The sequence below is a fragment of the Leptodactylus fuscus genome, chromosome 2 (genome assembly GCF_031893055.1).
Source record: "Leptodactylus fuscus isolate aLepFus1 chromosome 2, aLepFus1.hap2, whole genome shotgun sequence".
NCBI lineage: Eukaryota > Metazoa > Chordata > Amphibia > Anura > Leptodactylidae > Leptodactylus > Leptodactylus fuscus.
The window spans coordinates 58,069,595-58,213,773 of record NC_134266.1 but is presented as its reverse complement, the minus strand read 5'-3'; the positions used below and the strand labels follow the sequence as shown (position 1 = coordinate 58,213,773).

Genomic DNA, 144,179 nt, shown 5'->3' with positions numbered 1-144,179 from the left:
CTCAGAAGCTTTACTGACATGAACCCATTTAACTGATTTTTTTAAGGGATTTTCCAGCTCCAAATGGAGATTCGATACTAATGACCTATTCACAAGATAGGTCAGTAGAATGTGATCTGTAGGAGTCTGACACCTAATCCTGTACAGATAAACTGATCCAGCCTCTGGATGCAGTGGATGGGGAATGCGTGCAGTCTGCTCCTATTTACAGTAAGGAACATTGCAATATGTCTTATGAAAGAAATATGTGTTCTCCACTTATCAGACTGAGTTCTGTTTATCTAGAAGTCTATGGAGAGGAAATGAAGAGATTGCTAGAAAAGAACAAAAATATTTGCAGCTCTTAAACTCTCCTACACTCATTTGACACAACGGTAATTTTCAAGATAAAACTTCATTCTGCACAGAAGGAGGCAAAAATCGAATAGTAACAATAACCGTCTCCTCCCCCTCCACTCTTCATAGACTTCTGTATATGAGGTGAGGATATAGATGATTCTATACATGTAAATACTCTTAATGAGGATACGGAGGTGGAAAGCATCTTAATGAGTGGAGAGGGAAACATATTTCTTTAATAAGGGACTTCAATAGGCTGAGCTGCTTTTCCAACTCCCTGCCTATATATATGGCATGGAGCCAACTACTTTCAGCTCCTCGTTGTTTGGCACACAGACTGGATGGATCTCCAAACAGCTAATCCAAGAGGGTGCTGGCTGTCGAACAATCTCCAATCACAATACAGATCATAAAACAAAAGTTACATGACAATCTTTTTAAACACAATGTGGCTGCTTCTATGCCTTATGATAATGCGGCAGGCAAAATCATCAACCTCAGCAATATCTACCACTGGTCAATGATAGATACAGGTAAGTTTTTTAAAACCTTAGTACTAGTTTGCTGCGGGTAAGAAAATGTTTACTTCCCGTGGATAGGATTCTATCTCTACGATAGTTTTTGTGAATTGGCTCCCTTTAAAGCTCCTGAGTCCCTGCAGGAATGAACTATAAGTAATATGGTTTAGTCATTGGGCTGCTAATATCTCAAAGAGTTCCCAATAACATCATTACTCATGTACATATGATGCTGAATCCAAGTTGCTTAAGACAAAACAAGGAACCACAATTGGTCTATAGAAATCTTGAGGTCATATTATTTTACACAACATAGTCATGACAATTACTGTTTCAGACTAACTCGTCCTGACACACACAACTTCAAGATGGATAAAGAAATACTATACTGTAAAGCCAAGACTATAGAACGGAGCGTTCCCCCATACCATCTAACTGCCAATTTATATGATGTATAATTCACGTACCCTCCCATTACAGGATTCCATATTTAGTAATATAGGATCAATTCTGCCACATACTATTGTATAATGTAAAGAAAATGAATGTTTTCTAGCTTAGAGCACAATATGTCCATAAAACAACCTTCCAGTTAAGTCATTTTTCATAATTCAATGTAATAATATAATGCCTTATTGCCCTGTTATTTTTGCGTTCCAATCCTCTGTTTCTGTGTTCACTTAATAAAAATGTCCGTTGGTTCATTTTCTGAGAGCCTTCCGATTATCTCCTGTTCACACAGCTGCAGGGTCTGTTACAAGAGAGGGATCTGATACACTTGTGTTATTAAAACTAGCCCTCATAGAGAGTCTATCAGGTCAATAGTGACGACCCTACCTGAGAAGGGTTAAGGTTTATATAGGGAGAAAAGCTGAGCTGATATATAGGTTTATATGATAGAGGGAGAGAAGTTGAGCTGATATATAGGTTTACATGATAGAGGAGAGAAGCTGAGCTCTGTTATATATAGGGTTATATGATAGAGGGAGAGAAGCTGAGCTCTGTGATATATAGGGTTATATGATAGAGGGAGAAAAGCTGAGCTCTGTGATATATAGGGTTATATGATAGAGGGAGAAAAGCTGAGCTGATATACAGGTTTATATGATAGAGGGAGAGAAGCTGAGCTCTGTGATATATAGGGTTATATGATAGAGGGAGAAAAGCTGAGCTCTGTGATATATAGGGTTATATGATAGAGGGAGAAAAGCTGAGCTGATATACAGGTTTATATGATAGAGGGAGAGAAGCTGCGCTCTGTGATATATAGATTTATACTGAAAGCAGGACTTTCTCTCTGTATTTTTCGGAACCCCATTTAGTCTATAGTCTATTTTTAAGCGGATTGGGTTTCCGTTTTTCAGGTCCCCAAGCAGCCTGAAGAATGGAAACCCAAGCTCAGATGTGAACCTAGAGTAAGAAGCAGAGTAATTCCTAGGAGGGCAGTGTGCATGTGGGTCCTAAAAAGCCATAGGGTTTTAATATCTTATTAGATTCTGTGTGTTTGTCTGTTTCTAATCCATATGAGCTGTAACATAAGAATGAAGAGGATGTCATGGTGCAGCCTTCTGGACTACAAGGTTTGAGAAGGACAAATGTGTATTTTCTCGCTAAACTTTTCTTCTCAGTACTGCTCCCAGGGTTCACAAAGGAAAAATCTCATCTGAAACATTTCATTTCATAATGAATGTGGACACCGATCTATTGGGAAGACAACAAACCGCACAAACATTTCAACACTCCATACACTACAATGTAGCGTAGTGTAATACCATTCATACCACCCCTCAGGCCTGTACTAGTAACACAGTAACAGTTTTGCTTGGATTTGTCCATTATGTTGCTTGACAATAAACTCGTATAGTCATACGGTGGCCCACCTAATACTGCCAATCATACAGCGTCCCCAAAACTGTGCTCCTATTAGTGTTATCCACACACTGTTACCCAATAGAGAAGTACACAATGCCCATAGCAGTGCCACTCCAAGAAGGCCCTACATAACAATGCCAATCTCTACAATAGTGCCAGCTACATAATAACCCCTAGAACAGTTAGTACTGCACCATAAAGATGTGATCACCGCGTCTTTCTGAAATATTGTAACACAAACAAGCTTGTGTGTTGGGATGGTCAGGGGCTAGAAAGGGGCTGCCCTGCTCGAAAGCATAAATAAAGGCCTTAAAACAACTTTTCCATGTTATTAGAGTTGAGTTCAACCTCAATAAAGATCGCTACCTCTGGATAAATACTGTATTGTTCCCAGATTAGTTAAACCTGTCAAATCTGAAACTGTATATGAATCTCTGGCACGTATTCTATTTGTAGTGATTTTTTTTCCCTTGGCCTTCATTAACCTTAACCTTCCTTATCCTTCCCCAGAACTGAGGGAATGCCTAGATTCAGTGACTTGGGTCCGTTTTCAATGCTTTTTTTTTCGTGAGGCCCAATAAAGCGGACTTTACAGGGACACACCCAGAGAATGTACGACAATGGTTCCAAAGATTTTACAACCTATTCACAGAAGAGATTGCTAAAGAGAATGATTTAGCTGAAGAAATAAAGTTTAGCCAATCCTCGTACTCGTATGTAGTAAGTTTCAACTGGCAAAGAAAAGTCTATTGTTTATTCAGCAATGAACAGAACATAACATTCACTTTTCATTTGGTAAGAACATCCCGTTTGCTTACTTTCCATGAAATAAATCAAGGGCAGTTAAGGGGATAGTATAAAGTGTAACCCAAGGCAACAATCAGCTGACGCTATCCAACATAGCGTAGATAGAAGGAATAGACCAGAAAGGAATCGCCAGAAAAAAATCCATATTACTGTGAGACATGCCAAAATTCAACTTTACTTAAAAAAAAATAATAAAAAAAATGGACTACTTCTTTCCATGTACCTAACTTTCTGGGCAAGTTTTCAAGATAAGCTGTCAAATCTCTGTACATGAAGATTAGCGCAAATTATAGCCATTCAAATTACTTATATTGCGGCTTTTTCACTATCTGTAATTCCCAGTTGTGTCAGTGTAAGCTAGATACTATGATGTCTCCCATAGATCGTACATGAACAGAAAATTCTGCCCTTGACCCTCTCTCATTCCGAAGCAGCAACATCATATAGGAGAAGAACTGAACAGTAACAGTAACTAGCTGCAGCAGCTGGATGACTCCTCCTCCTTCCTTTCTCCATAGACTTCTATAGAGAGCTGTGATTTGATTTAGTGAGCTGAAGTGTAACTAGGGAAACCAAGATGTATTTTGTAAATGAAGCATTTTATCTGTTTATTTTTATTTATTTTAATATTTAATCACAATGAGTTTCAACCTGATTTTGGTAGAAGATGTCTTCTCATCAATAAGCAGGGACATTCTTGTTCATATGCAGAGGCTGCAAACCTGGACATACCTAATACTGCTCACAGCTGAGAATATGCTACAACTATACATGGCCTCGGTAATTCTATTGGAGGTAAACGGACAGAACTCCAGGCTATTTACAATATTATAAATACATTGTATCGCATACACAGTTTGTCACATATTAATTTGGTCCCTCTAATAGGTGGAATCTACATGAAAGAATTGACTTGCTCCAGCTTTTAAAATCTGCACCATATGTCTGCTCCCAAAGCAAAATCTGAATTTGTACATGAATGTAAGAAAATCTCATTGAGCTATAATACCTATAATGCTACAGTATTACACTGCACATTTTACAAAGCCAAATCTGTGCATATTCTGCAACATGTATAAGTAGCCTGCAGGTAATGATCTATGCAAAATGGCATATCAAGAACTATATAGCTATATGTACACGAATTCATATATGCTGGCACTGCTGGCCAACAAAAAACATTATCCTTAAAGGGGTTGTCCAGGATAAAATGGAATTTCTGTAGTAATCTAAACTCTCTCCCTCTCCGCTTACTTTCTAAATTACAAACCTTAGCAAAAATGTATAATTACCCATATTCGTGAGGCGGTCATGTTGCCATCCAAGGCACATTTTCGGATTATTCGGTAACATTCCATTTTCCCTTTTCAGGAAATGGAACGACACCAATACTCCCCTTCTACCCCATCATACCCCCTACAGAAGGGAAGTCTGGACAGGAAGACAGGTATGATGGGGTGGAGGGCTGGGCTAAGTTAGTTATTTGGGAAGAGCTAGTAGTGGACAGGATAGCTGGGGAGACAGGGAGGGGGTGTGAGGGAGTGAGAGAGGAAGGAGGGAGGGAGAGGGAGCTAGTGCGAGTCAGTCTACAATTACCATGATGCAATGCATAAGCAAAGACATCAGGAAGCTACACCAATCATATGCAGAGAAACCCAGAAATCACTCAAAACACTGCTAAAGGTATTTGGGTGCTCTTAATAGCCCATTAATAGCACTAACAGACCTTTTTTTAAAAAGAGATTTTCTACTTGCCATCATTTGACCAAACACCAGACAAGGGAGATGATTAAAATCTGATCCTCAAATCTTATAGTATGGAAAGTCTATCCTGTGATGAACTGCTTTCAGAGAAGCATTCCAGCCTATTATTGCTTAAGTTCAACCTTTGCTTGCCATAAAGAATAGTTTGTGATGAAATGAAATATTTCAAATTAAACAAAATACCATAAAAACTAAATGTAATGTAATCCAAGTAGGCTTTCACAGCTCTGACACAAATAGTTGAATCAAAAGGTTTAACTCTAAACCAATAGAATAAAATGTAACTTTTATTAAACTTCATGATAAAAAAAAATGTCTCTGACAATCAGAACGTGTAATTGAACGCCTGCCTAGTGCTTGCAGATTGCACTATATCTGGAGAGGAGCTTCACAAGCCCTTGTCCTGTATATGTGACCCACAACAATCCCATTGGCCTACTCAGCATTAGATCCCCTGTCCAGGGGTGAACCTGCCCCTTTCGCCGCCCGAGGTGAATGACAGAAAGCAAAGGGGGCAGGGCTTAGCAGCGTTCGCAGGCAGTGAGCAGGCACGGAGAAGACCTGCTCTCTGCCTGAGCGTGAGGGGAGGCTGCTGGAGCAGCGCTGCTTCAGCGGCCTCCCCAATCCACCGCTCGGTGCTAAGCCAGTCCAGGACAGCTTGTCCTGGACTGGCTTAGGTAAGCAAAAATGCCACCCTCCCTGAGGTCCTGACATAGCGCCGCCTGAAGCGGTCGCTTCAGGTCGCCTCATGGGAGGTGCGGCGCTGCCCCTGTCTTTCGCAAACCTGGCTTGGTAAGGGTCAAGGATGACCAAAATGTCGCCAAATGCTTGTTGATATGGATTTACTTTCTACATGGTGCAAGGTGCTTTCTCTGCTACTGTTTAAATACTGCATAATACACATTTAGTGATTGAGATATATATATATATATATATATATATATATATATATATATATATTATCCTATTAATATTATAAAGGTGAAAGTTTGTGAGTTTGGATGTTTGTGGGTTTGAGTGTTTGGAGGTTTGTGAGTTTGGATGTTTGTTCCTTATGGATTTTGGAATAATTTCACACACACACATTGCCCAGGAAAAGGTAATAGGCTACTATAAATGTGGGTCACTCACCCCAAATCGCCACTGTGACCCTCCAAAGAACCCTCCGGCACGGCTGTAGCAGCTGGCATTTCGCCAGCGCTGGTCTGTGCATGCACCTCCTATTGGTGCATGGCAGGCTGTGGGCGGGCTCTGGAGCCAGGGCTGCGGCACCATAGGTTGGGGGCTGAAGGTGGGCGTGCCAATTCAGCAGGGACGCAGTGAGCAAGATGGCGGCAGCCCACATGGTCCCAGAGCCGCAGCTATCCCAGGCCCCCCTACATCGGCCCCAGTGTAGTTGGACTCACCTTGCCACACTCCCCCGCCGCTCTCTTCGCTCGCTCAGTGCACATAGGTGTCGGGCGGCTGGCTGCGTATGGCAGGTAGACTGCAATATAGGCGCCGGTATTCTGCAATGCACTGCAGAATACCGGCGCCTTTATTGCAGTCTACCTGCCTAGGCTGCAATAGCAGCGAAAGACTGACAGGCCAGGGAGGCAGCGCAAGGCTTCCGGCTGTAATAGCAACCTGACGCCGGCCCCCGCTCTGCCTCATATATGCCGCCCGCAGCCAGCTGCCTGACAACTATGTGCAGTGAGCAAGCGGAAACAGCGGCGGGCAAGGTGAGTCCAACTACACTGAGGCCGATGTGGAGGGGGGGGGGACATGAAGCTGGAAGCAGAGATGGGGGGGACAAGAAACTGGGGGCAGAGATGGGGGGACAAGAAACTGGGGCAGATGAAGGGGGGGCAAGAAACTGGGGGCAGAGATGGGGGGGACAAGAAACTGGGGCAGAGATGGGGGGACAAGAAACTGGGGGCAGATGAAGAGGGGGACAATAAACTGGGGGCAGAGATGGGGGGACAAGAAACTGGGGGCAGATGAAGGGGGGGACATGAAACTGGGGGCAGAGATGGGGGACAAGAAACTGGAGGCAGAGATAGGGGGGGACAAGAAACTGGGGGCAGAGATGGGAGGACAAGAAATATAAGCGGTTCAGTGCCACCGCCAACCCACAGACGAAGTCGCGGGTAACTGCTAGTAAATTATAAATATATATATATAACATAAGTTTGTTGGTTTCAATAACTTGGACTTTCAATTTGCATCTTCAATAAAGTCTGTGCTGTGGTTCCTCTTTACCTCTTTTTCTGAGTTATAGAAGTCAATGGAAGACAGTCAGGTAGTAATTATACACCAATTAGCCTGAATATTAAAACCTGCCAATTATTGTGCAGGTCTCCTTTAGGCCTGTAAGACATACTTGATCGATCAAGACATGGACGTCACAAGATGATGTACTGTGGTATCTCATGTGAACATATTAACTGTAGATCCCTGTAAGTTGTGATATGGATTCAATGGATTGGACTTGTTTCTCCACCATACCCCACAGATGCTCAATTAGATTGAGATCTTGGGAATTTGGAGGCCAAATGAAGACTTTGAACTCTTTGTCATGTTCCTCAAACCATTCCTGCTGAGTGAAGCCACTCCATTAGATAATACAGCTGCCATGAAGGGGGATGTACTTGGAAAATGTTTATGTAGGGGGTATGTGTCTAAGTAACATCCACACGCCAGCACTGAAGTTTTCCTAGCAAAATATTACCCAGAGATTCTCTGCTGACTTGTCTTCTTCCCTTAGTTTATCCTGGTGCCATTTCATCCCAATTAAGTGACGCATCGGGAAATCCACATGATGGAAAAGAAAACAGGATTCATCAGAACAGGCCACCTATCCCATTGCTTCATGGCCCAGTTCTGATGCTCATGATTTATTATTCTACAGATACCCTGACACAGTCATGTAGCCATCATAGTATGGTGCTTGCTTCTTTACTTTTGTCCATTTTTATATGTATCAGCTTCTAAAACCTGACTGCTCGCTTACTGCCTCATATTCCACTGCTATGACAGGTGCCATTGTTACAAGATAATCCACATTATTCACTTTACCTGTCAGTGGATCTAATGTTATGACAGGTCTTGCCCTGCTGGATTTCCTCCAAAAACTTTCTACAAACAGTATTGTGTATTGTAAATCACATGCTGGGAATATTTATATATATATTTATATATAGCTATAATTAAATCTATTGTTTTAATTCTGAGGAGGTTAATAAAGGTTGGCGGATAGGGCAGGACTGAAATTGATGGTGTGGGCTGATGTCTTCTTCCTAATGCTGTAGATTACATTATTGTTATTATGGTTTCGTGTGCGCCCAATTGTTTGTATAAAGGTCTCAGGAAAATGACAGAGCTATATGTGAAAGTTTATATGGTGACAAATGGGATTCTGTGTGACACTTTATGGTGCTCTGTATGGCACCATATGTCAGAGGTATTCCCCCACAAACTTAATGTAAAACTCAACGCCATAGAGCCCCTAAGAAGTCTGGGTATGCTGTCAATGCTTAGTACAACAGAGAGTTTGAGAACTTCACATGCAGCATATAGTTCAGCTTTTCCTAACAAACTGCATCTGCCTATGTGGCATTTCTTGTAGTTTTCTGGAAGTTTTCATGTGAACCTGTTAAGGCATTAAAAAGGTATTCCTATCTCAATATATACCTCAAATAGATAGTGGAGAAACAAGAACTCCTATGCATGGCCTCAAGAAAGGTGTGGGTCTCAGAGATGGGATTTATGGTATATTCCAAATGGGAAAACCAGTTTAGGCTACGGAAAAAAACACAAGAATCCTAGATAGGCTCCTATCCATTTCACTGCGACACTAAAACACTGCGTTTTTTTTCCACAGCATTTACACAATGGGAAAACCGCAGTGTCTACGCCATGTGAGGCCCCGACCTTGAACTAAGGCCCCACCTATTGGAAACGCGGATTTTTTTGTTGCAGATTTTGCTGTGTTTTTTTTTAGTCAAATTTAGAAGTGGTTTGAAAAGAAATGGTAAATATGAAGGAGGCTCTTAGACAGTTCCCTTCTGTTACATTCACTCTTGACTTTGGCTCAAAAAAAAACAAAAAGACTGGCTTTTCGCAATCTGGGGCCTTAGCCTCATTTTAACCATATTTTTGAGCTTTTTTTTTTTTTTTTTTTTTTTGAGCAAGTGCTAAAAGTGGATGTATTGGAAGGGAGAAGTATAAATCCTTTCTTTATATTTAAGATTCCTTTTAGAGCCACTTTTGGCTTTGGTTAAAAACACAAACAAACAAACAAAAAAACACAGCACAATTTGCACAGCTATTCTGCAATATGTGACCTCTGCCGTACTGAGCCAAAGCCAAGAATGGCTACAAAAGGAATGGGGAATATATAGAAAGCTCCTATACGTCTACCTTCTGCTCAATCCACTTCTGGCTTTGGCTCAAAAAAAAAAAAAAAACAGCAAAATCTGCAACAAAAAAAGCAGCGTTTCCGCAATGTGGGGCCTTAGCATTAAACATTTTTACCTAAAAATTTAAGGAAGAAATGCCTGTTACAGCCAAAGTCTTATCAGTATCCTACATACTCAACAGCTATGGTGCTGACACAGTCCCTATACTCATATATGACATATGTCATTACTTACAATACTTATGATATTGATATAAAGCCACTATTAAGGATGTTTATAACTTATTAACCATTACTACACAGAATTTCAAAGGAATAACCTATGAAGTGACATGTGCCTGGAGATGATGGACATTAGAGGTATTGGAAGTTGTACTGTATTCTACCCCACCTCTTGAAATATATACGTGTATACTTGTGTATACATGTGTATACTTGTGTATATGTGTGTATACTTGTGTATACTTGTATAAAATGTTAGAAAATATGCTAAAATGGTGAAAATAAATAATAAGTATAAGTAATAATAAAAATAATAAAGTGTTTGAATCTCGCCAGGAACAACATCTGCAAGGAGTTTGTAGGTTCTCCCCGTGTTTGCGTGGATTTCCTCCCATTCTACAAAAAAGATACTGATAGGAAAAAAAATGTACATTGTGATCCCTATATGGGGCTCACAATCTACATTAAGAGAGAAAATAATAATAATAATAATAATAATAATAATAATAATAATAATAAAAAAGTGTTCATTCAAATAATGTTATTTTATATTATTCTTAGTTTCAATATTCTAGTTAATATAAGTTATCCGCTAATCACATTATGGGAAAAACTGCTGATTCTTTGGTGCCCCACTGATCACAAGAACGGGAACTCATGTGTCCTGTATGAATGGAGTGCAGGTCACACATGAGCACTGCTACTCCACTCATCTCTATGGGACTGTGGAAGAGAAGTGTAGTACAGCTTCAGCTTACATATCCAATACTATAGATACTGCATGAAGAAATGTGTTACATAATACACAATATTTATCACAAATAGGTTAAACTTTTTAGAAACAAATATACTGTATATAAAATATATATATACACTGTGTATATATATATATATATATATATATATATATATATATATATATATATATTATTTACACACACATATATAATAATATAATGGTATGTCTCTATAATAAAAGTTACTCACCTTTGTACGGATAACAAGGGGTAGTGGTAGCAACAACAGGGGTGTTGCAACCAGAATAAAAAAACGCTTGCAGCTCAGAAGACGCTTCACACATGGTGCCATCATATGGAGAAGATATATGGATACAGTTTAGGGATCCAAGTTGTCTCTTGGAAAACCCAGAGGTGCAGTCCTTGAAGTGCTCTGCAGATGTGACTACCCTAGGATTCCTCACATTGATATAGTGCGGAGGTAGATGATGGGAGGTTATCAAGGTGTGTTTTGAAAGATCTTCTGTAAAGCTGCATTTCCAAGGCAAGGTCACAGTCCAATCTCACTATACAGAGTGATGGGTGGAGATTGTCCTCCTGTCACACAGCCTGTATCACAACTGCAAGAGATAAATGAAATGGTTAGGTTGCATGAGCTTCATTGGCTGGATACGAAACAATGTGGACGTGCGCCCTGTGCTTAGATCAGCACGCTGCCCAATGGCATAAGACAACTGTTGGGACATTCTCGCATGAGCACAGATATTTGCATAATGATGTGGCTTTAAAGCTTCACTCCTACTCTGAATGGAAGTTATTCTGGGAGCTCTCCAAGTACATCATTGCATCAATTCAGTACACATTTTGCAATTCTTGGTTCTGCTCTCTATCACCACCTGCTGGGCAATATTGGAATTGACCAAACACTAACAAACTTGAACCGAGCAAAAGGAGTAATCCAAAATTACAAAATGCTTTATTAGATAACAATATAAAAAAACAGGGGAGAAAGTAATAAAATAATGGCAGGAGAACATCTGTATATATTTGGGTAAATATATGAAAAAGTAAAAATATATCACAAATATCTACATGATACACACATGTCAATATGCATACATGAATAAATTGGTGTAGCATGCAGAAGAATATGTTTATCCTGACCTATGAGCATAAGTGCATGTGTAGACCTAAAGATAGTACATAACACAATAATGTGAATAGCAAATCATATCTAGATGACAATGTACAGTGTGATCAAAATCTGCAGTAAAACATAATCACAATAAGCGTAAATCCCGATCACAGCAAACACCCATACAATATGGGGTAATGACACTATGAGCATATGATATGCAGGAAAGTCAGATCAACATACCCATAATGAACAAGTGTCCGAGTTACCCCTGACAGAGACAGGTCTGCTAGGTCCCCTACGCGCATGTTGGCGCTAAGATGCCTTCTTCCAGGGGATCAATATTTTATATAATATTGAAATTGAACAAGAGTGATAACTCATTTCAGTGAACAAGTCTCTCAACTCTAAAATATTATAGTATAGCAGATACTTGTGAAATCCCGGAGAAAGATCACATTTATATGTTATCTATTGTAGATGTCTGTTTTCCACCTTTTACAAGTAGCAGATTTGAAAAAACTTCTGAGACTGAAATTGAATTCCATACAAGTGAATGGGGGTTGTTTCTGCAACATATACGTGGATTTGTGATAAGATCAGCTGCCTAACCGATGCTATATGTTGAAATCCAGTGTCAATATACCTTTACATTGTCACTGTAATACTGTAAGTATAATGTCCACAAGACATTGATCAGTTATTGTGCCATTTCTGATATTTTGGCCTTGTATAGGTCCACTTTATCCAGAACTAGTCGTCCTGGTGCAATGACAATATTAAATATAATATATGTAACAGTAAGGATTCTACTTTGGTATAGACCTCAATAGTTCTGCTGTGCAAAGTTTATTTGTGGTCAGGTCTCCCCTTTCTTTCACGACACCACATGTTTATAAAAATACCAGACAAGATTGCTTACATCAGGGGCAGGCAGAGTAAGATTTCATTAACTTTCGGCTGCCAACAAGTCAACAGCTGATGTCTATGGGGGCTGTCTGACTATTCCCGGGAAAACAGTATTCAAACAGATCTAATTCATCTTTCCATGTTGTCTCTCCTGAGATCAGTGTCACCAATATTGTCTTATCTCCATCCCATTATGTAATGCTTCGTCTCAAATGAAAAATAAAGAAATAAAGTACACTAAAATATAGCTTTTAATGATAATCCCTAAAAAATAGCAAGGAATTTGTTACAACAAATAGGAATAAAGATGTGTGTGTAGGCACCAATCACATATAATGTATAAAGTGCTCAAAAATAAGGGGGCAACACCTAGGCCTCCTATCTAAAGCAAAGTGATTTAGGCAATTGCGACATGGCACCTGAAAACTATTCCAGCAAAATCTGCCCTCCAAAAGCCAAATAGCTCCCTTTCCATTCTGAGGCCCGCCATTTACCCATACCGCAGTTTGCAACCACATATGGGGTATTGCCGTATTCAGGAGAAATTGTGTGATGAACTTTGGGAAGTTTTTTCTCCTTTATACTCTTGTGAAAATGATAAATATGACACTAAGTGGACGGTTTATTGGAAAAAGTAAATTTTCATTTTCATGTCCCAATGTTAAAAACATCTGTGAAACAGCTGTAGGGTCATAATGCTCACTATACCCCTTGATATGGTCTGTGAGGGGTGTAGTTTCCAAAATGGGGTCACTTTTTGTACTGGTACTTTAGCAGCTCTACAAATACAACATAGCACCTGAAAACTATTCCAGCAAAATCTGTCCTCCAAAAACCAAATAGCGCTCTTTCCATTCTGAGCCCCACCATGTACTCATACAACAGACTACGACCACATATGGGGTATTGCCATATTCAGGAGTAATTGTGTCACAAACTGTGGTGTGTTTTTTCTCCTTTAACCCCTAATGAAAACTTTTGGGAAAAAGTGATGTTTTAGTAATTTTCCATTTGCACATCCCACTGTTAATGAAATCTGTGAAACGGCTAAGGGGTTAGAATGCTTGCTATAACAAGTCATGAATTCTGTGAGGGTGTAGTTACCTGAAGAGGGTCACTTTTGGGAGTTTTCCATTGTATTGGTACTCTAGGGGCTCTGTAAATGAGACATGACACTTGAAAACTATTTTATTCCTAATATATAGGCCTTTATAATCCCCTTCAGAACTGAAGTAGTCCCTAAAAAATTAGTTTGGGATATTTTCTTGGAAATCTGGAAAATCGCTTTTATACTTGTAAGCCTTCTAACATCCAAAATAAATTAAAGGACGATTAAAATATGATGCCAATATATATCAGAGATATAGTAGATAATATTTGTTAATGTATTTAGGTGGTATGTTCAGTCTGAAAATCAGACTTTTTGAAAATTGCAATTTTCTTCAGACTTTCCATCAAATTTCCAATTTTTTTTGTAAGTATTTGTTAAAATGTTGATCAGTGTTTACTACTAACATGAAGTACAATGTGTCACTAGAAAACAATCTAAAAATCACGTCTTTAAGATAAAGTGTCTCAAAGTTATCTCCATATAAAATGACACATAATAGTTTTGAAAAAATGAGGCCCAGTCATTATTGCACTTTTAGACCCTGTACTTAAGGGGCTATGGACTCTAATTTCTCAGGAAATCAATTTTACACTATTGCAACATTCTAGTAAGACCCTTAATAGGCAACTACAACCAAGTCAACACAACCACCAGGTGCCACATATAGCACATCACTTTGTGATACCATATCACAAAATAATCATGTCTTGAAAACTGTGTCATCTCATAACACACAAATCTGCACATGTCCAGACAAAAGGAAATCTTGGACACATTTGTGGGACTATAAAACAGCAGGGACATTGTTACTTACACCTCAGATGGCAAAATCAGGGCATTTAAGTCTGGCCATTGGGATCATTCCTAATCCAGAGGAAAACTCCCATCCATTTACTGGAGTATGTCCAATTTGTTGGGAGTGTTTTTGAAATTTTGCAGTAGTTGCCAAGTTTGACATTAGGTTCAGGGATATTTCTCAGGGGAAGGATGGATTACCTGAAGAGATATTTTTAATCCTCATCAAGTACCCATCTCCTGATGAAGTCTCTGTACCATGTTACATGGTCATCTTTTTCATTGTTGTGAGCAGCACTGATCAAAATCTCTCAACCTACTTTGCTTCTTTATTTGCTCACTACATGGATTGTTCTCCTGTGGACATCAGAGATGCTGTGATAGTGGATTTGTGTACCATGTCACACAAGTCTTTCATCAGTGTTGTGTATGTTACACAACCACTTAAATTGAACAACACTGACATCTCTTTAATCTTCTGATCCCAAATGTACCTCACTATGGGCACTGCCACTGAATAGGTAACCAGTTGACTGCAATCTACTGACGACAGATCCTCAGTAAATCACTTTTACTCTGGTTCAACTTCAAGCTCCTGAGCCCCAGTGTCATGACTGTTTTTGTGGTTATCACTTATGGCCCATGTGTATAACTAGGCAGTCTTGTTAGATGTCACTTATGCCTCTCACCCCCCCTAAAACAGAAGCAAAATTGTATTACTGATTGTAATATTGTCAGTTGGACAATTATATTGTTGATCATATGACACACTGGAGGACTAGAAGAAAATAGCTAATGCAGAAATACAGCCAGCGCTCTCTTCTCGAACTTTTCTACGCTCTTTCTGCTTTCCTCCTAAATTACTTTTCTACTTTTCCCTTCTGCCCTCTCCCTCTTTGTCCCCCCCCCTCATACTCCGTTGTCAAATCTCTTCTCTTATGTTTCCCCTAGGTGTATTCCCCCCTCCCCTGTGTGTACCTGTTGTTTTTATGTTCCCTCCTTGTTGTCTGTCAGTTGGAGTCTGTTGGCTTTACATATACCAAAAAGTTTGTTTATTGATTTACTCGGAATGTGGTCTGTAACTTTTGGTACCAATCTCTGACAGGATACCGAGCTGTGTCTCCATCCTTCTTCCCTTGATCGCTCTGACTACATTGTTGGGCTGGTCCTAGTGTCAAGGCACCTTTACATTAAACATGGGACCACATTTTTACTCATTTCCTAAACAGCTGAGAGAACCTCACTGATCTCAAGTGTCAGCTTCAATAGATAAGTGGATGCTTAGCACATGCAGGGCCATCTTTAGACTGAAATTTGGGACCAAATATTGATTATGAGGGGATTTTCTCTGTATTGATGGTGATCACTGTCGCTATACACTCATAGTTCTCAAGAACAAGCCAGTTTCGGTTCCAACATTTTTAATGAACGGTTAATTGAGAGTGCACAATACATGGAAACAGTGCCCTAGTTTACTGACACCTGACAATTCTCAAAGCAGAAGCAGTCGCTGTTGTCAGACGTCAATTAGTCTAACATTTACAACATGTTTAATTGATATGTCATATAAATTAACTTTGGTAAAATCTGCTTTTTTATCTGCATTTTTCAGATTTCCAGTAAAGCTCAGTTAACTACACATTTGTTCAGCAGTCAGGGAAGTAACTAGTACATGTTACACCGGTATACAGGTATCTTGTTTAACTAGTATAAACAGATTCTAATAATGTCAGACAGAAGAATAGATAGATAACAGACTTTGGCCTCTCATCCGTATCTCTCCAGAACCTTTCATCATGGAAAGCTAAACAATAAGTATCTGACACAATGCTTCAAGAAGAACACCAGTATCTGCAAAATTGATATCAAACCCCCCAAAGTACACAGCGCCGCAGCAAATGGTCAGAGATGTGACACAGAGGAATGTGAAGAAGTGATATGAAGAAGTGAGGATGTCATAGTGTATGCCAATACTGAGGGCTAACCAACATAACAATATCAGCACATTAGTATTGGGTGAACCATGTGATGCCTGCTGATGTGTAGACATACCTGCTGATTATTTTATAAGAAGCTACATGAGATTTGCTGCCCTTGGAACACTATATTTATTGCAGCACTGTCTTTGGGGGAGATTTGCTGGTTTTGTACCAAACAACTGGCGTATATGTGGCACATTGCACCACATTTATTATTGTGTTTGTATTTATTGTGTGAAGACAATGCATTTTATAATATACTTTAAGAAAAGTGCATTTATTTGCCTTGGTACAATAGAACTCTATGAAGAGGAGAAGGGGACAAAAAGAGAGTTCTTCAAACAGAGAGACATCAGCAATATATTGAGATTTTTTTTTATTTTTTTTTTAGAACATAGATGGGTTGTCAGGAATTATTATTGTGCCTTCTCCTAGCAGGAATGACTTATTTAAATTCAGTATATTACCTCATATATCTTAATTCCTCTTCTCTTCCCCCCTCTATAGAGCCTTTTGTAAACTGAGACTGACTGTGTACAGAGTACAGACAGCATGAATCAGATAAGAGGCAGAGACAGGAGAAAACTTATAAAGACACTAGTTCCCTTCACCTGTATTTATGAAAAAATAAATATCAGTGTACTTATGCTTAGAGTTTTGTGCCTTGCTTAAAATAAGATAAAGGTGTTTAAAGACATCAAATTTATCATCCAACATTTGTGATTATGTGAAATGTGATATATCTTTAGCCTTCCTAGTCTAAGTTTACACTGTCAAGGTATTAGGCTACATGCACACAACTGTGTGCTCTGTACAGGTTCCTGAATAACATTTGTGTGCTGTCCGTGTCCTCCACAGGCCCATAGACTTAAATAAATAAGCCCAGCCCACATAGTGCTCAGGAATAGGGCCTGTCCTGAGATTTGTGCCTGGCCTCACGGAAAGAACCGCACCGTGAACGCACTGCGGTTCTTTCCGCAGCGCTTTCAACAGAAAGTTTGCGGAGTTTTCCTCCGCTGACTTTCTGTTACAATTATATCTATGGGAAAGCCACCAGCGTTTCTGTAGATATAATTGACATGCTGCAATTTGCAAAGCCGCAACGGCTTTGCAAATCGCAGCGTGTCCGTGCTATGATTTCTTCCACAAAGTGGGCATGGGATTTGCATGAATACCACCCCGTTTGCTTGCACTGTAAAACGCTGCAATTTTTCCCGCAGCGTCTCTGCTGCGGGCAAATCGTGGCATTTACATCCTGTGGGGCCCCGGCCTTACCAAGGCTCTTCTCCCAAGATTGCTTAGTTTGGCTGGATGACCAGGTCTACGAAGAGTTCTGGTTGTTCCAAACTTCTTCCATTTAAGTATTATGGAGGCCACTTAGGAATCTTGAGTGCTACAGAAATTCTTTTGTAACCTTGACCAGATCTGTGCCTTGCCACAATTCTGCCTCTGAGCTCCTTTGGCAGTTCCTTTGCCCTCAAGATTCTCATTTGCTCTGACATGCACTGTGAGCTGTGATGTCTCATATAGACAGGTGTGTGCCTTTCCTAATCAAGTCCAATCAGTTTAATTAAACACAGCTGAACTCCAATGAAGGAGTAGAACCATCTCAAGGAGGTTCAGAAGGAAATGGACAGCATGTGAATAAAATATGAGTGTCACAGCAAAAGGTCTGAATACTTATGACCATGTGAAATTTCAGTTATTCTTTTTTAATAAATTTCAAAAATATCTACATTTCTGTCAAGATGTGGTGCTGAGTGTATATTAATGAGAAATAAAATGAAGTTTTTTTGATTTTAGCAAATGGCTGCAATGAAACAAAGAGTGAAAAATTTAAAGGGGTCTGAATACTTTCCGTACTCACTGTATGGTATACCCTATTTAAATTCTGCTGGGGCAATCTTCACTCCAAACAGTGTGCAATGGTACTACAAAGTCTCTACAAGTTCCAACATTGCGGTGCAGATCAGCATGGTTGCCCTGTCTATCTATAGCTCTGAGGTCTAATGAAGCTAGCATGATGTGGGACTTGCCTAGCTAGACTTGTTCCAGGCTAGCCTGGCCTCTGGTTCAGTCTCTCCTTACAGTCCTCACTTCCTTTCACTTCAGAGGTCAGGGGAAGACTTTCCTCTTTCCAGAACTCTGTCTCGTACCATCTTTCAGTTCCCACCTGGCAGTGGTTTAGCCCATTAAAAGGATACTTATACATTACATACATCATACAGCGAAAACAGGCTACTTACGGCATGTATTAAAGAGAAATCCTTTTGTAGTGTTCCCAGTAGGACACAATATGTATACCATTATATGCCCCTAGTAAAGCCGAAAATTCGTACCAGTCATTAGTACAAATATTTTTCCAGTAGAATACTTATAGAAGCATGACATTTACTGAACTGGTGTGTCCTATTCATAACCTGCAAACAAAAACTCTTAAGATACATATATATATTGAGTTTTATACTACTTCCTCAAAGTAGTTTGTGCCGACAATGTACCCCAACCTCAAATGGGTCTAGAACCATTGAGGTCATAGATACATTGGAGCGATTATATAAGCTTGTAGTTACGTACCATGACAATCTCCTTACTCTGGGCAATCTGTGTTAATTCATGCATAAAAATACTATATAGAATTACATAAATTACATATTGCCTCACTAAGTGATGGAACTGATCTAATGGAGCAAACAAAAAGCTCCTGAGTATTGATGATAGAAAATATTTAGTCATAAGCAGGAAATTAAAGCAGAACTTGTTCTTCAGCTATAGTTGCCAGCTCTAAACACAAGCATCAACTAGTAATCTGGACACAATAGGAAAACTTGAAGGAGTGGTTGGTAAATCTCCTTTCTATCATAACATACAGTATCATAATGTTATTGCACAATACGCTGCCACTTCCTGTATCTCGTAGGGTGGCAAACCCTAAGACTTAAAGGGATCCTATCATTAAAACGACATTTTTTCTCGATAACACGTAGGAATACACTTAAGAAAGGCTATTGTTCCTACCTTCTTCTGTATGCAAATGAGTTCCCTCGCAGCACTGGGGGTGGTCCTCAGCGCTCAAACAGCACTGGGGGCTTTCCCAATGCTGTGAGAGAACTCTCCAGCGCCGCCTCCATCTTCTTCTGGAACGGCCTCTTCATGCGTCTTCTTCCGGCTCTGCCGTCAGGCCTTGGGCAGAGCAGGCTACGCATGCTCGACTGGTATAAGCGGCCATTTTCTTATGGCCGCTTACACAGTAAGCTGGGGTAAGCGGCCGCAGGAAAATGGCTGCGCGCAAGTGCAGTCAGCTCTACCCGAGGCCCTATGGCAGATCCGACTGCGCATGCATAGAAGTTTGACCCCAGCATCGGAAGAAAACGCGGGGAGAGGCCGTTCCAGAAGAAGATGGAGGAGTCACTGGAGAGTTCTCTTGCAGCATTGGGGACGCCCCCAGTGCTGTTTGAACACTGAGGACCGCCCCCACTGCTAATAGGATGCCTTTAAGGATATCTCAATAAAGTTACAGCCCTGATCCTAAAAGCTTTGCTTTCCAATATACTACAGAGCAGCATTCTGACAATGCTACAGCATAAACGACATATACAATTGGGCTCTCAATGCAGCAAAATTAACACCATCTGTGCCATGTGTTTCAGAGCATGCAAAATTAAACATAGACACCAAAAGACTCCAATAAAAAGTTACAACATTTATTAATGTTATTCATAGAATAAAACAACACACAGAGGAAGAAAGTAACCACATGAAAAAAAAAACATGGACCCACAGGGTAAGTATAATAGAATAAAGTCCAAGCACGACTAGCATGGCACAGGCAGTAAACTATGGTTGACATTGAATAAACACATAGAAATGATATAGTAGCCAGAATGTAGAATGCACAATATATCTAGATATATCTAGGTAACCGATAATAAATGAGAAGGGTCAAGGTCATAAGGTCATTCCAGGTCAATAATGGAATGATAGAAAAAAATACAACTAACCATTATAGGCTGAAAGAACAAAGCATTGCCTGTCTACAAATGTGTGTGTCAGGCCAAACTTCACCCAAAACCTCAGATAATATCTATAGGAGTAGTTATCATGAATAACATTTGTAAACAGACATTAAGCAATAACTTGCTTGTCCTAAGAAAATACCGATTTCATCAGTCACCTTCTTCCATCATACTGTAAACGTCATAAGAATAAGTGGCAGGTTACTTCTTAATCCAAATGGTTATTGTTTTGTGTCTCCAAAGAAAAGCAAGCATGGAGCTGAAGCATGCAAAGGTTAGCATTTCCTATATCACACAATCATTTGTTGTGTCTGTTGGTTCCAAGATATTATGGACACTATTGAAATATGACAGCTACAGGTCACATCCCCTTATTGTATGTCACAGGTTACATCCCCATATTGACAGCTATAGGTTACATTCCCACAGTGAGAGTTACAGGTTATATCGCCATACTGACAGTCATAGGTTATATTGCCATAGTCACAGAAGAAGGTTACATTACTACATTGGCAACTACAAATTACATCCCCATATTGAAAGTTACAGGTTATATCCCCATAGTGAGAGTTAAAGGTTATATGCCAATATTCAAAGCCATAGGTTATATTTTCATAGAGACAGCCACAGGTTACATTCTGATATTGATAAATACAGGTTACATTCCCAAAGTGAAAGTTACAGCGACAGGTTATATTCTCATACTGACAACTACAGGCTACTAGAGATGAGCGAACAGTGTTCTATCGAACACATGTTCGATCGGATATCAGGGTGTTCGCCATGTTCGAATCGAATCGAACACCACGTGGTAAAGTGCGCCAAAATTCGATTCCCCTCCCACCTTCCCTGGCGCCTTTTTTGCACCAATAACAGCGCAGGGGAGGTGGGACAGGAACTACGACACTGGGGCATTGAAAAAAATTGGAAAAAGTCATTGGCTGCTGAAATCAGGTGACCTCCATTTTAGACGAATAGTGGATTTCAAATCCGGGTCATATGAGAATGTGAACTTTGTGACTATGAGACAGGGATAGCTGTACAGGCAGGGATAGCTAGGGATAACCTTTATTTAGGGGGGAATGTTATTAAAAATAACTTTTTGGGGCTCTATCGGGTGTGTAATTGTGATTTTTGTGAGATAAACTTTTTCCCATAGGGATGCATTGGCCAGCGCTGATTGGCCGAATTCCGTACTCTGGCCAATCAGTGCTGGCCAATGCATTCTATTAGCTTGATGAAGCAGAGTGTGCACAAGGGTTCAAGCGCACCCTCGGCTCTGATGTAGCAGAGCCGAGGCTGCACAAGGGTTCAAGCGCACCCTCGGCTCTGATGTAGGAGAGCCGAGGGTGCACTTGAACCCTTGTGCACCCTCAGCTCTGCTACATCAGAGCCGAGGGTGCGCTTGAACCCTTGTGCACACTCTGCTTCATCAAGCTAATAGAATGCATTGGCCAGCGCTGATTGGCCAATGTATTCTATTAGCCTGATGAAGTAGAGCTGAATGTGTGTGCTAAGCACACACATTCAGCTCTACTTCATCGGGCTAATAGAATGCATTGGCCAGCGCTGATTGGCCAGAGTACGGAACTCGACCAATCAGCGCTGGCTCTGCTGGAGGAGGTGGAGTCTAAGATCGCTCCACACCAGTCTCCATTCAGGTCCGACCTTAGACTCCGCCTCCTCCGGCAGAGCCAGCGCTGATTGGCCGAAGGCTGGCCAATGCATTCCTATGCGAATGCAGAGACTTAGCAGTGCTGAGTCAGTTTTGCTCAACTACACATCTGATGCACACTCGGCACTGCTACATCAGATGTAGCAATCTGATGTAGCAGAGCCGAGGGTGCACTAGAACCCCTGTGCAAACTCAGTTCACGCTAATAGAATGCATTGGCCAGCGCTGATTGGCCAATGCATTCTATTAGCCCGATGAAGTAGAGCTGAATGTGTGTGCTAAGCACACACATTCAGCACTGCTTCATCACGCCAATACAATGCATTAGCCAGTGCTGATTGGCCAGAGTACGGAATTCGGCCAATCAGCGCTGGCTCTGCTGGAGGAGGCGGAGTCTAAGGTCGGACCTGAATGGAGACTGGTGTGGAGCGATCTTAGACTCCGCCTCCTCCAGCAGAGCCAGCGCTGATTGGTCGAGTTCCGTACTCTGGCCAATCAGCGCTGGCCAATGCATTCTATTAGCCCGATGAAGTAGAGCTGAATGTGTGTGCTTAGCACACACATTCAGCTCTACTTCATCAGGCTAATAGAATACATTGGCCAATCAGCGCTGGCCAATGCATTCTATTAGCTTGATGAAGCAGAGTGTGCACAAGGGTTCAAGCGCACCCTCGGCTCTGATGTAGCAGAGCCGAGGCTGCACAAGGGTTCAAGTGCACCCTCGGCTCTCCTACATCAGAGCCGAGGGTGCGCTTGAACCCTTGTGCAGCCTCGGCTCTGCTACATCAGAGCCGAGGGTGCGCTTGAACCCTTGTGCACACTCTGCTTCATCAAGCTAATAGAATGCATTGGCCAGCACTGATTGGCCAGAGTACGGAATTCGGCCAATCAGCGCTGGCCAATGCATTCTATTAGCCCGATGAAGTAGAGCTGAATGTGTGTGCTAAGCACACACATTCAGCACTGCTTCATCACGCCAATACAATGCATTAGCCAGTGCTGATTGGCCAGAGTACGGAATTCGGCCAATCAGCGCTGGCTCTGCTGGAGGAGGCGGAGTCTAAGATCGCTCCACACCAGTCTCCATTCAGGTCCGACCTTAGACTCCGCCTCCTCCAGCAGAGCCAGCGCTGATTGGCCGAATTCCGTACTCTGGCCAATCAGCACTGGCTAATGCATTGTATTGGCTTGATGAAGCAGTGCTGAATGTGTGTGCTTAGCACACACATTCAGCTCTACTTCATCGGGCTAATAGAATGCATTGGCCAGCGCTGATTGGCCGAATTCCGTACTCTGGCCAATCAGCACTGGCTAATGCATTGTATTGGCTTGATGAAGCAGTGCTGAATGTGTGTGCTTAGCACACACATTCAGCTCTACTTCATCGGGCTAATAGAATGCATTGGCCAATCAGCGCTGGCCAATGCATTCTATTAGCGTGAACTGAGTTTGCACAGGGGTTCTAGTGCACCCTCGGCTCTACTACATCAGATTGCTACATCTGATGTAGCAGTGCCGAGTGTGCATCAGATGTGTAGTTGAGCAAAACTGACTCAGCACTGCTAAGTCTGCATTCGCATAGGAATGCATTGGCCAGCCTTCGGCCAATCAGCGCTGGCTCTGCCGGAGGAGGCGGAGTCTAAGGTCGGACCTGAATGGAGACTGGTGTGGAGCGACCTTAGACTCCGCCTCCTCCAGCAGAGCCAGCGCTGATTGGCCGAATTCCGTACTCTGGCCAATCAGCACTGGCTAATGCATTGTATTGGCTTGATGAAGCAGTGCTGAATGTGTGTGCTTAGCACACACATTCAGCTCTACTTCATCGGGCTAATAGAATGCATTGGCCAATCAGCGCTGGCCAATGCATTCTATTAGCGTGAACTGAGTTTGCACAGGGGTTCTAGTGCACCCTCGGCTCTGCTACATCAGATTGCTACATCTGATGTAGCAGTGCCGAGTGTGCATCAGATGTGTAGTTGAGCAAAACTGACTCAGCACTGCTAAGTCTGCATTCGCATAGGAATGTATTGGCCAGCCTTCGGCCAATCAGCGCTGGCTCTGCCGGAGGAGGCGGAGTCTAAGGTCGGACCTGAATGGAGACTGGTGTGGAGCGACCTTAGACTCCGCCTCCTCCAGCAGAGCCAGCGCTGATTGGCCGAATTCCGTACTCTGGCCAATCAGCACTGGCTAATGCATTGTATTGGCGTGATGAAGCAGTGCTGAATGTGTGTGCTTAGCACACACATTCAGCTCTACTTCATCGGGCTAATAGAATGCATTGGCCAGCGCTGATTGGCCGAATTCCGTACTCTGGCCAATCAGCACTGGCTAATGCATTGTATTGGCTTGATGAAGCAGTGCTGAATGTGTGTGCTTAGCACACACATTCAGCTCTACTTCATCGGGCTAATAGAATGCATTGGCCAATCAGCGCTGGCCAATGCATTCTATTAGCGTGAACTGAGTTTGCACAGGGGTTCTAGTGCACCCTCGGCTCTGCTACATCAGATTGCTACATCTGATGTAGCAGTGCCGAGTGTGCATCAGATGTGTAGTTGAGCAAAACTGACTCAGCACTGCTAAGTCTGCATTCGCATAGGAATGCATTGGCCAGCCTTCGGCCAATCAGCGCTGGCTCTGCCGGAGGAGGCGGAGTCTAAGGTCGGACCTGAATGGAGACTGGTGTGGAGCTATCTTAGACTCCGCCTCCTCCAGCAGAGCCAGCGCTGATTGGTCGAGTTCCGTACTCTGGCCAATCAGCACTGGCCAATGCATTTCTATGGGGAAAAGTTAGCTTGCGAAAATCGCAAACTGACAGGGATTTCCATGAAATAAAGTGACTTTTATGCCCCCAGACATGCTTCCCCTGCTGTCCCAGTGTCATTCCAGGGTGTTGGTATCATTTCCTGGGGTGTCATAGTGGACTTGGTGACCCTCCAGACACGAATTTGGGTTTCCCCCTTAACGAGTTTATGTTCCCCATAGACTATAATGGGGTTCGAAACCCATTCGAACACTCGAACAGTGAGCGGCTGTTCGAATCGAATTTCGAACCTCGAACATTTTAGTGTTCGCTCATCTCTACAGGCTACATTTCCATATCGACAATTCCATGTTAACTTCCTGTATTGAAAGCTAAGGTTTACATTCCCATAGTTAGAGGTTACGTTCCCATATTGACAGCTACAGGTTACATTTCTATATCAGCAGTCACAGGTTATATTTCTGCATTTACAGCCACAGGATACATTTCTGTATTGACATCTACAGGTTCCATTCCAATAGTGAGGTACAGGTTATATTACTATATGCAGGTTATATTACTATATTGACAGCTATAGATTACATTCCCATATTTACAGCTATAGGTAACATTCCCGTATTTACAGTTACAGGTGACTTTCCTGTAATAATTTTTTCAGGATTTCTCCTAATCTGGATATAAAAACTATTTGTATTATGAAAATACATCATGTTTTATTGAATGAAGAGCTGCTTAAGAATTCTATAAAATGATCCAGCAAAATGTAACTTTCCTCTACATGTATTTCATGGTTTTAATGTTGTTTTGCCCTAGTATGTATAATGGACACTTCATTTATAACAAATTCATGATATTCAGGTTATGTAGCAGATTTATGGCTGACTATGATTTTGCAATGCACTGTTCCAATTGACAAACTCCATCCTGAAACAATGAATATATGAACTGTTCTATGCCTGTACATTGTGTAAACAAGGAGTAGTAACATCACAAACTTTCAGCAGTAAGATATGGTTTTTAAACCATGTCTAGCATGTCTCCTGCTATTCTTTATATATGCACAGAAATTCCATCATTCACTAAGATATGACCTTGTGTTACCTGTTGTTTCCATAGCACAGCAGGCGAGCATGTACATAACTCACCTTTATGAAATATAGCATACAGATCTCAGAGGTGCCTCCGATGGTTGGAGTAGGTGCCTTTTGCTTATACTGCCATTTGTCCTAGTTGTGTACTTGGACAGATTCTTAATGCCTTCCCCCTGACACATTTCCGAGAAAGGCCCCAGACGTTTGGTTGCTTTGTTGAGTTCCTCTTCATTGCCTTGGACATGAAAGCTCTTATTATGAACTGATTTCAATGGTGTCAAGGAAATCTAACAGGGTGGAATGTGATTCACAATATCTGTACTTGTTGTAAACTAGCACAAACCTCACATGGAGTTAAGTAGTGTGAGTACAGCAATGCTGTGAAGAGCAGTACATCTCTACGTGCCTTGGCACTCAAGTGAGGGAAAGAACACCCTGTGGAGAGCTGGACTGTCCTCATTCCACAACGTGCTCTACTTTCCTAAATGGATAATTGGTCAGAAATGTTTCATAATGTTATGTAAGTGTTACATGATGTAAAAATCTGGGCCAGTAGTTATTATACTGCAATATCCTGAATATAGGCAACGTTTTAAGAAAAAGTAGTGATACAGTGGTTGAATGCCGTATTGAGGGTCAGCTTGTTTGCTGATGTTTGTGTCTCTGCCAATAGTTTAAGTGTGATGGTGGAAGATACATTTGGCAGATTGGACGGTAACAAACCTGTTGCTGAGGCAACTGTACAATGTCTGACGTCTTTACTGTTGTGCATCTTTGCAGAACATCTTTTAGGCTTTGTAGTACTGGCTCGGCAACAGTACCACCAGTCTGACGACTATACCTCCCACCATCAGATTTATAAGTTATCGGTAGATGTGAATGCCAGCTGTACTGGAGATAACGTTTAACCCCTTCCTGACATCCGCTGTACTAGTACGGCAGACGACGGGTGTTTAACTATGGCGGCCGCTTGGGAGTTCGCAGGTGTCGGCTGTTTTATACCTGGTGGGGGGAGGGTGTTGTTCATCTTTTGATCATTCGCCTCAGACAGTGGTGGTGGTGGTGGGGGGGGGTTTGGGGATGCTAGCGGTAACATTACAATAAATACAATGCAGCAATATTTTGTGCAGTAATACTCACAGGAGACGTCTTCCTACATTTCCCTTCTCTTCCAGCTGTGACTTGACTCTGTAAACTTTGCAACACAGATATCTTTGACTCCTCACTTTTCCACACACCCAACCCATATATATATATATATATATATATACATATATATATATAAATATATATATGTATATATATATATATATATATATATATATATCCCATAGCGGCCCCTGCAGCGTATATTATGTCCCACAGTGGCACAATAGACTGTGGGGTATAATAGAGGTTGCAAGGGGGCCACTGTGGGCCTATATGGTAATATCCCAGACCACGTGACGTTTGTGACATTACCATATAGGCCCGAAGCCTGCTAGGATTAACATTGGATCCCGCTAAGGTGAGTAACACTTTTTATTATGTTCCCTCACCTCCCCTGGGGCTCCGATTATTATACTCGGGGGTCTGAAAAGACCCCTGAGTATAATAATAGCAGTAGTGGGATCGCGGCCTGGGCCTGCACACTACCACCCTCTGTGGCTTTTAGTACAAGGGGAAGCGGAGGCAGCAGTGAGCAGGCCCATGGAGGTTGGTTAAACAAAAAAAGTTATTTTACTTACCGATCTCGCTGCTGCTCCTGCTGCCACCTCCTCTTCACCGGGCAGTAAGACGTCTGCGTCTCAGCATAGGCGGCGTGATGAAGCCACCTGCGCTGAGATGCAGAGATCTAAACCAACGCAGGAGAGGGGCCGCTTTCCTGCGTTAGTTTAGGGGAAGTTTTTTTTTTTTTAAATCACCGCGGCTGCCACCCCCTCCGGAGCACTGCCTGAGGCTGTCGCCTCACCTCGCCTCATTAGAGGTGTGGCGCTGCTCCTGAACCTTATTGTACTCTTTAACACAATTAAAGGATTTGTTGTGTCCCTCTTTCATTTCTTTTCTCTAGGTTATATAGATAAGTTCTTTAAGCCTATCCTGTTATGTTTTACGCTTCAGGCCCTGTACCATTTTTGCAGCCCACCTTTGAATACATTCAATTTATCTATGTCTTTTTGTATGTTAAGAACTGAACACGGTATTCCAGATGTGATCTCACTTTGCTTTATACATCTTTTCCTATTATGCTAGATTCACACCTGTGTTTGGGTTTCTGTTCTTTGGGTCCACTTGGGGACTGAAACCCAGTCCACATAAAAAGCAGTTAGCCGAGAAAAACTTCATAGACTATAATGGGGTCCGCCGGATTTCTGCCCGAGAAAAAATGCAGAGAGAAAAGTCCTTCTAGCTGAACGGTGAACAGAATCCCTGAATGCAAACCAAATGCAGGTGTGAACCTAGCCTTATTTATAACTCTTCTTGTTTTCCCAGCTACCCAGCCAGACTGTGGATAATCTGTTTACAAGCATACTGTAGTGTCTTATTGCTGTCAATAAAAGAAACAAAATCTTGTGGTTTCTCTGCTCCCATCCCCTCTGCTAAAATGCATTTCACTCTGAAAATCAGTGATATCAGTGAAGAGGGAAGGAGTGAGAAGTGAATAGAAAATGAACCCAGGCTTAGGCTGATGTTGAAGAGCAGAATGGAAGTCTTTGTATCGCATGCATAGTACTTTATTCACATCAGTACCGGTCAGTACTTCTCTACATATGTCCTGCATGGTTTGCCTCTACTCACAGTATGCAGTGTATGGCAGCTAGTTTCCACCCACCAGTTCAAAGATGGATATATAGATATAATATGCAGAGAGAACTCACCGGAAACAACAGTGATTATTCAAAGCAATGAACTGCCTATGTAATGCAGTATAAGTCAGGTTTGTCAGGTCAGCCAAGAAATCCTGAAGGATGCTGAACAGAGGATTCATTGATGATCTTCCTTATTCAACTAACTCCTTACTCATAATGGGATACATGACAATGGGTGTGCTAGGCTTTGATAAACATCAGATCACCTGTAAAAAAAAAAAAATCTAAGCCCTTTCACAGCTATGCAAATTAAAAATAAAAGAGTTATGGCTTTTGACATACTGTAATGTTATACAATATGGAGCAAAACAAGTCCTCAAAGGGATAATTCCATATCATCCAAACATGGGTCAGATAGGAATATCCCTGTAATTTTTTTTAGCTAAGCACATACTTGCATAGCCTTTAGAAAGGCTATTCCACACGTACCTTTTGTATATAAATTGCATCAGTAGTTTTTGAATGAGCCCGTTTTTTATTTATATGCTAATTAGCCTTCTCTGTGCACTCCTCCGGAAGTATCCCCAGGCTCCAGAGTCTCCCTGTGTGGTCCGGTCCTGCAGATCCATTGTTGTCTTCTGGCAAAAGTACCCACCACATCGTGGCTAGCCGCGATGGGATGGCGATGCAGCATCAGTATTCCATCGCGGCATCCTGCTCCTGATTTGGCCCAGATCAATGGGCTTAAAGAGGAGCTTTTCTCAAGCCGCGGATGGCACAGCTAAATCAGTTGTGGAAGCCGCGGCAAGATAGGTCATGTCGCTTCATTTTTCCGCTACTAGCTGAAGTCAATGGGAGCCATTTTTGTAGGTGTATTTTGAGGTGGATTCCATGTCAATATCCGCCTGCAAAAAACTCAGTGTGAACATACCCTTAGGTCTATTTGTACTCTCGAAGCTACTACAAACTCTATAAAACGTTAATTATACTCAGAACCAATAATATGCAAATTATATAATCAGGACTTCAATACTAACCATGGTGTCCAGATTTCCCAAAATTACCTTGGCCTTCTGACATCACATGGAGATTATATTAAAATTAATAGGTTTAAAATCTTTCCTAAGAACAAGTGTAGTGAACAAGGGGGTGCACACTGGTGGTGGTAGTCAAGGGATGATGGGGGTAGTAGTCACGGTTATGTCACAGGCCTGAGTGGTATACAACCCTGTTTCCCCTGTCACATACATGTACCTTTTCTTTCACTTTAGCTGTTACTTTTCTACAGTGTACAGGCTGGAATGACTTCTGTGACAAAGAGTCCAGTAACAACGGTTTTGAAGAACTTTACTTGAAAAATCACTTGTGCATGCAATGTACAGATATCACAGTCTCTTTAGTAGCAAATAGCAGCATAGTTTTTACACTTATCACATGTAATTGCAGCACTTCAGTCACAGTCCCATATCCACTGCAATAGCAGATATACAGATTCGGGTTAGGAAATAGTTAATAGATATACAGTCCAGTGCAGTTTTAGCTCTACCTTGGGAGATGTGTCACAGCTTGGCTATACTGTGCAATGTGATGCAAGAGAGTACTTACAGAATAGGTGCTAGAGCAATGCCCTATAGCAGGGTGCTAAAGCCATGAATCAACGACGTGAAAGCCGCTTAGGTTAGATCCAGCTGGGGAACCCATGAGAAGCGTAGATCCAGGCAGAGGACTTCTTTATCCAACAGGTAACTCCTCTGACTTAGGCCAATAGAACAGGAATAGACTTTTTGATGATCTCCCAGGTGTGGACTGGCAGGAATTTAGTAGTTGGGATGGACTGGTAGCTGTATGTAGCCTATGTGAGGTTATGATCAGTCTGGAGCAATGCTGGCAGACATGTGGACTGGCTGGAACCCAGGTTTAGACCCTCTTCTCCAGTCCTCTCTCTGTGAACGCAGGGGCTGGACTAGGGACAAGTCTCACCTTGCCCTAGAAGCAGCTTGTGCTCCTATAGGCTGAGAGCAAAACATGTGACTGAAGTTGCAAGATGCTCAAACATGTGGGGTTTGCAAAACATGTGGGTTTGCAAAGATAAAACAAGGTGCAAAGCTAGTTAACCTCTACACTGCTGCAGACAATGCTAACTGTATGCTAAGTAATGCAATACAATACAATATACAGCACACAAATAGAATGGCTGGCATTAGAGTTTACCACCTGACATTCTAAGACAGGGGTAGGCAACCTTTTTTGTTTGGCGTGCCGATTTAAATAAAAAAATCAAAGATGAGGTCCTCGGAGTGCCGGGCAATAATTGTAAAGCCGACGACACCTACACTAAAGTCATATAGCACAGGGGTGCTGTCATACTGTGATCCAAGCCACATGCGCTTACCACTATTTGCCTGGGTACACATGTTCTTTTCCATTAGAAGCAATGTAAGTACATGCGTAACCCACAATTAGTGGTAATGTATGTGACTGGGAGCAGAGCGAGGTCATACCTGTAAAGAGCTGACACACAATGTACCTGTATGCTCCATCCAGTCCTCGGCTGTTAGTAACTTCAGTATTCTGTAAGGGAGCGTTCACACTACCGTCGGTGTCCGACAGCTAGTGTCCGCTGCTAATGTCCTCACAAGATTTTGAACAGACATTAGCAGCGGACACTAGCTGTTGGACACAGACGGTAGTGTGAACGCTCCCTAAGTGAAACGCAGATTAATTTCAGTCACTTTTAGTTCCTGGCGGTGCAGTAACAGCAAAACCCCAGCCAGAAATTAATCGGTGTCACACTTTCAACAAAGTGGCCGCACTGGTGCCCAGGAACTGGATTTGGCTATAATTGCATCTAGTTACAGTGTCACCACCCAATAGACTCACACTAAGGCTGAGGCCCCACATTACAAAAATGCAGCTTTTTTTATTGCAGATTTAGCTGCGTTTTTTTTTTCCATCAAAGCCAAGAATGGCTAGAAAAGGAACGGGAAATATATATGAAGCTTCTTATATGTCTCCCTCCTGCTCAATCTACTCCTGGCTTCGGCTAAAAAAACCCCAGCAAAATCTGCAACAAAAAAAAGCTGTTTCTGCAACATGGGGCTTTAGCCTAAGGCTGAGGCCCCCACGTTGTTGGAACACAGCTTTTATTGTTACATATTTTGCTGTGTTTTTCTGCAGGTTACAACTCAATGTGCCTCATATTAATAGCAGTTAACCCCATCACGTCCCTCACACTAACCCCCTGTGTGCTTTACATAAGGGACACTGATATGTGAGACATATGGAGGTAATAAGTGAATATCTTCATTACATAGGTCCTTTATTAGTCCCTCCATATGTCTCACACATCAGTAACCCTTATGTGACCAACACAGGGGTTAATGTGAGGGACATGATGGGGTTAACTGCTATTAATGTGAGGCACATGGAGTTACTAAAACTAAAGTAATAACCCCAAATGCCTGACATTAATGAGAATAGTTAGTAACACATATGTACCTGGTGTTTTTACTTTCACTTTGCTCCTCTCCTCCTCAGGGCTGCAGACGGCAGGAGCTCCTCCTCACATGTAGCAGCAGGTCCAGGGAGCCCTTATCCTGTGCAGTGAGAGGCTCACCTCTGATTGGTGGCAGGGAGAGAAGGGGGCGTGTCTTACACCGCAGCTCTAGCAGAGCACTGAAAGGACGCTCTCTCAATTTAGTGTATGAAAGTTGCAGGCTGCCTGCCGTGCCAGCAAAATATGCCTCGCGTGCCACTCTTGGCACGCGTGCCAGGGGTTGCCGACCCCTGTTCTAAGAGATAAAATGGTGACAAAATGACTTTTTAAACAGAACATTAACATCTTGTTCTGGGACACTGCACAAGGAATAGGTTAAAAAATTACACTCATCCACCTGACCTCAGTGGTTATATACCGTATATACCAGCATTACTGCTGGGGTCTGTGATGATCAGAGAAAAAGCAATGCAGAAATAATAGGCAATAAGGATGTAATAGACAAGTATTGTCTTCTTTCTTTTTCAAACCTATTTCCTGCCATTAGTAAAAAAAAAAATTATAAATTCCAAGAAACCCTTGTAAGATGGATTTATTATTTTTAGGTTACTTTATGACAGGAAGTTTCGCTGATGTTTTCTCAGTAGGTGGAACTAGAGGCAGGGTATTCCTGTATACAGAGACTATGTTGTGACAAGCGTGAGCATTCATTGAGCCTCTATAGAAAGGGCTGAACAGGTTATTGAACATATGTTAGTAATGATATGTTACTAAAGTAATTTTAGGGCAGTGCAATGATACCATAGTTGTCTTCTGAAGTGTCATTAAGATATTACTGGTTTACAACAAAAATATGTGTCATCTGCAGTGCATACAATAGGCTATACATGGAAAATTAGATTTTCCAGGAAAGGTACCGTTAAATTGGCCCAACACACTCGGAATCTATATTTATACAAAATAAGGCACAGAGCGAGCATTATTGCTGAAAAACTGTAGCTGAACAACAAATGCAAAGAAAATCTGGAGCGGAAACACATTGTTGCTTTATGAATCACAGCAGTGTAATGTATAGTTTGCGATATGGCTCTATTAGTAGTTTTATCGTTCTAACCAAGCTCGAGAACGCTGGGGTTTATCGCCCATAATACATTATTATACTCTGGGGTCTGAGGAGAAATTCAGGTATAATAAGTGGGAGCCCAAGAGAGGGAGTAGAGATAACAAACACATATATTCACCTTGTCTCACCTGACATTCTCTTCAGATCTGTTCTAGTCTCTGACTGACATCTCACAGCTGAGGCCTGTGGTTAGGCCTCAGTGGTCAGGTGGCGCTAACATTACTTCACTGCTCCCCACATGACCGCCGAGGCCTAATCATAGTCAGTCTGTTATCTTGATCAGTTGCCAATGGTTACGACCACAGAAACTTTCTATGGTCTGGGACTTGTCAGGAACCCAGCCATGATTTTCTTAATGTAGCTGGGTTATCACGCAGGGACACTACATGTATCAGAAGATTTCCCGGCCACAGCAAGGACATCATGGATGATTTTCTGACCTTAGAAAGTTCCTGCATTCATGGTCGTATCCACTGGCAACCGATCAAGACAACAGACTGTGACCACAAGATATTTAGAGAAAATCTTTAAAACTCTGCAAAATGTTTAATGACTTTTATTTGCAAAAATGTTTAACTTTTAATTATCTACAATTTAAGAAAAAAAAAACTTTGTACATGGGATTACCCCTTTAAGTGTTTGAGCGACATATTAAGCGCTATGGCCTCTACCCTGTTCGGATGACATCACATTCAACAGTCACGTGGTAAAGCAGCAACTCAGTCTTATTCAAGAGAATGTGAGGGGCCCCTAAAATGCATTCTATCAATGGGGCACATGGTGACAACTGATCCTAAAGGAAGAGTCAGACGGCGGCGAGGAGTGGCTAAGGAGATACCTCTCACAAACTGAAGATAGCGGAGCAGGAGGGATTCAGGTAGATAGTAGAGTGGATGCGCCATCTGGGAGTCTGCAAGTGGAGCAACCAGCACGTCAAGCTGAAGAGATGATTTTGCCGGTGAAGAGATGCAGGAGAAGTCGGTCTGCCTATACTCTGTTTCCTGACGTGCCCAGGAGGCAAAGCTTACCGGGAGTTGGCATGACAGTGCTGGAAGCTGTGATTGTATTTCTTAGGCAGCAGAGGTCTGGACATCAGGAGAAGAGAGCTGGAGCGGGGTGACAGCGCATTCAGCAAGTGAGCAATGGCGAGTCAGCATGGAGTGGCATCAGAAATGCAGGGTAATACAGGGTGAGTGGAGGCAGCGGGAGCAGCACCAGCAGCACATCTACTTTTGCTCTTCTAGGTATCTTTCTCAAGATGTTTATCATGAGCAGCATTGTTCTACTGACCTGCATCAGCTGCAAGTCTGCAGTGACCGTCCTTCTATAATACCCCTTTTGGCTGCACAGAAGGATGGATCTACAGTACAGGAGGAATGCAGCCGACTGCAGGGGATGTGCTGAACAGTACCAACATGCGAAGCAGTCCGCTTCCTCTGGGTAGGTCCAGGAGGTAGTATCAGCTGGTGAGAATATCTATTTTCATTCTGTCAATGAGAATTGTATCAAAAAAGGAACCAGGTGAGTTCAGGCTCATACACCATTTATCCCTATCCAAAGTATCATTCTCTTAATGATCAATTGGAGAGGTCTGAATGTACTTGATGTATCATTTGATAAAGCGATGTCTATAATAAGGCAGTTTGATCATCGGGAATATAATTCAATTGGTTTTCGGTCCAATTGCAAATTTTATTTTGATAAGTGTCTGCCTATGGGTTTTAGTAAGTTATGCCTTTATTTTGAAGCTTTTTCCATTTTTTTTTAGAATGGGTTATGGAATCATAAATAGAGTAAGGTAAAGTTTTATATTATCTTGACAATTTTTTATTTGTAGGATATCCAGATTTGGATATCTGCACATTCCTTTAGAATTGGGTTTAGGTGCAGACGAGTCAGAAGAAGATTGGCAGATGGTAATCTAGATCATTCAAGTTATACGTTAGGCCTGATTTATTGTCAATTTAGTTTGTATTCTGTTCTATTATAAGTGGTCAATTAGTGATTTGGATAATTGTCTATTCTTTCATATATTGGGCCCAGGAGAAAGCACAAAGATGGACACACATTTTTTCAGAAATAGTTCCCAGTCTTTCCTGGTCTGGAAGAGGAAACATTTTCATGAATAACATTAGAAAGCAGGTGAACAGAGCTATTGCAAAGTTTTTGTTGCCAAGGTGGTTTCAGTTATACAGTGGGGCAAAAAAGTATTTAGTCAGTCACCAATACTGCAAGTTCCACCACTTAAAAAGATGAGAGGCGTCTGTAATTTACATCATAGGTAGACCTCAACTATGAGAGACAAAATGAGAAAACAAATCCAGAAAATCACATTGTCTGATTTTGTAAGAATTTATTTGCAAATTATGGTGGAAAATAAGTATTTGGTCAGTAACAAAATTTCATCTCAATACTTTGTTATATATCCTTTGTTGGCAATGACAGAGGTCAAACGTTTTCTGTAAGGCTTCACAAGGTTGGCACACACTGTTGTTGGTATGTTGGCCCATTCCTCCATGCAGATCTCCTCTAGAGCAGTGATGTTTTGGGGCTGTCGCTTGGCAACACGGACTTTCAACTCCCTCCAAAGGTTTTCTATAGGGTTGAGATCTGGAGACTGGCTAGGCCACTCCAGGACCTTGAAATGCTTCTTACAAAGCCACTCCTTCGTTGCCCTGGCGATGTGCTTTGGATCATTGTCATGTTGAAAGACCCAGCCACGTTTCATCTTCAATGCCCTTGCTGATGGAAGGAGGTTTGCACTCAAAATCTCACGATACATGGCCCCATTCATTCTTTCATGTACTCGGATCAGTCGTCCTGGCCCCTTTGCAGAGAAACAGCCCCAAAGCATGATGTTTCCACCCCCATGCTTTACAGTAGGTATGGTGTTTGATGGATGCAACTCAGTATTCTTTTTCCTCCAAACACGAAAAGTTGTGTTTCTACCAAACAGTTCCAGTTTGGTTTCATCAGACCATAGGACATTCTCCCAATACTCTTCTGGATCATCCAAATGCTCTCTAGCAAACTTCAGACGGACATGTACTGGCTTAAGCAGTGGGACACGTCTGGCACTGCAGGATCTGAGTCCCTGGCGGCGTAGTGTGTTACTGATGGTAGGCTTTGTTACATTGGTCCCAGGTCTCTGCAGTTCATTCACTAGGTCCCTCCGCGTGGTTCTGGGATTTTTGCTCACGTTCTTGTGATCATTTTGACCCCACGGGGTGAGATTTTGCGCAGAGCCCCAGATCGAGGGAGATTATCAATGGTCTTGTATGTCTTCCATTTTCTAATGATTGCTCCCACAGTTGATCTCTTCAATCCAAGCTGGTTGCCAATTGCAGATTCAGTCTTCCCAGCCTGGTGCAGGGCTACAATTTTGTTTCTGGTGTCCTTTGACAGCTCTTTGGTCTTCACCATAGTGGAGTTTGGAGTCTGACTGTTTGAGGGTGTGCACAGGTGTCTTTTTATCCTGATAACAAGTTTAAACAGGTGCCATTACTACAGGTAATGAGTGGAGGAAAGAGGAGACTCTTAAAGAAGAAGTTACAGGTCTGTGAGAGCCAGAAATCTTGATTGTTTGTAGGTGACCAAATACTTATTTTATAAATTCTTACAAAATCAGACAATGTGATTTTCTGGATTTGTTTTCTCATTTTGTCTCTCATAGTTGAGGTCTACCTATGATGTAAATTACAGACGCCTCTCATCTTTTTAAGTGGTGGAACTTGCACTATTGGTGAATGACTAAATACTTTTTTGCCCCACTGTAGATATAGCGACTTAGAGGGTGTTCTTACAGGGATGTACAGATTAGATGAGGTTCATCTTTCAGATGTAGGTATTGATATTTTCAATCTAGGTCTTCAATCTAGTATTAAAACAGGTCTAGGATGTTGTGGGGGGCCTTGATTTTTATAGCCAAGGCCTACGGGTGTTAGCCACCCAGCAATTACTGGGAGGACTGGATTTTAAGAGTGTTATCTATGTATGATTATTTTAACAGTAGTGTTTTTAATTAATTTATCATTACTTATTAAATTTATTCATTCATAATTTTTTAAAATTTTTTGTAACCCTATAATAAAATAATGTGGCATATTATTTCCACTTAAAATAGTGTTGTTTTATTAATTTTATTTTATTATAGTTATATCAGACTAATATTTGGTAATCCATGCAGGTCATGTACCATCATGAAGCTGCAATCCTAGGCACAGGTCCTGTGAAATATACAATACTGTACTTTGTATTCAGTGAGGAGGAAGCAGCACTGACCTAAATGATGTAGTCTATTCAACCAGCTGACTGATAGGGGTCCAGGTGTTGGGTCTCACTGATCACGTATTGATAACTTTAGCATAGGTCATCAGTATATACGTTCTGTTAAACCCTTTAATAAGTACTGTCCTCTGCACTATTCCCGTCTATATTGTCTTCCTCTTCACTTCAGCTCTCAGTGATCACCACTGGGCGGTAGAACAACTCTCTGTTAGGTGCAATAGACAGAATGATCCACTTGTGATGAATAGCTGGATCCTAGGTGATTCTGGCTCTCCATCACAGCCTGTGCTAGTATTTACAACATGGTGCCACAGTGCCCAGCATAAGCAGCCATCTTCATCCACTTTCTTTACCCAGACAGTGTCTCTGTTGCTCACCCATCCATGCACCCACCACTCTGCTCACTTCCTCAAAAGTAACAACATAATGTTGGACCAATATTCAAACCCCAAACAACACATTTCAGACACGGGCAGACACAGGCACAAGTGTGAATGCCCCCTTAATGATTACAAAGGCTAACCAGTGGCAAGTTGCTTGGTGGTTACACAACAGTCTAAGGGCTCGTTCACATCTGCGTTCATGGGTCCTTATTGCAGGTTTCCGTTTCCTGCATAAAACAGATGCAGGAGACGGAAGCCTGCAGGAGACTTTCTCACCCATTCATTTGAATGGGTGAGAAAGCTGTCCGGCCGTGCGCGGCAGTGAGCGTTTTGCGCTCTCCGCCGCGAAACCGGGTTTTATAATCCGGACACAGAGTCGGACATGCACTACTCTGTGTCCGGATAAAAAAAATCCGGTTTCGCGGCGGAGAGCCTAAAACGCTCACCGCCGCGCACGGCCGGACCCGGTCTATGGTTTCCGTCTTCTGCCATGCAGAAGACGGAAACCATAGAACGGAGACCCCAGACGCAGGTGTGAACCCAGCGTCACAATGATGACACAGCTTACAGAACAAAACCATTGCACAGAATACAGTCTGTAAAACATGCAGTTCTTTGGACAGATTCTTGTAACTACTAAACCTGCTGCCTCATATACGACTAATATAACCACCAAACCTGCTTGAACAACACCTGTTTCAATTATTTGCTGTGTGTGCAAAATGGCTGTGCCGTTTCTGTGTGGGGCCAAGGGACATACCAATGTAGAGCTGTAGAGTCAGAGATGGAGCCATCAAAAAAGTTCTCAACTCTGACTCTGGCTTCAAGATAAAATGATCTCATAATAATAATAAACAATTATTGGCTTAATTTTTTCTTATATTTTACAATTAAGGCTAAGCGATTTATGAAGGATTTAGAGTTAGGTTGTGGAAAAATTGGGTTGTGTCGGAATTGGTGCTATGACCTTCTGAGACCACAAAATGTGCCAATAATTTTGGAAAAGGCTGACCACCTTATAGATTTACCATTACTGTGAATGTTACTTTAACTCAACTGGAAAATAAATCGACCGAAGCTTCAGTTTGAACACTTTTTGAACAGAAAAACCACACTTTCATCTCAATATGGACCAAACTATTTGGTAGTTCTACAGGTATAAATAATATAAAGTTGCAGAAATTGACAAGGATTGTAGTATTACTGAGGATGGTGCAAGGGAGTTTTCAGAATGAACCTTGTCATGATCCTATACAAAGTGGAGAAGGAAGACTAATATTACACTGCCCTCTAGTGTTCATGAAAGAAAATCCCTTTTACAGGTAATTTCTTATAGGAAACATCTCTGAACATCTAAGACTGTCAACTATTAATTTTGGTGACCCCCTCACCATTTGTTAAGCCGCAATCTGAATAAGTTCACTCTTCACTTAGTAAAAGAGACTTTGGTCAGAAAAAATAGGTTTTTCAATAATAATAATAAGTTGGGAGAATTGTTAAGCCTCTGTGCTGACTGTGCCTATGCTTGGTGTATATGCTGTATAAAGCCTCTAGCATATATGGCAATGCAGGGTTGGTTTTAGGGTAAGTTCACATGGCAGAAAAGGTTTCCTCTGTGTGACTTTTCCACGCGGCTAGCCGCAACGGGATGCCGATGAAGTGCACCGGCATCCCATCGCGGCATCCCGCTCCTGATTAGGCCCAAATGAACGGACCTAATCAGGAGTGAGTCTCAAGCCGCGGAATCCACGGGAAGATAGGTCATGCCGATTCTTTTAGCCGCTAGCTTTAAAAAAAAATCGCTAGTGGGAAAAAAAAGCGAGTGACTGCTATTGAAATGAAAAGGAGACGTTTTTGCAGGCGGTTGTCAAAATCCGCCTGCAAAAAACTCTGTGTGAACTTACCCTTAGACAAGATGTGGCACTGGGCAAAAGTAAAAGTGGGGCCCCAAATGTTAGAAATAGAAAGTGCCTCTATTGTGCTCAGGGATGACTGTATCTTCTCTGCTGCCTGAAGCCAACTATAGAATGGTGATTCCCCCACCTCAAAAAAAAGATACAAAACCCGGCTATCTTTGGATATGCAATGGGGACCCCCTAATTAGGACAGTATACAACCCCCATTTTTTTGGTCCACTACATGATACAGGACCCCCACATGGTATATGACCCTCTTTTACTTGTCCAGCACACGGTATATGATCCCCTTTTTTCTGCCAGGACAAAGGTCATTACTGGCTGACCAGAAAGCTTATGCAAGTGGAGTACATTTCAATAGGGGGTGCTGATGGGTGGGATTGCATCACCTGGCCATTCATCAGGATGAGAATAGCAGGGCTGTCGAGGATAAGATCTGGCTAAAAAAAAAGGCAGGGCTTATATTCTATTACTTACACTTTTGTACAGACTGTAGACACGGACGCTACTGAATTCCTTTCCTTTTAATAATGAGGAGTGTAGTACATCAGAAAATTGTAATATACCGTCCAACTGCTTCAAAATGAACCACTGCCATATAACAGCATTGCTATCTCGGAGGAAATGACTGTGACATTAGATACCAGTGTTGCTAATGTGATGTCATTGAATCTTTCTCAATGTCGCAATCCAGAGTCTGTTCCATTTGGTTGAACTTTGCTCTTGTGTTTGTCTGCTGGAAAGTTTCATAGTCCATGACATTCGGCTGAAGAATCATAGGAGCAGGTGCTAGCCTTCTGTCAGGGGATCAGAATGGATTTTATATCTAACCTCGGTGCTGGCGCATTCAGGTTCGTGTTTTATCGATCAATTGTAAAGTAAAATGTGTCTTCTGTCCGTTTTGTCTAGTGTCCAAAAAACCTTTATTGTCACGGACATAACTATTGGGGTGCCACAGAGGTAACCGTACCTGGGTCCAGGAGCCGTAAGGGGCATAAATTGTCCCTCTGCTCCTATATGAGAATACCAGTAATATAATTCATGCTTGGTAGTTAGCGGGCTCTTTACAGATTTAGCGCTGGGGCCTAGCAGTTTCAAGGTAGGTCTTTGCTTAGTTCTATATGCGATTTATGCCAATATTTTGTGGTCTTGATGGTTATACATGGTATTATAAGTGGTAAGTACACCGTATATTACTAGTAAGTTATTGATATACACCAGTTTGACTTATACGTTTCTACTATTTATTGTAGCGAGGAGAAAGATCACGCTGCGCTGGTGTTCTGCTATCTCAGTCTGGGGATTAGAAAACATATGTCACACTGAGCAAAGGTGGTGCTAATATAAGTCACCATGAAAACCGATACACAGACAATAGAAGACAGTGGTCATGTGTCTGATCGGTGGGGTTATAGGCCATATATTAGATCTAGGGTCTATGGGACAGCACTGCAGTACCTACACTCAGTACATTCTTGTGACATACATCTGCATGACATGACATGAACCTGTGGTTATGATACAGTATTTGCCTGTGTATTTCCTTTGAAAGCAGACCTATACATCTTATATAGGGTTTGCATACCTCCCAACCGTCCCGATTTCCGCGGGACAGTCCCGATTTGGGTGACATGTCCCGCGGTCCCGGTTGGAGGGAGGTATGTCCCGATTTCAACTCAGATCTGCGTCCAGAGGACGCAGATCTGAGTTGAACACACATGCGGCTGAAGGAAGGAGCTGACACAGGTCAGCTCCTCGCTTCGCCGCTGCCCGCCTCTCTCCCTGACACACGCGGCTGAAGCTGCTCGCATGCTTGCTTCGCCGCTGCGTCTCTCTCTCTCGCTGACACATGCGGCTGAAGCGAGGAGCTGACCTGTGTCAGCTCCTCGCTTCGCTGCTGCCGCCGGCTCCTGGCTTGTAGACGCGATGTACACGCCAGGAGCCGGCGGCAGCAGCGAAGCGAGGAGCTGACACAGGTCAGCTCCTCGCTTCAGCCGCATGTGTCAGCGAGAGAGAGAGACGCAGCGGCGAAGCGAGCACGCGAGCAGCTTCAGCCGCGTGTGTCAGGGAGAGAGGCGGGCAGCGGCGAAGCGAGGAGCTGACCTGTGTCAGCTCCTTCCTTCAGCCGCATGTGTCAGCGAGAGAGGCGGCGAGGGAGCGGAGGAGAAGGTAAGTTTAATGTGGAGGTGGAACGTGAATCTGGAGGCAGATGAAGGAGAGGACGGCATGACATTGGGGCAGAGATGGGGGGCATGAATCTGGGGGCAGAGATGGAGAGGACATGAATCTGAGGGCAGAGATGGGGGACATGAATCTGGGGGCAGAGATGGGGGACATGAATCTGGGGGAAGAGATGGAGAGGACATGAATTTGGGGGCAGAGATGTGGGACATGAATCTGGGGGCAGAGATGTGGGGACATGAATCTGGGGGCAGAGATGGAGAGGACATGAATCTGGGGGCAGAGATGGAGGGGACATGAATCTGGGGGCAGAGATGGAGGGACATGAATCTGGGGGCAGAGATGGAGGGGACATGAATCTGGGGGCAGAGATGGAGGGACAGGAATCTGGGGGCAGAGATGTGGGACATGAATCTGGGGGCAGAGATGTGGGGACATGAATCTGGGGGCAGAGATGGAGGGACAGGAATCTAGGGGCAGAGATGTGGGACATGAATCTGGGGGCAGAGATGTGGGGACATGAATCTGGGGGCAGAGATGTGGGGACATGAATCTGGGGGCAGAGATGGTGGACATGAATCTGGGGGCAGAGATGGAGGGACAGGAATCTGGGGGCAGAGATGTGGGACATGAATCTGGGGGCAGAGATGGGGGGGACATGAATCTGAGGGCATAGATGGGGGGACATGAATCTGGGGGCAGAGATGGGGGACATGAATCTGGGGGCAGAGATGGAGGGACAGGAATCTGGGGGCAGAGATGTGGGACATGAATCTGGGGGCAGAGATGGGGGGGACATGAATCTGAGGGCATAGATGGGGGGACATGAATCTGGGGGCAGAGATGGAAGAGGGACATGAAACTGGGGGCAGATGAAGGGTGTATATGAAACTGGGGGAGAGATAGAGGGGGGACATATAATTTACGGGTGACTGTAGGAGGATTATACTGTGTGCGGGCACATGAAAAATTAACGAGTGGGCGGAGTCAACACAAAAGTGGGTGGGGCTAAATTTGCCGCGGCGCGCGTAGCGCGCTGCACATTTTGTCCCTCTTTCGGTTCTTCAAAAGTTGGGAGGTATGGGTTTGTGAGTACTACTACATTCCATGATCATATTCATGCAACCCAATATTCTTATCTTTTACAGGGTATGTAGATTTTTGTACCCAATATATGGAACAAATTTCATCTGACATAGTAATTTTATAGGTCATATAATCAAATTACCTCTGAATTACTTTTCATTCAGATCATATAATAGTGTTGTACATTTCAATATTCAATAATGTGCTATATATGTGTTTTCTAGGTCTGTCTCATCGGTAGGCTCAGAAATAACTCGAAGAGTGAAAACCGTCTCTGCACCGCCACAGAGACCTTTTCGTGTTTGCAGCCATGACCGGTCCGTACGTAAAGGAGTTACTGCCGGCTCCCTCCGAGAACTCATAGCAAAGGTGAGTCCCCGAAGAACAAGGGACCTTTTTAGGATCTACATATGTTATTGCTCATGGTATTACACATGTTTATGAGGTGGTTTACCTATAATATCCCTGGTGGTGTACAGTGCACTAGATGATGAAGGTCATTAATATTCATTATTAGAGATGAGCGAACACTAAAATGTTCGAGGTTCGAAATTCAATTCGAACAGCCGCTCACTGTTCGAGTGTTCGAATGGGTTTCGAACCCCATTATAGTCTATGGGGAACATAAACTCGTTAAGGGGGAAACCCAAATTCGTGTCTGGAGGGTCACCAAGTCCACTATGACACCCCAGGAAATGATACCAACACCCTGGAATGACACTGGGACAGCAGGGGAAGCATGTCTGGGGGCATAAAAGTCACTTTATTTCATGGAAATCCCTGTCAGTTTGCGATTTTCGCAAGCTAACTTTTCCCCATAGAAATGCATTGGCCAGTGCTGATTGGCCAGAGTACGGAACTCGACCAATCAGCGCTGGCTCTGCTGGAGGAGGCGGAGTCTAAGATCGCTCCACACCAGTCTCCATTCAAGTCCGACCTTAGACTCCGCCTCCTCCGGCAGAGCCAGCGCTGATTGGCCGAAGGCTGGCCAATGCATTCCTATGCGAATGCAGAGACTTAGCAGTGCTGAGTCAGTTTTGCTCAACTACACATCTGATGCACACTCGGCACTGCTACATCAGATGTAGCAATCTGATGTAGCAGAGCCGAGGGTGCACTAGAACCCCTGTGCAAACTCAGTTCACGCTAATAGAATGCATTGGCCAGCGCTGATTGGCCAATGCATTCTATTAGCCCGATGAAGTAGAGCTGAATGTGTGTGCTAAGCACACACATTCAGCACTGCTTCATCACGCCAGTACAATGCATTAGCCAGTGCTGATTGGCCAGAGTACGGAATTCGGCCAATCAGCGCTGGCCAATGCATTCTATTAGCCCGATGAAGTAGAGCTGAATGTGTGTGCTAAGCACACACATTCAGCACTGCTTCATCACGCCAATACAATGCATTAGCCAGTGCTGATTGGCCAGAGTACGGAATTCGGCCAATCAGCGCTGGCTCTGCTGGAGGAGGCGGAGTCTAAGGTCGGACCTGAATGGAGACTGGTGTGGAGCGATCTTAGACTCCGCCTCCTCCAGCAGAGCCAGCGCTGATTGGCCGAATTCCGTACTCTGGCCAATCAGCGCTGGCCAATGCATTCTATTAGCCCGATGAAGTAGAGCTGAATGTGTGTGCTAAGCACACACATTCAGCACTGCTTCATCGGGCTAATAGAATGCATTGGCCAGCGCTGATTGGCCGAATTCCGTACTCTGGCCAATCAGCACTGGCCAATGCATTCTATTAGCCCGATGAAGTAGAGCTGAATGTGTGTGCTAAGCACACACATTCAGCACTGCTTCATCACGCCAATACAATGCATTAGCCAGTGCTGATTGGCCAGAGTACGGAATTCGGCCAATCAGCGCTGGCTCTGCTGGAGGAGGCGGAGTCTAAGATCGCTCCACACCAGTCTCCATTCAGGTCCGACCTTAGACTCCGCCTCCTCCGGCAGAGCCAGCGCTGATTGGCCGAAGGCTGGCCAATGCATTCCTATGCGAATGCAGAGACTTAGTAGTGCTGAGCCAGTTCTGCTCAACTACACATCTGATGCACACTCGGCACTGCTACATCAGATGTAGCAATCTGATGTAGCAGAGCCGAGGGTGCACTAGAACCCCTGTGCAAACTCAGTTCACGCTAATAGAATGCATTGGCCAGCGCTGATTGGCCAATGCATTCTATTAGCCCGATGAAGTAGAGCTGAATGTGTGTGCTAAGCACACTCATTCAGCACTGCTTCATCACGCCAATACAATGCATTAGCCAGTGCTGATTGGCCAGAGTACGGAATTCGGCCAATCAGCGCTGGCCAATGCATTCTATTAGCCCGATGAAGTAGAGCTGAATGTGTGTGCTAAGCACACTCATTCAGCACTGCTTCATCATGCCAATACAATGCATTAGCCAGTGCTGATTGGCCAGAGTACGGAATTCGGCCAATCAGCGCTGGCCAATGCATTCTATTGGCCCGATGAAGTAGAGCTGAATGTGTGTGCTAAGCACACACATTCAGCACTGCTTCATCACGCCAATACAATGCATTAGCCAGTGCTGATTGGCCAGAGTACGGAATTCAGCCAATCAGCGCTGGCTCTGCTGGAGGAGGCGGAGTCTAAGGTCGGACCTGAATGGAGACTGGTGTGGAGCGATCTTAGACTCCACCTCCTCCAGCAGAGCCAGCGCTGATTGGCCGAATTCCGTACTCTGGCCAATCAGCGCTGGCCAATGCATTCTATTAGCCCGATGAAGTAGAGCTGAATGTGTGTGCTAAGCACACACATTCAGCACTGCTTCATCACGCCAATACAATGCATTAGCCAGTGCTGATTGGCCAGAGTACGGAATTCGGCCAATCAGCGCTGGCCAATGCATTCTATTAGCCCGATGAAGTAGAGCTGAATGTGTGTGCTAAGCACACACTTTCAGCACTGCTTCATCACGCCAATACAATGCATTAGCCAGTGCTGATTGGCCAGAGTACGGAATTCGGCCAATCAGCGCTGGCTCTGCTGGAGGAGGCGGAGTCTAAGATCGCTCCACACCAGTCTCCATTCAGGTCCGACCTTAGACTCCGCCTCCTCCAGCAGAGCCAGCGCTGATTGGCCGAATTCCGTACTCTGGCCAATCAGCACTGGCTAATGCATTGTATTGGCGTGATGAAGCAGTGCTGAATGTGTGTGCTTAGCACACACATTCAGCTCTACTTCATCGGGCTAATAGAATGCATTGGCCAATCAGCGCTGGCCAATGCATTCTATTAGCGTGAACTGAGTTTGCACAGGGGTTCTAGTGCACCCTCGGCTCTGCTACATCAGATTGCTACATCTGATGTAGCAGTGCCGAGTGTGCATCAGATGTGTAGTTGAGCAAAACTGACTCAGCACTGCTAAGTCTCTGCATTCGCATAGGAATGCATTGGCCAGCCTTCGGCCAATCAGCGCTGGCTCTGCCGGAGGAGGCGGAGTCTAAGGTCGGACCTGAATGGAGACTGGTGTGGAGCGATCTTAGACTCCGCCTCCTCCAGCAGAGCCAGCGCTGATTGGTCGAGTTCCGTACTCTGGCCAATCAGCACTGGCTAATGCATTGTATTGGCGTGATGAAGCAGTGCTGAATGTGTGTGCTTAGCACACACATTCAGCTCTACTTCATCGGGCTAATAGAATGCATTGGCCAGCGCTGATTGGCCGAATTCCGTACTCTGGCCAATCAGCACTGGCTAATGCATTGTATTGGCGTGATGAAGCAGTGCTGAATGAGTGTGCTTAGCACACACATTCAGCTCTACTTCATCAGGCTAATAGAATACATTGGCCAATCAGCGCTGGCCAATGCATTCTATTAGCTTGATGAAGCAGAGTGTGCACAAGGGTTCAAGCGCACCCTCGGCTCTGATGTAGCAGAGCTGAGGGTGCACAAGGGTTCAAGTGCACCCTCGGCTCTCCTACATCAGAGCCGAGGGTGCGCTTGAACCCTTGTGCAGCCTCGGCTCTGCTACATCAGAGCCGAGGGTGCGCTTGAACCCTTGTGCACACTCTGCTTCATCAAGCTAATAGAATGCATTGGCCAGCGCTGATTGGCCAGAGTACGGAATTCGGCCAATCAGCGCTGGCCAATGCATCCCTATGGGAAAAAGTTTATCTCACAAAAATCACAATTACACACCCGATAGAGCCCCAAAAAGTTATTTTTAATAACATTCCCCCCTAAATAAAGGTTATCCCTAGCTATCCCTGCCTGTACAGCTATCCCTGTCTCTTAGTCACAAAGTTCACATTCTCATATGACCCGGATTTGAAATCCACTATTCGTCTAAAATGGAGGTCACCTGATTTCGGCAGCCAATGATTTTTTCCAATTTTTTTCAATGCCCCCGGTGTCGTAGTTCCTGTCCCACCTCCCCTGCGCTGTTATTGGTGCAAAAAAGGCGCCAGGGAAGGTGGGAGGGGAATCGAATTTTGGCGCACTTTACCACGCGGTGTTCGATTCGATTCGAACATGGCGAACACCCTGATATCCGATCGAACATGTGTTCGATAGAACACTGTTCGCTCATCTCTATTCATTATCATTTGGGGACTAGGTTGGCTATAGGTTACTGTTTGATATTATATAATATACATAAATTACTGTTTGAATTGACCCCCCCACCCTCATTTTCCCTTTTTTAAACCCACATAAGCTCATACACTGTACACAGTGAGTAGCAACATTTCTTACTGACAAATACTGCCAGAAAATCAAAAGTTGTTTGATAGTTTAGTTATGCTTTAAAGGGGCTCTATCATTGCGAAAACTATTTTTAACTAAACATATACTTGCATAGCCTTTAGAAAGACTATTCCACCCATACCTTTTGTATGTAAAGTCAGTCATTTATGAATGAGCCCGCTTTTATCCATATGCTAATGAGCCAGTAATGAGCACCGGAAGTCTCAGTGAGTACTGTCTGCTGTGTGTGTGAGAGCAGGGAAGGCTGCTGGTGCTAATGATGACTCATCAGCCTTTCCTGCTCTCACACACACAGCAGACAGTGCTCACTGAGACTTTCAGTGCTCGTTGCTGGCTCATTTAGCCCTGGCTAAAAGTGGAAAAAAACACTAATAGATAATTTTATAGTTGTATCAAATAATATCAATATATGTATAACCAAGTAAATAAGTGAGAACACATTTATTGTTCCTGGAATAAATGGAATAAATACATACAATAAACCTTACATCTGCATTTGCTTTAATGGCACATCACTGCAGGGCACTGCGGGGGACTTGTCACACGGAAAACATTGTCTAATCTACATGCAGGATGCTATAGAGCTGGCATAGCTGAGCAGATTGATATATAGTTTTACGGGAAACGATTCCGCATAACCTGTCATTTATCCATTGAAATCTCTCTCTTTCTATGTTGAGAAGCCCAAGAGGCGGTATATACAGAGATAGCTGTCAATCACTGATAGGCCCGCCTACTTGACTTCTCAATATTAGAAAGACAGAGCTTTCAATAGATAAATGACAGGTTATACTGAATCTTATAAACCTATACATTAATCTGCTCAGTATCTCCTGCTCTATAACATGCTGACTGCAACTTAAACTGAATTTTTATGTAACAGATTCCTTTAAAGCCACAACTAAGAGGGGAGCTTTCACTCAGAAAATATATAATAGATTCATTTACACTTCATCACTCCTGATTTTAGCTTAAAAACCTGAACAAATTCTAAGCTGTCCTAGGATAGGCAGGTCATTTGACTCTGTTTTATGAGGATATGTGTGATCTATATGGATCCTTGCAATGGGCACAATTTTAGTGTAAAAATGTTAACACAGAGAGTATTGATCCATAGACTGAATATGGATGCATAGAAGAGACATAGTGTTTTTCTGCTAAAATGGTAGCAGCGTCTTACAATGAAGCACAGAAAATAGCCAAGGCTTAGAAATTCCTTATATGCAGAGAATATTTCTCATATCGCATTACTTTCTGCTCTCGGCCAGGCCATGGATGCCCTCTTTCTAACAGGTATTGTGACATTAGTATTGGAGGAAGATGGGACATTACTGGATAGAGAAGAATTCTTTGACACCCTTGAAGATGGTTCGGTTATCATGGTACTGGAAAGAGGACAAAAATGGAATCCTAGAAAGGTAACTTTTTTTTTTTGTTTACAAATTTGCAATGAATTACAGTGTCATTATCATATAATTTAATATAAATTCATAGGTTGCTCTCTCCAACACGGTGGCTCGGTGGTTAGCACTGCCGCCTTGCAGCGCTGGAGTCCCTGTTTCGAATCCTACCAAGGGCAAAAAAAAACATCTGCAAGGGGTTTGTATGTTCTCCCCTTGTTCGCGTGGCTTTCCATCCCATACTCCAAAGACATACTGATAGGGTAAAAAAAATGTGGGGCTCATAATCTACATTAAAAAAAAAAAACAAAAAAAAAAACCCCAAACATTTGACTACTCGATCGAATATCGAATCCCATTACAGTCTATGGGAAAAAATGCTTGTTTCAGGAGAAACCACTATTCGACTAAAGGACGAGTAGCAGGAGCGAAGTGCAGTTGAGGAGGAGCACTGTGCAGTTAAAGCGCTCAGACCCCATAGACTATAATGGGGTCCGTGTGCTTGCAGCGCACTGCCCGCCCAAATGATTTGTGCAGGCAGTGCGCGGCAAGCACACGGACCCCATTATAGTCTATGGGGTTCGTGTGCTTTAACTGCACAGTGCTTGCAGTTGCGCTGATATTCCGTTCGGGGGTGTCCTCCTGCGGACTCCTTCTGGACGGGAGGCAAGCGCTAATGTGAACTTACTCGTCCTGCAGAACCAGCGTTGATTGGCCGAATGCTATACACAGCAGGCTCTTCTTTTCTAGTTGGGATAGCTGGCAGCTTGTGGTTATGCAGGAGCTGACTTTTTCTCATAGGAATGCATTGACCAGCGTTGATTGGCCGAATGCTATACAGTGTACAGCATTCGGCCAATCAACGCTGGTTCTGCCGGAGGCTCATCTGTGACGAGGCGGAGTCTAAGATTAGACCACAGCAGTATCCATTGTGGTTCGATCTTAGACTCCGCCTCGTCACAGACGAGCCTCCGGCAGAACCAGTGTTAATTTGCCGAATGCTATACACTGTATAGCATTCGGCCAATCAATGCTGGATCTGAATCGAATCTTTACTGCGAATAGGAGTAGTATTCGAACGAGTACGAGTATTTCGAATACCGTAGTATTCTATAGAATACTTACTCGATCGAATACTACTCGCTCATCTCTACTGAAGAACCCAAATAGATTCATTCTTTGATGATCACAAACAGGGCCATGTGGCAGAGATATATGTCACATGGCTGTCATTTTTTAACTAACGTTGCTGGACATGAAGCTTGTAGCACTTATTTATCTGTTAATTTATGTCGGATCTGCGTGGTTCAGATGTGAACTAAGCCTTATGGTTCAATTTACTGTTAGATGTAACTGACAATATTTTCTGTGTATAATTGTTACAATTATAAGATAGCTCTTAGGTGTGTTCACATGATATTGTAGAAGATGAAAATTACAACATGTATTTCAAGAAATGAGCATCTGATCTTTGCCACATTTTTTTTGGTGCCTTTCACTGTTTTTGGCACCCCAAAGTGACGTGGTCTTTTTCACATCCATGAACACCTTGTAAATGACCTAAGGTGTATGTATTTCAGTGTATAATACAAGTTATGCTGTATAGACATTCCCCTTATAGTTAATTCTCTTATACTTTGTCTTTCCTGCAGGGTGTATTGTCTTATTCCTTGCAACAAGAAAAACCAAAGAACAGTCGGGATATTGCACGAATCACATTTGATGTATACAAGCTAAACCCACGTGATCTATTTGGCAGTTTAAATATAAAGGCTACCTTTTATGGCTTGTACTCCATGAGCTGTGACTTCCAGTGCTTGGGACCAAAGAAGGTGCTTAGGTGAGTAATAAGAATGCATATAGAACAGCTACAAGACAATGATTGTTATTTTTAGAACTCTTAGGCCGTGTTGACAAAACTATGGCTTGCGTGCCACAGCGGTCACTCAGAGCTTTGTTGGCACGCGTGCCATCATCCCATCCAGACTCCCTGATGACTCCCTAATGGGAAATCCGATACTGGATTCCCCGTTAGTGAGAGAGCGCTTCTTTCAGCTACAAGCTGTCAGTGTAGGCAGCGGGACCTAGAGTGTGACCTCTGCCCCGACACAGGTGCAATGATTTAATTCATCTGCGTCTGCATTGATAGAAGAAGGAGGTCACATGGCTTCTTTTAGTGGGAGGTAAGGTAAGTAGCATATAATACTCTGTGGTGGCCACTATGGAGCATATAATACTGTAAAAAACAATGTATATTCAGCTCACCCCTTAATCATGAACACCTGATCCTGGGCCGCACGGATGTGGATGGACCTTGTTCCACTTGTAAAGCCAGCAAAAAGTAAAGAATATCCAGCGTCTCCAGAAGGTAAAAATTAACTTTTATTTCCGCATTAAAAAAATATAAGCATCACAGGTAAGTACACCCAGCGTACAGAGATTGTTTAAGCTACGCGTTTCAGAACCTTGCTGGTTCCTTCATCATGGCTTACTGCTAGCTTACACACAAGTTCCTTATAAAACAGTCAAAAATACAGACCCCTCCCCTAAAACATATATTAACTCTATATGGTAAGTATACCTTTAACCTGCATTATCATATATTAAACTTTTATTTTATAATCACTCGTCTCATTTTTAAGTACTCGTAACTCATCACACTTTTATAATTTCAATTCATTTATATATGCAAACATCTAGTATTAAATAAATCACTATGATCATATATTGTTTATCCTTTTAACTATTTACCTGATCTTGTAGCATAGACCATTCTATGTCCATATTCACATTGCCCTAGAATTGTCGGCCTGCTCCAGGCCACAGCATATTCACTCATTCTCCATTTTAGATTTAGATCATGTGTTTTCATTAACCACACCTACTATCACGTGATCAGAGGGACTCACACATCTCCAGGTCTTGTAACATAGACCATTCTATGTCCATATTCACATTACCCTAGAATTGTCGGCCTGCTCCAGGCCGCAGCATATTCACTCATTCTCCATTTTAGATTTAGATCATGTGTTTTCATTAACCACACCTACTATCACGTGATCAGAGGGACTCACACATCTCCAGGTCTTGTAGCATAGACCATTCTATGTCCATATTCACATTACCCTGGAATTGTCGGCCTGCTCCAGGCCGCAGCATATTCACTCATTCTCCATTTTAGATTTAGATCATACTATAATACTGTGTGGGGGCCCAAAGTGGAGCACATTGTGCAGTCTGGAAGCCACTGTGGAGCACTTTGTACCATGTGGGGGCCATTCACTATTTATATCACACAGAATCTGTTTTATAGTAGATGTGATATTAGTACAGGCTGTAATAACTTTGCACGGTCACTATAAAACAGATCCTGTGCAATATAAACAGTGAACATTAATTGTTCAAACATACCAAATGCTAACTTTTACCTTTCAATACAAAGTTGCTTTGTATCATTGAAAGCTTTGTAAAACCCCATTCGCATGACCACATTTTGCGGGTCAATAACTGTCCGCAATTGTAGATCCGCATAGTGTTAAGGTTAAATTGCTTTGTTGGCTAGTTTGTGATAAATTAGTGGGTTTTGGGTTGGGTTGCAGTTTGGCCACTCTGTTTCTAAAAGGTTCAGCGTCACTGCTTTATTTACTGGGTCTGATCATTAATGGAATTCACTGCAATGCTAATGCAATACTATTACAGGCTCCTGTATGGATAGACGCCCCTAAGATCTTGTTTTGGCGATCCACCCTAAAATGGGCAGGAAAATGGCACCTCAGTCATGTTTGACCAAGGCTTTAGGAGTACTTATGCTCAGTGATCATAATCGGTGCTGGCATTGCTGGTGGGTCTCTGCTGTATAATACATCTGCCATCATAGTACAGCAGATGTTGGGAAAGGTTAATAGGACATTTTCCATATAATAAAAGGAAAAAAATAATACAATGGTTATCCAAGACTTAGATATTGATGTATCACATTTAGGATAAGTCATCAATGTCACATTGATGGGAGCCCAATACCCATTGTCCCCACAATGTATAGTGTATCAGCACAGTGTATAGAATGAGAAGATCCCAGCTCCATACGAGGTGCAGATTTGGCAGGTAATTGGTGGATTTTCAGACCCCTATTGATCTGTTACTAATAACCTGTTCCAAGGTTAGGCCATGAAGTTTTAACTTTTAAGAATCTAGAAGCAGATTCATAAGGGAAGGAGGCTTATGTCTTCTTACCAGTTTTGATTTTGTATGAAATGATGCTTATTTGTTTGACTTCTGATATTTAATGTAATGTTTTCTCCAACAGGGAGCTTCTGCGATTTCTGTCGGCAGCTCTGAATGGTATTGGACGTGTGATGCTCACCGCCTCTGGTATGCTTAGACGGTTGTTAGAAGGTGGAGATCACTGGCAGAATCGCATCACTGAATATGAAGGCTGATATTATGTCCACACTATGACTTATTGTTGTCGGTATTCATTGGCTGTATTTGACCATGCGAGAAACCAATTCTAGATGTTCCCCCACAACATTGCTTCTTGGAGAGAATAGCTCCCTACACAGAGCAGCTGATTGGACATCTTAAATAGAGGCCCATACTGCCTCCGTGCCATGTGCACAAGGCCATAAAATACTTATCCTAATGATTATTGCTCATTCTTATGGACCTGTCTTTATGATATATGGATGAAATAATCCATTAGAGATGGAGAGAAAATAATTTTATTGGACTGCACTAAACTTCGTAAAACATATGTAATAATAAATTGTGTTATGTTTACATAGTTTGCTATTTAAAGGGATATTCTTATGTTAGTCATTTATTGCATATCCAGAGCATGTCTGAAACAAGCATGCTCATTTATTTCCATTCACCTCTATAGGATCCAAATACAGTGATATGACATCTCTGTAGGACACATTTACCTAAATCAATGGTTCACTGCAGGATACAGACAGGACCAAATTGTACATAGTGGGAATATGCATAATGCTAGTATTCCAAATGCACAAGTCTTATATAACGTGCCAGTCACTTGATAATGGATATAAGAGATGCCATAAATGTCTAAGATGATAATATCCCTCCAAATGTTCATTAAAAAGTGGTAATAGGATATGAAAACTATGTCTGCTTTCTCCCCAGAATAATACAACACTTGTCCATTAATGGTGCCAGGTATTGCAATTCAGCTCTATTGAAGTGAAAACAGCGCAATAATAGACACAACCCATGCACAGGTGTGGCGCCGTTTCTTGCAGAAAGCAGAAGTGTTTTCTTATCTTAGTGTAAGCCAGCAGAATAATGAATTTTACTTTAGATGTGAATGATAAACCTTGCATATGTGTAATTTTGTGGTTAAAATCTGACGTTTTCCATTAGGATGTCAGTAATGCTATGTTAAGGTTCTTTAATAAATTATTAAATCATGGATTAACTTGATGAATGTGCATTTGTATATTGTAATACAGACCTGACAGTTTTTGGGAGGGTGGTTGCTATCTTTTACAGGCAGAGATGTATCAAAACTGGTGGAATGAAAAAGTAGAGCAGTTGTCAATATTGCAACCAATCAGGTTTGTGTTTTCATTTTTCTAAGGTCATCTAAAAAAAGAGAGGAGATATACGATTAGTTGATATAAGCGATCACTCCACTTTACCTGTACATCAGTCTTCATAAATAACCCATATAGTTTGGAAATGGAGTCCAGACTACAGACGGTCGTAAAACAATATCTGCTGGTGAATCTGAAAATCACTGATCTATTCTTTAAAGCACTGAGAAAGACAAAGACATGCTTAACTATTTAATGACTAAACATTGTCTTTTCACAGTGTAAGGGGCAGGTCCTTAGTCCACAATAGGACTGAGCAATTAATCAAAAAATAACAAACTGAGCATCAATGTTGATGATTTTGTGCACATCAGTTATTTTGGTTCAGTTATTACAGTATTTGCAAGCTTTATATTCCTGGTTCCTTTGGACCGAAAATATCTGACACCACAGAATAATTAGGGGAGGCCCATAGGAGGTAAGCAAATAAATAAATAAAAAAGTTACTAACCTCCCCTGGGCTGCAGGAATGGCTTTCGTCCTCTTCCGGCCTCCTGAGTGACATCAAGGACCACTGAGGTTTAAGATTGGGCCACAGTAATCAGTTCGTGTTGTGACACAAAGACACAAGTGGCACGATGAGGACTGATCCATGTGACCCCTGAGGCTCAATCACAGGCCTAAGTGGTCCCTGATGTAATTGAAGAAGACCAGAGGTGGTGCCAGCTCCTCTTTCGGTTCAGACATGTCCAGTCTGAACAAAACCACAAGGTGAACCTCACAACATGAATCCGGATTGGTTCACCCAACATATGTGCAGCATCTCTGAGTGTTCCTGCTTTTAATTATTTGCCTCTTGTGACTCTGGGTTATGTTGGCATGTCCTAAGCTCTATGTCACTGTAGCTTATCCCATTGTTATTCCCTGCCATTCTCCCCTTGTGTTTCATACCTTGTCACAGCTCTGGCCTACTACAAGCCAGTGGACTGTGTCTGAGCTCTAAAGGTTGTCCAGGAGACAAGTCTTCTCAGTCTAGTTCTAGTCTAAGGTTGGTGTGCAATAGTAGCAGTTTTCAGAGGAGTCAGTGCAAGCCAGCACGGAGATCTGAGCTCCACACATTCCCTAGGTGGAAGAGACTGTCCTGAGCAAGGTAGTTCAGCTGTCAAGAGTTTGGACTTTGTGCCAGGAGGAGCAATAGAGTGCCATGACTGGAGTAGTTGGCCCAACACCTCATTCATGGTAACCTGATCCCTGTCCGGACTACTCACCACTATAGCCCCAGGGGAGGCAGATAAGGAGTAAGTGAGCATTCACACTACCGTCAGTGTCCGACAGGTAGCGTCCGCAGCTAGTGTCCGTTCAAAATCTTGCACAGACATTAGCGGACACTAGCTGTGTCCTTGAAATTTTTCATTCCTTTAAATGGAGATCGGGTGCGTTGTTTTGCACTCCATGCCCTTCCTTAGCTGTCCGTTCCTAAAGATGTCCAACTTTTCAAGCGAACAGAAAAACCCGACATGTAGGTTTTTTCTGTCCGCTTGAAAAGTTGGACATCTTCACAAACAGACACTTAAGGACAGGCACAGAGTGTAAAACAACGCACCCGATCTCCATTTAAATGAATGAAAAACGTCACGGACACAGCTAGTGTCCGCTGCTAATGTCCGTACAAGATTTTGAACAGACACTAGCAGCGGACAATGACTGTAGTGTGAATGCCCCCTTACAGTTGGAGTGGAGTTTATTCTTAGAGCCTTAAACATTCTTGGGTACCATCCTAAGACCAAGGCTGGTGAATTATACACTAAAGAACTACAACCCCCAATTGGAAGCTGCTTGTTTCAACTGCACTTCTGTTTTCCTGAGTCATTCCTACCTTACCAGCGCCGCACCTCCCATGAGGCGACCTGAAGCGACCGCTTCAGGCGGCGCTATTTCAGGGCCTCGGGAGGGCAGCATTTTTGCTGACCTAAGCCAGTCCAGGACAAGTTGTCCTGGACTGGCTTAGCGTCACCGTGTCTGCAGCCCGACACGGGAAGCAAGCGGTGTATTGGGGCGGCCCTGCTGGACGCAGCACTGCTCCAGCAGCCGCCCCTCACACTCAGGCAGAGAGCAGGTCCTCTCCCTGCCTGCTCTGTCTACGAACGCCGCTCGCACCGCCACGCCCCCTTTCCGCTCAACCCTGCCCCTTCCACTCGGCCCCACCCCTTTCTTGTGACCCGCCCCCCAGCTCCGCCCCTCCTCGGGGGGGGGGGCGGCTTTCTGACGCCGCTTCAGGTGGCAGAAAGCCCAGGTTCACCCCTGTACCTTACCATCAGGGCACTTGCTACTTTTTGCGTATTAGACGGTAATGAGCATCATGATCATAATGTTCTTCATATGTGGAGGTTGTCAGTAGCATAGCAGGGTAGCACCTAAGGATACCCAGGGGAATATATATCAATATCAATATATCAAGGGAAAAATTGAAAGTCAGTTTTGCTGGAGACTGTTCTGGAATAATTTGTGCCAAATTTATCAAATGTTCAATTTCTGAAATAAGAATTCCCCTCAGTTTTTACATAGTCATTATGTGGAATGTTGATGTTTTTCTTAGTATTTCTAGCTGTGGATTGCAGATCACAACCAGTGGTACACGATTGTTATTGGATTTTTCCCTCTATTGAGTATTATGGTGGTCATTCTGATTTCATTATAAATTAAAGTGGTGAGTGATCGATACACACTAGAGAATGTTCATACCTCTCTTCACTGACTTTAGGAGTCTGCAAAAAATTGAGTGGCGATAATGTGTGACAGTTATGTAGGTCCCAGTGTCAGACATGCTCGATAATGTAGTATTCGCCATTCTTTCTATACAGAGTCTCAGCAATGACAGGTAGAGCATTTGCACTAGATCCCTGGAGAACGGTAAGTAGTTTGTTTTAGAACATTTACACCTTTTTCTTCTCCAGACTATGGCTCCTTATATCGGACCATACCATAAATCTGCCAAGCTGGGCAGACCCCCTTGTCAACATCCACCATACTATTTACATCACAGCTATCCCAAAACTAATGTTTATGCTCAACTTTAGGTCAAAAGATTAGGTCCTTAAAGAGGACCTCTCACCACCTCCAACAAGTCCAGTGCTTTACACCAATTAATAGGTTCTTCTTGACTAATTCTGGCACAGTTGGAATCTCCACCATTCCTGAGCAATCAATGCTATTAGTTTTGGTGTCTCATATGCAGTGGCGTAACTAGGAATGGCAGGGCCCTGTGGCGAACTTTTGACATGGGCCCACCCCTTCCTGTCCGACACCGAAGACCTTGACCAACCTCCCCCCCCACACCGCATTCCTGCGCGCTCTATTATATCCCTCAGTGGCCCCTGAACACAATATTACACCCCATTGTGACCCCTGCACACAGTATTACACCCCATTGTGGCCCCTGCACATGGGATTATGCCCCATAATGAACACCCATGAACAATTATTATACTCTGGGGTATTTTCAGTTAACGAGATAAAAGAAAACCACTGAATTATGAACATTTATGCTTAATAGCTTAATATTGCTTTTATTAGAATATACATTTAAAGATATTTGTATAACTATTACAACCTCAATAAAACATCTAGTTTTATTGTTTTGCTTTTTTTCTCCTTTCTCCATATACACAAACAACTACTTGACAAATTAACCAAAGTCCAAGCCATCCATTACACAAATAATCTAAAGATAGTACAAAATATATATTGTGTGAAGGGCACATTCCACCTCAGACAGGACAGAATTGCCCCCCAAGAACAGCCTATACACTTTATGCCCAATGCACTGCAGAAATAGGGTGGAGATCATAACAAGGAGTGTCTGAAATATGCGATTTACAGGAAAAAGTAAAGTGTCTATATCATACAGTACTGGTTTAACTAATCATTGTAGTAGTATTATCATCATCATCATCACTTGAAATGCTACTCTTGACAAAGGTCTTGTAAATGATATTGTAATGCTGGCCAAACACATTAGACGATTGTTTGCTGAAGCCGCCGACTTTGAAAGGACTGGATGACCATATGCATGCCTTCCTCTCTTCAAACAATAGATGTTGGGGTGAGATAAGGATCGGGCACAAGGATTTCAATTGTCTGATCGTTTTGTTCTTAGGTGTGCCCAGCAGCCGCTTCCTCCATTTCTGAATTAAGTCCACATTTACTGCTTGGCCAAGTGTCCATGTGTATGGGAGGACCAGGAGAGGTAGCTGTTGCTTGTGTATGACTAGCATAGCACTGATGGAATTTACCAAAGATTTACCAATTTTTGTACAAGCCCAAATTGACACTGAAATAACACTTACTCTTGTTTACATCCCCGAAAATGTAAACAGTGAAATATTGTAGATCAATAGTCTTTGAAACAAAAGCGAATATATAAGATCATACGTGATAAACTGGGAAAATCCATGGCATGGACTTTTTGCATCTTGGAGGTTTCTGTGTGAAGATCTGTAATAAAGACAAAAATAAAACGTAAAAATATGGCAGCTTTCTAGTCCGTCCGTCCTTCTGTTCCTGTCTGCTGTTTTTGAATAAACTACATTTTCTTGATATGCAAATTCAGCTCACGGAGCACAGGGGCCGTTACACCTGTGCACAGAGCACTGCATAGTCACAGCCTGCATTCCGCCTCCTCGTCTCATGTACGCCCCCTTCTTTGAAAATGAATCCTCTTTGCTGCGCTTTCACAAAGAAGGGGGCGTACCTGAGACTAGGAGGGGGCAGAATGCAAGCCATGACAATGCAGTGCTTGGTGCACAGGGCCCTTGTGCTTCGTGAGCTGAATTTGCATATCAATAAAATTAATTTGATTTAAAAAACGGCGGATAGGAACAGAAGAAGGTAGGATTAAAAATAGCCTTTCTAAAGGCTATTCCAACTTGTGCTTATTGAAAAATACATAGCTCTAATGATAAGCTTTAAGCTGGTCATATACATTAGAATACACCTATGCTGTGCTGACATTAAAAGTGAATTAATTTTAATGAATATTAAAAGTTATATTTTAGGCACTTTTTGTGATCAGTTATTTTTATTTGTTGTGCCACTTTCCTTGCTGGAGGGTAATACATCTGCAGATGAAAAGAGGAAACTCTACATCCTACTGGGAGAAGAGGCCACTGTGGAGATCACTGCCCAATACATGTCCAGCTGTCACCAACTAAGAGGAAGATGAGACGTATGGACTATCAAACCCCCCACCCACAAGACCACTAAGCCCTCCCCATCACCCGTCTACCCCATACGCACCGATACCCACACACTCCAAACAAGAATGACGAGACTCTAAGGGCACTCAAACCCCCAACCCACAAATCCCATTGAGGTCTAGTGTGAAGTTTCCACAATTAGTGATGGTTTGGAGAGCCATGTCATCTGCTGGTGTATGTCCACTGTGTTTTATCAAGACCAAAGGCAGTGCAGCCGTCTACCAGGAAATTCTAGAGCACTTCATCATTCCCTCTGCCCACAAGCTTTTTGGAGATGGAATTTTCATTTTCCAACAGTCCTTGGCACTTGTCCACACTGCCAAAAGTACTAAGACCTGGTTTAATAACCACAGTATTCCTGTGCTTGATTGGCCAGCAAACTCACTTGACCTTAACCCCATAGAGAATCTAAGGGGTATTGTCAAGAGGAAGACTAGAGACCCCAGACCCAACAATGCAGATGAGCTGAAGGCTGCCATCATACAACCTGGGCTTCCATAACCCCTCTGCAGTGCCACAGGCTGATCCCTCCATGCCACATGGATGTCATCATTCATGCAAAAGGAGCCCCCACCAAGTATTGAGGGCATTTACTGGACAGACTTTTCATTTGGCGAACATTTGTGGGTTTGTTTGGTTTTTTTACAGTTGGTCTTATATAATATTCCAATTTTATGAGATAATGACTTTTGGGTTTTCCTTGGCTGTAAGCCATAACCAGCAACATTAACAGAAAGAAACACTTGGAAAGTTCACTCTGTTTGTAATGACTCCGTATAATATATAGATTTCATATTTTCAGTTTAATTACTTAAATTATGATTATTTGATTTATTGAGATGCAGTAGTATATGGCAGTCCACCACTGGATTAATGTAAGCAGTATGTTCATCCGGCTGAAAGCATTTCATTTAACATATTTGCATTAAGGTATACTTACTGTTGTGATCTAATCTTTCCAAGGATGAAGGTCCATTTTTGGGAAATTAGAGCAGTTAATGAAATCTTCTGGGAACTGATTGGACATAAAGACATTTGGAGGAACTTTTTTGATGTTGGTATTAGCGCATATGATATGAGACAGAGTCACCGACTCTATTGATGATCTCTGTGCTGGAGTGAACACCCAAGAATTTTCATAATAAAATCTAGAAAATCATAGAAAGATTGGTCATCTATATTGTATACAATGGACGAGATTTATCAATCCTTCTATGGCACTTTTCTGGGATAATATTTTGGTGTACATTTGCCACAAGACCCCTTCTTGCTCCCCGCATTGTGCTCAGCATATTGATTATAATTTATGACAGTTTCATAGCTTGAGTTATAATTGAAACCTACACAAGTTCCTATCTGGTGTATATTTCCATTGTGGTGCTGGGATGATTTATAAATCACTTGTCCCCGACTGGCAAAGGGAATTTTATATAGACTGGCGTATGAAATGCCAATCTTAAGAAATCTGACAAAGAATGTTTAAAACAATTCCAGATGTTTTGGCATTTTGATGGATATCTTGGCAAATTGTCATATATCTGGGGGGGGGGGGGGACCCACCAATCTCTCTACACCAGTTTCCTACAGAAAATGTAGGCCCCAAATCCTGTTGCAATCCTGGCTTTCCACATTACAGTGCTCTGTTAGTGACCAAAGGAAGACCATGTTTCTACCTCTAGACTAGTTTAGTCTAATACCAGTTTTATTTTTTTGGAGGGGGGGGGGGGTTAATCACAGATGCACACATTACTAGTTCCACTAATCAAATCAATGTATGGACACCATAACAATTGGTACATACCTATCTCCATCTCTAGCCCTACGAAACTGGTCTCCAATTAAACAAGATAACAACTTCCCAATTCTTCCATTAGGAACTAGGGGTTCAGAGATTCCTCCAACCCAAATGTCAATGTTTTCAGGAGTTCCATACAAATCCATGAGATTTTCAGCAAGCTGTCTATTATTTAGCACACTGGCCAATTCATCAACATCACGGGGTGCAGAAAGACCACAGAAACTTCTCCATGCATTATATCCTATGATTAAGAAAATGCCATGAATAGAATTATTCTCTAGAAAATGGCTTGGCCTTGGAGTTCAGCATCAAGATTTTAGGGAATTAAAAATTATGCCAGAAAAAAAAATCAAGCAAAAATTATACAAATACATATATTTTACTGATCTGATGCAAATTTAGCCAGTATATTTTAAATGTTGTTCACCTTAAGTTCTATTTAAAGACTTATTTCGAGACTATAATAGTTGCTTTGCTACTTTCTAAGAACAGTGCAGTACATTCTACAGTGGCTATACTTGGTATTGCAGCACAACATCATTCACCAATGAACATGACATCGCTGGCCCGAGGAGAGGAGAATGGAGTTTAATATCACAGTCCTGGAATACCCCTTTAAACATAGGACTTACCCCCAACCTTTCTTGGAACCTGTCAAAATTTGTTTACATGTATAGTACAGCTGAAATAGGTATATGTTCATCAAGCTCAACAAAAGAGAGAAGAGGATGTGACTGATGGAAAGGACGGATGCGGTAAATATTTTACACTTATTGGTTTAAAAAGACAAGAAACAATGTCACCTTAGGAGTCTTTTCTGGGCTTATCAACTGATGAATTATCCTTCAGATGACACGCCAATGGCCATTGATTGGCAGAGGTCTAACTATAGTGGTCACAGGGGGGTGTAACCACAATCTGGCTCGGAAGGGTACAGGACCTGTGGCCGGGTTTTCGGAACACCTGAAAGCCTGGTTCCCCAACTGCTAAACATATTGTTAATAGAAAAGGGTTTGGCATTCCAATAGATGCCAGTTCAGGCTTCTGACCTCCTACTGGAGCTCTTCCAGCCTGTGACTGAGGTCACGTGCCCATACATCACTGCTGGGGCCTATAGCTGGGCTTCAGCAGTCACTCGGGGCATGCCAGTTTGGTGACATCAGCACGCCGCAATCAGGGTGGACCCCAAAACCTCAGAGTATAATGGCACTGACGTGGAGAGCCAAACCACATGAATATTCCTCAAGTTTTGTGGTGTTCACTTGAAGTGGCTCTAGGGAGAACATTATACTGTGTGGGGGACACTGTGGAGCACATTATACTGGGGGGGGGGGGGTCACTGTAGAGTCATCAGTATCTCAATCCTGAAAAACTTGATTTAAACTATGAACTGGTCTCTTTGTATTTCTCTGTATTGCTCACTAATATAATATAACAGGTTATGATTTCAGATCCTACCTGGTAACCCATGGTCTCGACCTCTCTGTATGTTAAGAGATGCCAGATCACGACCAAGCCTATTAACCATTGGGAAAAGACGGTCCCTTAATTCTTCAACCATTATTTGGTTCTGAAGGTTTAGTTTGGCATTGTTAACCATCATACCTCTGAGTAGAGTATCGATTCCACCTTCGGAAGTAATACAAAGAAAGCAGGGTACTAAATAAATACTGATATGATAAATATATACATATATAGTACACTAGAACAGAATATATTAATATTAGTATTATAGTATGCAAAAAGATTGAAATCAGGTCAGGTTACCTTGTTTCACTATTCTCCATGGTGTAAAAAATTGCTCACTAAGTGTGACGACAGGCTGCGGACCATAGGGGGTGTAATCCTCCGCTAATCTGTATACGAATGGCTGTACCATTGTATGACCCATTCTATAGGCAATGGTAAAGACATTTGATACTCTTGGGTCCTCATCTTCATTGTAGGATTGATATGCAGGTAGAACATTTGACATCTCATCGCCCAAAAGCAGATGCACCCAATCTTTGTAGGCTATTTTCTGTCACCAAAGAAAACCATGCATTAGAAAAATGAAAGCTCTCAGGTAGCATATGTCTATATAATGGTAGGGTACTTAGATGATGATACCGTACCTGTATGATACCTCCTACTATCTTGCGGGTTTCTTGGTATAATGTCTCTCCTGACCAATGTGGGTTTAATTTATGCAGTTCTGTGGCAATGCGATTGTGCTCTCTTAGGAAGAGAGTATGGAATGAAGTCAGCATATTTTGTTCATTGGCACGACTGTCACCTGAAATAAAAAGTAAAGCCATTACAAAGATGGACCGAATTTCACCAGTCCCGATAATGAGGAATCCCTTTTCCAATCCACAACACATAGGGATCATACTTCAGGACATATTCCACTGCCCTCTGAGGACAAACCACCTGCCAGTAAAGAGACCAGACCGGCTCCCATTTATTTCAATGGGAGCCGTCTTTTTGGTCAGAATTTTGAGGCTGATGCAGCCTCAAAATCCTGACCAAAATACTCTGTCTGAACTTACCCTTAAACTTCAGAATTCCCTGCACGCAATGCTGCTGTGTGATGTATGGTGCATTTTGAATCCAGATGAGAGGGATTATTCCTTTTACGCCAATGCCTAAAACTCATACAGCAGACTGGATTATATATTCTATTCACACTTGTCACAAGTTTCCAAAACCAGGATTTGTGGCTCTCCACTGGAGATGAGCAAGTAAACTGATATGGACGGAGACTTTTCAAGCCCATTCAAATGAATGGGCTTGAAACATGCCGGCAGGTTTCAGTCTCTTGCCCCTGTTTTGTGCAGGAAACGGAAACCTGCAGAACGGAGTACGGGCGCAGATGTGAACAAGCCCTTACCTTGCCCATGTTAAAAATGCTATCGAAAAGTCAAAAATATATCTACAGCTGCCTAAGAAGTCAATGATTTTTTTTTAAGGTACAATTCGAATTTCCTCAAGCAAAACTTTCCATTAGCTTACCTGCCAGAAAGCAAGGTATTCCCATTGATGGGTTGGTGCTAGAACATTGGTCAGGTGCATTTCCTTGAAAAGACAGGAATGGAAGTCCATTGTCAGAGAAGTTCTGATTAATCGCTAAAAGACCCAGGTTGTTTGTATTATTGCGAAGCAGGTTGGCCAGATTGTTGTCACTACCATACACCTGGCTTCCATCTATGAATGAAGTCAGACCATTTAGCTGTTCACGCACAGGACTTGTCAGACTGCAGGCTGCGGCTGTGCGAATTAAAGGGATACATTGACTCCCATTAATATACCGAGGATCACCTGGTGGAATCTGGAAATATAAACATAAGAAAAAAAAGTGTACCAATTTAACATTTATGTGGTCACTACCTTTTCAAGCAATTTGTCTCACTTCCTGGAGCATGTGATTCTGGACCAAAATGTATTGAATTTTTTTTTTTTAATTAAAAAAAAACATGGCTGCCTTCTGCCTGAAAAAAACACGTGTAGCGTTCCTGCCATTAGGAGTTTTCCTAATTTACAGATCACTCCCTGTTAGGCAAGGGTCATCCATAGATTAGATTCACATTAGATAAGCAAGACAGCATTACAGTGAGCTGTGGTGGTGGTGTGGTGGTGTGTGTGTGTGGGGGAGCCTGCACACTGAGTTACGCTCCGCTCATTCTGAACGTAAAACTCGTTCAGAATGAGCGCATAAAAACCAGATCCCGTTGACTTGAATGGGTGCCAGCATACGCGCATATCACATTGAAAGCAATAGGGGGAAAAAAAGCCTCCCATTGATTTTAATGGGTAGCATGCATATGCCGGCACCCATTCAAGTCAATGGGATCTGGTTTTTACATGCTCATTCTGAACGAGTTTTACGTTCAGAATGAGCGGAGCGTAACTCAGTGTGCAGGCTCCCTTACTCTGTGCAAAGGACTTAAAATTCTGCGGATTTCACAGTTTACAGTTAAAGTTCCCTTTGTACTCTTATCTAGTTCCAGCTGCGAGATTACAGATGGGATATTACTCAGACGATAAGCAGCTTTCCTGACCGTGCTCCTAGATTGCTTGTTTGCCCCCCCCCCCCCCAGTTTATCCTATCAGTATGGCAGGACAGTATCAGTAATGGATAGGGAAGGGAGGGCATAACACACTTTGTTATACATGCTCCCCTCCTGAGAGAGAAATATGAAATTGTGCTGCAGCCATAAATGGGGATATTAGCATCATAAAAACAGAGCTATGAAAAGCTTATAAAGAAGAGACTGTCCAGCAATACCCAGCACATATTTCTCCTTTTAGGAAAACACATGTACCCTTTACATTTATCGATGTTTAAATTTTTCTCTTTTTTTATTTTTTTTATTTTAATAAACATTAAAAAAAATAAAAATGAATTGAAGAACTAAGGCCTCAAGCACACAACCATAAATAGGGGACTCAGTCAAGTGTATGGGGCATTTGTTGCATTCTATTATGCCTTCAATTTCATAATGAGTCATACTAAGGATTTTTCTGTATCTACAAATTCAATAGAACATCCTGCAATTTTCTTCTATCAGATATTACAGTACTTTCTGCAGCCATTTACCCCTAGAAACCTAAAAGCATTTCATTTTATATGGCAGTTCAGAGAGGCCGTGTGTCTCAGGCTGGCACTAGGGTGTTGTGAAGGCTCTGTTGAGTACTGGAGGCCAAGTCAAATGTGACATCCAAGATGTCTGCACTTCCTGTTTTCAAAAACAAGAACATAACAGATGCCAAATTATGAAATATGTATTATATTGTACTCTTACAATTTCCACAATGAAATGATCTTCTCATTGGGATGTGAATAAGTTAATAAATCTTACCATTATAGGGAAACAAGGGTAGATGTTAACACAGCTCTTAGTACAATCCTTATCCTGGAAAAACGATGAACTTGTTGGAGTGGGAACAGAGAAGTCAAGGTCATGATCCAACCACTGACTCCATTGCATGAACATAAGAGATCTATCATTGTCCAGCTTTAATGAGTCCGTGGATAGTTTAACAATAACATCTGATACCTCACGAGCCTGTTGCCAAAACAAAACAAAAGTTACAGAATTGTTACTGCAATAATGTTACACTGCTTATATAATACTATATGTCCACTGCAGCCTGCTGGAGACAGCCAAGCCATATTTAAAGGGATTACAGGCTACATGTTGCAGAAACAGGTTTTTTTGTCGCAGATTTTGTTGCAATTTTTTAAGCCAAAACCAGGAGTAGCTAAAGCAGAGGCAGAAGTGAGAAGAACTTCTTATATATTTCTCATTCCTTTTGTAGCCAAACCTGCACCACAAAATTATATATATATATATATATATATATATATATATATATATATATATATATATATATATACATATGCATGCGTGTTTCCGCAACATGGGGCCTTAGCCTTATTTAAGTTTAGAACATGCCACTTAGAATGGCATAAATTGATAAAAGTAGTAATACTGGTCTTACTCATCACCCCCCCCCCTCCCATTCCAATGCCTCTCAGGTCTCCTATTGGTCTCTGTATACTAGTTTCCACCACAGATATATGGCTGCTACAGTCAATGGGGCTGACATGTCACCCCTATAGCTAGTCATTGACTTCAGCACACATATTTCGGTTGGATCATCACTGCTGTAGGCTAAATACAGAGACCATTAAGAGACCCAGGAAGCATCATATTGGATTTAGTAAGGGGAGTATTATATCCTTTTATAATATACTATTATTCTAAGTGGTTCCAAAACTTTCTGTGACTGGATAGCCCATTTAAGCCCTCTTAAATGTTTTGGTGTTTAGCAAAGTTGTCCTTTGTAGATTAGGAAGTTATCCAGTTTTTCAATATACTTTTTTGTATTAATTCCTCAGTTTTCATATCTATGTTTGCTGCCACCCAATAGGGGAATTTATTTATCAAAGCCTGATTAAGACTGCCAAAGGTGTAACTTGAAGCGTCTTTGCCCTAATGCAAGATCTGTGATGGGGCCCTAATTTACCACGTGGTGTCTTCTATTATAGAAAGGCCTTTAGGTCCCCTCAGGTTCCAGGGCCCTATGGTGATTGCTACCTCTGTATCTCCTATAACTTTACCAATGGTGCCTGCTAGCTCTTATAGGTATGACCTCTGCATCCAAATTACCATGCTGGATAATAGAAGTAACTGGAAAAACCCCAATTCCATCTTTCCCTCACTGTAATCCCAAGTTATTTTTACCGAGGGTAGAGTAAACCCATTGATGGGGCGGCTCTGTGTCCATCCTCGTGGCAATGATATACCATCCTCATATTCTGGATTGAGAAGTCGTTTAAAACCAGTGTTTGATACTCCAAAAAAAGGTTTCTGTCTGTAAACAAATGTGTTAACATTTATTATATATTTCATAATCAGAAATTGTTGATTTGTGTAAATCGAGAAAAAAAAAAAAAAATTCAGGCTCTGTACCGATACATAATATTTCATAGGCTATATTTTAAAAGGGGCTGTCCAGGAATTGGAGCAAAATAAAATAAAATGCATTCTCAATGGCCCCTAAAATACCATTGAGCCTTGTGCTGCACTGCTGAAGTCCTGCGCTTCATGTGACCACTGAGGCCAATTAGTGACCTCAGCGGTAACGAGAGAGGCGACATCACTGGTGATCTCAGCAATCACTGGTAAGGAATCAATTACTTTCAGCTGTCACAGTGCAGAACTTCTGGAACAGCAGCACTGGCACAAGACTGGGTAGGTACGCCATTTTTATAATATTTTATACCTCTCGCCCCCCCCCCATTCATTCCTCAGATTACTCCAATTCCCAGAAAATCCCTTTAACATATAATTAAACTATATATATATATATATATATATATATATATATATATATATATATATTTTATCACGGTACATACACACATTTCTTCAATCTATTTTGTTCTCTATAACATTCTCTTCTCCTTATTTCACCAATTATTGTATTGTTTTAATGTGTTACATTTGAAGGGTAACTAGGTGTAGAACAGAGGACAAAAACCAGAAATATCTACATATTGTAGAATATTAAATACATATATTATTCAATTGATAATATGTTCACATTAGACTACTCATTCTTCTGTCTATTATATTACGAGGTTTCTTACCTATTATTACATTCTCCATTGATGGTGCGGTAAGGTGAAGGCACACACACTTTTGGCAGGAACTGATAGGCACATTCAGTCAGTTGAGAAATAATCTCATTTTGCTCCTCTGTCAGATATTCTACAAAGTAATATGCACATTAAGAGTTTGATAAATTTCTGTATTACTAGTGAATAAAGGATGCTGCACACTATACAATCATTCCCATCTACAGAAAGCACAATATAGAGCATGGGAGGAGGCATATACAGTACAGTATCAATATAAAGTTATAAAGGTTTGTATTACATCTGCAAGTCCTGTCCTGACTGCTGGTTGAATGACCCGAGCTAATAGCTGCACAGATCTATATGATGTTGCTAGTTTAGATCATTAGATAGGATTTGCCAGTCAGGCTGTGTTCACATGAGTTGGAGTCTCTTGTCAAAAATCACCATGCAAAAAAAAAAAAAAAAAAAAAAAAACCACACGCTTCAAGTCCATTTTTTCTGTCTGGCAATTTCAGTGTAAAAGAGCAGATACCCAACAGATCCCATTATAGTCAATGGTGGCTGCTGTGGACAGTTAGTTCACATGGCGGAAAATGAAGAAATTTCACTTCATTTTCCGGCGCCGGCTTTTTCACCTGGCTAACCGAGATGGGATGCCAATGCAAAGCTGCAGACCCCACGGGCAGAATCCACGGTAAGATCGAGCAGGACGCTTCTTCTCTCTCCATCCTACTGTGATCTCTACCTCCCATTCGGAAGAAAAAAAAAAAAAAAAAAAAGGGAGGCGGATTCGGGAGTGGAAGCCACCCCCAAATTCCTCTGTGTGAACGGACCCTTAAAGTCTGCTGTTTAAAGAGTTCATTGTTCTGGCCCACAACAAATCTGAAAATAGCGTTTGTTACAAGCAGCAGAAGGGCAATGAGCGAGATGCGAGTCACAGTACCTGAACCTAAAGAAATGGTCAAAGGAATACAAAGTAATTCATTTGTATACTTATATGTGTGAGTTACAAACACATACATTTTTGTATGTGGCAGAATCTGAAGTCCATAAAAGGTATCAATGCAAATCGTGTGAGGTGCCCTAGAGTACCCTGTGTATAGTTTCCAACCCGTGTGTCTGCTGACAGATTCCTCCTACAGTATTGGACGAGCATAACTCGGGGCTTGAGCCAAGCACATTACTGTTCACCCTGAGTACAGCACATTCATTGACACTAACACAGCACTAGCCCTGGAGCCAGGGGGGCTAGAGCCATGAGCTTCTCGTTTTAAAGCCATGAATCTTGGCTTTAAAATAATGTCTCTAGTAGAGATGAGCGAACAGTGAAATGTTCGAAGTTTGATATTCGATTTGAGTAGCCCCTCAAAACACGACTGTTCGAACGAATATCGAACCCCTTTATAGTCTATGGAAAAAAAAAAAAAAAAAAAAAAAAAAACCTCACAACTCATTTAGGGGGAAACCAATAGTCGACTCAGGAGAGTCACCAAGCCCACTATAACACCTCAGCAAATGACGACAACACCTCGGGAATGCAACTGGGACAGCAGGGGAAGTATGCCTGGGGGCATCGAACACGCCAAAGTCCCTGTATTACGCCACTAATAATGTGGGAGCTGACTTTTCACCATAGGAAAGCATTGGTCAGCGTTGATTGGCCGAATGCCGTACAGTGTACATCATTCGGCCAATCAACGCTGGTTCTGCCGGAGGAGACGGAGTCTAAGATCGGTCCACAGCAGTCTCCATTGTGGTCCGATCTCAGATGTAGCAGAGTTGACAGAGCTCTGCTAAATGTCAGATCTAGCAGCTAAAAATTCAGATACAAGAATTGGGTTTTCTGATCATGGAACTTTTCAAAAGGTAATAACTGAGCAAAAAGTTTTAGGCACCCACAAAATAAGAGATATCCATCACATGAGACAGTCCTGTTACAGCTATAAGTTTAATACCTGAGACATTTGGGGATCCTGGGTAGAGCATTTTCAGCTTCTCAGTAAGAAGCCAACGACTGACATCCAGGTAATCTGCTGACCGGACGACATTCCTAGATGCTCCTACAGCCTGCTTGAAGAATGTATTCCTATCTGAAAGGATTGCATTTTCCTTCTTCGAGTGCTCCTTTAAACTGAAGATACATTGAAATAATTTTATGTATAATTAATTCTAATAAAGACCATCTATTGCATTAATGAAGAGACTTGGGTCAGAAAAGGGGGTGGGGGGGTGGAAGGGACAAATGGATTTGGACTTTTATATTGGGGTCACCCCAAATACTTGTTTAGAAGACTGATCAACTTTAAATTCCCTGCACACATCTACCAGGCTCTCTTCTTGGGAAAGTGGAAAGGGTGGTGAAGAGAAAAAAAAAAAAAAAAATATTTGCAAAAATTTAGCACAAGAAACAACTTGCACATACACAAAAAAATGCAACTTCTCATGCCTTGTATGCCAGAAAATTGATATACAAGGCATGCATTTGTGAGTTCGTGTGGTATCATAACTAGCCACTTCTTAATGCGTATAGGTTTCCGTTTAGGGGGTCCCCAAGCGACCTCTCCAAACAGAATACCGAGGGCAGATGTGAACCAGGCCTGACACTATTATATATAGTTTATAGTTCACACAAGACCTATTATGGTACCTTCTCTGATGCATTTATGTGAACAGGTCTCCATCTGGAGAGGAGCCAATACTGGTGCTAAACACATGGGGGGGGGGGAAAGAAATATCAAAACCCCTATGCCAGAAAAGGTTCACATCGGCTAGCAATGATATAGCACCACATGAAGTTGATCTTTGACATTCTATAGATGTTTAGTTATATCATTTTCCCTACAGTAATCTTACTCTGTCCTATTCTTGATATCTGCAGAATCCACCAGCTTCTTGGCTTCTTGAACAGAGTTGTGAATAGTATCAGCATTCAGAATGGTTTCTCCATCTTAAAAAATAAAGACCAGTCAGATAATACAATACACGCTGACAAATCTATATCATTACATGGGAATTTATAAAGCCAGCTGCAACAGCTTTGCATTGTACAAAGTCACAGATTTTGGTACATGGTATATTTGCCCTAAAACCTTCAACATATGAGCCTCTTGCCAATATTCAAAAGTGACAAAAAGTAGGCAGAGTTATCAAGATAAGCCCAGGCTCTGACAGGGCAGCAAATTAGGACATATTTAGGGTGCATTCACACGGAGTAAAATGGAGTGTAATTTGGAGTTAATTTTTACACGTGTAAAAAATTTACACGCGTATTTTGGAGCGTTTTTTTTTTTTTTTTACACGTGGCGTTTCAGTAGCATTTACGGAGTGTTTTTTGGAGCGTTTACTGAAGCTGTTTTTTTACATGTGTAAATGCTCCAAAAAACGCTACTGAAACGTCACGTGTAAAAAACAAAAAAAAAAAACAAAAAAAAACACCACTCCAAAATACACGTGTAAATTTTTTACACGTGTAAAAATTACACTCCAAATTACACTTCATTTTACTCCGTGTGAATGCACCCTATAAAGCAAAGCGATAGATTTCAATATTTTGGCACAAAAAAAAGGCAATGACGTTGCAAATTTATTAAAAAAAAAAAATCACATAGTGAATGAATGACAAGAAACAGGTTTGGCTTCTTCTGTCTGAACAGCTGGAGCTTCTTATCTACTAATGTATACATTTCAGAGACTTGGTCTGTAGATGGTGACACTGTTCGTGCACTTGGATTTATTCTATATGGACAGAGTGGGCGAGATTTATCCGAACTGATGGAAAGTAAAAGGACATTGGGGTGGCGGGTGACCATTAGGGATTGCTGGACTCTCCATTGGCATAAATTGCACTAAATATATCAAATGTCACAACATTTCATAAATTTGGTGCAATTTTGGTACACTTTTCACTCCACCAACCCTACTAGAGCAACAAATTTTTGGACTTTCAGCAGTCACATTTCATAAGTTTGGCAGCTAGATAGGCTAACCATAGTTTCTTTCCCATCCACTTTTCAAACATGGCATAAAAGGTCAAAGTTACAAAATTGCTCAAGAAGACACAAACCCCTAAAGTTTAGGTAGAAGTCCGGAGCTTGATAAATCCCCTTCATATGTTTATTAGAATAATTTAGATATATAGGAAGCATAAAAAGGGCAACAAATACTTGATAGTGATAGTGTACAAAAAAGGGGTGTTTTTTTTAATTTTTACATTTTTTTTCAAAGATAGCAAGAGCAGATATTAATATTGCATTATATCATTTACCTTGATTGGATGTTGCAATTGTCAAGGTCAATGCACTTGCTATAAGAAACCCAGCAAAAACATGTATAGAATTCATTGTAAGAAACCTGAAAGAAAACAATATATGAAATCAGCTTCTCTAGGAGTCACACAGAATTATAGCCAGTATATTGTCACACTCAGGTCAATTCAACTGCACTCACTGAATTAAATAATATGCAGAAACAAACCCGTGCTAATAACTCCCTGTACTCCGGAAACAACAGAGAAAAACAATAGACAGGAGTGTGAACAGGACTATAGACAGTGTCCCCACCTCACTCAACTATTATACAATGGCCGTAAGTGGATAACCGCTATTTGGAATACATGAAGAGCGATACGGATAATGAGGCAGTGACCACATGGTAGTTATAGCAGTACTGGTTGGTTTGCAGGGATAACAAGGTTATCACAACATCCTCATACTAAGTATAGATAATACATGATACACCGAACTGCACTCAGATGGAGAGACAAAGGTAATAAGTCTGATACGTGGTAGATACCACTGATCAAACTGATACAGAGTAGCTGCAAAACAAATACAATCTTACGAACACCTTTCCCCTGCCTATCAGGTTCCTCGAGAGAAATGAGACTAAAAATGATCCCAGATGATCATCTTTAGCCTAATGTCTCTAGAGGACTAAATAAATGGACAGCTATTAGACAGTCCCACCTTAGAAAACAAGCACCACCATACAGATATACATAAATGACCACAATATATAGTTTGGTAAAAGCAACTACTATAGAAATATGCCAAGCCTAAAATCAATGGACAGTAATTTCTCTCATGTACAACCAACACAATGGTTACCATTAGGAGAGGCTAGCATAAAAAAAAAAAAAAAAAAAAAGCCACCACATACTGACTATTACACCGCAAGACAAATACAAGATATTTTCATAATTCCTTTAACGTTTGAACTGTCAAATTTTGATAACATGAAGAATTTTGCTGGAAGCACAACCGTGAGTTTACCTTTCAGTGTGAAAAGACATTACATTATGTAATGAATGATGTGTAGAGCAATTGATTCACAAAATGACAAGTTTTTGGGTGATCTGCAAAGCATCATCGTAAGACTAAGACCACATGTTGTGTAAAAAAAAAAAAAATGCAGCGGAAACAAACTCAGCAAAAATTCTTGAAAAAAAACACAGGTATTATTGATGTTTATATAGCACCATTAATTCCATTGTGCTGTACCTTTATTATATTAAGTCCATGGTGCAGTACATTTAGGGGTTCACCTACGGCCTATGAGGGCTTACAGTCTATGAGGGAAGAGGGATATAGTCAGAATGTGAGGGGGAGGATGTTCAGATGGTGGTGTGGTGACAGTAGTGTTATAAGCAGTGTAACCTCAGGAACTTGGGGGGCCGGTTAACTGGCAAGTAAGACCTGTGGAGGACTAGCTACACCTACACGTTCCCACTGGTGCTTTATTGGGAGGACTTCACAAAGTCCAAACACAAATGGCTTTCAGCAGCATAAGGGAACACAGAACAACACGGCTTAATTCAGCCAAGTGGCAGAAGTGTCCAGCAACACAAAACAGTTTTTGTGACAGAAACAATCCCACAGGCTCACCAGGTTAGCAGATTACCTCCACACAGGCAGAGCGCTTGTACCTCAGATTCCACAATCAGAAAAGAGGAGGAAAGCAATCCCCACCCTCCGACCTGCTCAGTGTTAAGTCTTCAACTGGCTCTAACCAAACCCAGGACTAGAGCTTTAAGCCCAAGTCTACAATCACACCCAAAACCTGATATGGATTCCAGTCCATTGCCTAGGGGAGAGGAGCCATCTTAGCGGGAGGTATCTTCCCTCCACAACCTTTCCCTCTGCCTCCCTACAGCAGGTAAAATTAACATGCGGCTAGAAACTGTGTTTTTTTCCGCAAAGCATGGATGAGATTACACAAATCGTGTTCACTTTGTAGGTGTTATAAAATACATTTCATTGCTCCTAATGAAGGACTATTAAAGCATACATTTTATCATTAATTCCACCACTGTGCTATCCTGTGTCTAAAAAGAAAAAAAATGTATTACCCACAAGCCACTCAGTCCTGAGTATTCATCAGCTTTAGGGCCCGTTTACACGAGCAGAGAGGGGGTGGAGTATGGCGCGGAATCTACGTCATAATCCGCCCCCTCACAATGTTGGTCTATGGAGACCGCTTGCGAAAAAAGAAGCAAGCTGCCGTTTATTCAGGTGGATACCGTGGCTCATAGAGCCACGGCGTCCGCCTCGCGGCAGCACTCTCCGTGCTAGGCCCATTCATTTTGGGTCTACTCCGGAGCAGGAAGCCGCAACTGCATGCATATTTTTGTCCCAATTTTGACGCGGCTTCCCGCGTCAAAATCAGGACCAAAATACACTACTACACTTACATGTGAACTAAGCCTTAGGGTATGTTCACACGGCATAAAATGGCTTCCACGTGGGAACATACCGTGCAGCTAGCCGCAACTGAATGCCGGTGCGCCAGCATCCCGTCATAGCATTCCGCTCCGGATTAAGCCTGAATGAATGGGCCTAATCAGAAGGGAGTCTTGCGCACGCAACAGCTGAGTCAGCTCACTTTTTTTTCCACTACTAGCTAGCGAAAAAAGAAACAAGCGGCTCCTATTGAAGTCAATGGGAGCCGTTTTTGGCAGCGTATTTTGAGGCGGATTCCGCGTCAAAATCCGCTACCAAAAAACTCAGTGTGAGCAGATTCTTACAGGCTAGTGTATGCCATAAAATTATGGAACAATTTCATCATAGCCAAACTCACTGGCATAAAGGATTGAGTACTGGGTGATTTGGAAGTGGATATAGAATTGAGGTTCCAATACCTGTAATGTTGTGATGTATTAAACAGTCAGTAACTAACTTTGGTCAGTAGGTGGCAGCCAATTGATAAATGCCCATAGGGAATAAATGTAATTAAAGGGGCTCTATCAGCAAAATCATGCTGATAGAGCCCCACATATGCGTGCATAGCCTTTAAAAAGGCTATTCAGGCACTGTAAAAGTTAAATTAAACTACCCCGCCGTTTTAAAATAATAACTTAAAAAAGAATGTGATCTACTTACTGAAGGTGCACGCTGGGCGGGCATTCAGGGTGCGCCGTCTTCTTCTTCCCCGCCTCTTCTTCCTCTGACGTCTTCGGGTCCCGTCCTCCTCCGGCGCTTGCTCGCGGACACTGATAAAAAAAAATAGCCCGGGCGCATGCGCAGTAGCCGTAGTAGAAGCTGCGTGCTACTGCGCATGCGCCCGGGCTATTTTTTTTTGTCAGTGTCCGCGAGCAAGCGCCGGAGGAGGACGGGAACCGAAGACGTCAGAGGAAGAAGAGGCAGGGAAGAAGAAGACGGCGCACCCTGAATGCCCGCCCAGCGTGCACCTTCAGTAAGTAGATCACATTCTTTTTTAAGTTATTATTTTAAAACGGCGGGTAGTTTAATTTAACTTTTACAGTGCCTGAATAGCCTTTTTAAAGGCTATGCACGCATATGTGGGGCTCTATCAGCATGATTTTGCTGATAGAGCCCCTTTAATTATTGTGAATGCAGCTATTGTTCTAGGATGCAAAGTCTGATTAGAGGTAATTACTGGGACATTTTGGACTCCTACAAGCCTGGAAGTGCTGGGATTGCAGTTTTGATCCCTTGCACTGGAGATAGTCATCTGCATCATCCCTTACCAGGAAACAGGAAGAGAGTTCTGTGTGGAGAAGGGTCCTGGATGCAGCAGGAGGAGATGTGCTGAGGGGAGTGGAGACCTGAACTGTGCTGGATGGAGACCTGACATGCTGGATGGAGATCTGACATGCTGGATGGAAGAACTGCCATGCTGGCTGTGGACTGAGTCTGGAGACACAGTGTCTGTGGTGCTACTTTTGGGACTGAGTCTGGAAACCTCTGAAGCTCAGAAGGTAAAGGAGATCATATGAGAGAAAGGCCTCAAGGACTTGTAAGTACGGCTTGGCCGCGTCCACGTGTTCCACGTGGTCATACCTCCCAACTTTTGAAGAACTGAAAGAGGGACAAAATGTGCGTAGCGCGCCGCGGCAAATTTAGCCCCGCCCACTTTTGTGTTGACTCCGCCCATTTGTTAATTTTTCATGTGCCCGCACACAGTATAATCCTCCAACAGTCACCCGTAAATTATATGTCCCCCCTCTATCTCTCCCCCAGTTTCATATACACCCTTCATCTGCCCCCAGTTTCATGTCCCCCTTCCATCTCTGCCCCCACATTCATGTCCCCACATCTCTGCCCCCAGTTTCATGTCCCCTCCATCTCTGCCCCCAGATTCATGTCCCTCCATCTCTGCCCCCAGATTCATGTCCCCCATCTCTGCCCCCAGATTCATGTCCCCCATCTCTGCCCCCAGATTCATGTCCCCCATCTCTGCCCCCAGATTCATGTCCCCCCTCCATCTCTGCCCCCAGATTCATGTCCCCCCTCCATCTCTGCCCCCAGATTCATGTCCCCCATCTCTGCCCCCAGATTCATGTCCCCCCATCTCTGCCCTCAGATTCATGTCCCCCCTCCATCTCTGCCCCCAGATTCATGTCCCCCCTCCATCTCTGCCCCCAGATTCATGTCCCCCCTCCATCTCTGCCCCCAGATTCATGTCCCCCATCTCTGCCCTCAGATTCATGTCCCCCCTCCATCTCTGCCCCCAGATTCATGTCCCCCCTCCATCTCTGCCCCCAGATTCATGTCCCCCATCTCTTCCCCCAGATTCATGTCCCCCCTCCCTCTCTGCCCCCAGATTCATGTCCCCCCTCCATCTCTGCCCCCAGATTCATGTCCCCCATCTCTGCCCTCAGATTCATGTCCCCCCTCCATCTCTGCCCCCAGATTCATGTCCCCCCTCCATCTCTGCCCCCAGATTCATGTCCCCATCTCTGCCCCCAGATTCATGTCCCCCCTCCATCTCTGCCCCCAGATTCATGTCCCCCATCTCTGCCCTCAGATTCATGTCCCCCCATCTCTGCCCCCAGATTCATGTCCCTGTTAGAGTTAAGTCCTCCATCTTTGTATTTTGGCAGCCATCTTGTACTCTTTCACATAAGTATGTATTTTTCTGCTTAAGTCAAGGAGGCCCTTTGTTAGACTTTAAGGAATGTGATAATGAACGTTAATGCAGAGGTTGCTAATCCTTATCTCTCAAGGGCCTCATTTTGAGAAGATGCAGCTGACTTTGTATATCTCTTATCTCCTTTACATGATGTATGGACACATAACCAACAAAAGTATTAATCTTATGGTATCTGGGCACTCTGTCATATTTTATAGTATATGAAGGTCACTTAGAGTGTATAGACACAGGGTCTATGGAACATGTCATCTTATCTCTTTTGCCATGATATATACATATAGACAGTCTGGGATGTTAGCTCACACATAAGTATTTTGAATCCTTCTTTGTTTCATGGGAAAGTCCATCCCAGTGTGGAAAGTTATAATGAGATGCAGATCATATCAGGCCTCAGCCAATAGTCATGTGCCAGGCTTATCTTATATCTCTATGACCAATCATGGTATACTAATTAGAATAGCCAAGCCAGCTCTTTGTCTGTAATGTATTTAAACTACCTTTTTCTTATAATAAAATCAGAACTCTTTTGATACACTACCATCTTGTGTCTTTAATCAGTTCTCCAGGCTTAAAGAAAATGGCTGCAGTCCATCTAGGCCTGTTAATTAATTATCTAATTTGGAACTCTGCAACATACTCTTATGAGGACACTTTAATGTCCCCAACATCCCCTATCTCTGCCCCCAGATTCATGTCCCCCATCTCTGCCCCCAGATTCATGTCCCCTCCATCTCTGCCCCCAGATTCATGTCTCCACATCTCTGCCCCCAGATTCATGTCCTCTCCATCTCTGCCCCCAGATTCATGTCACCTATCTCTGCCCCCAGATTCATGTCCCCCATCTCTCCCCCAGATTCATGTCCCCACATCACTGCCCCCAGTGTCATGCCGTCCTCTATCTCTGCCCCCAGTGTCATGCCGTTTCCTCCTTCATCTGCCCCCAGATTCACGTTCCACCTCCACATTAAACTTACCTTCTCCTCCGCTCCCTCGCCGCTTTCTGCCTCATGTCCCCCATCTCTGCCTCATGTCCCCTTCTCTTCAGCCTCTCTCGCTGACACATGCGGCTGAAGGAAGGAGCTGACACAGGTCAGCTCCTCGCTTCCCTGCTACGTGTCTCTCTCGCTGACACATATGCGGCTGAAGCGAGGAGCTGACCTATGTCAGCTCCTCGCTTCGCCGCTGCCGCCGGCTCCTGGTTTGCAGACATCGCATCTGCAAACCAGGAGCCGGCGGCAGCGGCGAAGCGAGGAGCTGACACAGGTCAGCTCCTCGCTTCAGCCGCATATGTGTCAGTGAGAGAGACACGCAGTGGCGAAGCGAGGAGCTGACCTGTGTCAGCTCCTTCCTTCAGCCGCATGTGCCAGCGAGAGAGGCGCGAAGCGAGGAGCTGACATGTGTCAGCTCCTTCCTTCAACTGCATATGTGTTCAACTCAGATCTGCCTCCTCTGGACGCAGATCTGAGTTGAAATCGGGACATACCTCCCTCCAACTGGGACCGCGGGACATGTCACCCAAATCGTGACTGTCCCGCGGAAATCGGGACGGTTGGGAGGTATGCACGTGGTGATATACAAGGGACTCTTACGCTGACAACTTATCATCTGAGAAATTGGCCTGTCTGTTAAGTGGAGAGCTGGAGCAAAGGATATAACTGTACTTGTAAGGGCCCGTTCACATCTGCGCCCAGGTGTCCGTTCTGCAGGTTTCTGTTTCCTGCATAAAACAGAGCAGGAGACGGAAACCTGCAGGAGTCTTTCTCACCCATTCATGTGAATGGGTGAGAAAGATGTCCGGCCGTGAGCGGCGGTGAGCATTTTACGCTCTCCGCCGCGACACCGGGTTTTTTTATCCGGACACAGAGTCGGACATGCAGTACTCTGTGTCCGGATTTTAAAAAAACGGTTTCGCGGCGGAGAGCATAAAACACTCACGGCCGGACCCAGTCTGTGCTTTCCGTCTTCTTGCATGTGGAAGACGGAAAGCACATAACGGAGTGCTGAACACAGGTGTGAACCTAGCGTAAGTGAAGGCAGCATTTCCCTGTGGATTACAAATAGTATTGCGCAATACTTAGGGTGCACCCCAACGAGGGACCGATCCAGGAGAACCGTGTTCTTAAAGGACTTGTATCTGTTACCTGTTAAGTAACTGTGGGAACTAGGAGTATAGTGTTAGTTTGCTGTAATATTCGGTTCCATATTAGCTTGTATTTCTTCTTTGTTTATACCTTGTTGCATATTTTCCCAGTTCTCTATTCTGTGACTTATTCAGTAAACTTTGTCCTGGGAATTAAAACACTGTGTGTGTCTGTGTGGCGTTGTGTACCTGCTGAACCTGTGGGCCCAGCCCTTGGCCCTCTTTCATACCCGCATGCTGATAGGCATTATTGACTATTTACTGAGATATCAATGTGGAGGGTTCCTCTATCTTGTCTGGGATGAGATGGATCACATTATATATGGTGGATGCATTAATTTATGTATCATCAACCCCTGTTTGCCCCATTGTCTCCTGTGATACCGATAGTATTGTATATTAAAAAAAAGAGTCATACTAGATCAGAGGTTCTCAAACTTATTTTGTCTACCACCCACTTCGAGAATTAATTATTTTCTAGCGCCCCCCCCAAATTTTTTTACTTTACTACATCTCGCTTCGCATTGGAGCTTACCACCATCTATGGTACAGTTTGACAACTTTTGGACAGGAAATAGTTACTGTCTAGTCCCCTAGATGGCGTTACATGAGGAAATGTGCGTTAAGCGTAAAGGAGCGGTAAAGTTTGTGTTAAAAACAAAAAAAACATTTTAAAGGGGTAGCCTCATGAAGCTTGATCTGCCTTCTAAGCTGCCTAAAAATCTTCTTTCTTCCTGTTTGCTTGTGTCAATTAGCCCCGCCCCCAAATTAGTGAGTAGCTCCGCCCACCACATAGCGTGATCCTATGGGATGACTGAAGGGCCTGTGATGTCATCAAAAGGTCCTGTAGACTTGGATTTACCTTGTACGGAGTTTCCTAAAGGACCTGGCTCCTCTGCCCACTAGCAGCCTGCTCTATATAATAAAGCTTTATCCTAGTGAACAGAGAGACCAGGTCCTTTAGCCCAGTAGGATTTAGACTGCTTTATACAAGAAAACAGCACTTATTCCACACACACCCCTCTATCTCACAGCAGGGAGCTAGGTGATGTGTATGTGTGGTGCAGACACAGGCTGGCTCCGTACACTCAGCCCCCCCCCCCCCAACACAGCAGGGAGCTACACTCACCGGCCACTTTATTAGGTACACCATGCTAGTAACGGGTTGGACCCCCTTTTGCCTTCAGAACTGCCTCAATTCTTCGTGGCATAGATTCAACAAGGTGCTGGAAGCATTCCTCAGAGATTTTGGTCCATATTGACATGATGGCATCACACAGTTGCCGCAGATTTGTCGGCTGCACATCCATGATGCGAATCTCCCGTTCCACCACATCCCAAAGATGCTCTATTGGATTGAGATCTGGTGACTGTGGAGGCCATTGGAGTACAGTGAACTCATTGTCATGTTCAAGAAACCAGTCTGAGATGATTCCAGCTTTATGACATGGTGCATTATCCTGCTGAAAGTAGCCATCAGATGTTGGGTACATTGTGGTCATAAAGGGATGGACATGGTCAGCAACAATACTCAGGTAGGCTTTGGCGTTGCAACGATGCTCAATTGGTACCAAGGGGCCCAAAGAGTGCCAAGAAAATATTCCCCACACCATGACACCACCACCACCAGCCTGAACCGTTGATACAAGGCAGGATGGATCCATGCTTTCATGTTGTTGACGCCAAATTCTGACCCTACCATCCGAATGTCGCAGCAGAAATCGAGACTCATCAGACCAGGCAACGTTTTTCCAATCTTCAATTGTCCAATTTTGATGAGCTTGTGCAAATTGTAGCCTCAGTTTCCTGTTCTTAGCTGAAAGGAGTGGCACCCGGTGTGGTCTTCTGCTGCTGTAGCCCATCTGCCTCAAAGTTCGACGTACTGTGCGTTCAGAGATGCTCTTCTGGCTACCTTGGTTGTAACGGGTGGCTATTTGAGTCACTGTTGCCTTTCTATCAGCTCGAACCAGTCTGGCCATTCTCCTCTGACCTCTGGCATCAACAACGCATTTCCGCCCACAGAACTGCCGCTCACTGGATGTTTTTTCTTTTTCGGACCATTCTCTGTAAACCCTAGAGTTGGCTGTGCGTAAAAATCCCAGTAGATCAGCAGTTTCTGAAATACTCAGACCAGCCCTTCTGGCACCAACAACCATGCCACGTTCAAAGGCACTCAAATCACCTTTCTTCCCCATACTGATGCTCGGTTTGAACTGCAGGAGATTGTCTTGACCATGTCTACATGCCTAAATGCACTGAGTTGCCGCCATGTGATTGGCTGATTAGAAATTAAGTGTTAACGAGCAGTTGGACAGGTGTACCTAATAAAGTGGCCGGTGAGTGTACATCATCTGGCTCCCTCAGCAATGAGCAGGGGGCCAGGTGCTAGTGTCCATAATGAAGCGAATAAAGTAAGATAGTGGACAAACAAAGCAGTTTTGCTGAAGCAGTGTATTTAGGAAAAGTCTTAAATCCACATTAACAAGCAGTATAGATAGAATCATTGTTATGATACCACCCCTTTAAATTAGCCATCGCCCCCGTAAACCGCTTCAACGCCCCCCAATCTTCTCTGTGCCCTTTACTGCCCCCCTATAGGCCTCCAGCGCCCACAAGGGGGCGTTATTGCCCACTTTGAGAAAGACTGTACTAGATTCATAGGGTGATTTGGCCCTTTGCCTATGGCCAGGTGCGTAACTAGCAAAGATTGTGTCCCGCAGCAAACTTATGACTTTGATCTCCCCTCATATGACATAGAGTCTGGCCCACATGGTAGAATGCCACTTTTACACACACAATAATGTGCTAAAGTGGCCTCCAAACAGTATATTATCCCATAATGGCCGCTCCACACAGTATAATGTCACATAGTGGAAGCTCCTGTTAGGATTGTGCAATAACTGCGGCCATGATATGGGCGCCGCTCCCTGTTACTCTGCACAATCCAGGGTTGCAAGGGTTAACCTGCCTTGCAACAGCCGGGCGTGGTCGACTGGTTGATCGACATGTGTGTCGACCAATGGACGCTCGGATTGGGCAGCTGGGCTATTTGCTGGTGACCACCCCTTGCCTATATAAGGGGGCTGGTCTGGACACCCAGCGCTCTATGATCTCATTCCAAACCTGAAATGATGTGTGTTGTGTGTGTGCGTGCGTGGGTTCCTGCCTGAAATATTATTAGTTTGCCCTAGCTAGTAAAATACCCCTGAGCTAGCAATTCCACAGTCAGTCAGGCAGCATGCTGCCTTGTGTATGTGGTAAAAGTCAGTAGGGTCAGCTAGCAAAACTTTCCAGACAGGGTGACTGGGAGTGGGCTGGGCAGTAGTTGCCTGGGTTGAACAACTACACACAGGGTTTACTTGGTCTCTGGCTTGTCCTGGAGTTCAGGCTAGCCAGCTTGTTTATTTGTGCGGCTGCTCTGACTGCACAGGCCTCTGTGAATGTTAACAGAGCGCACCTGGTTCTTTATTTTAGCTGGCAGTGACAGGAACTGTTAGTCACTGTTCACACCAGGTTTTTAGTAGTCAGTGGCTAGTAAATCGGTAAGTAAATAGGGCCTGTTATCATCTGCAGTAACTCCAGCCGGTAACGGCCTATTAAGAAAAAAAATGCAGCTGTCACCGGGCCCCTAATGTCCCGGGCCCTGTGTCAGCTGCTACCCCGGTAGTTATCCCACTGCGTGTGTGACATATATTACATTTTCTTAATACAGACAGACCAATTTCTATTTTTCACATTTACTTTATTAATAGTTACGTTTTAAACTACTCCTTTCAGTGACCCTAGGGTTACATGCATGTATTAATGGAAAAAATGAAATGTCTAAATGTATAGTCATGTAAAGTGACACATGTCACATGTTAATAGGTAGAAAGACTATCCAAATAACACTGGCTATATTACTGAATTTGTACATGACATATACAAGCATTTTTATTATATCACTTAAAAGCTTAGAAGGTTAACAAGATAAAGAAAACACTGAATTACGGATATAACATTTATACTTAAAGGGGTATTCCCATGTACATAATCATATCTATATTTGTAGATAATTAAAAGTTAAACATTTTTGCAAATATAAATAATTAAAAATTCTGCAAAGTTTTAAAGATTTTCTCTAACTTTCTTAGTGATGACAGTCTTTTATCTTGATCGGTTGCCAATAGATACGACCACTAAAGCAGAAACTTTCTATGGTCTGGGACTTGTCAGGAACCCAGCTATGATTTTCTTACTGTAGCTGGGTTATCAGGCAGGGACACTACATGTATCAGAAGATATCCCGGCCACAATAAGGAAATCATGGCTGATTTTCTGACCTTAGAAAGTTTCTGCATTGGTGGTCGTATCCACTGGCAACCGTTCAAGATAACAGACTGTGACCACTAAGAAAGTCAGAGAAAATCTTTAAAACTCTGCAGAATTTTTAATTACTTGTATTTGCAAAAATGTTTAACTTTTGTCTACAAATTTAAAAATAATTATGTAGATGGGAATACCCCTTTAATATCTCATTATTACTTTTATTAGAATATACAATAAAAGGTATTGGTATAACCATTACAACCTGAATAAAACATCTAGTTTTATTTTGTTTTAGAACAAATTTGGTTTCTTTGCTTTCATAATATATAACTACACGACAAAGTAACCAAAGTGCAAGCCATCCATTAAACAAATAGTGTAAAAATTGTATAAAATATATATATAGTGTGAAGGGCACATTCCACCTCAGACAGGACAGAATTGTACGTAAAAACAGCCAATACAGTATATGCCCAATGCACTGCAGAAATAGGGTGGAGATCATAACAAGGAGTGTCTGAAATATTTAGAATGTGGTTTTCAGGAAAAGTAAAGTTTCTATATCATTTAGTACTGGTTAAACGAGTATTCACACCACTTGGCATGCTACACTTGACAAATGTCTTGTAAATGTTAAGGTAATGCTGGCCAAACACATTAGATGATTGTTCGCTGAAGCTGCCGATTTCGACAGGACTGGATGACCAGCTAGTATATATGGTGAACCTGCTGAGTCTTCTCCAGTAATAGATGTTGGGGTGTGATATGGATCGGGCACTTGGACTTCAACTGTCTGATAGTTTTATGTTTGGGTACATAAGAGGTGCCTGGCAGAAGCATCCTCTTCTATCTAATTCAGTGCACATTTGGCTTGGCCGAGTATCCGTGTGTGTGTGGGGGGGGGGGGATCGAGATAGGTAGTTGTTGGGCAACCAGCATAACAGTGAAAGTTATTTACCAAAGATTTACCGATTTTTGTGTTTAAAAGCCCAAATTGACACACATTTCAATGCGATATTGTAAAAAAATATAAAAAAGTTTTATCAGTGAAATATTGTAGTTGTAGAATAAACAGCAATAAAAAATATCCATGATCATGCATGATAAACTAGGAAATTCGATGTCGCAGACTTTACATTATACTTTCGATGACATGGATTTTACTCATATACTTTTGGCTCTTGGAGGTTTCTGTATGAATATCTGTAATTAAGACAAGAATAGTAATAGTAAGATATTTCAGCTTCCTAGGAACTGCAATTTATTACTAGTTGGCTAAACCCTCACCAAACGCTCCCTTTTCCACAAAGCTTTTCACAATGCTGTACTTCCCGACATCCCTCCTGTATCTCTATCACCATATCCATGCTCTACACTTAGCCAATGATCTAACAATTCCCAAAATTCTACAATTTCTAGGATTTCTCCTGTGCAGCCCCTGTTCTCTGGAATATTCCTCTCAGAAAACAGATTAATTCCCAACATCCGCACTGTTCCATAAAACAAAACATATACAGGTGACCTTCTAAAACATTTCAGGAGGATAGAAGTGCTGTGAGACTGAGGCATTAAAATCATACAACCCACTCCCCTGACTCCTGGCGCTTTGCTCTTCACTGACTCTATGGATAGTTCTATAGTGCGTCAGAGTCTCTCTGTAGCTCTGGCCCCACTCACGTACCCTCCCCTGTACTTCAGGTTAGCCCGGGGACTGGGAGGAAACCCAATGTTATTCTCCCTCCCCCATTAGTATTTTGCGGTTCTTGGGTTGCACTCTTATGTTGCCTTATGTTCTTATGTTGCCTCTTATGCAGTAGCAAATCCACCGCCATAGTGGCTGCTATTGGGCCCACTTTATTTTCCAATCCCTGCATCCACCCATGGCCACCTCCGCTTCCCCTTCCACCCTACAGGGGGCTCCCATGTGTCCCATATCGCATTGCGGATGCTGAACAGCATCAGAATGTCACTGAAAGGGACATGATATGGGATGCATGGGCCCCCAGGAGGGCTGAAGGGGTAAAGGAGTCAGCTGTGGGCAGAAGTGGGGATGAGTAAGGCTCACCTGGTGGTTTCGTTCGGGCTGAACACATCTGAACCAAGTGAACTATTATTATACTCTGGTGTCTCATCAGACCACCAGTATAATGATCGTAGGCTCAGGGGAGGAGATCAAACATAATAAACAGTGTTGTTTACATTTAGCTTTTTTGGGCTGCACTGTGGGTCTTTGGGTCATGTGGATCAGGCTGGTGTTATGACACATAATGACACTGTCATAACCCATGCCATTATGAGACGTCATTAAAGAGGCCTGAAGACCCATGCCAGAGCCCACGAGACGGGAGTAACACTGTATATGTTTGATCACCTTCGTTGGGCTTCCAATCATTATACTTTGGAGTGTGAAGAGAACTCAAAGTATAATAGTTTGTGGGTGGTGAACCCCATAAATATCAGGTTCTGCCAAAGCTGAAATTTTTTCAAGATTTGCCACAAACGTCGTAGGGGCCACTGAGAGACATTATACTGTGTGAAGGGGCAACTATGGAACATTATAGTGTAAATGAATGTGTTTTACTATCTGGAGGCCAGGAAAGGGGCGTTATGCTATGCTAACATTTGCTATGAGGCCCATTCTCTACTAGTTATGCCCCTGCTCTTGTGTCAACCCTAACTCCAATTAAATAATAATAATTAGTAAACTAATACAAGAGTCTTTGTGTCATTATATATGATCAGTACTTCTTATAGTTATACACATGTGCTACTCTGACATAATTTGGTCCAAAGCCTGATGAATCTTTTCCAGAACTGTTTCTGATGTGTCTGTACTTTTATTCCCCATTGACTCAGTGAAGTAGGATTCCTATAACATATATGGCCGTCACCCATTGGATTAATGTAAGCAGTATGCTCATCAGGTTGAATGCATTTCATGAAACACGTCTTTTTTCTTCATTAATGTATACTTACTATTGTGATCTAAACTTTCCAAGGACGCAGGTCCATTTTTGGGAAATTACAGCAGTCGCTGAAATCTTCTGGGAACCGATTGGACATAAAGACATTTGGAGGAACTTTTTTAATGTTGGTATTAGCGCATATGATATGAGACAGAGTCACCGACTCTATTGATCTTCTCTGTGCTGGAGTGAACACCCAAGAATTTTCATAATAGAATCTAGAAAATTATAGAAAGATTTAGCATCCATATTTTATACAATCTGGGAGTTTTATCAATCCTTCTATACCACTTTTCTGGTAGCGTGCATTTGCCACAAGACCCCTTTCTTGCGCTTTCATTCACCGCGAGGTGCAAATATGGGTGCAATGAGGTGGGGAATGGGGTGGCCCTAAATATTCATTATAATGAATCCAGTTTCCTGGCTTGAGTTACAATGGAAGTCTACGCCAGGTCCTAACCGCTGTATATTTCCATTGTGGTGCTGGCATGTGCAGCTTATTTATGTAGGGGCCGGAGCCTCTTCATACATGACTTGTTCCCTGTGCTAGTCGGGGATTTTATTAAGACTGGCATATGAAATGCCTTAATAAATCTGCACAGAATATTCAAACACAATTAATGCAGAACAATAATTCCAGTAACAATTGTATTTTGATGTATATCTAGGCAAATCGAGGTGACATACTAGGAGAAATTTATTAATCCCTGTATACCAGTTTCCTGGTGCAGAGGGATGATATTGTGGCACACATTTGGTACAAGGCCCTTTCTTGCAGCAAATGTAGAAATGTGTGCTACAAACCCTGCTCTGCACCTCGCTCGCCACATTACTATACTGTACATTAGCGACCAAAGGAAGACCATATTTCTATTTATAGACTAGTTTAGTCCAATACCAGTTTTGTTATCATGTATGCACACATTACTACTGCTACTCATAATCAATGGACACCATAACAATTGGTACATACCTATCTCCATTTCTAGTCCTACGAAACTGGTCTCCAATTAAACACGATAACAACTTCCCAATTCTTCCATTAGGAACTAGGGGCTCAGCAACTCCTCCAACCCAGATGTCAATGTTGTCAGGTGTTCCATATAAATCTATAAGCTTTTCAGCAAGCTGTCTATTATTTAGCACAGTGGCCAGTTCATCAACATCACGGGGTGTGGAAAGACCACAGAAACTTCTCCATGCATTATATCCTATGAGATAAAGAAAATCCCAAATATACAATTATTCTCTAGAAAATGTTGTGTCTTTGGAGTTAGGTATCAAGATTTTAGTGAATTTACCAAATAGCAATTAAAGGGGTTATCCAAAAATTCAAAAAATTATCTGAAGATACGTCCACTACAGTGCTAAATATTCACTGTTCCCTTGTGCAGCCTTTTTTGGTTTTATTTTGCTTGTTGTTCCTTGTATCACTTTACATACAGTGAATCTGTGAACAAACTACATTTATAATGATTCATCACTGTCTGTGTACCCCTCTCTTCTCTACTCTCCTCTGCAATGATAATATATCACTCCCACATCTAAGGTCACAATTTGTGAATGGCGGTACTTGTAGTCCAAATGGTAGTGTTATCTAATGGAGCAGCTGTATTTTGTACAGGACTATAAAACTATGAAAGATTCAAGACTGGTTTACCAGACGTATAATAATTCTGTAGAAATCACATTCTCAGCAGAGACCATATTATGGATTTAGTGGTTTCTGCTGTTTTTCTATTTGTAGTACAATCTATGATGGAGGCATTTGATATGTTTTGATGTAATTTATTTAAGTAGGGTGTAATTACCTAAAATCACACTATAGAGGACCAGAAGTTATAAAGATGTGCAAACCATCATTGTATAACCCACTAATGTCATAAAAGGATCAACAGAAAAGTTTCTTAGGGTTTGGATAGTTAAGGCAGTGTTGTGTTGTAGAATAGAGGAACAGCCAGGGTTTGAGATAAAGAGTAGGCTGACTGGGTGTGGGGGTTTATATTTTAAGTGGACCTCTACCAACTCTAATTCTTTGCATTCTTCAATAGCTGTGGCTCCACTGATTCTGGTCTGTATACTGTGGATGGAAGAGTCTCCTGTCAATTCTGTACACTGTGCTAGTGCTGGCACCATGGCGTGGGACCACGGCACCACGGGGTGTGGAGTATTGAACTTCCAGCAATCTAATATTGATGACCTATCGTATTAGTGAGCAATAGAGAGAAATACAATGAGATCATTTCATAGTTATAGTTCATATGGTTTTCCATATTTAGATACTGATGAACTTAGGATAGGTCAACAGTATCTAAATCCTGGAAAACCCCATTAAACTATGAACTGGTCTCCTTGTATTTCTCTGTATTGCTCACTAATATAATATAAAAAGTTATGATTTCAAAATATAAATTGGTTATCACCAAAATTGCAAATGTGTTCCGATCCTACCTGGTAACCCATGGTCTCGACCTCGCTGTATGTTAAGAGATGCCAGATCACGTTCAAGGCTATTAAGAAATGGGAAAAGACGGTCCCTCAATTCCTCATTCATTATCTGGTCCTGACGGTTTAGTTTGGCTTTGTTAACCATCATACCTCTGAGTACAGTATCGATTCCACCTATGGAAGTAATATAGAAAAGTAAGGTGCCAAATGAATATATTTTAATTTAGCAGAATATTATATTAATATTAGTATTATGGTATGCAAAAACATTGAAATAGGTCAGATTACCTTGTTTCACTATTCTCCATGATGCAAAAAATTGCTCACTAAGTGTGACTACTGGCTGCGGACCATAGGGGGTGTAATCATCCGCTAATCTGTATACGAATGGCTGTACCATTGTATGACCCATTCTATAGGCAATGGTAAAGACATTTGCCACTCTTGGGTCCTCATCTTCATTATAGGATTGAAATGGAGGTAGAACATGTGACGTCTCATCGCCCAAAAGCAGATGCACCCAATCTTTGTAGGCTATTTTCTGTCACCAAAGAAAACCATGCATTAGAAAAATGAAAGCTCTCAGGTAGCATATGTCTATATAATGGTAAGGTACTTAGATGATGATACCGTACCTGTATGATACCTCCTATTATCTTGCGGGTTTCTTGGTATAATGTCTCTCCTGACCAACGTGGGTTTAATTTATGCAGTTCTGTGGCAATGCGATTGTGCTCTCTTAGGAAGAGAGTATGGAATGAAGTCAACATATTTTGTTCATTGGCGCGACTGTCACCTGAAATAAAAAGTGAAGCCATTACAAAGATGGACCGAATTTCACCAGTCCCGATAATGAGGAATCCCTTTTCCAGAAGGAAAAGGTATAAGTGGTTCCTTTATATTTCTCATTCCTTTTGGATCTTATTTAGGCTTTGAGTAAAAAAAACCAGCAATATCTGCAACAAAAAAATGCAACTTTTTCCAATATACTGTGTATCTTTAGCTTAAAGGCTTTTTTCAGTCATTTTCAAATGACCTATTCTTAGAATAGTGAGACCCTCTGGACTGGATTGTTCTGAACCCAGAATCACATCTATACATAAGGCATGGGTATGGTACCACAGCCTATTCACATCAATGTAGTTGAGATTTTGTACAGTCACAATATCTAGAAGAACAGCGAAGGGGCTATAGCCCTCCACCAGAGGAATCATCCTTAAGATTCAGTCTTTAATGAAAATTCCTAGTACACCCCTTTATACAACTTCAACACCCTTTAATTGAAATTAAGTTGAAGACATGCAGGGATGGGGAGGATGCGGCAGCACCTTTCTCTTTTTTAGTGGTCTGAGACTGCATGCTGTAATAGGGGAAGTGGTGTGGTAATACATCTGATTGAGAGCGCTAGTACTGCACTAAGATCTCAGCAAGCCCTCCAATTCTGCAGATATACATAGAGATAAAAATAGAGAGATGCAAAAGGCATATATAGCGCCGGGGGCGCGTGGGTGGGGGGAAAGGGGAAAGTCGGAGATGCAGCAGTGGGGCCGTGGAGTCCCGGCCCATGATGCTGTGGGAGGGCCCAGAGCCAGCCGCAAGGAAAGGGTCGTGGGGGGCCACAGGCTCTTTCCTTTTGTGGTTCGCTTAAGGGTGAGGGGACAGCGGATGAAGTCGCAGGTTATAGCTAGTAAAAAATATATCTACAATGTTTTTTTGGTAGGTACACTTAAAATTTCCTTAAGCAGAACTTTCCATCAGCTCACCTGCCACAAAGCAAGGTATTCCCATTGATGGGTTGGTGCTAGAACATTGGTCAGGTGCTTTTCCCTCAAAAGGTAGAAAGGCAAATCCATTGTCGGAGAAGTTCTGATTAATCGCCAAAAGACCCAGGTTGTTTGTTTTATTGCGAAGCAGGTTGGCCAAATTTTTGTCACTACCGTACACCTGGCCTCCATCAATGAATGAAGTCAGACCATTTGTCTGCTCACGCACAGGACTTGTCAGACTACAGGCTGACGCTGTGCGAATTAATGGGATACATCGACTCCCATTAATATACCGAGGATCATCTGGTGGAATCTGGAAATACAGAGGAGCAAAGAATCAGTGTTTACCGTTTTATCAACTTTTAATTTCATTTGTTTAGATTTTTTTTCATTTCATTTTATTGATTAAATATGGTAAAAAAAACTATCATTTAGGAACTAAGGCCTCATGCATGCAACCATACTAGGGCACTTATTCTAGTGTACTGTATCTTAGTATGCCTCCAATTTCATATTGAACCTTTCTTTTGTCCATAGAAATCCATTAAAAGAACATAGTAGAGTGCACCATCATATATCACATTATCATTCCACCCTGGAAGCATTTTCTATGGTAGTATATAGAGGCCATGGGTCTCAGGCCAGTACTAGGTAGCTGTACAGTCTCTAAACACATTGCGTTATTCAACAATATCTGCACTTCCTATTGAAAAATATCCACCAGAACAAAACACATAAATTCCCAATTATGAAATTTGTATTATGGTATATTATAATCTTTAAATTTCCACAAAGAAATGATTCAAGCATTGATATGTGAATGTAGTCTTACCATTATAGGGAAACAAGGGTGTAAGTTAATGCAACTTTTACTACAATTCACATTTTGGAAAAATGATGAACTTGCTGGGGTAGGAACAGCGAAATCAAGGTCATGATCCAACCACTGTCCCCATTGCATGAACATAAGAGATCTATCATTGTCCAGCTTCAATGAGTCCGTGGATAATTTAACAACGTCATCGGATACCTTACGAGCCTGTTGCAAAAAAAAGAAGTGTTACAGTCGTGTTACAGAATTCTTACTGCAATAATACTGCTTAAAGGCGGGTTTAAAACTTGTGCCCGGTCTCCGCTTTGCAGGTTTCTGCCCGAGAAACTGGACAGGAGACGGAAACCGGCAGTCAGTTTTCAAACCCATTCACTTGAATGGGTTTGCAAAGTGACCACCTGTGTGCGTCTTGTGCCTCTCCGCGGCGAAACCGGACTTTGTGCAAGACTTTGTGTCCGGTTAAGAAAAATCAGTTAAACCCTTCTTTTTTCTTCTCAATAAAAACCAAATTTAAAATAAATAAAACCTGTGTAGAGATTACTGTTCTATGAATCGGTGCTATTTCTTCTAATATGTCATGCACCTGTGTGTCCATCATTCTTGTCCAAATCTACCATGAGCCATTTATAATACTGGTGTCTTCTTATTAGGTACAAGGAGTTTTGGGTTCCCTCATTTACCAGGGCCTGAATATAACTGGTCTGCCACCTCCTATAGCTCTGACCTCTGCACCCAAACTACCTTGACAGATAATAGAAGTAACTGGAAGATCCCTAATTCCATCTTTCCCTCCCTGCAATCCCAAGTTATTTTTACCGAGGGTAGACTAAACCCATTGATGGGACGGCTCCATCCTCTTGGCGCTGATATACCATCCTCATATTCTGGCTTGAGAAGTCGTATATAACCATTGTTGGATACACCAAAAAAAGGTTTTTTTCTGTAAAAGAAATATGTTAAAATATATTTTTTAGTATCACAAATTGTTGATTTCTGTATAATCAAGAACAGGAAAAAAATATTCAGGCTCTGTACTGATACATAATATTTCATAGGTTATATTCTTAAAGGAGTTATCCAGGAATTGGAGCAACCTGGGGGCAGGTGTAAAATAAAAAACCTACTCATCTGTCTCCGGTCTGTCATCAGAGTCCATTGAGTCTTACACTGACAGAAGTCCTGCGGCTTAGGTGGCTGCTGAGACCTATCAATGTCTTCAGTGGTCGCTGGAAAGGGACCGGTTACGTGACTGATTCCTTACCAGAAACCGCTTACACCACTGATTGATTTCCGCTGTCATGTGAGGCACAGGAATCCAGCAATATGGCAGCGGAACCAGACTATGATCATAAATAAGAGCACTGAGTGAATAGGTGAATATCCTATTATTAATACTCTTAGAGGGGTTGTTCATTATTTTTAAAAAATATATATATTTTATATATATATTTCTATATACAGTATGTATATACATATTTAGACATTCTCAATGTTTGTGAGAATGTGATTTATTATAGTGGAATGTTCTTACTCTACAGTATACAGTTATACTGCAATAGCTCTGCATTGCCATCTAGGGGTCATACAATTCATAGCTCTTCAAACTTTTTTTTTTGTTCTCTATAACATTCTCTTCATTGTTTTTAGGTATTAAAGGGATTCTATCATTAAAACCTTTCTTTTTTTTGTGGATAAGACGTTGGAATAGCCTTTAGAAAGACTATTGCACAGTATTGTTAGCGGCTATTTTCCCGTGGCCTGTGCAGTCTGCTCTGCAGAAGTTACGAGCCTGCGCCGGAAGAAGACATTGAAGATGATGCTGCGGACGAAGAAGGAGGTGGCGCTGGAGACAATTCTCTGGCAGCGGTGGGGACACCCTCATCGCTGTTTGAGCGCTGGAGCCCGCCCCCATCGCTGCGAGAGAATTCATTTGCATACCGGTAAAAAACGGTATTTCTAAGGAACGGCACAGCAGAGACCACGTCTAAAGGTAAGAGACGAATAGCGTTTCTAAAGGCTATTCCGACGTCTTAGGGAGGGTTCACATGGTGTAACGTGCCGCGTGATGTGGCATGTGTACGCCGCAGGAGCCTTTGCGGGCCGTACACGCTCCCATTGATTTCAATGGGAGCGGGGATCGTATGCGCCGCGCTAGTTTGCGGCCATGATTAAATCAATGGGAGCATGTACAGCCCGCAAAGGCTCCTGCGGCGTACACGTGCCACATCACGCGGCACGTTACACCGTGTGAACCCTCCCTTATCCACAAAAAAAAGGTTTTATTGGTAGAATCTCTTTAAGTTTGAAATGGAATTAAATAAAGAATTGCACAGATAAGGATATCACATACACCTGGGGGTTCTCCCAAGGATAACTCTCAGCCACCAAAAATAATATAGCAAAAGAAAGCTGGACATTAGCCTTTTCACCAGCAGTCCTGCATGGTACTTGGATCTGACAGCAATCCTTAACTGTGTCATTGATTGTCCCCCCCTACAGAGAGGTAAGAAGGCGTTAGCTTTTTGTTTTGCTCTGGCTTTTCTCATTTCTCGCCTCTAAGTTGATGCTGCTTTGTTGGATGGGCTACTGATTGCAAGCCTGAGTAGGTTTAAAGGTGTGTATAAAAAGGTCACCTTGGACCCCTGAAACTGACCGCATCTTTAGTCATTCTACAAGGACACAACTATATCAGAACACTATTAGGCTGTTGTTTTTTCTTCTTTATTCTGCAGTGGCTATTCTTTAGGTTGGGAATACACAGGGCTATCAATGGACTTTCTACATTAGTCCACAATCTACTTTAGTTCCCTCTAGGAAAGCACTACTGCAGTGCGTGCACACTTTGAATCCCTATGTATCTTATGGAATGATAGGGAAGGATCTTTGACGAGGACGCTGTGGTTATCTTAGTATTGTTGGCTCTATTCTGCCTTTCCCCCCGCCTGTGGTCCCCTGGATAGGATCTCCCCCCGGTTGCTAACCTAAGTTGGAGTGTATTTATGATTTCCTACCTAGGGGTTATATTCAGAGCAAGACAGTGTATATTCCCTGGCAAGACAGTGTACTATGACCCTGTTGAAAGGACAGCCTGCAATAGATATGATGAGATTCGTTTGGTTTTTATTTTAATTGTTGCATTAAAAGTTATACTTTAGCAGCCATCTTTCTTCTGTGATTGCTGAATGTGAAATATCTCTCTATCTTATAAAAATTAATTTCTGTATGTCTGTCCGTCTGTTCTTTATGCGCGACCAACCGACTGCACCGATCTTCACCAAATTTGTCACACAGATACGTAAGGTGTCTGGAAAGGTTTAAGATGAGAACCCAACTCACTCGGATGTACCGTTCGGGAGATACAGCTTTCCCAAGACCCTGACCCCCATTAGCCAAAACAAACCTGCAAGTCTTTCACTCATATTCCAACTGCAAAACACATAGTCACTGCACATGTACAATCCAACACTGATATCCAAACTGATATCCATGCATCAGAGGATTAGATACACAGGTCAGCACACAATATCATATGTCAGAGCATTAGATACGTGCATCTGCACACAGTTCCACGTGCCAGAGGATTAGATACATGCGTCTACGCAAAATACCACACACTGGAGGATTAGATACACAGGTCAGCACACAGTATCACATGCCAGAGGATTAGATACATGCGTCTGCACACATTTCTACACACCAGAGGATTAGACCTGCGCGTCTGCACAAAGTACCACACACTGGAGGATTAGATATACAGGTCAGCACACAGTATCACATGCCAGAGGATTAGATAGACACGTCTGCCCACAGTTCCACATGCCAAAGGATTAGCTACGCATGTCTGCACACAGTTCTACACACCAGAGGATTAGATACACGTGTCTGCACAAAGAACCACACGCCAGAGAATTAGATACACAAATAAGCAAATAGTATCACACACCAGAGGATTAGATACGCGCATCTTCACACAGTACCACACGCCGGCCAGAGGATTAGATATGCGCCACTGCACACAATACCACACGCCGGAGGATTAGATACACGCTACTGTGCACAATACCATATGCCAGAGGATTAGATAAGCACCACTACAAACAATACAACATGCTGGAAAATCTTTACACAATACCACACAATGGAGGATTAGATACGCGCCACTGTAAACAATACCACACGGTGGAGGATTAGATACGCACTACTGCACACAATACAACACGGGGAGGGTTAGATACATGTGTCTGCACACAGTACCACACGCCAGATGATTAGATACGCTTGTCAGCACACAGCACCACACGCCGGAGGTTTAGATACATACGTCTATACACAGTTACACATGCCACAGGATTAGATACACGCATCTACACACAATTCAACATGCCGGAGGATTAGATACGTGAGTCTGCACACAGTTCCACCCGCCAGAGGATTAGATACGCACCTCAACACATTGTACCACATGCTAGAGGATTAGATACACGCGTCTTCACACAGTTTTACATGCCAGAGGATTAGATACGTACATCTATACACAGTTATACATGCCGCAGGATTAGATACGCACGTCTTTACTCAATACCACATGCTGCAGGATTTGATACACATGTCTGCACACAGTTCCACATGCCGCAGGATTAGATATGCCCGTCTGCGCACAGTTCCACACGCTGGAGGATTAGATACGCACGTCTTTACACAATACCACACAATGGAGGATTAGATACCCACCACTGTAAATAATACCACATGGTGGAGGATTAGATACGCACTACTGCACACAATACAACACGGGGAGGGTAGATACATGTGTCTGCACACAGTACCACACGCCGGATGATTAGATACGCATGTCAGCACACAGCACCACACGCCGGAGGTTTAGATACGTATGTCTATACACAGTTACACATGCTGCAGGATTAGATATGTACGTCTGTGCACACTTCCACACGCCGGAGCATTAGATATGTACGTCTTTACACAATACCACACGATGGAAGATTAGGTACGTGCCACTGCACACAATACCACACGCCAAAGGATTAGATACATGCTATTGCGCACAATACCACACAGGGAAGGTTACATACACACGTCTGCACACATTACCACACGCCAAAGGATTAGATACGCGTGTCTGCACACAGTACTACTCACTGGAGAATTAGATACATGTGTCTGCACACGATAACACATGCTGGAGGATTAGATACACAAGTCAGCACACAGTATCACACGTCAGAGGATTATATACACGCGTTTGCACACAATACCTCACGCTGGAGGATTAGATACACAAGTCAGGACACAGTACCACATGCCAGAGAATTAAATACGCATGTTTGCACTCAGTACCACAAGCCAGAGGATTAGATACGCACTTATGTGCAAAGTACCAAGCGCCAGAGGATTAGATACATACGTCTTCACACAATTCCACACGCCAGAGGATTACATACGCACCACTGCACACAATACCACACACCAGAAGATTAGATACACGGTTCTGCACAGAGTACCACATATTAGAGCTTTACTCCAGGTTTCCATAGCAACCCAGCCATTTTTTTTTCACTGCTTTATATCAGCATTAAAGGGACAGGGCGCTGTGGATGACACTGTTACTCAAGGTCAAATACACACAGCTTTACTCCAGGTCTCCATAACAACCGATCGCAGGTTTTTCACTGATATCCAAAATGAGATGCTTATGGACACACACTCAAACGATATGCAAAAAATACCAGTGCAAAACTGGACAATTCTTACGTGGCCACTACACAAACAAAAAATGAAATATACCCGTGCAAAGCCGGGTCCTCCTGCTAGTATAATATAAACCAGAAACTTCTAGTCTAGATAGGTTATAATATTAAATACATATTATAATATCTAAATGATCTTTGCTTGTTCACATACTGTTCTGTCTGTTTCGAGGTTTCTTACCTATTATTACATTCTCCATTGACGGAGCGGTAAGGTGACAGGTCGCATACTTTTGGTAGGAACTGATAGGCACATCCAGTGAGCTGAGAAATAATCTTATTTTGTTCCTCTGTCAGAAAATCTACAAAGTAATATGCACATTAATAATAAATTGATACATTTCTGTGTTACTAGTGAATAAAGGATCTGCACATTGTACAATCATTCCTATCTACAGAAAGCACAATATAGAGCATGAGAGGAGGTATATGCAGTATAAAGTTACAAAGGTTACATGTGCAAATCTTGTCCTGACTGTTGGTTGAATGACCAGAACTCAGACCAGCTTGCGTCTTCGTCAGAGAGTGATATGATATGGTAAGGCTAGGTTCACATCTGCGTTGAAGTCTCTGTAGGAGACTCAGCCACAGATTCCATCTAAAATTGACAGAGAGAAAAGTCCTGCATGAAGGACTCTTCTTCTCGCTGGTTTCAGTAAAAAACTGGCAGAAACCCAACAGACACCCAGAAGACTCCGTTATGGTCCATGTGATCTGAGAGTAAACACTTCTTTGGAGGACAGGCTCTCCATCCTTCGGATCCCCATGTGGAACCAAATGGAAGAAAGCCGAATGTTAGTGTGAACCTAGCGTAATATGTGCAGTTGATATCCATCACATGAGACAGTCGTGTTACAGCTATACGTGTAATACCTGAGACATTTGGAGATCTTGGGTAAAGCTCTTTCAACTTCTCAGTAAGAAGCCAATGAGTGACATCCAGGTAATCTGCTGACCGGACGAAATTCCTAGTTGCTCCTACAGCCTGCTTGAAGAATGCCATCTTATCTGAAAGTCTTGCATTTTCCCTCTTTGATCGCACCTTTAAACTGAAGATACATTGAAATTGTATTTATTAGCAATTATTTTAAATAAAATTATCTAGAATATTGTATTAATGCCATTATTGACTTGGGTTAGAAGGGAAAAAAGACAGATGTGAGGGCGAATTAATAGATTTGGACTTTTATACTGGGGTCAACGCAAACATTTATTTAGAAGCCTGTTCATGATGATCACCTTTAAGATCCCCTGAACGTTTACACCATGTTCTCCTTTGGAGAAAGTGGCAAGGTTGGTGCAAAAAAGAAAATGTTGCAAAATGTTTGCACAAAAGACAATTTGCACCAAAATTTGCAACTTTTTATTTCTTGTATGCCAGAAAATCTGCCCTTATGAGTTCAGAGAAAATAGATGGGTCCAACTGCATTGGACTGTAGTGTTATTGGCCCACATTGGACTGTAAAGTTATTGGCCCACCGGCGGGATGTTTTGAGGGTCATTATCATTAAAATCACCACCACCCACCTATAGAGATTAAGATCTTGATGCAATAAATAAAGCCTAACACACAAAGGGGGGATTTATCAAATCCTCTTTGCCAGAAAAGTGACATAACATAGTCGCAAATCAGCAACCAATGACATAGCCCCACATTAAGGTGAACTTTAATATTCCTTACATAAATGCAATATAATACATGCAATAATCTTTTTTTCCCATATTCTACAGTAATCTTACTCTATCCTAGTCTGTAAGTATGCAGAATCCACCAGCTTCTTGGCTTCTTTGACAGAGTTGTGAATAGTATCCGTATTCAGATTGGTTTCTCCATCTTAAAAAATAAAGACCAGTCAGATAATACAATACACGCTGACAAATCTATATCATTACATGGGAATTTATAAATCCATCTGCACCGGCTTTGCGTTGTACAAAGTCACAGCTTTTGGTATATGGTATATTTGTCCTATCTGTAACATGTGAGCTTCTTGACAGATTTCAAAAGTGGCAAAAAAAAAGCAGATTTAGCTAGATAAGCCTTGGCTCTGGTGGGGTAGCAGAAACTGGAACAAATTATAAAGCATATCTATAGAGTTCGATTTTTTTGATGCAAATACAGACAATGTTGAAAATTTATTAAAAATCTGGAAATACACAGTAAGGGTGCATTCACTATATAATCACTATACAGCGTGGAGTCCAAAAATTGAAACAATTTTTGGACTCCATGCTTTGCAGTGAATAGGATCGTTTTTAAAATCTAATCTTCGATTATTAAAAAAAATCCCTTTGACTTGCATTAGTATCGGAATCGGGATCGGGTTCGAATGGAAAATGATCGGAAATCGGATTTTAAAAAAGATCCTGAAATTTCAAGATCAGCTTAACCTTAGCTGCGAGTCGTCCCATGGGGCCTTAGCCTCAAATGGCTTTTCCAACAAACTTAGTCATATTTAAATTTGTAGACAATTTACTAATTATTCATTTTTGTAAATATAAATAATTGTAACAAAAATTGCAGAGTTTTAAAAAATTACTTTAAGCATCTTAGTGATGACAGTCTTTTGTCTTGATTGATTGCTAATGGAGACGACCATGAAAGCATTTCTGCACTTCAATTTTGTGTGTCTTTCACTTAGACATTAACTCATAGATACAAGCCCCACTTACAAGCTGCTCGGCTGCTTTCGTAAAAATCCTATAGACCAGGGCTCCACGGGACGTAATCGCAGCACTAAAGCGCTGCGGAAAGAACCGCTGATTCTTTCCGCAGTGCTTTTAAGAGAAAGTTCACAGAGTTTTCCTCTGCGGACTTTCTCTTAACATTATATCTATGGGAAAGCCGCCGGCGTTTCCGTAGATATAATTGACATGCTGTGCTTTGCAAAGCCGCAACGGCTTTGCAAATTGCAGCGTGTACGCGATGCGTTTTCTTCCGCAAAGTGGGCATAGGATTCGCATGAATCCCATCCCCTTTGCTTGCACTGTAAAACGCCGCGATTTTTCCCGCAGCGTCTCCGCTGCGGGCAAATCGCGGCGTTTAGGTCCCGTGGGGCCCCAGCCATAAATGGGAATGGAGAGAGTTTTGTGCATGCTTAGCCACTTGTCCATTCACTCTCTACATGGATGCAGCAGCTGCTTCACCAGAGGGTACGGGGACACCCATTCTGAAGAAAGATGATGTCCAGGCTCTGGGAATTATTCTATCAGTCACCTATCCCATGAATACAAGATAAAAGTGTAAAGAGGAACAACGTGTTACAAAAAAAAGTGTTCTATGCAGTCTCTTTGTGTTACATAATGTAATGCTATATTGCTTACTCCTAATCGTAAATTTCAGAGATTGGGACAGTAGGAAGTGTAACTATGAAATGACACATATGGACACAGTGGGAGAGATCAATCAAAGCTGATGGAAAGTGAAAGGACACTGAGGGGGTGAAGTGGCCATGAGGAATTCCTGGATTTTGCAATGGCATAAATTGTGCTAAATGTATCAAATGTTGCACAATGTTTGATAAATTTAGTGCAATTTTGATACACTTTTTACTCCTCTTACTACACTAACTCCTTCTAGAGCAGCAGTCACATTTGATAAATTTGGCAGCTAAATGAGCTATACGCAACCACTTTCCATCCACCTTTCAAAAGTAGAGTAGACTATGTACACAACTGTGCCTGGAATCCACCTGTTGCGAATCCATATAAAAAAACACGGATTAAAAAAAAAAAAAAACCATTCACAAACAGTTACACAATGCATACCATAATACGTCTTTTTTGATGGATTAGTCAATGGAAGTCCGTCATTCCCCTAATGGGTGTCCGTCATTCCCCTACTTCATTCTGTGCATGCGCAGAGAAGAATGCAGGGGGAAAAAAACGGAATGCAAAAAAAACACAAATAGATTACTATCCGCTGGTAATCCGTTTGGGTCCACCTTCCACAGACCTCATTGCTAAAAAAAAAAAAAATGTTTTCTTGCTGTCCTTCGTATATTCTTATTTTTTGGATGAAGCAGAAGTGTTGCAAGTCCAACTTCTGTCTCCATCCAAAACAGCGGATACACGATGGAAATGCTCCAAACACACCTGTGGATTGTTTTAAAAACCCATTGAAATCAATAAGTTTTTTAATGACTCGTTCCAAATCAGTTTTTATGATCTTTAGATGAATCACAGAAACTGATTCCAAGGGGAGACCACAGCACATGAAGTGTGAACCCACAAAATTGCTGAAAAAGTCACAAACTCCTAAAAATTAGGAGGTTTTTTTTTTTCTCCTTTTTCACACCAGAAATGTGAAGTGCAAAAGTTAATAAATTCCCTTGAAAAGTTCATTAAAATTATTTAAATATATAGGAAGGATATAAGAACAGAAATGATAATTTATACTTTTTTTTTTTTTTTTTTTTGCTTTTTTTACATTTTTTCAAAAAGTTCAAGAGCAGCTATTAATATTGTGTTATATCTTTTACCTTGACTGGATGTTGCAATTGTCAGGGTCAATGCACTTGCTAGCAGAAATACAGCAAACACATGCATAGAATTCATTGTAAGAGACCTGAAAGAAGATACAATATATGAAAGCAGCTGCTATAGGAGTCACTGCAGATAATACAGAGCATCTCTTACCTTCCTTATACTGATGTAAAAGCTCTGCACTCACTCTGTCATTTATAGGCATGGATTGGTACAGTGACTGGATACAGATACACCCTATGGGCAGGCACGGTGATGTGGCTGCTCCTATTGAAGGGCTCCTTTCAATTATAAGACAGGAAATTAGTATAAAAAAAACCAAACAGTTGCAAAGTTTAATCAGCAGATTTTACGTAGATATCTAGATAACACTGAAGTGAATCATTTGCTAATTATGAATAAAGGACAGGGAAAATAATTGTGTAGTATGTGAGCCAGAAAAAATTATGCAATGCTTTGTGTGAAAAAAAAAACAAAACTATTGTAGGTATGATATCTTTATTGGCTGACCAGAAACATTACACAAAGGCTCCTTCTTCAGGCCATTTACAATTGGATTACCTGTCTGCAGCGGCAGTGGCGCTCCCTGAGCCGTACCTCCAATGTGCTTTAAACTAACACCTTGGTTTGACTTTGATGAAATACTTTCTAATGTGTAAAAAAAATCTGGTATTGATAAATGGCTTTTTTTTTACCATTTCAAATACTGTAGATATTATCCAGTCTCTGCATCTTTGTACATATCTATGATGATGGGAGTTACCATCCCGGCTCAGAAGTGTCTCAGAAGTGGTATGGAGTCAAATCTCAATTATATAAGTAGGCCAAAAAAAACATAGGATTTTGAGGCAGATACGGCATAATACCCCATGTGAACTGAGCCTTAGGGAGCATTCACACGGCGTAACGTCCCGCGAGATTTGGCACGTGTATACCGCGTGACCCTTTGCGTGCCGTACACGCTCCCATTCATTTCAATGGGAGCGGGAAGCGTATGCGCCGCGCTAGTTTGCGGCTGTGAATAAATGCACGGCCGCAAACTAGCGCGGCGCATACGCTCCCCGCTCCCATTGAAATGAATGGGAGCGTGTACGGCACGCAAAGGGTCACGCGGCGTACACGTGCCAAATCTCGCGGCACGTTACACCGTGTGAATGCTCCCTTAGACTTTGTCTCTCCATCTGAGTGCAGTTTGGTGTATCATGTAGTACCTATTCTTAATGATGCAATGGACCAAATGGACCAACGGACCATTGCATACCACTCAACCGTACCGATTTCCGCGGGACACTCACGCTTTCCTACTCCTGTCCTGCCGTCCCGTGCAGCTCCCTACATGTCCCGCTATGTCCCTTTAATGATTTACTGATCAATCATTCCTCCGATCACTGCCTGCTCTTATAACAGATAAGAGGCTGCGGTGATCGGAGGAACGCTTTACTATGGTTCAAGGACCTTGTGTGAAATCACACGGTCACGTGAATAGGTGGGCATGTCAGTGTCCCATGCAGTGAAGAGAGAAGAGATCCGTGTAAGGTACTGAGAAGAGAGGGGGAAGGGGGGATCTGAGATTCAGGATGGAGAGAAAGAGAGTGTGTGTGTGTGAGTGAGTGTGTGTGTGTGTGTTTGTCATTATACTGGGGGCAGAGATGGAGGTGGGGACATGAAACTGGGGGCAGATGAAAGGGGATATGAAACTGAGGGAGAAATGGAGGAGGGGAGATGAAACCGGGGCAGAGATGGAGGAGGGGACATGAAATGGAGCAGATAAAGGGTGGACAACTGGTGAGGGCATTAAACCAAGGGAGGAGCTGGAGGGGGACCTGTCTGCCTCTAGTTGCCCCCAGTTTAATGTCACCCTCCAGCTACCCTATGGTTTAATGTCTGCTTCTAGTTGCCCACCGTTTAATGTCCCACTTCATCTGCCATTTATTTATTGCCCCCTCCAACTACCCCCATTGCTAATGTCCCCCTCCAACTGATCCAGTTTCATGTTTAAACTGGGGCACCAGGAGAGGGACTTAATACTGTGGGGCAGTTGGAAGGGGGTCATTACAATGTGGAGACATATAATGTGCGGGTGACTGTAGTAGGATTAACACACTGTCCCTTTGGTCCGTTGCATGCAATAATCATTCACCACCTCTGCTTCTCACAGAGACGATCCAGCATGTTTAAAGTGGAGTTTCACTGAATTGGAACGTTGCAGACAAGGTGTTTTGTCACTTCAGATCAATTAGGGTGTTATTTGTGAGGTAAGAATGACTGAAATACACAGAGATTTTTTGGGCTATGAGGAACACTGCCAGATTAACCACTTCAGTATTGGGCCAATTTGTAGTACAGGGCCAGACACATTTTCAGTTTAGTTTATATGTGCAGTTTAGAGGGCTGTAACATTTTTCTCATACGTCTCATTCAACTAATGTTTGTATCTTTTTTGGGGGGACACATAGGACTTTATTTTTATGTTGTTTTTATTTTTTAATGTGTTTTAAAACGCTCACCGGCGCTCTTGGCCGGACACTTTTCAAACCTATTCAAATAAATGGGTTTGGAAAGATGCCGGCAGGTTTCCGTCTCCTGCCCTGTTTTGTGCAGGAAACGGAAACCTGCAGAACGGAGGCCGGGGCGCAGATGTGAATGAGCCCTAACATGACCACCACTACTAGTGTACAGTATTACTGTTTGTGACATATACCGTATCTAGAATTATATATGCGTACTTGTGCACACAGTGAAATGCTTAAAATATTTTATTCAGATGAACAATAATGCTCCTGTACACTCTGTATGTACTCAGACACCAGACCAGAGAGGAAACAAAACATGAAATTCCTATATGTTTTTGTTTATGATTAGCAAAGGCTAGACTGTATTGGATGAGGTACACACAACCCCCCCACCACCCCACCCCCACACACACTAAAATAACAGGTTGTGGGTTTTTTTTTTATATTAGCAAACGATGCACTACTATTAGTACCCTGGTCACCACTACTACTGTACTGTACTGCTACTGCTACTATCTCCAAACTTCTTGCAGTAGTTAAAGGGGTTGTCCCATCACAAGGATCCTATCTATACTGTTTGCTAATGTGAATGTAAGACTTTTCCTAAATACATTGCTTCAGCAAAACTGCATTGTTTTTCCACTATATTACTTTATTCATTTTTTTGGGACACATCCCTTGACTTATCTGGTCATAAGTCAAGTGATGTATCTGCTGCTCTGAGGGGGGGAGGAAGGAGGGGCTATGTGCACGGGAGCGAGCCTGGAGGAGGGGGGTAGTTTACCCATTGGGGGGAAGGGGTCGCCAATACGGACCCGGCATCCGCTGTAATAGAGAGGCGGATGCCGGGGAGGGTTAGACGCCAGCACAGATGCCAGCAACATCGCTATGCTCCTGCCCTGCATGAAGCCAGCAGCGGCAGGAGCGATGCTGCTATTCCAGGGGGGGGAGGGCGGAGGAGCGGAATAACAGCATCGCTTCTGCCGCTGCTGGCTTCATGCAGGGCAGAAGCATATCAATGTTGCTGGCATCTGTGCCGGCGTCTACACTCCCCGGCATCTGCCTCTCTATTAGGGGGAGTTCACACGGAGTTACGTGCCGCGGGATTTGGCACGTAGATGCCGCGGAACCCTTTGCGTGCCGTACACGCTCCCATTGAGTTCAATGGGAGCGGGGAGCGTATGCGCCGCGCTAGTTTGCGGCCGTGCATTTATTCACGGCCGCAAACTAGCGCGGCGCATACGCTCCCTGCTCCCATTGAACTCAATGGTAGCGTGTACTGCACGCAAAGGGTCCCGCGGCGTCTACGTGCCAAATCCCACGGCACGTAACTCCGTGTGAACTCCCCCTTACAGCGGATGCCGGTTCTGTATTCACATATGCAAAGCGAAGCGGCGAGATGCCGCTGGCCCTGTGTGCGCGCTCATAGACCAGTCTAGCCTTCACAATGCGAATACAGACCCGGTATCCGCTGTAATAGAGAGAGGCGGATGTCGGGTCTGTATTCGCATTGTGAAGGCTAAACTGGTCTATGAGTGCGCACGCAGGGCCAGAGGCATCTCGCCGCTTGGCTTTGCATATGTGACCCCGCCCACCAATGATGCAACAAAGCCGGAAGAAAGAAGAATTTACAGCAACGAAGACTGGTGAGTATGCGACGTGGGAATACCCCTTTAATAGCAGCTGATGTCTCCCTGTCTCAAAGCTCCAGCACAATAGCTTCAGTTTTTCTCCACTTCCCTACCATCTTCTCTCTCAGAGCTCACTGTGACACTTCTACAAACTATAGAAGCTGGTTGAAGACTCTTGGTCTCCTGCCTTTTTTTAGAACTCTCCTGCCTGGACTGAACCATCAGTTCTTAGCTACCAATTGCCTGTAGACCAATCCATTTAAAGAGGACCTTTCACCATTTTGCCCACAGGCAGTTCTATATACTGCCGGAAAGCTGACAGTGCACTGAATTCAGCACACTGTCGGCTTTCCCAATCTGGGCCCAGTGTGAAGAGCTTACGGTCCGGTACTGTAGCTCTTCTATGGTCAGAAGGGCGTTTCTGACACTCAGTCAGAGACGTCCTTCTTCACAGCACAGCCAATCGCGCTGTGCTGTGAGAGCCGGGAGGGAGGGGGGAGTTCCTCAGCTTTCCGGCAGTATATAGAACTGCCTGTGGGCAAAATGGTGAAAGGTCCTCTTTAAGGGACCATACGCAGTTATATATACATAACTATTTACACAGAGGGACTGACATAAACAATGATATACAGTTTTGTAGCATGCACTGGGATGATACAATTCAGAGGTTTTACCAATGAAATGACTCTGCCAATTCTGCTATTAAGTTACAATAGTCCAGAAAAGATCATTAGTCTTAACCTACTACATAGCATATTAATGAAGAATAGTCTATATACTCTGGATGGTTTGGTCAGTGTATTCATCCCACACCTTGTGCAGGATAAATGATTAATAAATGATTCTTTGGCAATAAATTATATTTACACTACTAACACAATCATATTGGCTTGTTACTGTACCGCACTAATGCCAATAAAATTTGCACAACATTTGTCCTTTGTTTTCAGTTGCATTCATAGAGTTACAGAGGACTAAACAACGTAGGTCTGCAGTACCTTGTGGTATCCTCTCAGTGGGCATCAGTCATTATGACCTCTTGGGCAAAATTTATCCTGGGCAATATGTGCTAGTAATCTGTGGTGACCTGCCTCAGCCAGTGACTGGTGACATCTTTGCTGCAAAAGCTGTAAACTTTTATGTGCAACTATTTTAGAGGAACAATGTTGAATAGTAACCTTGTGCATTAGGAAAGAGGTCCCCAATTATGGTGCCGTGGATCAGTGACATGCCGTGTATCACTTGGTACCTGGTTGGGGATCTCTGTAGGCTACTAGGTGGTGGCTGATGCTGCTATGCTGCATGTAATATGCAGTATACAAGCCAACACCTGGTAAGTGCTCATAGGACCCATTTTTGAGAGGGAACACCAGCAGATCACTTTCCACTTACCTGGTTACTTATACAGCTCCCTGAACCTGTTCACAGGATGTACGTATTTTCTTCTGCTCTGGAACCTTTGCTATGGTGCCACTGGGGCCAGGGAAAAGAATAGAAATGCATACAGGTCCTGGGAGCTGCATCAGTAACCAGGTAAGTATAACGTAATTGTAAGCATAATAAGAGTATGTGGGGGGCACTACTATGGATTTATTAATAGTAATAGTTGCCCCCAAAATTTATAACAGCTCCCCCTTACATAGGTAATGTTATAAAATGGAAGGTGGTTTTACTGTAATAGAGCCCTTGTAATGCCACCACGGGTATTAGGTAAGGTAATATTACTTGTAGGGGCTGTTCTAGGGCACTGTTACAGTAAATGTGCCCCCCATTTAATAACATTACCTGTGGGGAGGAGGGGGAGGCAATTCCTGTGGGAAGCAATATACCTGTAATAGTGCCCCTCACAGGTAGTAGCCCACCCCACACACAAGTCATGTTATTAAATGTGGTGGGCACTATAACTGGAATAATGCCACCACCATAGGTAATAGTTTTCCCACACACACAGATAATGTTATTAGCTTGGGGGGCACTATAACATACACACACACATATGTAATGTTATTAACTAACTGGGGGGCACTGGAAATATGTGTATCCTCCTACGGGCTCTGCGCTTGTTGCTCGTATTAATGATGTCTGTAGTGTGGGGGAGGAAGCTCGGTAGAAGCAGTGGTGCAGACCCAAACATTCAAGACAAAGACTCAAACTATGCAGAAAACTGGTTTATTTAGAAAAGAAAAACTGAAAAATAAATAAAGCTTGACTTCAGGCACAAATGAGCAAAATAAAATACAGCCTTAACTTAAGGCAATAATAAACAAATTCCTGCTCGTCCGAGCAACTAACTAAACAGAAGTAATAACCTAACTATATGTGTGGCTTACTACCAGCCACACGAAAAACACAAGCACAAATTGGTCTCACCGGAATCAAGGTTACAGGACAGACCTCAGGACCCACAACTGGAGCTGAAACCTATTCCAGACCTGCACTGGACCACACATAAGTCAGGAATCTGGGGCTGATATAGCAGGACTCCAGCACTCTCTGCCTTTCACCTTCTCACAGTAGTCTGGAATACCTCACTGCCACTCTCAAAAACAATGTGGAGTTCTTCCGATCAATCTGGTCTCTGTGGGATACATATTGTATACTTCAAGGTCTCTGATCATTCCCTCCCCGCCTTTCCTTCTTGTTGTCTTCCCCATGTCCTTTGTCTTTGTGTCTCATTTTTCTCTTTACCAATGTCTATGGTACTTCTTGGTTGGCATCTATATGACATACTGATAGGGAGTTTAGATTGTGAGCTCTACATGAGACAGTGGCTGACAAAGTTAGTAAAGCGCTGCAGAATATGATGGTGCTAAATAATGAAGATAGAGGAAAATTTTGCTTTCTCAGTCTTGAGTTGAATAATGAGGTCAAAAATGGTAAAAGAGCCTCCGGTCCATAATTGGGAATAATTTTTGTATTGCTTCTCAACTCACAGCCTTATCAGCATTACATAATTACATAATGAGATGAATGCAACAGTTGGGCCAGACTTGCAGAAATGTATGAAAAATCTGACATTATTATATGGGTATGCAGTCCATATGTCTAGTGATAAGATAAACTGGGGGGCTTTGGAGAATGCTGTCCTATATACTCCAAGTCCTCATGGTCTGCAATATGGATGCACAGGAAACCTCAGTGATGTGAATTTCACCATACACTGTTTGTATGCATGTGAAATCCATGTACTAAGCACACAAACTAAAAATACTTCTGGACTTCTGGAATATGCGGGCGTCATGGCGTAAAGCTTTGTAAACACTAAATTTGTAAATGCGGGCTCATTGTAAATTCCGTTTGCCACTAAACTTAGTTTATAATGCTTTAAAGTGTTATTTCCTCATGATGTGTTCACCCTACAACTTTATGGATACCGCACCTTGTACTAGGAGATATTTGGCGTAGTAATAAAAATGTAGTAATACCCTATAACAGTCAGTGCATAGTGTGTTGACGGCTGAAAGCCAGGGATGATTTTAGAACTCTGTGTCCCGGCTGTTCAGAGGTGGAACTTGTAACAAAAGCATGTCAGAAAGTCAAATATCTGTTTTTGATAAATTCTTATCCATCTATATGTTTGATTTGATTTGACTATAGCAATTCAAGTCAACTATAGCAAAGCAAGAAGCCTTTGAAGCAGCTATACAGTACCTACCACCCATGTATTCTGGCTAAAGTGGTGAGAAATAGCAAAGTATTGTGCTCATTCATTTAGACAAAATCGGCAACTATCCAAAAAATTATTAACAATGTCCAGAAACAGTGGCTGGAATTTACTATGAGATGTAATCCAGAGGAGTGGGCATAGAAGTATTGTATTTTTGGTGCAATTTGCAATAAAGATACATGACTTTATTGTTTTTATGCCTACTTGCCAGTTTATAAAACAGTGGATAGAGCGGGATTGGGAACAAGGCAGGCTGAAGATGCCTCGACCTCCAGCTTTCCTATAGGTTATACTAGAAAGCTGATGTAAATTATAGCTGAAATCTTTGCTACCCCCGGCTGGTATAACGTCTTAATAAATATGGAGCATCATGCTCAGACTTGATTTTAATACTGGTGTAGAAAACAACTTACTTGCAGGTAATTTGTCACAAAAACTCATTTGCATATTGACAAAAGCAGGGATATCTGGGCAATGAAGACACCAATACAGAAGGAAAAATTGTCTGATTCAGGTGACCCTAACTTATTTATCTCTGGGCCTGGGTTCTGGTGACAGACTCCCTGTAACAAATTCCAGACAGTGTCACAGCTTCAGTAGGAGGTTAAAAGAAGTAAGTAGCCCGCTTAGCTAATGAAGCAGAATCATGGCTAAAAAAAAAAGATCTCTTGTTTCTTACAAGTGAGAATTGCAGCAAGGTTAAGACCAGGCCTGAAGCCTTTTTATTGACATTTCAGCCTATTCTATGGAACAGTGGAGGCTTGAAGATCAGTCAGACCCTAGAAAGGAAAGCTCCTCTAATTCAGAGAAAAAATGTGAAAATGATGACACAAGAGAGGAACAGATTACAAAAGATTCCAAAAAACTGGTAAGGCCGGGTTCACATCTACGTTCGGTATTCTGTTTGGGGAGTCCGATTGGGGACGCCCCAAACGGAATACCGAACGCAGTAAAAAGCAATGAACAATGAACTATAATGGGGTCCGTGTGTTTTCCGCACAGTGTCTGCACAAGTCGTGTGGAGAGGAAAGTACTGAACGCAGATGTGAATCGGGCCTCAGGAGTAAAGTTCAGCCAGGTCATGGAAGAAGATGAAGGAGTATAATGCATAGGTTGAGTAAAGGCTTGATCTGTTTTATTGATTTATGTAATTAATTTTAGTTTTATTTACATGTCAATAAAAAGAAAAAAGTAACAAAAAAAATGTATATTTGTCCATCAAAACTTGCATTGTGTATATAATAGCTATACAGTGTATTAATGGAACGAAATGAATGTACATCAAAGGACTTTTCGCCACCTCCAATTCACTTTCTTAGCATCTCTTTATAGGCGCTGCTACTCCTGGTACTCCAGTACAGTTGGGATTTTCTCGCTAGTCTATCCCATTTCTGAGTAACAATCGCAGGTAGTTTTGGTGCTCCATGTGCTATTTAACCACTTTAGTACCAGGCTGCTGTCCCTGGTTCATAACAGGAAACATTTTCGGGTTTATTTGCACATGCACTTTTGAAGAACATGACAATCTTTTTCATTTGGGATATGCAAATAATTTTTTTTCATGTTTTTCTTTATTTTAATATCTGAAAAATGTAAACTTAAAAAGGGGAAAATGTCCTGTTTTTCATTTATTTAATAGCATCAAATACTACTAAAAAAAAATACTAAATAGTTTTCCCTCTTCATTATGGTCATCTTTAATTTGGTGACACTTATTGTTGCGTCGCTGGTGGCAGAGCTAGAATCAGTGATGGGACGTGGTAATGGAGGATTCATTTTTTTTATGATTTCTCCAGTATCTAGGGATGATACATACATTATGATACATAAGGAATACAGCCTCCTATACTGTACTCCAGAGCTGATCTTGGTCCTCTAGTACCCAGCAGCTCACAGAGTTCCCACATAGCTGTCATGTGACTGCCGGGTCAGAGGGAAGCAGCACCACGCCGGTTCCCATAGTTATGCACACAACAATCAAAAAGACAGGGATAGTAAGAAACAATCCATGCATTCCCTATGGAATGTCGGGTTCTATTAACAGGCAGTTTCCCATTCCTAAAGCTGCACAATTTTAGACGTGGACTGCCCAGTCATATATAGTTAAGGTCTGTAGGGTTAAGCTCTGTAATGTCAAAAGAGCAGTGTCAGGTAGGGGGGAGTGAATGAGCTCCAATTGGAGGTAGCCAGTGTCACACCCCTTGTCTGCTCCTGCCTGACGCTGCCTACCTTACAGAGCCTGAATAGTATATCAGGCGCTAGAGATGAGCGAATGGTATTCGAAACTGCAGTTTTGAATACCTCGCTGCATAGGAATGAATGGGAGTGGCCGCGCGCCGACTGGTGCTTAACCCCTTGCAGTTCACCCACTCCCATTCATTCCTATGGGAGCGAGGTATTCAAAACTAGAGTTTGGAATAGTATTTGCTCATCTCTATCAGGCACCAAAACTAACAGCACTGATTACTCAGGAATGATGTGGGCTATAGAAAAAATTCCAACTGTGCCAGAATCAATGGAGCAGCAGTCATTAATGGATTTGAAGAGCTGGACTTGTTGGAGGTGGTTAAAGGTCCTCTTTAATTATGATTGGAATGATCTATATGGGCGTATTACAAGGTCTTACTACTACTACTATATTCTCAATGGCTATAAAGGAATTTACCTGGTTATATTACAGTATATTTCACCTCAGTATTACCCAAATGGCCTCATCAAGGATAAATAAAAGCAGTTATTAAATTGCTTCCTTCTCTTTCCTATTACGTAAGTTTTTATAACGCCCTCATAACATTTATTGGTCTGTCTTACAAATCCAGGCAGCCACAAGTGTTTACACTGAGGACACTTAACCACTTACAATGTCTGATAAGTAAATAGACTGCTTATCCGCTTCCTCATACAGAGGTATTGTCAGTCTGTTATGCAGACTATATTTCTTCACGAGTCAATAAACTGAAATGGTGGCACAAAAATATAAATCCAAAGAAAAAAATATTTTTTAAACTTTAAATTCTAATAAAGCTTGAAATAATAATAAAACTAATAATAATAACAACGCATATTTTTACTACCAACATATTCTGCAGCACTTTACAAATCATAGAGTTCATGTTCAGACAAAATGATACATTGCAGTGTAATAAATCAATTCAACTGGATTGAGCGGGTCAGTCCCGCATTTCAGGTGCTGTCCTGTTGTTCCGGGCAGCAGGCAGTGATTTCAACTCTATGCGGCGTTTACGAGCGCTCCCATTGAAGTGAATGGAAAGTGTTCGGCAGTCTGCTGTAATGCCAGCGTGTACGGCTCTCATACACGCCCGGCGTTACTCAGTGTGCATGCACCCTATGGGTGCATTCACACTGAGTAAACGCTAGCTTATTCTGAACGTAAAACACGTTCAGAATAAGCGGCGTCTAAAGCAGCTCCATTCATTTCTATGGGAGCGGGGATACGAGCGCTCCCCATAGAAATGAATGGGCTGCTTCTTTCACTCCGTGCAGTCCCATTGAAGTGAATGGGGAGTGCCGGCGTATACGGCAAGCTCTGCTCTTGCCGGAGCGTACACGCCGGCACTCCCCATTCACTTCAATGGGACTGCACGGAGTGAAAGAAGCAGCCCATTCATTTCTATGGGGAGCGCTCGTATCCCCGCTCCCATAGAAATGAATGGAGCTGCTTTAGACGCCGCTTATTCTGAACGTGTTTTACGTTCAGAATAAGCTAGCGTTTACTCAGTGTGAATGCACCCTATCTGTGTCTTTATTCAGCCTGCGGCAATGAGCACCGAGACATCATTACAGCCGGAGCCTACAGGTTTGTGGGTACGGGGTTAGGTGAGTATTTTTTTTTCTTTTGTGTAACATTGGTGGTTGATAGGGAAGGGCCCACTAATCTATTAAAATGGGCCTGAAGACCATATCCTGTATGGACACCACTTTTTCCTCCTTTTTGGAAGAAGAATAAACTTCCTGTATTTGCTTTTATAGCAAGGGTGTAAAAATATGATGATCCAATAGAAATCCCTTCAAGCTACCTATAGGCTTATCAGCATGTAAGCAACCAAGCATGCAGCCTTCCATGTTCGCCAGCGTGTCCCACAACCAAGTTGGTTCATTTAATGCTCTGCACTACAATGGTTGGTCCAGGTCAGCATCGTCATCATCTCTGCCACAGTGAGTGCCAGCCTCATCCCATAGCCATGCCTGTGAAATTGTCATGGCCCTCCTCCATCTGAAGTCCTAGGACGAAGCACCAAGCAGGGAGCATGTGCTATATTCCCTAAATGCAGCGCAGCCACAAGGTTTCTGCCGTTTTGTTTTACTACTTTTCACAATTGTAGACATGGCATGCTGTGTGGCTTCACAGGGAGGTAATAAGAAATGGCTGGACCTCACAGCAAACTTTTGAAGTGGTCCCCCCCAACTGCTATGGTACCCCATGAATGCATTATGGGGAGCTGATGGAATGACAGAGCAAGCATGCACATTATTTAAATGAGCCATCTTACCAAAGGAGTTGGTGCTGAACTCCCATCATGTCCATTTGTCCAACGCTTCAACTGTAGTGACAGTGTAACACTCAATTGCTGATTAATAGAGTGCTTTATATGGCAGTTATCAACATATATACTGTATATCAATAAGTGCTACACTGGCACACATGCATCTTTTTGCACATATATACATGTATTCATTTACACAAACACACGTGCCCACTTTTCACATGCACATATATCCCATGGCACATATTCCTACACTCATGCATGCATGTGTTGATTCTGTGTCATGCAGGCAGCCTTTTCAAGTAGATTATTACACCCCTGTGTGACAGAAGAAATGACTTGTCAGTAGTAATACTGCTTTAGATGCCCAGGCTGTGATCCCTTCTCCCTCTATTCTCTGGCTGGGCACAGGACTATCAAAATGAGGTAAATGAGGCAGGTATAAGCAGAAACTTGGTCTTGATAGACTGTAGCGAGGAGCCTATATCTGTGAGATGAACACATCTTATCTATAGTAGTAAACCATCTGCCCCTCTGCAGCACAGTATGCTCTGCCTACTGACACAATGCTATATGATCCTCACACAGTATATGACACTGTGCCAAGGCATTATGAGCCAGGCCCCACTGAGGCTGTGGGCCCCGTACCAGCTTTTATAGCAGTAAGTATTCCACTGTGACTTCAGCTTGTATACACAGACAAGCAAAAGGGTAACAATGTTTTGAACTTTTGACTTTCAGGCTCCATATCTCACCATCCACTACAGCTCTGAATGTAAGACTACCATCTATCATTGTATAGACTATCTACTTGGCTATCTCTACGTAAAGTTGACTTGCAACTATTTAGCATGTGATTAGTTATGCAGATTCTTGTCATGTAATTGCATTGTTACTGTTTTGCTCCTGGTGGTGAGAAAACCTTTTTCTTCTTGTAGACTATAAATTACACCCTGTTCTCACATTCTGTAAAAGCTCTGTATGTTATTAGGTTGATTCCCAAGCAAAAGATCACTAGTTCACATGGAGGATCAGCCATGAAAAAGATGTCCCAAGTAAAGAGACAGCATTATCCAGCTCATCGATAGCGGCCTCTCGGTCATGGAAATAGAAAAACTTTATCATTTATCACAGAGTCTGCTGATTCAGATTCTGCTGTGTGAACATACCTTAATGAGCTACTGTGTATCTATTTAATCTATGTAGCAAAACAAATATACTGTTTTGTATTATTACAAAAATAACAAGAATAACATTAGCCCTGTGTAAAGGTTTAGTTTCTATTTCATTGCCTAAACAAATTGATACAATTGAAGCATTGATGGCATTGAAGTTCTGCATGACCTCACCTGACAACATTTACTTTAAACCAAAAAAGATCTTTTCCTTTTACACTAGACAGACTGTCATCTCATACCCAGGGCTGCGACAGATGGTAGAGTCCAAGAGGGGGTAGCGCTTGTAAGCGGGTGGGTGCAGACATTGAATGCCAAGTTGCATCACTGACTGCCCCAAAGCTGCAAATTACACATTTTACCCCACCACCCAGACATCTACGTGCCACATCACGCGGCACGTAACTCCGTGTGAACTCCCCCTTAGGGGCTTCTGCCAGCAATAATTCCCCTGTGGGTGCATCCTATTAGGGCACCCCCACAGATAATAATGTAACTTATGTGGGGGGTCTTATTAAGGCACTATTACAGTATTAGTGCCCCGCAGGGATAATAGCATTATTTATGGGGGCAACTATTAACTGTATGTCAGCGGTGTTATTACAGTAATAGTACTGGTCCCGCCCATATAGGTTGTAATACTCCTGATACCTGCGGAGGACCTATTACTTGAGGTGGATTTGTGTCCGTTCACATGGCAGATTATGGAAAAGAATTAAGGTAGACCTGCATCTCACATTGCTCTCCATTTTTTGGCCCTTTGACTCCCCTCCTTTCACTTGTTAAAGGGATTCTATCATTAAACTACTTTTTTTTTCTAATTACCACGTCGGAATAGCCTTAAGAAAGGCTATTCGTCTCCTACCTTTAGACGTGGTCTCCGCCGCGCCGTTCCGTAGAAATACCGGTTTTAATCGGTATGCAAATGAGCTCTCCACAGCAATGAGGGCGGGCCCCAGCGCTGAAAGGCCGATGAGCGCATCCCCATTGCTGCCCGAGAGCTCTTTCCTGCGCCGCCTCCTTCTTCTGCAGCAACTCCGCCTCTTCTGGCTTCTCTTGCTCTTGTAGTTCTATACAGGAGCATAGAGAGTCCACCCCAAAATGGCCGCCTCCTGTATTGAACTGCAAGAGCGGCTACCCAAAAATGGCCGCAGGCCATACAGGAGCTGGCCGGCGGCCATTTTGGGGTGGCCTCTCTATGCTCCTGTATAGAACTACAACAGCAAAAGAGAAGCCAGAAGAGGCGGAGTTGCTGCAGAACAAGGAGGCGGCACAGGAAAGAGCTCTGGGCAGCAATGGGGACGCGCTCATCAGTGTTTCAGCGCTGGGGCCCGCCCTCATTGCTGCGGAGAGCTCATTTGCATACCGGTTAAAACCGGTATTTCTACGAAACGGCACGGCGGAGACCACATCTAAAGGTAGGAGACGAATAGCCTTTCTTAAGGCTATTCCAACGTGTTCATTAGAAAAAAAGGTAGTTTAATGGTAGAATCCCTTTAAGTAGTCTCAGATGAATGCGGCTAATCAGCAGAGTGCCTTGTGCTGCGGATTCTGTGGCTGATCAGCAGAAGAATCTGCAGGAAGATCAAGCAGGACACTTATTTTTTCTTAGTGGAGGAAACATTTCACCTGGGCAGAGGTGGCGCCATTTTTATTTTTGCCTCAGTCCGCAAATAAGAATCGGCCCTGCTTATTCCTGCTGTCAAGGATCCCATGGTCCCAGCACTTACCCTCCCGCCCTCCACAAGTATGCTCAACCCTACAACTTCAGAGACTTAACTCAACTTTGTAAAGACAACATGAGGGCAGGCAGATCATGCAGGAGCAGCAGCATTGAAAAAGGAGGCAACACCGTTCAGGTATGCTGGATGTGAGAAGCAGGTGATCTGCATCCAGGAGGGCGTAGTTCACATGATCAGTGTGGCCCTCCTTGTTCACTACAACTCCTGTATTATAAATAAAGTTTGTCCTGATACAGCGACATGACCAGTGCCCAGTATACAAATGGCGCTGCTCTCCTCTGGTCTTTATAGCTGCACTGCATTGGTGTGCTAGAGGATGAACATCCATATTAAACACTACCCATGAATGTGGCGAAACAATTTGCTGGGAGTGAAAACCACTAGAGATGAGCGAGTACTGTTCGGATCAGCCGATCCGAACAGCACGCTCGCATAGAAATGAATGGATGTAGCTGGCACGCGGGGGGTTAAGCGGCCGGCCGCCGTCAAAGCGGAAGTACCAGGTGCATCCATTCATTTCTATGGAGCGTGCTGTTCGGATCGGCTGATCCAAACAGTACTCACTCATCTCTAAAAACCACTATGGTATAAAACACTAGGAGTTAAATTTAAAATTTCTTGAAAAACAATTTAGGCAATTTTGGGCACAGACTAAACTAAAATTAACAGCAGTGAAGAAAACTTTGCTTGATGTAGAAAATATGGAAGTGTCGAAGATAGCCGAAGTATGATGCTTGTCTATCTCTAGCACACCCACTGAAATGAATGGAGTAGTAAACATGCTGTTCGAACCCTGCTGCATTCAGAATGGGGGACAAAAGAGTCCCATTCTTCTGATCAGTGGGGGTCTGAGCTATAAGGATTAGGTTCTTATGGTTGGGGGATAACATGCTTAGATGGGGAAATCCCTTTGAGCATCCTACACGGCAGAGGGGTAGACATTTTGGGGCAATTCTTCAATCTTTTGTGGAGCGCATTTATCTCAAGGCCCTTTCTTGCACCATATATGTTCTATAACCCCCATCCTGTGCTAATGTGGACAGAATAGGGGAGCGCGACAGACTGAGGCAGAGAAGCCATGGCCCACAGTTTCATTATAACTCATGCCAGTTTTCTGATATGAGTTATAATGGAAATCTATGCCAGTTCCTAACTGTTGACTTCCATTCTGGTGCTGGAATGCGCTAGAGATTCACGAAGAGGTCAGATCTTCTTCAATAATCAGTTCCTCCCTGGGCCAGTTTGGGCCTTTATTAAGAATGATGTCTGATACACCAGTGTCAATAAAACTGCCCCTTTGTTTACTATTGTACCCTGCAACCCTGTATTATGTAGGTATTCTCTCTAAGAATCCAATTCTCAGTCGTACAAAATCTGAAGGAACATGCCATGATTTTTTATATATTGTTGTTAAAGGGGTTGTCCCATCACAAGGATCCTATCTATACTGCTAGTTTATGTGGATTTAAGACTTTTCCTAAATGCATTGCTTTATCAAAACTGCTTTCTTCATTTATTCACTTCATTGTTTACACTCCGTTTCTATGGTCCTTGGGATTATCTGCTCATTTGTCAAGTGATGTAGCTGCCTGCTCGGAGGGGCTGGGAGCAACTCTGAGCTGTTTGTGTCTTTTAAGTAGCGGAGCTTCTCAGATAGGGGAGGTGAGAGCTCCAGGATTTCTGAACTCTTATCAGTCAGTCTAATTGAATTTGGCTGATAAGGGCTGAGATAGGGAGTCCGTTACCTCTGTATGTAATGCAAACTGACTCAAATCCAGCGCTGCTGCATCAGCTTCACACTGTGGTAATTCATTTACAACCAATCCCGTAAAAGTGAAACCCCGCCCACCAATGTGCTGAGAAAAGCAGGAAGTGAAGAGAGCACAACAGCCTGCAGGTTAGTGAACAAGCGTCATGGAAATACCCCTTTAAGTTTATATACAATCTAACAGAAAAAACTTCCTTATGAAGTTAGAAGCATACAATAATACAGTCATCTTTGGATACCTTTGGCTTTGTATAATCCTGAGGTTGTATGATCATGAGGCCTTAGGTTAACTGGTTTACGAAATAGCAATAGTATAAGAAATAATAAAGGAAGAAATTATCTTGTACGCACTGTGTCAATAATGATTTTTCCCTAAAATAACTTCCTTGTACATCAGTCTCAGGTCTGCCAATCAGATCTGTCTTTTAGAGAATGAGTTAGTAACATTACTAACAATCCAGGCGTTCTGACGCATACTTGACCTCTATTCACTGATAAGATAAGATTGAACATTTCTGCAACTCCTATTTATTTAATTGAAAAGGGGTATATAGAAAATTTCCACAGAGAGTTATTCGCCTTTGCCTTCCATATAGATGAGCAGATTAGAAAGTTAGTGCAATATCTATGCTCAGTAAAGGCCCCTTAGACAAGATGACGCGAATCAGGAATGGAAGTTCCATGGGAACGTTTGATTTCCATCTTTGATCCTCTGCTGCTTGGATATGGAGCAGAACATTGTTGCTGCATGGGGACAAATGCAATGGGGCAGATTTATGAAGACTGGTGTTTCAGGAAAGTGGTGAGGGCAGTGAAAAAGTTAAAAGTTGCTAATTTTTTGCAAAAAGAAGTAGATTTGCACAAAAATTGCAACCTTTTTCCCCAGAAAACTGGCATACAAGGTATAATAATATAATAAATCTGTCCCATAGTTCACAGTTTGGATTTGTTGGTAGTACATTGTTGATAGGGGACAATGTGCTGCCAACAACTGTGATTTTTAAGAATTTTAAATGATACAATCATCCAACAAATCAGTGTCGACTGTTTGTCAGATGTACATGTATATCCAGCTAACTAGGAATGCTCCTTCTCAGTCATTAGCCTGATCATTCCCCATTTTAAGATGGTAATCAATATATTGGCAGATCTTCTCAAATGGTCCATTAACGCCTGACACTATGGGACGACCAGGTGGTACTTGGGGATTCTTATGTACCTTCGGTAGTAAATAGAAGGTCAGGACAGAGGGTTCATCCACTTTAAGGCACTCAAATAGCTCTTTGGAGATAATATTCCTTTCCAAGGCCGAAATAAGTATCAAATCCAACTCACATATTGCCCCAGTCGGAGGACTCTGATTAGCCTGATCATTGCCTTGTGTAGCGTGGCCCTAACTTTAGCACTATTGACAGATCTCATAGAATCCGCAATTCATTTATTGATACAGATATCATAAGTATGGATTCTTCCCAAACGGTATTGTTTCTTCAGATAGAAATCTGTAATGTCAGATTTTAGCAGTAGGTATATATATATATATATATATATATATATATATATATATATATATATATATATATATAGTCACTATGAAGAGAATAAACCTTTATACTTACCTAGAGTCTCACTGGACTTATCCCTGAATCACTGAAAGGGGATTTGACTTATCCACCAAAAGGAAAAAATGTATAAAACTTTACTTTTATTAGATAATTTTAAAACATGTAACCAAGTATAAAAACATGTCCTACACCATAACCCGCTGTGCAACGACTAATTAGTGCATAAGGGGGAGAGCTAGTAGCGCTATGTCTGTTGCGCCCTACACAAACACTTTCTCTACCTCCCTAATCCAATATAAGATGTGCACCAATAGACCTCACAGATTTAAATAAGAACATGACCAAAAATGCTGTAAAGGCTCAATGGAATGCTCCCCCACTCCTCTGAGGATACTGGCCTAACGCCACACCAACAGAGGAGGAAAGGTACCACTGGCTTGGTCACTGTTCAGATTATCTGCGTGTGGGTGCTACATCTATAACTGCTTTCTCTGACCCTACGCGTTTCTTCACTAAAAGTGATTCATCAGGGGTCTCTCTGCTGGGTCCTGAACATCGGACCCTGTTTACAACAATTTGTGCAAGAAAGATAAGCGGTAGGTGGTCTGACCGCTAGCAGGACCGCCGCTCGACTCCCAGCGGTGAGTTGCCCTGCTCTCTTCCACGTATTTAAACCCTACTCCACGCCCCTCCACTATTACCAACCAATCTCCTTCATTGGTCGAACACGCCCATGTGCGCATGCGCACAAAAACATATACGTCACAGTGAAGAAATTCCGTACATTCCTCAATTGAGATGCAATGCGCGTGCGCGAAAATCGTAAAGGCTTCCTTCGCTATTCTACCTAGTGCCCTGAGTTCACATATTCGCGCATGCGCCTGGCAAGAATAAAGACCATTTTTCCTTTTGACGTGCTATGTTAATAGCAATTGCTAGACGCCAAGAGTCACATCTTTTCCTTCAACACAGCATCACTTATTGATCCAATCTGTGCCATAGCCTTACTTTGATGTGACCATGCACCCTTCCATCATTTTTGCACGGCGCATACGATCCCCGCTCCCATTGAAATCAATGGGAGCGTGTACGGCCCGCAAAGGGTCCCGCGGCGTCTACGTGCCACATCACGCGGCACGTAACTCTGTGTGAACTCCCCCTTATTGCAGACAGGTTATCAGACAGGGACACTACATGCATAAGAAGATAACCCAGCCACAGCAAGGAAATCATGACATGTTCCCTTTATAACAATGACCAGGTATTCACACAATAAAAAGCAGAACATGATCAAGAGATGGAAACAAATTCTGAAATGTTTTGCAACCTGCCTGTACGAATAAAAAGTTTCCTTCCCCAACACATAGATTATTATTCTTATGATTTAGAAAGATTATTGATATTTTATTTGGAATTTATTTGTAACAATGCATAAGGTTTCTTATGTTAGGAAATGCAGGAAAAGCACAAGCATTATAAAGTGTTTCATTGAGAGAAGATAATATACATAACCAAGAAGCTTATTTAGGCTTAAAAATATTGGGAAAAAATGATCAAAAGTGGTGCAACATAAGTGGAGCAGTTGTAACAGGCCCATGTGCTATTTATAAAATTGGTGTCTTCTTATACGCTGCCACCCTGCCATATAAGCAGGGACTTTTTTTTTTTTTTTTAATTAAACTTTATTTTTATCAAAGGTTTTCCAAAAAAAGGTATCATTGGTAGAGTGGCCTTTACACTGCCAAAGACACCAGGGTCCTGGTGCAGCTGCAACGTACGCACTCACAATAAGTACGACACTATTGATATATCTCAACAATAGCAGAAAACAATAGAAAATATAAGCGAAGCACTATATACAGGGGAATGTATGGCTGTCATGCTCTTGAAAACTCAAGTGTCCTGGTTTTCTAAGTAATCTCTTGTTCTGAGATGGTGACATTATCTGAAAAAGAAAACTAAATTAATACATTCTGAATGACTGAAGAATATTTCATATTGCTGGATTATTTTCTTAAAGGGATTCTATCATTAAAATTGTATTTTTTCTGCCTACCACGTCAGAATAGCATTAAGAAAGGCTATTCTTCCCCTACCTTTAGATGTCTTCTCCGGGCCGCCATTCGGTAGAAATCCCAGTTTTCGTTGGTATGCAAATGACTTCTCTCGTAGCACTGGGGGCGGTCCCCAGCGCTCAAGCAGCTGCAAGAGAACTCTCCAGCGCCGCCTCCATCTTCGTCTGGAATGGCCTCACTTCGCATCTTCTTCCGGAGCTGGATTCAAAGCCGACTGCACATGCCCGCTGGCCACAAGAAAATGACCGCTTATACTGTGTAAGCAGCCATTTTCTTGTGGCCGGCGGGCATGTGCAGTTTGAACACAGACAGAAGAAGATGCAGGGAGAGGCCGTTCCAGACGAAGATGGAGGCGGCGATGGAGAGTTCTCTCGCAGCATTGGGGATGCCCCCAGTGCTGTTTGAGTGCTGGGGCCCGCCCCCAGTGCTGCGAGAGAACTCATTTGCATACCAACGAAAACCGGGATTTCTACCGAACGGCAGTGGGAAGAAGACATTTAAAGGTAGGAGAAGAATAGCCTTTCTTAAGGCTATTCCGATGTGTTAATGAAAATAATAATAATAATGAAAATTGTGATTGAATGATAGGAATCCTTTAACCATATTTTTAGTATTTAGATAACATATTTAGGATATTCAGTGATGTTTGTAACCTTTTTAGCTTAGCTCACCATATTCACCTTAAGTTGCTCTCCATGGTCTTAGATCCAGGGCTGGGATATTAGAACATCTTACAAAATCCCGAGGATACTGATTGCCCAAAAAGACATTTCGAGCAACCTCAGTAATCCTAGTGTTGTCACAGATGACACGGCCCAATGTCACTCTCTCTATTGCATTCCTCTGAGCTGTGGTAAGCACCCCGGGGTTCTCATAATAAAACCTGCATAAAACAATAATTAAAGAGTCCATAAAACTTGTATTACATGTAAGTCGGCAAATTGTGGTTATATAAAATACCTAAATTAAGAATATTCTAAAATCAACACATGTATTACATATTATTTAAAAGGGGTTTTTACAATTAAATACAGATGGTTTTCTTCCACAAATAGCGCCACACCTCTTCATGGACTGTGTCTGGTATTGCAGCTTCGCTTTATTGAAGCGAATAACACTCAACATATGGGCAGTCGTGGCACTGTTTCTGGTGGAAAACCATGTTTTCTGAATTTCGTCAACCCTTTAATATAGTCCACTCAGATGCTCCTTTTGGCCACACAGATTTCTGGTATATGAAGTGACTCTGCAGACTTTCTGTGAAAAGCGCTCGCTACAGGAAAAGCTGCAATGCATTGCCACCGCTGTCCTTTTTTTTGCTGTGGCCCAATATGTGGGGCATTAACTTCAAACAGTATTGATAATACTATACAAATGAATCCCTAAATTTTTGTGTAGATACTTCATAGTGCAAAGTGGTTACGTAATGTCACTTTCCTGCTTTAGCCTGGCCTATAAAAAAAGATGTTGCACTGAATCCCAGACTCCAGCTACACCTCTGAAAACATGCATCCAACACAAAAACCATGTATTATAAAGATTTCCAATATATTTCTAAAGATCTAATATATTATTTAATCTAATTCGCATAAATCCACATCTTTTTATATCAGAAGAATCTACACATCATAGCATGTAAGGAAGTATTAGGGTAAGTTTCCCTGTTCCCTTGTACCACCATCCTACACTTTTTTTGAGTATTTTGTAACTTCACTGAAATATCACCTCTATATCTACATACCTGTCTCCATCTCGAGCCCTACGGAGTTGGTTGCCAATCAAACATGTCAGCAACTTCCCAATTCTGCCATTGCGAACTAAAGGTTCAGCAACCCCTCCGACCCAGATGTCAATGTTTTCAGGTGTTCCATACAGATTTATGAACTTTTGGGCCAATTCCGTGTTATTCAGCACAGCAGCTAACTCATTCAGATTGCGTGGTGCAGAAAAGCCACAAAACCTTCTCCATGCATTGTATCCTAAAGAAAAAAAATTACAATATTTAGAAACAAGCACAGAACCCACAGTGGCCCTTGCACACAGTATTATGCCCCATAGTGGCCCCTGCACACTGTATGATATCCCATAGTGGGTCCTGCACATAATATTATGCCCCATAGTGGCCCCTGCACATAGTATTATGCCCCATAGTGGCTCCTGCACACAGTATTATGCCCCATAGTGGCCCCTGCACACTGTATTATGCCCCATAGTGGCCCCTGCACACTGTATGATGTCCAGCGGCGTCACTTACCGATCCCTGCTCCTGCTCACAGCGCCTAAATAGGAAGAGCCGGGGGCCAGGAGAAAAAGTCAGGATCGGTAAGTAAATAGGGCCCGTTATCTGCTGTAGTTACTCCAGCAGGTAACGGCCTTTTTTTAAAAAAAAAAAAAAAAATCTGCAGTGGTAGCCACTGTGGTAGCCACTACCACTGCTACCCTGGTTGTTATGCCCCTGTTTACACCCCTGCATAAAAAAACAAAATCTGAACAAATGCAAGAAAGAAAAGTTTTCCATTTTTTGCTATAATGCCACCAAACACAGATGGTTTTATTACCCAATATGCAGTTGGTAGTACTCCAAAATGTTAGCTGGAGTATGCGTTACCAGCCTATGTACTACTATCTTTAAACCATACAAAAAGGTATTGGTGTATGCACCAAGGGATTCTACAATCAGTCTGTAGTCAAAAAAACACACCAAAGAGGACTTTCCATAAAAATGTAAAAATATTCATATACTGATAAATCAGAAATAATCTGGTAGTTATGCGTCTTGGGGGGTTTGGTTTATGTGACTTTATTAGATAAAAATCAAGCAATAACTTACTTCAAGTACTACATTATTCATTGCAAGTCCTCATATTGTGTATTACAGGGATAATTTAGAGGTAAAATTTATTCCTCATGATTTTAAGGAGGAAATTGATCAACTAAAATATGAAGTGATTTGTTTATTATGGGAGGGGAACTTTTAGGAAAGTACCTATTAAGCCAAATGACTTCTCTACCACAATGTAAGAGGATCTTACTGTAAGTGTAGAGATTGCTTCAGAATTTCTGAAATCAGAAACAAAAACAATCCAGGGCACAGATTGTTTGCTGAGTTACCGATACCAATAGTTTATGAACTTTTCTTTGAAGTCTGGGTGTGAACAGCAGGTTCTCCAATGTACATGATAAGATGCAGACCTCACGTATTGAGCAATAGGTTTGGGCAATTGTACACTTAGCTGGTTATTTTATACCATCAGAAAAAACTGAGGGCGTTGCCAAAGCATACATTGCCATTTTCCCTCCTGGCTACACGACATAGGGGGACCCTAGGGTGAGAAGACTATATGACTGGACATGTGGGTGTGGACTGAATCCTCACTTTGGACAGTGTTTTTGACACCATTCAGACACCTCGGGGGCTCCTGCCAAATAAAAGTGGTATATCAGTGTGCACCATTAGTATCGGTAGTGCTCTCACACAGTATAATGCTCCCCAGTGGCCCCAGGATAATGGTCCTCCGAGAGCTCTGCACAGTATAACTCAGTGTCCTCCATGCAGTATAGTAGCCCCCGCACAGTATAATGGTCCCCATTCACCCCTAGTATTATGCTCCTTAATAGTCCGACCACAGTATATTTGTCCTCAGTGACCCCCCTACGGTATAATGGTCTTCACTGGCTCCCACATAGTGTAATGATTCTAAGTGTCCCTAACACAATATAATGACCCTTAGTGGCCCCCAGATTGTTTAATGGCTACCAGTGGCCTCCAAACCATACAATGGTCCTCAATGCCCCCACTACAGTATAGTGGTCCCAGTATCCCCCACACAGTATAATGGTGGAAGAAGAGAGCAGCACCTTCTTTTGCCATCTGTCCTGTGTCACTGAGTGTCTGTGTGCTTAAATAACCTTACTTACACACGCATATATGTATTAGAATGATCTGTGGCCAGAAATGAAGTCATTCAAGTGCATAGACAAGCACCTCTGGGCCCATTTCCATTACAGCTGTGACTGGGCGCCTAACCTGAATATATAATTGCTTTAATGAACTCCAATATCTTTTTTTTTTTTAATATGTTAGTGGTTACCTTGGGTTTACAAAAGTTGAGCATGGTGTTAGACTGCAAACCCCAATACTTCATGTTATTTTCTGTCCCCCAACAAGCTGTCTGAAACCTGATTCAAGTTTCTCCTGTGGACAAGTACCTTCAGTAATTCATAATAGATGTAAGATCTATATCTTGAGGATGCTGAAACTCTTATACAATTCTGAATCTCTATACATATCTTCAAGCCTTTAATGCTTTAATCTTCTAGAGCCAATGTTATGTCTCTATGGTAAAGGCAGACACTAATGTTGAGGAGTGTGTGATTCCCCTCTTCATTCTGTAGATTCTGCCCTATTTTCTCTCCTTTGTCTGTACTCCAGTACACAGTCTGTGATATCCCTCCCCTTTGTAGACTGCCAGGTCTGCAATATTCCACATGATCCAAAAGATCACGCTTGTCCAGAAGATGTGGATAGTTTCCTCCCTCTCAACACTCTGATCTATGAACCTCCTCTCCCTAAATGCTGGTATTCCTAACAAAGTGAGGATGGAAGGTAAGAGAATAGAGAGCTGATACAGCTAGGAGCAGTGTGCTGTGTAATCAGAAGTAAAACATAACCAGTTATATAAGGGAGTTGCACAGACTTTACAGCAGCAAAATTTGTAGGAAATTTTAGAGGAAATTGGCTTAACTCTGCATTTAGGTAGCAAACAATAAAATTATTAGTAGTAAGGTGCCTACGACTGATTGTATTATTTACATTGTACATTCACAGTTCACATCCTCCTGTCTGATTACCTGGTAGACCATGCTCACGGCCCCTTTGCAAATTTATGGCTGGTAAGTCGAGCCCAACCCGTTTGAAGAGTTTGAAGAGATGTTCCCTTAACTCATCTACTACCAGTTGATGTTGACGATTTAGTTTTGCTCTGTTTGCCATCAATCCACGGAGAAGAGGATCAATTCCACCTGTGTACAACATATCAGATAGTTCATAAAATAATGTTCCTATATACTCAGATCTATTATGTCCTACACATACATCAGACATATTGGTGTAGAACATGTAATGTCAATGGGCTTGAAAAAGTAACCTACAAACATTTACAGTCATACATTTCCTTAGAACAAGTAAAAGCCTTATCATTTAACTCTATGTTAACAACATTTTGGTGAATCAGACATAGTACGAATCAATGTTCCATATAGCCAGAGGAACCACCCACAAATGTTACACTCAGGAGTCATTAACATTAGAGATGAGCGAGTAGTATTCGATCGAGTAGGTATTCGATCGAATACTACGGTATTCTAAATACTCGTACTCGATCGAGTACCACTCGTTATTCGAATGGAAAAGTTCGATGCAGAACCAGCATTGATTGGCCGAATGCTATACAGTCGGCCAATCAACGCTGGTTCTTCTCCTACCTTTAGAAGTCTTCTCCGTGCAGCTTCCCCGCGGCGTCTTCCGGCTCTTCATTCACCCTGTCAGGAATCGGGCTTGGGCAGAGCCGGCTGCACATGTCCGCTTGTAGTGCGGGCATGCGCAGTCGGCTCTGCCCAGGCCCGATGCCTGGCAGAGTGAATTCAGAGCTGGAAGATGCCGCGGGGACGCTGCACGGAGAAGACTTCTCGGAGGATCCAGCCCGACCCTCACTCGTGGACTTGGTAAGTATAATTTGATCGAACGTTGCCTACCCCTGAAACGAGCATTTTCCCCCCATAGACTATAATAGAGTTCGATATTTGATTTGAGTAGTCGAATATTGAGGGGCTACTTGAAACGAATATCGAACCTCGAACATTTTACTGTTCGCTCATCTCTAATTAACATCACTTTTTCCATTAAAAATCTCCATGTTCAACAAAAAACTGTTTCATTTTACATGACAATATTACCTTGTCTGACCACTCTCCAGCTATTGAAAAAAGTCATATGAAGAGGTGTCTGTGGCTCCGGAGCATAGGGGCGATAACCATCGTCAAGGCGATATATGAATGGCTGTATAAGAGTATGGCCCATGCGGAACACAACGGTGAAGACATTGGCCACTCGTGGATCCACAGACTCATTATAACCTCTGTATCTCGGGAGAACTCTGGGCATCTCTGATCCCAACAGTAAAGGAAGCCAATCTTTGTATGTTATTTTCTGTCCAACATAAAATTTTTTTTATTAAAGTGACATTATTTTAGTACTTTTTTTAATAGTCATTTTTATTTTTTTTAACAGTAAAAAACAAGCATTAAAAAGGAAAAAATATTGCACCTGCAAGATGGCCCCTACAATCTTCCTAGCTTCTTGATACAAGGTTTCTCCAGACCATGATGGGTTTAACCTTCGCAGTTCTGTCGCTATACGGTTGTGTTCACGTACAAAGAGTGTGTGAAAGGCAGTGAGGCCGGGCTGCTCACTGACACGAGGGTCCCCTATAGATAACAAAAGACAAGTGACTAATTGTCTAATATATCTAATCATTGTCTTATTTGTCTAGGACCTTATTGTCTATATATTCACTGATAATGGAGAGGTCTTGACAACAGTAGATTGATAATGTCACAACTTTTGCTCTGTTCGTTCTTCCCACCAAGGGTTTCCCAGTGGCTTCTGTTGGACTTTCCATCGCATTTAACAGGAAGAACAGAACAGAATGCAGCCCATAAAAACACTGTTCTAATGTTCTGTTCACACTTGCACCCAATACGAGTACTGTAATGAACTTGGAATGTAAGCAATGAATACTTCCACTCTCTGACTGCAAATAGAGATCTTTAAATTGGTAAGAAATTGATGCACAAAATATATGACAAAATAATTTCCTTTACAAGAAATGCCTATGAACAATCCACTGCTGAAAACGTTTCAATATATTTAATTTTTCTTCTTTCCATGACAGATATCTATTATATACATCATACTAGCCATGTAACTATGTTAGCTTTTTACCTCCCAAGAAACAGGGTATTCCAGATGATCTATTAGTCAAGACACAAAAATCTTCTTCTGCTGTCTCAAATGGAAGAAATGCAAGTCCATTGTCCGTGAAGTTCTGGTTAATAGCCATAAGTCCAAATTGATTTGTATTATTACGTAATGCAAAAGACAGTGGAAGATCACTGCCGTAGACTTGGCTCCCATCCACAAAAGAGGTGAGCACATTTATCTGCTCACGGATCGGAGACCCTGGGGTGCATACAGGAGAAGAGCGGAATAGTGGGATACAGTCACTACGATTTCTAAACCGAGGATCATTTGGTGGAATCTGTCGGTATGAAAAAACACACTTTAAGTTGTGCAGTTATTAAGCTATGATAAAAAATATAGATATAACAAAGTAACAAAAAGTTTCAATATTCATTTACGTTTACCACCGCTATTCTTGTAACGCTGCTCTAATGGTGTAGTAACAAAAAATAGAGCAGAAATGGTGGGATTCACAAAAAACAGCCTAGAATTATTTTACATCTATGTTGTAGTCTCCATAGGAGAAGCCTTCACAATGGCTGCCTGAAATTGGCAAATAAAAAACTCCTACACAATTATTTCAGTTTAAAAACAAAGCAAACCCGATGGATCCCATTGATCCCCCATTGGAGTCTGTTGGGCTCTGTATATAGCTGTTATTATAGAGGACCACCTGTCCATTGATATGGTTCTCCGATGGACCAGAACAACAGACATTCCAGCCCAGATGTGAACTTAGCCACAAAAAATACCACCAAGTACAGATGCCTATGATGTCCATAGACGTACAAGTAATTGGCTGCAGTGGTAATATGTCCATTTGCCTGGATGTTATAGATAAAGCAGGAAGTAGGGAAATAGAGACTGATAGTCTGTCCCCTGGGAAGTCTCATAACCTAAGCAGAATGGGATCAGTGTCAGTCTTTATGCATCCTTCCTAGAAGCACAGCCCAGTTATATACCTTGCAGAAGACATGCTTTTCAAGATCTTTTAGAATGTTCCTCCATCTATGATTGATATTACTTTAGAGGAAGAAGAAAATGTTGTACAGGTCTACATGATGCAGCCTTTGAACAACTGGTTAGAGCCCATTGCCATTAAGGATAAAAAAAAATTGAAAACCTGTTAGAGATAGTTCACTGTGATACTACCGTATGTGTGGTTTACCTGCAGTGGAAAGCAGGGGGGCTCTTTTGCACAGCTGGTATCACAATCCACACCTTCAAGGAAAGTTGATCTTGCAGGCGTCTCAGGAGAGAGATCAAGATCATGATCTGTCCATTGTCCCCACTGCATAAAGATCAGTGCACGACCATTGTCCAGGGTGATATTTTCGGTAGGGAATCTGACGATTTCATTGGATACTTGACGTGCCTAATTGAGAAGATACAAATGAGTATCAACCATCTTTTTCTGGGATTGGCATATTGCTGCAAATAACACAGATTTCAGACACCTGGGGAATATTTTTATAACTATTATCGCTTTTCTCTTACCAAGGGGAGACGAAACCCATTAATTCTACGGTTCTCAGTCCAGCCACGAGGAACGGAGATGCCATCCTCATACTCAGCAGGCAGCAATCGTGTAAAGCCAGTGTTGGAAGCACCAAGATTGGGATTTCTCCTGAAAACACACAATCAGACAAAGAAATGTATTTCCTCTCAACAGCTTCTAATGGAAGATTCTTGATTATGTGTCTAAGTCTCTTTTTGGAGACTTTAGTAATATCTTCTTACCTGTTATTACACTCTCCAGTAATGGTGCGGTATTTAGTGCTCTGACAAGCTTTAGGAAGGTTTTGAGTTGCGCAGCCTGAAATCTTAGAAATAGTATCCATCTGGTTCTTAGTTAGTAGATCTGAAATACAAGGTTTGGCAATAATAAAATGGCCATGAGCTTCTTAGACTACTCTATGTACACTATAGAGTCAGGGGCAGGGGGTCTCCGACTACAAAAGTTCATTCGGCACAAACTAGTATGAGAACCCAATGCCAATTTTTCAGATATGAAGAAAAGAACTGGGAATTGAAGGAACCACACTAGAAAGGTTAAAAACACGGGCACCAGGCATTTATAGTATGAACTTACTGTGAAATGTTTATTGTGAACCAGAGAATCACTATAGAGAGGGAATGTGTGAACAGCAAAAGATTAAAAGAAAGAGTGCGGTTTTCTGTTTGATTTTTTGAAGGGGCTCTACCTGCAAAATTATGCTGATAGAGCCCCACAAATGCATCTTCCTCCAGCGCTCGTGAACTGCCATTGATAAAATATGGCGCAGGTGCATGCACTATAGCATGCAGCTACTACTACTGCTATCATTCAATCACAATTTTTTTCTCATTAACACGTCGGAATAGCCTTAAGAAAGGCTATTTTTCTACCTTTCATGGTCTTCTCCAGGCCTCCGTTTGCTTGAAAATCCATTTTTTGTCAGTATGTAAATGAGTTCTCTCGCAGCACTGGGGGCGGGCCCCAGCGCTCAAACAGCACTGGGGGCATCCCCAATGCTGCCAGAGAACTCTCCAGCACACCTCCATATTCTGGAACGAGGTGTTCACTGCGTCTTCTTCCGGCTTGTAACTTCTAGGCCTCGGGCCTAGGGCAAAGCCGACTGCACATGCTCGTGGCAGCAAGAAAAATGGCCGCTTGCACAGTATTATAAGCGGCCATTTTCTCGTGGCTGGCGGGCATGCGCAGTTGGCTTGCCCCAGGCCTGAGGCCTAGAAGTTACAAGCCACCACCAGAAGAAGACGCGGTGAAGACCTCATTCCAGAATAAGATGGAGGCGGCACTGGAGAGTTCTCTGGCAGCATTTGGAACGCCCCCAGTGCTGTTTGAGTGCTTGTCCCGCCCCCAGTGCTGGAAGAGATATCATTTACATACAAAGACGGATTTTCAAGCGAACGGCGGCCCGGAGAAGAAAACGAAATGTAGGAGAAGAACAGCCTTTCTTAAGGCTATTCCGAAGTGTTAATGAGAAAAAATTGTGATTGAATGATAGGATCTCTTTAAGCATGAACAATCCTTTTGGGGGCTGGAAAATTCCTATAATTTCATCAATGTACACGACAAGCAGAGAAAATAGGCTACAAAAAAAATGTAAACTTTCATTTGCAGCTATTAACTTTTTATAGTAGACTTGTGTACCTGTAACATTGAAAGGACGCTCATAAAAGTATTTGACTTTTCCTGCCAGAAGATGGAGAGTGGTGCCCATGTAATCTGCTGCCCTGATGGCATTTCTGCTTCCGGCCACAGGCTGCTTGAAGTAAGCCATAAGGTCACGAGCATCTACATTCTTCTTCCTTAAGCGCTCCTTCAAACTGGGCAATAGAATGACATGGTTAAATGAATGTCCATCTTTCAACTAAAACTTAATTTTTAATAAGTATACTAGAAAAAATAAAAATTGAGTAAAACATGACTATGTGATAAGTATATATATATATTGCTAGCTAGATGTCCATACTGGGGTGATGTTATAAAGTTGTGTATCTCCCTTGGTTGGGGAGGGAGCCCATGTTAAAAGTTCACCACAGGGCCCCGCCATTCCTAGTTACGCCACTGATTGTATGATTGTTTGTTTGGGCACTATGATACATCATGTCAGAAAACATAAAATATATGCTTCAGTAATTGGTAGATGTTTAGTTAATATGATAGGATAAAATTACAAGTAGGGCAAGGCAAATGTGTGATATTTTCCACACTAATAAATACAAAAAATCCTAACAAGTATTGCAAGTGTAATGAAATATTGTCTCTAGGCCCCATCATTCCTGAGAACTTATTGCAATTGCTTTTGGTGCCTGATATAATAATATGGCTTCCATTGTCAGGTGGGTGGTCTCAGAGCAGAGCTGGCAAGGAGCCGTGATTCCCTACAGTGTTAGAGAGTCGTGAATCAGTCTACCTCGCATGCTCCTGACTGACACTGCCCACTTGGCACCAAAACTAACAGTAGCAGCTAGGGTAAAGGAAAAATGAAATCCATCAGAATCAGTGGAGCACCTTAAAGGGATCCTATCAATCACACACAATTTTTTCTAGGTACCAATACTGTGCAAGCGGCCCTTTTCTCGTGGCACGTGCAGTCTGCTCTGCCCAAGGCCCGAGGCCTAGAAGTTACAAGCCATCGCCGGAAGAAGAGAATGAAGAGGACACTGCTAACAAAGATGGAGGCAGCGCTGGAGAGAGTTCTCTCGCAGCATTGGGGATGCCCCCAGTGCTGCAAGAGAGCTAATTTGCATACAGAGAGAAACCGGGATTGTAGGCGAACAGCGGCGCGGAGAAGACGACGAAAGGTAGGAGAAGAATAGCCTTTCTTAAGGCTATTCCGATGTGGTACCTAGAAAAAAATTGTGTGTGAGTGATAGGATCCCTTTTCAGAGAGTCACCGGAACCCATCATATCAACCCAGCCCTATATATAACTTGGTAAGGGTCGCCTGCATTGCCAAGATACCGCTTCTTTGTCAATATGCAAATGCGCTCTATGGAGCCACAAGGAAATTGTCATTGCTCTAAAGAAGTAAGCAGCAACATCCTCATTGCCCCAAACAGTTCATTTACATATTGACAAAAGCAATATCTCCGCAACAGAGATTTGCAAGGGGCAAACACCATTTGTCTCAAATGACCCTATGGGTTGTGGTGATAGACTCCCTGTAAAAGGATTAAAAGATGCAAAGAACTGAAGTTGGTGGAGGTGGTGTAAGGTCTTAAGGTTTTTCTTAACATTGTGTAATATGTAATGGGATAGCTAACAACATAACTTCTTATCACTCAACATCTTGCTACATTTTCTACATTTGGTTGTTGTAACATCATGTTATATTGCAGAATTACTTGTAAAACTTCATTCTGTGTCACTGTACTCATGCTTACGTTTGGCGGGTGTTTTTATAGGCTGTATCTACCAGGTGTTTGGCTTCCTTTGCACAACTTTCAATAAACTCATTATTCAGTTCCTCAATTCCATCTGTAACACAAAATGAGAACAAACAATAAGGCTCCTGATACTTACGCTAGGTTACGCTACAACGCAGATGTGAACCTAGCCTTAGCTAACTCAGGGTTGCTTGCTTTTTTTTTGTTGAGTGGGTTGGGGGTGTTAGGAGGTTGTCCTGCAGTTTTTTGTGCTCAGATCAGTTTTCAGGCATTTGTTTTTTCTGCCATACTTTTTTCATATACTTAAGTCTATAGGAAAATGCCTAAAGCAATACTAGATCCAGAAAATGCTATATTTTGAAAAAGACAGCAAGAAACCAATGCATCCAAGAAATAATTAAAAAAAAAAAAAGTAGCAATATATATAGGGCTTTTCATAAATTACTGTTGAATACCCGGTAACATCTGAATGCCACTTTTTAGAGCAGCATAGAAAAAAATGGCAAAGTATGGCACTAAAACAAGGCCAAAAAGCCCCAAAATAGTCGTAGAATGGGGCCTTTCAATCTGTGGTATTTGATTCCCAGTGAACTTATTTTGTATTTGAAGGGGGCACTTGGGCGTTGAAAAACACTGGATTAATTTATTGTACATTTTACAATAACCAGCTGATATTTTTTCATTTAGGGTACATTCACACAGCTTTTTTTCACATGGATTTTGGGACATATTAGGCCCCTAAATTTGCAATGTGACAGTTTCCCATTAACATGGCTACAGAAGCCTTTGCAATAAAAATAAAATAGGTATTTGTCTCTCATAGTATTAGGCTGGGTTTACATATAAGGATAAAAGTGTAAACCCAACGAAAAGGCGTTGTGGGGAAAAAACGTGTCCTTTTTTTTCACAAACTTTTTCACAGAAAGTCAGCAGAGTTTTCCTCTGTAGGCTTTCTGACCCTATAACACCTATACGAAAAACAACAACATTTCCCCAGATATAATTGACAATTATTGATAATTATTAAAAATGTATACATTTTTTAAGTCGCAGCTTTTCCACTGCAGATTTTATTTTGCAGTGTATGGATGGGGTTAGCCAGAATCCCATCCATTTTGCAGATACTGTAAAATGCATTGTTTTTTTGCCGCAGTGTTTCCTACATAGTCAAACCAATGAGTTTTCGCAACATGGGGCTCAGGCCTTAAAGGGATCCTAACACTCAGACAGAATTTTTTTCTAGGTACCACGTCGGAATAGCCTTAAGAAAGGTTATTCTTCTCCTACCTGTAGATGTCTTCTCTGTGCTGCCGTTCAGTAGATATCCAGGTTTTCTTCGGTATGCAAAGGAGTTCTCTTGCAGCACTGGGGGTGTCCCCAATTCTGCCAGAGAACTCTCTCCAGCACCGCCTCCATCTTCGTCAGCAGCGTCCTTTTCATCTTCTTCTTCCGGCGGTGGCTTGTAACTTCTAGGCCTCGGGCCTTGGGCAGAGCAGACTGCGTATGCCCACAGGCCACGAGAAAATGGCCGCTTACAATACTGTGCAAGCGGACATTTTCTTGTGGCCTGTGGGCATGCGCAGTCTGCTCTGCCCAAGGACCGAGTCCTAGAAGTTACAAGCCACCGCCGGAAGAAGAAGCTGAAGAGGACGCTGCTGACAAAGATGGAGGCGGCACTGGAGAGAGTTCTCTCACAGCATTGGGGGTGCACCCAGTGCTGTTTGAGCGCTGTGGCCCGCCCCCAGTGTTGTGAGAAGGGTAATTTGCATACCAAGAAAAAACAGGATTGTTGGCAATGCGGAGAAGATAACGAAAGGTAGGAGAAGAATAGCCTTTCTTAAGGCTATTCCGATGTGGTACCTAGAAAAAATTCTGTTTGAGTGATAGGATCCCTTTAAGCATTTTTTTGTCTTCTTACAGCTGTATGGTCGTATTCAGACAGCCTAGTGTTATCTGAGTATACTGACCATTGTGCAGTCTGAAGGCTTAGACTCGGACTGCACACAAGCCGCAAGTTGCGGAAACACAGTTTTTTTTGTTGCAGATTCTGCTCCGGTTTTTGGAGCCAAAGCCAGGATTGGATTAAGCAGGAGGTAGAAGTATAAGAGCTTTCTATATGTCTCCAATTCCTTTTGTAGCCATTCTTGGCTTTGGTTATAAAAACTGCCGCAAAATCTGCAACAAAAAACTGCCTTTGTGCAATGTGGGGCCATAGCCAAAATGGGGTCATGAACTCTTCGAATTTTTCACACAGATCTTCAGTCCTTGTGAAAAATCTTAAACACGCATCATTCTGAAGTTTATACCTGGATCAGAATAGCACATGGCTATTCTGACATCTATTTCTTTTCTATCCTCTATGGTTCTTGGAGACATCACAGAGGATAAATATGGGCATGTGAAGAGAGCCTAAGATAATGGCCATTAAATTGAAAACGGTAAAAAAAACATATGGTGAAAACTAACAGTGAATAATGGAGGTAATATAGAATTTACCATAGTAAGAGGATGAAGTTGTATGTATCAGTCCCCAGGCCAGCAGCAGCCAAATGCCAGTGTGCACAGAAGCCATTCTGTAGAAGAAAATAGGAACAACAAAAAGTAGGAATAAGAGATAATTAAGAACGAATAGTAAAAAGAAAATAAGATAAAACCCCTCTGAGCATCACTCACGTCACTGGTCCTCTGCACTGGTCTCCAGGTGCCTCTTGTAAATTTATAATGTTGTAATGGAGGGCACCAGGGAATGGGGAACACCCAGAGGGAGGCCCGTGTGTGTAGGAATTGTGACTATTAGGACACAGCGGTTGTGACACAGGAAATATCTGGTCATTTGCTTAACATGGTTTTTCTCTGGCAAAATAAATGTAAAGATGATGTGATATATAATATAATAGCTTGCCCTGCACACATTGATCATTACACAGCATAAGGGTTGCTACAACCTTAATACAAGCAGTGCATCCTATGGAACTATGGAGTTGGGGACGACAATTGCATAAAAGCTTTATATACCCTCCATATAATCTGCATCCCATCCTGAATCTTATATCACAATGCTTTGCAGGTACCTCCATCATGCGTTTGCAGGTAGCTTCATCACAGACTTCTTTGAATATCACCTGCGTGGCAGCCATCTTATGTTACACATTGTAACCCTTCCTTTCTTATGCAGCATTTAATACCCACCAGCAGTTTCTAGCAGTCCGGACTCCGGTGTATCTCAGAATCCCTTTCCAATAGAGTCTTCTTTCTGCAGCACATAGAGCAGTAGGGCCAGGCCAAGTCGCCTCATTGTTATTCACTGACGTCAATGTCAGTGAATACTAGTGAAGCAACAGTGCTGGACTGGACCCGAATTTTCTAAAAGTTTCAGCCCACACATGAAACTTTTGGAGTTTGTAAGTCACAAATCTATTATACTCTAGGGTCATGAGGTCAGCATGCCCCATGTGATCTCTGAGGCCCAGCCATAGGCAGAAGAGCCCTAAAGAAGATGCTGGAAAAACATAGGGCGCCATGAGGATGCTCAGGAGAGGTGAGGCAAGAAATTTTTCCTATACAATAATAGCACTGAAACGAGTCGAAGGCCAAGCCTTATAAATATTCATGTAAGAAAATTTTGTGGGGTTCATCTGAAACAACTTGAGGCTTCAGGTCACTGGGAGTATTACACTGTGGGGGGCCACTAGGAAGCATATTATACTGTGTTGGGCCACTGTGGAGCGTTACTCTGGAGGGGATGGCTCTTGGGAGCCTTTTATATTGTGTGGGGCTTCTGTGGAACATTATACTATGTGGAGGCACTGGGGGATCATTTTATATCGTTTGGGGCCACTTTGGAGCATTATACTGTGTGGGGAGCACTTAGGAACATTATATAGTGTGGGTGGGGGTTACAGGAATGAAAAATAAATCAGGGAGGAGAGAGGTCCAATATTTTACCAATATGGGGCTCCAAAATTCCTGATGGCAGCCCTGTGTGCCATGCCTGCATCACAATTCCGCCATTAAATCCTGGACATGTATGGGGTGCTTTGTGACTGTGTTGTATATGAATCGGCCATAGAGCTATTGGATCATGCACAGCATATAGAGGGTGATAATGCAGGGAAAATATTCAGCAATGTACAGCACTGGTTCCCAAGCAGTCAAAAGATAGGCACTACAGTCTGACACTGGGCCAGTCCCTGGGAAATTTACAAATATGACAGAGCCACTGAGAGTGCTGTCTCTCCAACATGATCTACAGTAGTAGCCTTTGTCTGTCTTTTTTGGCATGTGTCTCTTTGTCTTTTTTGAGCAGTATAGGCAGGCCTCCCAACCGTCCCAGATTCGGGGCCCTGTCCCTCAGTCCCGGTCAGCGAGAGGTATGTCCCAGTTTAAACTCATCTTCGTCCAGAGGATGCAGATGAGTTGAATACACTTGCAAGTGAAGCAGGAGTTGTTATAGTTCAGCTCCTGCTTCACCGCTGCACTCCGGGCCCAGAAGCTGCAGGCACGATAAAGGTGAGTATAAGTGGTTTTTTTTTATGTTAAACATTGAGGGGGAACATGTTGAAGGGGATGGACATGAAACTAGGGGCAGATGAAGGGGGGACATGAAACTAGGGGCAGATGAAGGGGGGACATGAAACTTGGGGCAGAGATGGAGGGGGGACATGAAACTTGGGGCAGAGATGGAGGGGGGACATGAAACTGGGGGCAGAGATGGAGGGAGGACATGAAAGTTGGGGCACAGATGGAGGGGGGACTGTTTTGCGAACTATTTTAAGGGGTCGGGTACAGCTTTAAAGAAGGCAACTCTGAATGTTTTATTAATTTTATTATATCAAGAATCAGTGATTACATAAAAATAAAAGACGATAGTGTGATATTAAGTACTTACATTACACTTCTATACAGTTCAAAGCTTCACCAGGAATCATAAGCATCATCTATCCGGCATCAGCTGGGAGAAGCGGGCTAGCGAAGATAGAGAGAATTCCTGGGATGAACACTGCGTCACGGGCGTCCCCTATAGCACGCAAGTCCAGAGACTTCTAACTTTGCGGCAAACTCTCAGCATATATCTCCTTTGAAAACAAATGCCTGCGTAACCAAGTGCTACGCAAACTAACAGATCAGTATTTGTCCAGTATAAGGCCTCCCTCCTCCAAATGGCCAGTTCTTCAGAGGTTAACCTGACAATGGAAAAAAAACCTTCATCAGATGTTGAATGATCCTGGTAAACAAATGCATTCCCATCAAGCAACGTTATATGGTACAGCGTTGTCATAACAATATTATGTGAGAAACATTGATGAGAGAGCTATGGGTAAACATGCACCATCTCTCACTAAACATTACCAAGTGTTAGGAACTTAAAGGGATCCTATAATTAAAAGTAATTTTTTTCTGGGTACCACGTAGGAATAGCCTACAATCCCGGTTCTTGTCGGTATGCAAATGAGTTCTGTGTGCTGCAAGAGAACTTGATCCAGCGCCGCCTCCATCTTCTTCAGGAACGTCGTCTTCACCGTCTCTTCCTCTCTTCCGGCTGGTTCAAAGTGAAACCATGCACAAGTCGGCTCTGCCCACAGGACGCGAGCAGATTTGACTTCACATGTGGGTGGCCATTTTTTTGGTGGCCGGCCGCATATGCGCGCATGCGCAGTACGCTCCTGTAGGTCTGTTCCAGAGAGAAGACGACGAAAGTTAGGAGACGAATAGCCTTTCTTAAGGCTATTCCTACGTGATACCCAGAAAAAAATGACTTTTAATGATAGGATCCCTTTAAGTCTACAGAACTTAAAGGCTAACTGTTACCATGTAATATTCTTAAAGGGATACTGTCAATATGGACTCCGGATGGTCAACTAATACCTTAGTACTACAGGGACATGAAACTGGGGGCAGAGATGGAGGGGAACATAAAACTGGGGGCAGAGATGGAGGGGGGACATGAAACTAGCGGCAGAGATGGGGGGAGGAAACATGAAACTGGGGGTAGATGAAGGGGGCACTTGAACTGGAGGGATATTAAGGAGGACATTAAACTGGGGACAACTGGAGGGGGACTTTAAACCATGGGGGTAGCTGGAGGGGGTCCTGTCTTCCTCTAGTTGCCCCCAGTTTAATGTCACCCTTCAGCTACTTCTATGGTTTAATGTTCCCCTCTAGTTGCCCCCAGTTTAATGTCCCACTTCAGTTGCCATTAATTTATTGTCCCCCTCCAACTACCCTCACTGTTTAATGTGACCCTCCAGTTGCCGCAGTTTCATATTCCCCTGTAGTTTGCCCCAGTTTAAACTGGGGCACCAGGAGAGGGACTTAATACTGTGGGGCAGTTGGAAGGGAACATTATATTGTGGGAACATATAATATACCGGTGACTATAGGAGGATTATACTGTGTGGGAGTACATTAAAAAAATGAATGAGAATGGGTGGAGTCAATGTAAAAGTGGGCGGCGTGCATAGCACATTTTGTCCCTCTTTATGGTTTTCAATAGTTGGGAGGTATGTTTTAAGGAAGTTCATGATCAAAACTACCTCCAATCATTTATAGAATTCACACAACAAACCAAATAACTTATAATTGCTAACGTGTCGCTTTTTTGTCAGAGACTTTTATAAATGTTATAAATGTAGTATGTACATCATAGCCATCTATGAAAGTAAATGGAACCACTTTCACCCCTGTCCCACCGATGTCTTGGGATAACCCTGGACTCTGATCTGTCCTTCAAATTGCACGTTCAAACCCTCAACACTTCCTGCCGCCTCCAACTCAAGAACATCCATCGAATCCACTCCTTCCTCACCCCTGAAACTACTAAGACGCTTGACCATGCCCTCATAATCTCCCACTTAGACTACTGCAACACCCTTCTCTATGGACTCCCAGCAAACACCCTCGCCCCCCTCCAGTCCACCTTAAACTGTGCTGCTCGTTTAATCCACCTCACCCCTCGATCTTCATCAGCTGCTCCCCTCTGCCAGTCCCTCCACTGGCTACCAATTGCCCAGCGAATTGAATTCAAGCTACTAACATTAACATACAAAGCCATCCACAACCTGTCCCCTCCATATATCTCCGACCTAATCTCCCACTACCTGCCCACACGTAACCTCAGATCCTCCAAAGACCTCCTACTCTGCTCTGCTCTCATGCACTCCTCACACAACCGTCTCCAAGATTTCTCCCCTGCATCCCCCATACTCTGGAACTTATTACCAAGACACATAAGACTGACCCCCACAATCACAGGCTTCAAGAAGGCCCTAAAGACTCACCTATTTGGGAAGGCCTACAACCCCCAATAACACTACTGTCACCACATCTTCATCTATACATCTTCTCCCCTCATCTTCTGTCTCTATCCCTCTTCCCTCGTAGATTGTAAGCCCTCACGGGCAGGGCCCTCTACCCCACTGTGCCAGTCTGCCATTGTTAGTATCATATCTGTTTGTACATTTTGTGTGCTGTATGTGAACCCTCAAATGTAAAGCACTGTGGAATTAATGGTGCTATAAAAAAAAAACAATAATAATAATAATAGCCAATATTCTGCAATCTGTAAGTGATACTCACCTTTGGGAGTATTCACTGAGTTACTCAAGTGCACATTCCTCTAACTGTATTCTAGTACTTAGATGTTAAAGATGTGCTATTTGGTCACCTCAAGTCAGGCTTCATGAGGACATACTTTTTAAAATGAAATTCTGCCATATTTGTGACATATCAACTGGTGGTATTTGGAATTGCCCTCTTTCCAGTTCCATTCACCACAATTCAGTGATATGATATGGGGCGCACGGGGCTCCCTGGAAGGCTGAAGGAGAAGCTGAGATAGCCATGGGCAGGAGCAAGGATCATTAAGTAAGGCTGCCGGCCTGAGGCAAGAGTATTTGTTGGGCGAACCTTGCAAGATCCATCTTGTGTGGTTCACCTGGCCAGTATGTCCAAACCAAATTATTATACTATTACTATACTTTGTGGTCTTTTCAGACCCTAAGAAAAATGATTGGTGGCCTGAGGGAGGTGACAAACATAAAAAAAAGTTGTACTCACCTCTTCTAGGATCCACCATGCTGTCCCTGCTGTCTTCGGGCCTCTTCAATGACGTCACAGACATCACATGGGTCAGGGTGACTCATAGCACATAATGATGCCAGTGTAACATATGTCTGTGATATAAGTGAAAACACCTGAAGACAGCAGGGAGTCACGTCAGAGCACAGAAGAAGTGAGTAACTCTGCTTTTTATGTTA

At 42.4% G+C, this 144,179-nt stretch overlaps 4 protein-coding genes across 4 annotated transcripts; 1 reads left to right on the top strand and 3 right to left on the bottom strand.

The window, feature by feature from the left end:
• Positions 1-40,895: 40,895 nt before the first annotated feature.
• Positions 40,896-54,926, top strand: CIDEB (cell death inducing DFFA like effector b). Its single transcript, XM_075262638.1, has 5 exons — positions 40,896-40,978; positions 43,619-43,763; positions 49,395-49,544; positions 51,179-51,366; positions 53,833-54,926. The coding sequence occupies exons 1-5, from the start codon at positions 40,941-40,943 to the stop codon at positions 53,963-53,965; spliced, it is 654 nt and encodes a 217-aa protein (XP_075118739.1). The 5' UTR covers positions 40,896-40,940; the 3' UTR covers positions 53,966-54,926.
• A 6,345-nt stretch (positions 54,927-61,271) lies between these two features.
• On the bottom strand, positions 61,272-73,603 carry LOC142194616 (myeloperoxidase-like). The gene is made up of 12 exons (XM_075263866.1): positions 73,528-73,603; positions 72,117-72,210; positions 71,219-71,394; positions 69,273-69,393; positions 68,365-68,494; positions 66,976-67,182; positions 65,129-65,444; positions 64,249-64,409; positions 63,902-64,154; positions 63,593-63,763; positions 62,138-62,375; positions 61,272-61,484 (listed from the first exon to the last, which is right to left on the bottom strand). The coding sequence occupies exons 1-12, from the start codon at positions 73,601-73,603 to the stop codon at positions 61,286-61,288; spliced, it is 2,142 nt and encodes a 713-aa protein (XP_075119967.1). The 3' UTR covers positions 61,272-61,285.
• Positions 73,604-86,254: 12,651 nt separating this feature from the next.
• On the bottom strand, positions 86,255-103,438 carry LOC142194596 (myeloperoxidase-like). Its single transcript, XM_075263836.1, has 13 exons — positions 103,363-103,438; positions 100,622-100,715; positions 99,755-99,930; positions 99,063-99,183; positions 93,930-94,053; positions 93,114-93,320; positions 92,279-92,594; positions 91,151-91,311; positions 90,804-91,056; positions 90,519-90,689; positions 89,041-89,278; positions 88,078-88,285; positions 86,255-86,304 (listed from the first exon to the last, which is right to left on the bottom strand). The coding sequence occupies exons 1-12, from the start codon at positions 103,436-103,438 to the stop codon at positions 88,087-88,089; spliced, it is 2,136 nt and encodes a 711-aa protein (XP_075119937.1). The 3' UTR covers positions 86,255-86,304; positions 88,078-88,086.
• A 20,392-nt stretch (positions 103,439-123,830) lies between these two features.
• Positions 123,831-138,496, bottom strand: LOC142193648 (myeloperoxidase-like). Its single transcript, XM_075262637.1, has 13 exons — positions 138,421-138,496; positions 135,922-136,015; positions 134,183-134,358; positions 132,769-132,889; positions 132,526-132,655; positions 132,197-132,403; positions 131,011-131,326; positions 130,333-130,493; positions 129,963-130,215; positions 128,859-129,029; positions 125,749-125,986; positions 124,688-124,890; positions 123,831-123,877 (listed from the first exon to the last, which is right to left on the bottom strand). Exons 1-12 carry the CDS (start codon positions 138,494-138,496, stop codon positions 124,689-124,691), a joined length of 2,145 nt encoding a protein of 714 aa, XP_075118738.1. The 3' UTR covers positions 123,831-123,877; position 124,688.
• Between the last annotated feature and the right edge of the window lie 5,683 nt (positions 138,497-144,179).

What these genes read in the sequence shown, in the direction of transcription:
- LOC142194596 (XM_075263836.1), bottom strand. Translation starts at nt 103,438, where the DNA reads ATGAATTCTATGCATGTGTTTGCTGTATTTCTGCTAGCAAGTGCATTG. An exon ending in ACCCTTGTTTCCCTATAATG is followed by an intron (nt 92,595 to 93,113) that starts GTAAGACTACAT and finishes CTGTATTTCCAG; the next exon opens with ATTCCACCAGATGATCCTCG. An exon ending in AATACCTTGCTTTGTGGCAG is followed by an intron (nt 91,312 to 92,278) that starts GTGAGCTGATGG and finishes TTTTTATTTCAG; the next exon opens with GTGACAGTCGCGCCAATGAA.
- LOC142193648 (XM_075262637.1), bottom strand. Translation starts at nt 138,496, where the DNA reads ATGGCTTCTGTGCACACTGGCATTTGGCTGCTGCTGGCCTGGGGACTG. An exon ending in GCGTCCTTTCAATGTTACAG is followed by an intron (nt 132,890 to 134,182) that starts GTACACAAGTCT and finishes CTTGTATTTCAG; the next exon opens with ATCTACTAACTAAGAACCAG. An exon ending in AATACCCTGTTTCTTGGGAG is followed by an intron (nt 130,494 to 131,010) that starts GTAAAAAGCTAA and finishes TGTTATCTATAG; the next exon opens with GGGACCCTCGTGTCAGTGAG.
- CIDEB (XM_075262638.1), top strand. Translation starts at nt 40,941, where the DNA reads ATGGATTTTATATCTAACCTCGGTGCTGGCGCATTCAG. An exon ending in AAAAATGGAATCCTAGAAAG is followed by an intron (nt 49,545 to 51,178) that starts GTAACTTTTTTT and finishes TCTTTCCTGCAG; the next exon opens with GGTGTATTGTCTTATTCCTT. An exon ending in GGACCAAAGAAGGTGCTTAG is followed by an intron (nt 51,367 to 53,832) that starts GTGAGTAATAAG and finishes TTTCTCCAACAG; the next exon opens with GGAGCTTCTGCGATTTCTGT.
- LOC142194616 (XM_075263866.1), bottom strand. Translation starts at nt 73,603, where the DNA reads ATGAATTCTATACATGTTTTTGCTGGGTTTCTTATAGCAAGTGCATTG. An exon ending in AGGATCCCCAAATGTCTCAG is followed by an intron (nt 69,394 to 71,218) that starts GTATTAAACTTA and finishes ATTACTTTGTAG; the next exon opens with AATATCTGACAGAGGAGCAA. An exon ending in AATGGAGAATGTAATAATAG is followed by an intron (nt 68,495 to 69,272) that starts GTAAGAAACCTC and finishes ATTTGTTTACAG; the next exon opens with ACAGAAACCTTTTTTTGGAG.